General features: G+C 41.3%; 1 protein-coding gene across 1 annotated transcript; it reads right to left on the reverse strand.

Annotated features, from left to right (window-relative positions):
- Positions 1–27,401: 27,401 nt before the first annotated feature.
- ano2b (anoctamin 2b) lies at positions 27,402–121,549 on the reverse strand. The gene is made up of 27 exons (XM_069670782.1): positions 121,513–121,549; positions 115,205–115,401; positions 113,762–113,803; positions 110,540–110,929; positions 95,177–95,275; positions 94,803–94,954; positions 93,483–93,537; positions 93,332–93,383; positions 88,468–88,523; positions 87,831–87,878; positions 85,998–86,062; positions 84,459–84,593; positions 82,552–82,712; positions 81,716–81,798; positions 80,789–80,878; positions 80,657–80,689; positions 69,926–70,000; positions 69,520–69,721; positions 67,073–67,184; positions 66,694–66,751; positions 66,519–66,619; positions 60,202–60,344; positions 52,169–52,321; positions 49,630–49,682; positions 47,200–47,381; positions 30,119–30,224; positions 27,402–28,684 (listed from the first exon to the last, which is right to left on the reverse strand). Exons 1-27 carry the CDS (start codon positions 121,547–121,549, stop codon positions 28,310–28,312), a joined length of 3,255 nt encoding a protein of 1,084 aa, XP_069526883.1. The 3' UTR covers positions 27,402–28,309.
- Between the last annotated feature and the right edge of the window lie 347 nt (positions 121,550–121,896).

A 121,896-nucleotide genomic window follows, 5' to 3' on the forward strand; every position in this document is an offset into this window, starting at 1 on the left:
AAAGAGTTAATTTTGGACCCTGCATCTACCATACATACAACCACATCCAAGCACTCATACAGACTTCCGCCCTTAGAGAGATTTGGGTCAGCAGTGTCACTGCCAACAACAGGCCATTAAAGTCAACAATACTCTGTTTCGTACAACATCACAAGATCTGCACCCACACACACATTCATGCACCAAGTCAAAGAGAGAAGCTTAGACCTGTAAGATCTGTGGGATCACACACATACTACTGCACTATGATGACTTTGCGGGAGCAACTTATGAGAGATCAGTCATTAAGACAGAAGTTAGTTTGGAATGCCTCTTGACCAGAGCTTCCAAGAAGTCACTCCAGGTCACCACACAGCGGCCGACTCAAACTGGTTTCTGGCAATGAATTAGAACTTTGGAATGAAAAAGGATGTCACAACTCACATAGGCATAATGTGCCACAGCTGTAATGCACTGTAAGTTCAGAGGTCAAGCGAAGTGACTCAAGAGATGAGGCTTTACAGTGCTCTTTGTCGGGTCTCTGAAACAGCTGTCAAAGATTGTCTGCAGCTGTGTAGAACAGTTAGTGACAGTCCTGTATTGTACAGTCTAAAGACTTAGCTCTCCATTTACAAGTTTCTGTTTTAAACCTCAAGTCTGATCATGAACTTTGGACATTACTCAAAAGACTGACGCCATTATACAAATGTTCCAAATGCCTTCACAGGATGGTTCTTCCTTTTCCGGGGATAAGCGAAAGAGCCTCAAAGGGAGCTTGGGTAATAACTGTGCTGTCACACAGAAAAAGGTCCATTGAGGTGGTTAATGCATCAGGTAAGTTCCTGGTATGCTTCATGAGAAGAGTTTCAACTAGAGGGATGTTCTCTTTGGGGTATTTTGCAACAGTCCTCTGGAACAACAGAAGTGTTTCCTGATCTGATGCCAGAAGGACGCCATCATTCAACACTTGAAAAATGTAGATGTAATAATTAAAGTTTTGTTAAGCATATCTGGTTTAGTGAATGTGAGTGGTTTGGATTAATATAAGCCATAAGTTCAGGGGAGGGGAACTTTGCTGTCATGGTTACATTAACAACCATGTGGTTAAGGATATAGTTTATGTTTCAAAGGAACCAGCGTGGACTGTCAGTAGGAAGCAGGAAGTAAAAAGAAGTTTAAAGTTCACTCATCCATCCACCTAAACCTTCTACTTAAGTGGGTGTTGTTGCTCTACAATAATGTCACCCAACTTCTTTCTTTTCACCCAATAGACAAGAGTCATAATTACTTAAGCAGCTAGAAGGCTTTGTTGATTGAAAGTAAACACCTGTCCCTTTTAGTGAATTATTGTCTTTTTCATGGAAGGGCAGTCTTTCACATTTTGGGATCCCCAGGAGAAACTAAAGGACGGGCTCATCTTGCTTGGACTGCTGCTCCAGCCCATTGGGACTTAAAGGACTTGAACCTCGTTATAAGCCTCAGAAGTTTTCATAGTTGGGTGATGCAAATGTGTGTAAAAGTGCAGTGAATTTAGGCATGCATTTTTAGCAAGAACTACAAGTTTGAGGTCGAAGCCAAAGTGGAATTATCCCAGTCGCATTTCGTCCCGCATGCCCAAATAAGACCATGTAAGAGCTGTGTTATTAAAAAATGGATTACATTGGCATGAGTGGGTCCAAAAGGGTATGATGACAGAGTGACTACAAAGACAAATATGGGGCTTAACCATTCAGTGTGAACATAAGTGGCAAGATGCATCTACAATACAATGAATGAATCACTTCAATTTTTAAATTATACATGTATAATAAATGTAAAAGGTTGGGCTGAGGATTACATCAGTAAGTATTTCATTGGGGAAAGCATTTCAAGGCCGGAGCTGCTTCCTGTTATGAGCAGGCTAATGAGTGATGTCAGGTCGTCTGGGATGTTTAGGGACCAAAGGTCAAAGATCACAAGTTGTTGTTTGTTCTGAGGGAACTCAATGTACAAGCGTTATGGTGTGGGATAGTCAGACTTCATATTAAATTTACCTCTAACTTAGATCCACTGTGACCAACATAATTGTAGGCTTTCTGCATCCTTATGATTAATGCAGTTACAATGTTTAAGGAAACTGCAGATTTCTACAATATGATCCATTTAATCCAACTCAGATCTTCAGCCATGTATGACTGCTACAGCACACTGTGATTTAGAAACCAAACGTATTGGACATGTTCTGAATGGCACAGTATGGTTTTAATTTAGACATATTGTGTGTAGGGTTTACACTTACACACAGAGGAATACACACACACACACACAAGTACTATTACACTAACAGGGACATTATTCATATGGTTTCCAGGCCTGCCAGAGTTCTGCGTTTTCTCAATATGAGGTCTAGTCTAAGGTTAATAACCTATAAAAACTATTTATAGTTGGAGTCATGTTGACGTACATTATGCTAAAAACATGTCGCACCTCATAAAGAACAAGTATGGTACATAAAACGTACAGTCCTTTGATCCTTTGCACACACACGCAACTTTTATCCGTCCACAATCCTCCTTTAAACTATGTTTTCTCGTTCACACTCTCATCTCACTTCCCCCATCGAAGGGCTGGCTATTGACCCCCCTTCTGCCTCAGTTCTGAAGCTGGCTCTCCAGGAACCAATTTCTAAGTAAAGCACTACAGCATGGGATCAGTCTAAAGCACAAACAACAATAAAATCAACCTATCACTGTCAACACTTGATGTGTAAAACTGGATCGCCGATGCGACCACATGTGGGAAGGACGAGGCAGGAGAGTATGCATATATGAAGGCCTGTTAATCTAATTGACCCAGCAGCACTGCAGCAGCTCCCAGAAATGTTTTTCATTAGTCGACACCATGAGAGAGTGAGTTCACTCGGAAAACACTTGAAACATCTTTTGTATCCATCACTCAACAGCTGATCTGCTTGTCAGGCTCCTTCTGAGAAACACACACACACACACACGCACAGCTGAAAGTGCTATTAATTAAGATAAGAGTACAAGATGAACTCTATTGATCCCAGAGAGAAAATGGATCAGTGGAAAGCAGGTAAGTACAATTGAAGCTGCAGATTTACAATGCTAAGAAGGAATGATGCAACTCGGCGCAGGAAGCTGTGTTTTAATGCATTTAAAAAGCAAAATACAAGCAAATTAGATCTCTAAAACAAAGACCAGACTTAGTATATTAGTGTGAGACACATAAAACAGTTAAAAAAAAACGATTGATAACACACATATGTCTTTACCCTAAATAAAAAAAAAAGATACAACCAGCAGTTGGTTAGCTGAGAGTATGATACAAATGGAAAATAGCTAGCCTGGCGCTGTCTTAAACAAAATCTGCCAACCAACGTGTCTTAAGCTCACATAAACATGGTTTATCTAGCTTGTTTAATACACACAAAAACCAGGGCAGGTTAGCAGTTACCTCTGCTGCAGCCTTTATGCTAAGATAACAGCTGCTGGTTGTAATATTATTATCTAAAAGAAAGCAGAAAGGCAATGAGACAGGAAATAACTCAGTGTATGGGTAAGAGTTAACCCAACAAAAGAGTTATTCATTTTGGTGGTCGCCATCTTGTTTTTGAGGATCCCAAAGTGACCATGAAACCATTATTTACAATGAACATCATGCTGTATTAAAGAAGACCTGAAACTAGCGGTTGAGACTATAAACTCATTGATAAAATGTTTACAGATGTGAGAAAAACACTGAGAGGTAGAGTCATTTTCCTACCTGGTTTCTGACTTTTTGCAACCAGTGGAGTCGGCCTGCTGGCTGTTAGGGGGCTTTCACATTAGGGACCCGGGCCCAGATCTGAGTACACTTGACCCCAAAGTCTAGTTTGTTTGATTAGTATGAACACTGTGTACTGTACTCGAGCACGGTTCGTTGATCTGTGCCCGGGTCCACTTGAAAAGGTGGTCTCAAGTACGGTTCATGTTCATGTGGACTCTATGTGAAAGCTAACAGTAGCAAACCACGGAACTGGACTGCTTTTTATAATGTCTCCTACGAAATCCGCATATGCGAGCAGGACCGCCGATCTCTGAACTGCACGCCAATGGCTGATACCGTAGGAATATAGGTGAGAGGGTCGTTCTTGAGATTTTCTCCAAAATACGTAAAATAGTATGCATAGTGAGAAGGTTGACTCTATTGTATGGGCTTGGGATCGGCATTACTGCCACCTGCTTTGGAGTCCTACCGCAAGTGTACTCGGGTACTGAACGAAACTATTAATGTGAAAGCTGACCAGCGGGGGGGGGGGGGGGGACGACGACTGTACTCGGGTACGGTACGAAGCAATCGTACCTAATGTGAAAACACCCTAAGACAGCATCCAGGTTTAAGGCAGTTCTGTATTGGCTTCACTTTTATTTCGGGTTAAAACGTACCCTGCACTTGGGTCAAACAAACGCATTGTTACCCACTGATGGAGTTAAAGTTTGGTTAATATTTAACCCAGCACTTTTTTGAGTGTAGTTTTAAACTTAGCATAAAGAAGTGGTCCTTCTGGAAAGGATGTGAGCTTCCGGAATAGAAACTACAACATTAAACCAAGACTTCTAAAGTTATTTGAGGCAACTCAATAGCAAGGCATCACAAACAACTCCTATGTGGCTTTTTGTTTAGTATGCATTGACCTGAAGCCTCATACTGATCTCAATTAATTAAACACTTCAGACCTATCCATTATCCTCTTCGGGCTTCTTGACTCTTTATTAGTGGGGCAGTGGTACTTCTATCACTGTACTGTGGAAGGCAGCACGCTGTCATCGTATAAGAACCCTTATAACTGTGATCGGAGATGATCTGTTGGACTCTAAGCCGGAGAAGGACACCGAACACACCAGAGGAAAGTAACGATTAGCACAGCACACATTGAAGATCAGGTGATCATAAGGTGAGCAACTGATTGACTATTTATTTAGCCCTTTTGATTAATTTGACCTCATTTGAGCTTATGTGTGTGTTATGAGCAGCAGAACCGTCTTGGATTAAGATGTCTCACGAGAAAAGGTTCAAGGGGATTTCCATGTCGAAGGTACGTAATGAATCGCTTGAATCCAGGGCGCAACGTGACTTGAATGAATACAAGAAGAGACATTTAAAACCGCCGTCTATCGTCTTATCGGTTCGCATCAGTCCGCGGGACATGACTTCCCCGAAAACATCCAGCGGAACCAAACCGTTTTTCCGAAAACAGATGTAAACATCAAGTAAACAGCATTTTGTTTGTCCACTTTGGACTTGCTCCACAATGATATTTTGTTATTTGGGTTGGGGTCTGGTGACTGCATGCGGAGGCATATGATTCGCATGATTTTTGAACCCATCAAACTTGTAATTGACCCCTTGTGCCCTGCCGTTGGGGGCATTGTCATCTTAACACACAGCAATCTTTCTAATTTGTTCCACCCACATATATGCATTTGTCTCCCTATTTGATAGTTTGCATCAGCGCTCTTTTTCTTTGACAGCACAGTGCCTATAAAAACTATTCCACCCACTTGGAGGTTTTTCACGTTTTCAGATCTTTTCACACCACCATACCTGTTTAATCATAGTATCCATTGTCTCCAACTCTGTATTCAATAGAGGCACCTTGAATGTAGTAAGATTTGTGGCACTCTGTTGATAGGTTTTAAAAAACTTTTTACATCAGGACACAAAATTAGTTTTGGCTTTCTTTGTAGCTTGAGGTTGATCTGGTTTTATGTGTATTTTGAATGATTAGATTTTCAGCCAAATCCCAGCCCAGAATATTCCCAATTGGACTGGAGATGTTGTTGGTGTTAAAGACCAGTTCTTGCTTTATGCGTCTCATTGTCATCCAAGACTAGCAGCATTTGTTTTAACCTCCTCCCTCAAGGGCCTTCCAGGGCCCGTCTGCAGAGAAGTATCCCCACAGCATGATGCCGGGTCTCGGCAGATTAGCCATGTCACGTTCTTTCCATTACTTAAAGATTGATTTAAGTGTACACCAGGGGCTGTTCAATGGCCTTGATGTAACTTCTGGCTTTTGCTTTTTAGTCATGTTATTACCGAGTCACTTGGAGCGTTTATTTGCCTTGTGTAAGATTTACCACAATATCTACTCACCAAATACTAGAGCTTCCAGATACAGATGTATAGATTTGAAACCCCTTGGCTACACATTGCTGTCCATTTCTAGGATCACAAGAGGAGTCACATGAGGGGACTGCACTATTCCTCTTAGGAAAAGTGCTTTTGGGTCAGTCAGCCTTTTCTGTCTCACGAGAATGGAATAACATCCCAACACTTATCCGAGGGCTCAGTACATACCGGTCATTTAGTACTCATCTGAAACAGTGGCTCATTACTAATCAAATCTGTCAGCACTAAAATTGATTCCCCCTGCTGCTGCCACCTTGTGTCAGGTTGTTTGTGAATCGGTCCTGTGCCTACATGTGCTGTCCATTGTGGTGTGCTTCTGGTCTCGCTCTCTCTCCGTTTCTTGTGTTGCGTCACGTCTTGTATGTGTTGCTTGTTTTATGATTGGTGTGCCTGCTTGCTTGATGCCAATACCTGTGCAATGCTGTTAAATGTCGTCCTGTTGTGTGCGTGTATTATAAACTTTAGGCTCCTACCTGAGTGCCTCAACTGATTTTTGCCTAATGCTGTTTAATGTGATGCTGCACACTTTGCTCCATAAGCCATATGCCTTTGTAAAATGGGTGTTTTTATTAATACTTGTCTGATGTTGTGTATGGTTTGTCCTGCATGCTTCATGTATTTTATGCCACTGGCTACTAACTTTTTACTCATCATGACACTATATATATATACATGTATATATATACACACACATATATATACACATGTATATATATACACACACATATATATACACATGTATATATATATACACATATATATACACATGTATATATATATACACACACATATATATACACATATATATATACACATATATACATATACATATATATATATACACATACACATATATACATATACACATATATATATACATATATATATACATATATATATATATATACACACACATACATATACACATATATATATACACATATATATACACACATACATATACACATATATATACACATACATAAACACATATATATATATATACACATATATATACATATACACATATATATACACACACATATATATACATATATATATATATATATATATATATACACACACACATATACACACATATACATATATATATATATATATATATATATACACACACACATATACACACATATATATACATATACACACATACATATACACATATATATATATATATATATATATATACACATATATACATATATATATATACACACATATATATATACACATATATATATATATTTATATACATATATATATATATATTTATATTAATATGCATTGTCCCTGTAAAATAAAAACAAACAATACACACAAAAAAAAGTCATAACTTTAAACCAATTGGCTACAACTGTAATGTAGGTATGGCAAATACTTTGCATTTCATATTTGTACTTAAAGGAAATTAGAGCTCTTAGTACAGATCTCTTTCAATTTGAGTCTCTTTTTTGGACTGTTGAAAAGGACAGGAAATATAAAAAACTTCCCAGGGGGTTGAGTACTTTTTAGTCGCACTGTAGTTTCATTAAAATCAAAGTAGTCGATATAGTGAGTGTTGGTACATGCTGAAGAGACATGTGCTCAAGGCCATTTGATTCTAGGAAGAGGATGTAAGCATGCATTACATTTGATGAATGCCTGTTTTTCTGGTTCTAGTCGATGAGAGGTCTGTGCAAAGAGGAGGACTATGCATTCCTGGGAATGTCGGAAAAATCAAGAAAATTAATGGACGGAGATTCTGAGGACAAGTGGAGAGACAATAAGGAGGAGAGAGTAAGAGATAAGTATAACATAAATTGTGCCTAACACTCCACTGTTTGAAAATATGATCTGTGAAGTGTGAGAAAATGTGTGCGTTTCAGGTCCGCTGGCGACAGGAGAGGGAGCAGAGGGAAAAAGAGAGACTCCGAGAAATAGAAGAGAGCAAAAAGGTGAATACGTGCGCACACACACACACACACACACACACACACACACACACAATACACGCTCTACAAGTCTGTATCTGTGAAACCAAAACAGCCTCATCACACCCAGCCGCTGGCACAAAATGCAGGATTACGCTAAATAACACCAGCTCAACCTTAACGGCTCTCCTTTGATTCTCCGGAAGATTCTTTCCAATGCATGCATGCAGGTTACCCTAACACATGCGTGCAAAAAACACACAAACACATGTTGCACGGAGCAGCCACACAGTAGTGACTGCAGCTGATTGGTTGTGGTGACAGATCCTCCTGGCAGTCAGCATTATTACTGGAAGCTAAACTCTGAAGGGAGGAAAACAAATGAGATTTTGGATTTCTGCTCATAATTTTTTTGCTTGTTATTCCATGAACTCCTGAGCCAAATTTTAACCAGGGATTTTGTGCTTGAACTCAGCCAGCAGGCTCCCAAAAGATTTGTCTGTTACTTTTAACAATTAGTTATGTCAAACAGAGTTTTCACTGCGTCCTCCGATTTATTATTTCTGCAAACGGAGCTCGTTCTTCACATTTAAGGACGCTGTGCTTAACATTTCATTAGCTCAGGACTTTATAATCAACCTAATGGAAACAGCGGCTTGCACAATCATGCAGACCGGCAGCAGTGTGACACACAATCAATGTGTGTTAATTTACCGAGGTTCACTTCATCGCTCACGGCAAAATCAGATTCACTTCCATGGAAAACGACAAAACACAAACACAAGTTTGGCTCTCTGTCAAGAGTGCCGAGCCTATTAGCTGCTCAGAACAACACTAAAAACACGCGCTTACACACACACACACAGGCTGGGGCACACTTAACAGCAGCAGACACAAATTTGGCTTTTAAAGAGTAGAGTGTTATCACTGTAGATTCATTAAAACACAAACACACAGTTGCTAAAACAGATGCACATCCTCACTGACATGGAATGCACACACACACACACACAGCTGAAAACAGCTGTGGGTGCTTTGGGCAGCCGCCCTGTTTCTGACAAGAGTGTGTGAGGTCAGCAAGGGACGTGGGCTGTTGTTGTTGTCAGTGTTTCCGCGGCACGCACACACACACACACACACACACACACACACACACACACCACCGGACAGGAAGTGGATGACAGCATTTACGCTGATAGACAGGGCAGTCACTCGCACCTCAGTATGGAATGTACTTTCTGATTTACCCCAACTTAACCCCGGACACGCAGATTGAACACAAACGTGCTCAGACTCCATGACTCCTGATCTGCACACACACGTGAAGAAATGCATACAAGAAGCCTAAACGTGAGCAAACACATGTTGGCTCACTGTGGACGAGCATTACTGTGGATACAATCACACTCACCACTGGAACGCCACAGTCAACAAGAAGCATTACAGAAACAGTCTGTAATGTTTCTAACTTAACACTCAGATTTTACCAGCTGCTTTCTCAAATTACAACAAATTAAACTTCCCAGAAGAAGAAGATACTTTTTATTGCTATTTCCAATTTAGTCTGGAGGACAGTTTGACGACATGTTTATTGCTTCAAGAGGCTAAATCAACCCATTTTGGTTTGATTTGTTATATAACATAACGTGCAAAGTGGTTACAACTGAATGCAGAAAAGGCATTTTTGTGTAAATGCTTTTGTTAAAGTCTTATATAAGCATCTGGCATCAACTTGTACTCTTGTTTATAAAATTAATGAGACACGAGACAGTAAGTAGAACAATACTGTTAAACATTTTCTGAATTGAATTCATCTTGACTAAGTAAGTTGGAGAACGAACTCTCTTTCATCTCTGTTATTTATGGTGTGATGCTAAAAAGCTGCAGATGTTTGATTTGCACCATCACATAACCACATAATATATCTGCGTGGTCGGGAACGCATTCCGTAAACCGAAGTGAACTGAATAGTAAAAATAAGTGTTTTTTTCCAGCCAAAGAGGGTTTTAATTTAAGCTAATCTCACAAATAAATTCAGGGAGTGCAATGTAATAACAGTTTGTACCTTAGATTCTACTGGACGGATGTAAATAAATGTCTCTTAAGTCACTATATATTGCCGAATGAGGTAACACAATGGTGATGAAAGCCTTTGCATTTGCAGAATTATGGACTTACAAAACTGACACAAGCGGCCTCCACTTAGTAATGGTTTTCAACCAGCCAGCAGTGGTAGGTCTGCCAGAGAGGGTAGGCGGAGCTAAGCGGCCACTTTTCCGGTCTCTGCAAGTGTTGCAAGTAAACAGTAATCTACCATGGCTGAACAAAGAAAAGATCGGTGACTACAGATACAACTTCAAAAACAAGTGAAAATCCAAAGTAAAAGAAACACATTCGACGCTCAGATGAAGCAAACAGTCTAAAAAGGAAAGCGACCGTCAGCCAGGAAAATCAGGAGTTACAACCGGAGCCAACCGTGGACGTCACACATGCGACACTGTCTGGATATCTGGGAAGTGTGCTCCCGCAATTACATCTTATCGCCAAAGAGAACAAAACTGAGATCTTTGATCCAAGCTAAGCTAAGCTGCAAAGAATGCTCAAAGCCTTAGTTTTACGCCAAACCCCATGAATAAATTGTTAGATTCTTTGCAATATCTGTAGTGTTGAGTGTATAAAATTCCAGTAACAGTAGTTAGACCCGTGAAGACTTCTTCCTACAATGTTAGAAATAATGTATAAGAATGTCAACAGTTTTGGCTCTGCAGGGACGTTTTCACACTCCTGCAGACAGCTCGTGTCTTTTCCACCTGCAGACCCTCTGACAGCTCTGTACATTCAGTCCAACCAAGCACAACCTGCACCACTGGCCAGATGGCTAATCGCCTTCATGATGTTGTTACTGGATCAGAGACGGAAAACGAGCATTAACGCAATTTGTCAATTTGTCAGTGATTGCCAATTTAAGCCAATTTGTTCAGAGTGTGCTCCTCCCTCGTTACACACCATCAAGACGGACAAGTGTGTGTACAACATGTTTGAAGTAATCTTTCAAAAATCCAAATGCTCATCTTCAAGGCCTTTGTGGAAAGAATGTACTGATTGTACGCTTTAAAGGGTGTGTCCGTCTGTTTGTGTTCAGCATGTAATTGGGGAGGTAACGCTTTAACTGCTTTCACCTTCACTCAGTATGTGTCACCAAGTCTTCCTCTGTAAACTGACATTAAACTAAATGTTCCCTTGCTCTCACCAACATCCTCCACACATTATTGCTCCTCTAACACACACACACACAGCATGACAGAAATGTTAATTGATGACAGCCCCTGTCCGTTGAGAACGACTGGCCTCGACCTTCTAACATGTATCCCATCTGAAATGTTTTAAGTCTTTCACACACACACCTCAAAAGATTTCACACAAACACACAGGAGGAAACTGGATCCAAGAGAATAACAGCGAGTCCAATTTTAAGGTCAGGGATCCACACCCAGCCGGCCTCGCACTTTTCATGACTAACACACACCTCTACACACTACATGAACACGCCTAAAGGAGGCTCAGAGGAGCAGCCCTGACAGAATGTATGCACTGTTATATCACTTCACCAGGGGAACTTGGTAACCTTCACAATGATCCTACAGAGCTTTAAGATATTAGAGAGGATTTGGTGTGAGGGATTGTGGGTGTTTTCTTTGTCAATATACTTTTTTTCGGCCCAAAGCTGGTTTGCAGCTGCGTAATTAAGCCCTGATATCAGTTATTCTTATCAGGAGCATTATACTATATAGGTTGTGCTTTAAAGTTCCAATCTCGAAAACATATACTTTATATATAGTTTCTTTCTCTTGAGCGCAAAGCATACATCCCGATTTAACCAGACGTCTACGGCTGGCTCCCTTTGTCGTGGTCCTAACTCTTGATTCTCCTCACTTTCGTTTGTAGACTGACTTAATCTGAGCGTCGAATTTGCTTCTTTTTCTTTGGATTTTCACTTATTTTTGAAGTTGTATCTGTAGTCATCGATCCTTTCTTTGTTTGTTCAGCCATAGCAGATTGCCGTTTCCTCGCAATGCTTACAGAAACCAGAAGTGCTGCCGCTTACCTCCGCCCCACACGGTCTGGCAGACCAACCACTGCTGGGTGATAGAAAACGCGTCACTAACTGGGCACCGCTTGTGATTTTTTCCGCAAATGTTGCCACAGACACCCAGTCCGTAAAAATATGATATACTGCAAATGCAAAGGCTTTCATCAGTGGGCCACAGGCTCAATCACCATTGTGTTACCTCATTCGGCGATAGTGACTTAAGACATTTTTTTAAATGAAAAAGTTTAAGATTATTACTTTTAAAAAAATCTCCATTATTGCTAAAGCTTTACAAAATGTTTTATAATAGTAACCTCTGTTACGCCAAACCTTCACCTCAAGTAACCTTTGCTATATAATTCACCATCTCTAACTTGTCATCATTTATTAATAGGGGTGGGACAAAATATCAATATTGAAATATATTGTCGTCCCGAATGGTGTTATACAATTATCGTATCACTGGTGCCAAATATATATTTTTTTTAAATCAGCAATTTTGTCAGTTAATCAGATATTGTGATGTGTCATTATATGACTGTCTCGCTATATATCAACTATTGCAGAATCGCTGTATCTTGATATCATTATCGTGGGCCACATATCGCATATCGTATCGTATCCTGAATTACCCTGCGATTCCCAACCCTTGTTGTTATGTAGAATTTTAATCAACAGTTACGAGGAATCAAATATCAAGTACATCATGTTCAGGGGATAAAACATTAAATTCAAGTAAAGTGAGGACTTCACTTATCTTTATAAACAGGGGTTATAGGTTTGAGGCGGAACGTTGGCTTGAAACAGGGATGTTGAGAGCATCGAGACTGAAACAAAACAGTCATGAAAGTTAGGGGTCATGAAACAAAAAAGAAGTGTCTTGCTGGGTTTGTCGCTGAAAAGGATGTCATAATCATAATCAACAACACATAATCAAAATGAAACTACTGATTAGTGCAGCTTTAAAATGCAGTTTGGTGGTCTTGAAGTGGAAGTTCTCCTTAATGCTCCATATCCACAATGTTTCAGGAGAAAGAGCAGCAGTGGAAGACTCATGTAGCAAACCTGACCTCCACCCAGGAGAAGACTCTGCAAGACAGACTGGCAAGACTCAGGAGATTCAGGGTGAGACACATCATAAACTCAAACAGTCTAGCTGTCAAACACACAAAACAAATCACCCATCTGCTTCTGTCTGACATGTGTGACATGCTGAAGCTTTACTGTAACAGTCTGAGATTCAACACCAAAGTGTGACGCCTTCGGTAGCCACAGGGCCTCTAATGTTTCAAAGCTCCTGCAGAGCACAAAAGCTTTTTAAAGATCCAAACGAGCTATTTATCAGAGACTGAGGGTTCCTGGACGTTATCATCGGGTTACAGAGCAGCTGCAGTTCAAGAGCGTTACTCAGACGCTCGTTAAAGGCCTGTCAGCAACTTTCTGCAAGATTTAAAGCCGTCATGTTGGTTTGTATTTTATGTTAGTGTGGAGCAAAGTAACAATTACTTGGTGTTTACTTTGGTACAGGAACACCCATCGATGTACTGTAATATATTCAGCATTTACAACCTGCTATTTGAGGCCAGTTAAAAGGTGGACTGTTTGAAGCTTTAGTTTCTCTACACTTGTTTCCTCCTGCAGGAGTTCCAGAGGAAGGTGTTAGTCGAGGAGTCGGGGATGGAAGGTGGAGAGGCCAGCCCCACAGCTAACCAACTTCTCACCAGGATGTAGTGCACAATATGAGATGCTTTTTTGTTGCACTTAAAGATCAATAAATGATCACTGTGTCTACCGAGACATTAGTGTTACCAATGTATACATGAATGAGATGATCTGGTATAGAGCTGTTTTTAAAAAGGCTGCAGCTACAGGAAATGAATGCATAAAATCTTTCACTTAGCTACTAAGTTTAAGTGTTTTCATGTTTGCTTAGGAGTTGTGAGAACTAAAATGTCACAGATGCGAAGCGTTTAGGAGCCAAATAGTGATACAAATAGTTTTCAGATTGGGAAGCAGGAAAAATGAGGCTCTAAGATGTTTCTCCATTTAAAACAGAAGATACACGAATCCAGACCTCAGAGAACCCTCATCGTTCTCCCGTTGCAAGATACTACCACAATTCCACTGTAGCACTGTTTCTCTACGATACCTGGGGAAAGGATTATAATCATTGTTTGTTCTCAGGGTGAAAAACACCTGTGCTAGCCATTAAACTAGCCATTGTAGGCAACTAGCGTATTAGCTATTTATAGGCTGGATAATGTATTCCTTTCTGTTGTCATTTTCAGCCCTAACTTTAATAATTAAAACATAACTGGGTTGTTTGGCCTATGTGACATTTCCTCTGAGCATATTTTTCTGTACTTTATTGGCTTGCATTGATAAACCAAATCTACCACCAGGATGTAGTGCAACAATCCCACCACCAGTCTGATTAACTTTACACAATATTCAGCCCCAAAGCCTTATGTAACTTATCGACCTGCTATAGCAAACACTAAACCACAGACTGATTTTAAAATCATAGTGTATCTGTTTAAGCTAACATTGGCATTGGTCTGGCAGCTTTGCTTAGCATGATGACTACAAGCAGGGGCAGCTAGCAAAGTAGATAAGTTAAGAGTTAACTTATGAACTTCCCGGAGGTTGGTTGGGAATAATGGAGGTTGATGAAGTAACCCAGTTTTAGTAAAGATTAAACAATTAAAGTGTAAGTGAGGTTTTAAAGAACTAGCACACGTGACCTTTGCTAGCTGTTTCCAAGCTTTGTGCTCTGCTAACTAAACACCTCATGGCTACATAAAACACTAATAATGGTATCTATTTGTCTCTCTGCCATAATGCAATTAAGGTCACACCATTGCTTTGAAAAGGAAAAACTGAAAACTCCAGAAATTGTTTTCTAGACTAAACGGCACCAAGAATACTAAAGATCACTCATAGGAACGCTAACTTTATCTGAGCAAAGTTTAACGTTCCGTGCACAAAGTTGGGTCTCATTGTGATATTTTGGAGCTGTTCTCAATTTCCTGAATGGAAAGTTATGTGGTGACCATTTTTAAATTACGCCTATAATATCTCCCCATCATAATTTCATGATTATCACAGCTTGGTGGATGAAAATGAGTCAAGCAAGAAAATGGGCCCATTATTATTATTTACATGTGTTTTGAAGTTTCAGTTATGCATTGTTCTTTTTTCCATTGAGTGAAGGATGAAGCCTGCAAGCCATGTTTGGGCCATAAAACATCATTTAAAAAACACTTTCTGTGAAACGTTTCCGAAAATGTTTCATGCCCAGTGAGTTACGGTTTACGGGTTCAGGTCCTGAGTGATTTAGCGCACCCACACATAAATCTACAGCATGTGTGGTATGATTGTGAATGTAGGTATGTCTGTGAACAGTGTGTGTGCCTGATCGTGGCTGTGTATTTGTGGTTGAAGACGTGTAACTGTGTGTATTCATAACAGGAAAGCCTGTCCATCTAAAGATTTAAGAGGTCCTGAGAGTTCAGCTCACTGTGGCCTTCTATGGTAAATGTTTGGGCAGAAGAAGAAAACAGCAGAAAATAGACAGTGACATGAATAAATATGATGCCTGAAGCTTGAAGGTCAATGTGGTCAACATTAAAAAAAAAAAGTCTAACATGCCCAGAGATGGAGCAGGGTTGATCCTTGTTGGATAAAGGATCACATCCAGTTAAATGTCTGCTAATCTGTACTGGTCATGAATCTTTCCCATCAGATAAAGTATGTTGTTTAGACACCACTTTGGCAAATGTATTGTGTATGTGTGTTTTACTTGCCATGTTTTATTACTAAGTAAATTATACTACAGTTAAATCATACATCTGACAGGTCAGGAATAAAAAACCAGACAAAAACAGAATGTAAGAATGTGGTCTGTCTGAGGCTAAAGTTTGTTAAACAGATAAATAAGATATAAATCTTGAAGGGCCAATTCACAGTAAATATGACCTTACAGCTATTAAGCAGCTATTAAGCTAAATCACAATGTGCCATTTCTAAACTTTTTCTGTAAAGTTTAAACAAACAAGTTCTAAGATGTTGATTTGACTCTTCGGGTGCTCGAATGCAGATTTTACCTTTGAGCAGAGACATGCTAGCTGATTCAAATGCTATGCTAGGCTAAATTGCTGCTGCTTGATTAGTTTCATATTTACTTTTTAAATATGAGAATAATATCAATCTTTAAGTGCACAGATGAAAAAAATCATTGCTTTAGTTTTCATGAAGGATCTTTCTGCTTGGATAAAAACTAGGGATGCACGATATTATCGGCACGTTACTGGTATCTGCCGATATTGGCTTGAAAATGAACTATCAGATATCGGTCAACATGCCGATATCCGCCGATATAATTAACCGATAAAATAATGGGCTGCTGCATACTTGATTAAATGCCCGACCTCGGCGCAATGTCCACGGCGCGAAGAAAACCTGCGCGGCGCAGCGTGATGACGTCACGTGTGTCTACCTGCAGCATGAGAGAGTTAGAAGCCAAAATGTCCGTGGTGTGGAAGTTTTTCAAAGTGTCCGAAATAGATAGAAAAACTGCTATTTGCAATGACGGCTCAGCTTCGGTGATGCGAGGAGGAGCCAAGGCAAAGTCTTTCAACACTACAAACTTGATAAACCATCTCAAGACCCGTCACCCAGACCGTTGTAACAAATGTGATAAGAGTATCACCATTATACTGTACGCTAATTCCAATACAGAAGAGAGTTGATGATCTCTGCAATTAGGTGTGTGGGAAAAAAATATCGGTATCGATAATCGGCTGAATGAGTTGTAAAATATCGGCATCTCAGACATCGGCAAAAAATCCAATATAGTGCATCCCTAATAAAAACTAAAAAAAGATAGAGGGCTTGGCATTTTTTTTCACGTTAAGCTTGATTAATACTAGCACTGAATCAAATGAGTTAATGTGTTTGCCAACCAGGAATTTTTTACATTACATAAATTGCGTGGCTTTTGCGCCGGCTAAACCTGTGCAAATAACACAAAAAGACTCCGCCTCATTCTCGAAGCACATGCAGAGGGTTGAATGCACCCCATAGTGTGCTGCGGTGCCGTTTGCGTGTATTTAAATGAGTCATTATGCAAACATTCGGGGCAAATTTGGCCTCTTTCTAGTGGCAAAAAGCATTATTCACAAACGTCAGCACTAACAGCACCACACAGAAAATATTACGATCTGCAGAGAGCTGGTGGTAACTGCAGTGCAGTAATATAAGGGCTGTCACGCTCTGAGTTTCCAGTGATCATGATGAAAATTCCACCTTTTGTGTGATCAAAAAAAGTATTGGTCTTTAAAAACAATCTGTTAATAATATATTGTCATTATCATTATGATCGGGAGACCAATCAGTCCGGGGCTGTGCGAGGCTCAACAGCGGCTCACTGGGACACTTTGTCGACATGTGTGGAGACGGTGTGAAGCTGCATTACAGACAGTGAAACTAGAAAACACCTGTCGAGTCTAGACTTTACAATAAACTGTTAAAAGAGCTGCCCCCTCCTCTTCCTGCATGGAGTTGAGATCTGTTAGTGTGCGCTCAAATGATGCCTGAGAGGGCAGCGCGGCACAGCAGAGTGGAGGTGCAGACAGCTTCTCTCCACAATCAGACACAAGAGCAAACTGCACGGATCAGCGAAGCTTTATAGCCGTGTTTGTGCTTGAATATCATCAGTGCAATTTGCTTTGTGAATCTGATCTTGAGACGGAGCAGATAGCGGGTGCAAATTATGCACAATTTATGGAGCTATCTGCAGTCATTCTTAGTGAATTTCCCCTAAAGAGTTCAAATCTGACTCTTCAACTGCAGCGACTGTAACTGCAGTTGTATAGAGTATTTTAGCTCATTGTTTTGGTTTCACATCTAATTTACTGTACAGTGCAGTCTCATCACTTGTCAACCCTTGTTCCGGAAACAGCAGGTCCGCACATAGTCTCCCATGAACAGAACTTCAGGGAGATTTTTACTATTACCTGGTAAACCAAAGGTCCAGATACTTTCCTCAGATTGGAGACCAAAGAAAAGCTAAAAAAGAAGTGTGAATATTTTAGTTGAAGCTCGGATTAAATTCTTCCTGGGCAACATCCCAGCAGCAATCATTAAATCAAACTTTATGACAGGCCTTGCCTCTGGTGTTGTAGGTTTCGGAAACAGATTTTTTTTAGATAAGTGGCAGACTTATATTATGAACCACAAAAAACAGGCTACATCACATTTCCTCCAAAAGCTGATGTAGGAGGAAATCTGTAGGAGTATGAGACAAATTTGCTGAGACACACTCATACAGACAAACAAACAGACACACCCTCCTCTCACTCTTCAAAGCTAATGTATTTACACAGATGGGACAGAATAGGGTGTGTCCTGGCTGAGATCTCTATATATGTGTGTATGTGTGTGTGTGTGTGTGTGTGAGCGTAGGCGATATAGTTCCTGCACGGTTCTGTCTGTACACTTCTTCACATGTAAGTGCATGTGCAAAACATTATATACACATAATTTCTTTCTTTTTCTTATGTGGGAGTGTGCAGACGTTCAACAAGTGTGCATATTGACGATCATGCAGTGTATGAATGTACGGACGCTGGTTGTGTGTGTGTCTGTGTCTATGTAAGGTGTGGCTTGGGGCATTTTTCCGGGTGATAGATGAAAGAATTTACGTCAGGGTTCTATAGAAGTCTTTCATCTGTATTTTAAAGGGGAAGCAGACAAAAGCCGCTGACAGACAGAGAGAGAGAGAAAGAGAGAGACAGAGAGGTGAGATGAGGAGGAACAGGAGTTTCCAGTGTGGCAGATGGAGAAAAACAGGAAGAAAAGGGAGGAGTAGGCCACATGACTTACAATGCATGGTATATACTGCCTGAGGTCACAGACATACAGGAACATGAACTCTCTCTCTCCTCGATCGTCCTCCTGCCTTCCTCGCGCTGATGTTTTTCCTATAGGCTTCTCGGTGTTTGCCATAAATGCCAGTCCTGTACACCTGCAATAGAAATGCAAATATGGACAGGTTTTAACAAAGTGTGCAGACTATTATTTACCAAAATTAACTATTCACATAAAAAGGCCAATTATTTAGAATTTTTAGTCCGTCGATGTACCAAAAAACAGGTGGAATACTCCGTAATTTTACCATTTAAAAGCACTTTTTTTCTATAACAGAGATTTTGGAATTAAAGATGCACTCAATTTCATGTTTTCCCCTTATCGCATCCATAAATCCATACATTTCAGAAAGTAAAAACCATCAAATAAATCCTGCTATTTTCAATGATCAATGAAACAGAACAATCCTCTCATAAACCATTTTTCATCTGTCTGTCCAATCAAACCAGAAGAGGTTTGTATCATTTCAATAGCTGAAGCTTAGCATAAGCTGCTTTATCAAACATGTGTTTCAGTTATGCTGATACGTTCCACTTCCTGTTAATGCAGTCAGCTGCTATTTTACTGCCTTCTGTCAGATAGACCTATCAGGCCAAGCTTTCATTCAACAGGGGCATACATCAACCTTCTGACAGAAAAGCTACTTTTTCACCCATTCAATATTTTTGGTTGTGTGTTACTAGTCATTAAGTGGGTCAGATCCTCATTTATGGTTTATTTTTCTAACTTATTGTTTTTCATTAATCAGTTCAAGCACATTAAGACCTTCATTGCTCATTACACAGGTGTTTTCACTTTGCCTGATTAGACGTCTAGTCAGTACGGTAGCCCTGAGGGTCCAAACTTAGCATTTCAGATGTTGAAAAGGTGCAAACACACTTTTTTTTGTGAAATGACAGAACTCAAGTACCTGGCGGCATCTCAATGTCATATCTTGTTTCTATTTTGAATTGTTTCAGCAGTGTCCTGGCTTTCTGAGCGTCACAGAGGCTTCATATACATTAGCTTATCATCTGTGGTAAAAATAAATACTTGCTGCAATGACAGATCCATTGTTGACTTGTAAAAGCAATATTCAAATTAAACGCTGGAGGAGAAAGGAGGCCAAGAAAGGGATGAAGAATGTATAAATTGGGTAAAAGAAAAGGCTACGCTGTTTGATTTGGTTCTAAGTATTTAGCTACAACTTTTATTTCTATATCAGCTTATTAGTTCTGAAACGTGCTTCACTAAAGCTTTTGAACTTGTAATATCAGCTTGAACTAAACATGAACTTCTCATCATCAATACTAGCTTTCAGTGGCGCCTCGTGCTGCTAGTGACACTGGGTTAAACAAATAGCCATGCTAGCTTAACTCTCTAAACTCACCAAGACGCAGCTAAAGCTGAATTTCTCTCCAACTCTCACATCACTCGCCTGCTCGTGTCCTCACTCTGAGGTAGCAATCTCGAATCTCCCGGTGAGGGGCGGGACTTTGCCTCCCATAACCAATCGGGAGTCATTACTGACTGACATAACCAATAAGAACAGAATCTGAGTAAAACTGCTCTGATTGACAGATTGTTAAGCAAATAGGTAATAATATTAAAAAGACACATTACAGAGCCCATTTTTTTAACGGAAACTGATTAAAATGAAGTTAATAAGATATTTTGGCGCTCATAACCACTTAAAACTGTAAAATGCTAACAGCTCACAGAAGCTAGGTAAAGGTTATTGGAGCCTAATATCAGTTGAACATTGCTGACAGTGATACTGCGCTCAGCGCTCTAAAGAATGATTACAGAGAGACATCTGAAAATCATATACCAATAAAACTTTATCACCATTAAGTGTTTGAGATTGTGTCTGCATCTTTTATAAAAGTTCCAAATACCTTTATACCAACTGGATTAATGAATAAATATAGCTCACACTATAGCATTTTTTGTTTTATTTATTTTATGTTTACCTGAGATGACATTTTTGACAAATGTCATAAAGAAGAGTGGTGTATATAAACTATTGCTTGCAAAATGTCCGTGCACCTTCCTGGAAGAGTAGAATGAGTAGAAGCAGGAAAGTAAATAAAGATTGGAGACAAATCAGGGCAAGCCAGGAATTAGCCAGAGGCAGAAATCAGACACACACGCACTTTAAGATATGTAAACGCTAGAAAAGTACCATGACAACATACAAAATGGTTCTATTGAATGTATATCTGCAGGCAACTACAGAAAGCCAGGAATTTCAGAAAACCATATATGATAAAAACAAAAAATCCAACTAACCAATTAAAAGAAATTGTTATATGGATATATGAAAGTTTGATCAATTCAGAGCATAAAACTTGACAATTATATTCTTCAAAAACAACAGTAAATATTAATTTGAAGTATGATTCAGCCTCTTAAACAAAGGTGTGTGTGCATGAACATGCACATTAATAAGCAGTGATCTCAGCTCAGAACATGTTGCATTAATGAAACGTCCATTGCCTGGCGTGACTCGAGGTCTGACATCATCTGTGAGGTGACTGCTGGCAATGACTCAGATGTAAGACTATAAAACATGCATTTCAACACTAAGCAGGACTCACCATTTTGGTAACTATGAGCAATTCTTCTCTTCCTTTATAGAGCTTTTGATCACCATGCCAGCAGACTCACCCTCACACTTACACTTTAATTTGACCGATTTAATTGTTTAAGTCTACATTCAGTGATACAATTTACATCTAACTTTCACATTATATAACCAGTTTCATTTTGCGTGAAAATATCTACATCTCTATATATATACATTTAAATAAGTAAAATAAGTAGTCCTATATGTAGGGTTTACGTGTTAGTAGTTATTACGTCACCAGTTTATGTTATAGTTTCCATGACGCCAGTTGGGCGGGGACTGTACCAAATGCCTCAGACAGTAGGGGGGTGTTTGTTTGGTGCAGCCAGTATATATTTTTAAATCAGTTGCCCTGTTTTGTTGCAGTTCAGAATTCTTGATATAGACTTGCAAACATTTTGACCTGTCAAAGCAGAAAGAGCGCAGGTGGAATTAATAACATTAAAGGAGCAATTCGCCCCTGGAAAAAGTCAGTCAAAGCTGTTTCTTTCTGTAATCAATAGAAGCAATAATATTTGAAATTGGCACCATAGCTGTGGAGAAAGTTGTACGAACAGGTCGTGGTTTCGCCCATTCTACATTCCTACAACACCCAGTGTGCATTGGGCCCCTCCCTCAGAAAGGAACGGCCCAGCGAGAGACGCTGGAGTGAAATGCTACCATTTTCCAGTCAAGGACATTGATCGCTGCAGGCAATGGGTCAGAGCGGGACAGAATCTGAAATATGCTGAGAATATACCGGTGGATCATCTAAAAACTTTTCGGGTCTGCAGTCTACATTTCAAACCTGATGATTTTGAACGAGACATGACATTGGAGGCGGGTAGTTTAGCAAGCTCCCTAGCCTCCGCCAGATAATGCGTTGTACGTAGTCTAGCAGTTTTCAGATAGCGTCCTCCAAAGGCACAGAGTGAAATTGCATTTTTTTCCCACCATAATGGCATTAGCTCCCCATAATAGCATGATAGGACTGAGGTTGAAAATCGACAAACTGGCCCTCTAATGATGGATCCATTACATCAAGGTGAGCCAGTTCATTCTGTTCTTGACCTTTGAACCCAACTTTTTTAAAACCTCACACATGCATCCCGTGTCTTTCAGTCTTTCAGCTCCGTCCTTAACAGAGCGATATACTTGCTGTGTAAACGTTAAGAATTCAAAAGGTGGATTCTTGGCACCTGCCAAAGCATGCTTACTGAATGGAAACAGTGAACTTAACAAGCAAGCTAGGGCATTTTAGTGCTATTCTTTAGTGCTCGCGAGGGGAAATCCAAAGGAACGCCAAAAAACAGGCTTTGTCTTTGGTTCTCCCATCCTTTAAATAGCCATCCTATCTGCATTGTGTCTCTACTTTGACCATTCATACCAATGTGCTGCCATACTCCAAGTATTCACTAATTTTACATATTTTTTTCCTTCATAGGAAAAACAGAATCGGTCCTAACTTAGCCTCATTCAAAATCTAAGCCTCCAGCAATTCAATATCTATGTTCCTCTGATTCCTCAGAGCAGGTTTATAAAATGACCAGTATAGACTAAAGTCATCCTCATCATTACATAATCCTCTTTGCATGCCGGCGGTTAAAGCATACACTCAGATCAAACAGACGGATCAGATTGATGAATATAGAAAATCTGCTGCACATCCGGACACGACTTAATTGTGGGTTATTACATCATGAGCTGAGCACAGCAGCTTTTTCTTTAAGGGCCGTTAACTGAGCTAAGAACTGTTCTCAGTACTCATTCAGCTTTTAGGGTCCAGCAAAGGCGGCTTTGTGGCTCCACTTATGGGCTAACACATTTCAACAAAAGCTGCTGTAAGAGCAGTGAGATGGCCACAGCAGTTAAATGTCAGGAATGTGATCCCATAATGTTACATTCAGGATGCTGATTGGCATGAATGTTTCCGCCACCACCCACAACTCAACAGCTGGTGTAGATCAGGACCTTACTGTTACCATCCTGTAGGCTGCTCATGATTGGGCACAGTTGTTCCGGTATTTAATGCAGTGTTAGAGTTAAATTAAACAGTTACTGTGGTTTAAAGATGGGCATGTACAGCTGCTGTTTAAAATGCTAAATGAGGGTAAAATATGGAAAATGATCTTGATGGCTGACAATGGATTCAAGCAACAACTGGGATGAAAGACCATAAAACTAGCGTTAGCTTTAGCACCCTGGATAAGTGTACTTTGTGCTAGGATGGAAGTCTGCGATTGCCAGAGGTAATTGCGGGAGTCAAACATACACATGCAGTACCGTGTGTGTGTGTGTGTGTGTGTTTGTGTGCTAACTGCAGCTCATTTTTCTGTGATGAGGTTTAGCTCAGTTATGTTTTGGTTGCAGGCCAATTTGGCTCAGTGGTACAAAAAGGAAAAGTACCCGATGTTGCCTTAGAACAAACACACACACACACACACATAAAAGTCACAACCAGTAGTGAACATGAAAAGGCGTGTCGAGAAAATCTGACAGCTTTAAATGCCAATTACCCCAACAGCTTTACATTATTTTAACATATAACAGCAGCTCTTATTTAAAGTTTAATACATTTGAATACAATGAACATGGTTCAAAGGTAGGCCCTCTATCCTGGACTACATTAATGTTAAAGGCATAAAAAACAGATCAAATAAAATCTATAATAGTCCAATGTACGAGTCCAGTGTTCTACCTGTTTCAAAAGGTATGAAACTTGAAAATCATTGCATGAGGTCTAATGAACACTCTCTGTAACATGACCTGAAAAAATCACACATTCAACATTTACTAGCATTCAGAATTTGCTAATTAGTCAGTGTTTATCTGCAAAAAAAGGACGACATACCTGATCGAAATGATGCAAACCATGTCTTGAATTAAAGGTTTCTCTGTTGTTGATGAAAAAAAAGCATGTTATTCCATTCACAGTTTTCTAAAGACATTTTAATCCATCAAACAAAATGTGAAGCTACAGACAGGAAATGGTGTCAGTGATGCATTCATGGAAATCAGGTAATTCCAAGAGCTCTTGTATGGCCAGCAAACTCTGCACCATATTGTATTTATTGTTGAGGCAAAGGAATATATTCTTCATGTTTAGCCAGCGGTATCCAGATATCCAGGCCAAGACTTCCTTTTTATTGTGTGTTGCTTTTATATGCAGATATAAATTCACAGGATTTACTTAAAGCTCCTGTGAGGAGTTTTTCACTGGTTATGAAACAGACTGAAATTAATTCTAATGACTCTATATGACCTACAAAAGCAAACCAGACCATCAGCGACAAGATCGATTATTTCTATATAGTTATTTTTAATGCCTGAAACTTCTGGCAGGAGGTAGGTGTCAGAAGAAGCATTAAACTGCACGCTGCCTTTGTTTACATTTTCCAGGGCAAACATTTAAAGTGAGTGATACGTATGACTGTTAAAGAGAGGATGAGATTTGTTGTTAAAAACCACCACTTAAACATGTACAGGACAAAATCAGCAAAGAGATAAGAGGTACAGCTTTGTCCACAGGGGGCGCCAAAATCAACACAAACAGAAAGTTTCTCAAGTGGTAACAAATTGTAGTTGATGGGAACTGAAATCTGAATGTTTCCCTGCATACACTCAAAATGTGCTAAAACTTGACTGTTCAATTCTGTGACTAAAGGTTCCTTTCGACCAAAAGTTCTAGGAACTTTTAGTTCCAGGAACTTCTCTTCAAGGAACTAAATGGTTCCTGTGGCCCATTGTTGTTTGCGTTTCCACAGCGGCCTAAAGTCTCGGGAAGATCATGCAAAACAGGCCAATGACATATGGAGAAACTGTAAAAGTAACTGCACTACACCGCCAGTCCAGTAGGTGGCGGTAACCTTTAAGCTGGTTTGCCAACCGCCATTAAAACGAAGACGAAGAAGATACCATCATTTGTGCGACACTACAGTTAGCCTGGTAGCATGGAGGAGATTCAACTTGTGCTGTGTTTGATCGTGCTTTACTTTACTTCGGCACACAACCCGACGCTGTGTGTGTGCTGCGGGAGTAAACACTCCGCGGCATGGAGCGGACGTGCCGCGGGGGTTTACAGTTACGTCCGCAGTCCCCATCTCCAGATTCTTCATTCACATGGTGATATCTTCTTGTACAGATGAACATGATGTAAATTCTTAACCTTTCGCTTTATTAAAAACACAACATGACTTACACTCACTTTGATCTTTACAAGTATCATAACATAACTTTATCTATAGCTCCTACCTTTGCTATGTTATCACTTCCTCTAATACTATCAACAGAACTTCTCCCTTGATCCGAGACACCTGAAGGGTTCAGTCCGCTCCTCGCTGTTTAAGGTCATTCACACTCTCCATCAGGAAAAAACTAGCAGTATCCAGCTGTCTGAAAAAAAAGTGGATATTAATTATGTTCATACCTGCATGTATTGGGATGACCATTAGAAAAGCTGAGATGGAACTAGAAAGGGTGGAAACAACAGAAGATTCGTCCTCCAACCAGCTGCATTTTTATGAGCCTGATTCTGTAGCTGCCAAATTTTTTCAGGCCCACTGAAGCAAGCTCAGGCTCAGTTTTTCTTTGCTCTCGCCTCATCTGGTGCCATAAGATAAAGAACATCTACATGTAGACGTGCCTACAGGAACAAACAGGAAACTGAGACAATGACTTATAAGATGTGCATTAAAAAAGCATTTTAATACGAAGGATTTTCCGAATTTATTTCTGTCAAACTAGTGGCTTTGTTTCATTCTAGCAAGAGCAAAAAAAAACTTTGGACGTATATGTAATTTTTTTTGAGTATTTGTCTCTCACAAGGGCTACCTGGTCATAAAACAGACTAATGAAATTATAGCAAACAGATCACAGGTGAAGGTGCAGCCCCTCCCAGCAATGCCACCCCCCAATTTCCTTTCCAAAAGAGTGTGGAAAATTGCAAATTCATTTTGACTTTCACATCCATCCATCCATCCATCATCTATACCACTTATCCTGTTTAGAGTTGCTGGGGGCTGGAGCCAATCCCAGCTGTCATTGGGCGAGAGGCGGGGTTACAACCTGGACTGATTGCTAGTCAATCACAGGGCTGACACATGAGCCCTTTTTACAATGTGGTTCGGCCTCAGCTCCGTAACAAAGCTCCGCTGTCATGCAGCCTTTGCCATTTTACATTGGACTAAGCAACGCTGGTGTAAAGCCGCCCTAGTGTGTGTTTTTACACAGACAATCTTTCACGCTCACAATCACACCTACAGGCAATTTAGAGTCACCAATGAACGAGCATGTCTTTGGACTGTGGGAGGAAGCCGGGGTACCTGGAGAGAACACACGCATGCACGGGGAGAACATGGAAACTCCACACAGAAAGGCCCACTTTGTCCAAACTGGGATTCAAAGTAGGAATCTTTATCTGTGGGGCGACAGCGCTAACCACTGCACCGCCGTGCAGCCCTGACTTTCACATTTAAAAGCTATTTTAATGAGTATACTCATAAGTTGTTAACAACTTCACAGCAATAGTTAAGCTTGTATGTGTGTGCAATAATATGTAAACATAAAATCAGTTCGATGAGTCAGTGATGAAGGTTTGCAGTCAGACACAGATGGTCAAGATGAACAAAATAAATCTGAAGTCTTCCAACACGGCTGCCGGAGGTCGCGTGACACCAGTAACTTCTTTCACGACAGATGCAGCCTTTCTGTTCGGGCAGCAAGCACCCAGATTTATTACCTGCAGGAGTGTCAGAGTGTACACAATGATATTTCATGATGAAGGAATGCTGATGAAGTACATGTTCCCTTTATATTAAAAACAGTTTGTAATATAATTGGCTGTCCTGTTCACTTCAGATATCTTGTGATCTCAGTTGAGAGCAGCAAAAGTCCACAAGGCTAAGAGGAAAACTGCTTCACAGATTATTTATTTCTAAATCTATAGCTTACACTGGAATCTATGAGTGGCATTTAACAGGTTGCCACGTTGGCAGTAACAACAATACAACTTCAGCAAAGTGATTCCTGAATTCTACTGAGTAAATCTGCTGAAACACTGTCAATGGTGTAAAGAAAAACGACTCGCTCTTGCAGGAGGCTCATGTGTGCGATCAGTAGAGTTCACATGGTACAGAAAATGTGGAATGTCGTAGCTGCTACAAATTCTGTTAAAAACAAGAAATACGTAAAGAGCATAAGCACGGAAAGAAGAAAGATTCTTAAAGTTTCAGCCCTATTTATGAGCCACGATGTCCACCACATGTGTATTAGTGTTCGTCACTGATTCTGTCCTTTTGTTTATAGTCCTTCTTCTCCTTCAGTCTCCTCCAGGTTTAGTTGATATCCAACAGCCTAACGCTGTAATTATTGCTTGTCTACGCTATGAAGCAAGTGTGCCTCGCTAACAGTTTATTTTTACCAAAAAGTAAAAATTATAACACTTATCAGGTGAACAGTCGATGCAAGAAAGAACACATTCAACCCCACTGAGACCAATGAATTCAAAGTGATGCTGTTATTCTAATCCCAGCACCGCTGCGTCACACACACCAGAAAACAAACGACACAGGCAAAGACATTCACGGTCCGAAACACCCGAGCACCCCGACAGATGTGTGTGCGTTACACAGCCGTGTGTCTCGAATTCTCGTTCTCATTCCTGGGCGACGGGGGAATCTTCCTGGTGAACTGGCTGAAGCTGGCCGCCCTGCACCTCGCCCTCGGCCCTCCTCCGTCTCCCGCCTGCGTTGCTCCGGGGGGCAGGGTGCTGTATCGGCCCGGCAACGGGGCGCTCTGGCCCGGCTGGATCACCTGCCCGCCCGGCTGTTTGGTTGCGTCTTTGGAGAAGAGGCTCTGGATGAGCTGGAATTTTTCCTTCTCTTCCCGTAAGAAGACGTCGACCAGGAGCTTCTTCTCCCGTTTCAGCTGCTCCACGATGGTTTTGGGAACATCGGGGATGACCCAGGCGACCACGAGGCTGAGGAACATCACCAGATTCTAGAGGAGGGAGAGAAGAGGAGAAAGGGACGTGAAGACAAATGAAGAGAGACAGGTGTGAATGTGAATGTTAAAGATTGTCTGTCACTATGTGTCAGCCCTGTGATTGACTGGCGATCAGTCCAGGGTGTCCCGCCCAGTGACAGCTGGGATCGGCTCCAGCCCCCAGAGACCCTCAACAGAATACGCGGTATGTTATGACTCAGAGGATGTGAGTACATTTTGATGCAAACAGCAGCACTCATGAGACATCTTGAATTATTTTCATGTGTCCAACAAACAGCATTAAAGGACATGTGGTAGACACGAGTCAGTGAGCTGTGCAGGCAGACAGACGTAAAGAGTTGCGTGCCAAATAAGCTGGTAGCTTACTAACAGAGACATCTGGTCATACTCCAAATCATGATGAAAGCACAGCGACTCTATCTAATAAGCAAATACTGACCTGCATGTATGCACACTCAATTGACCCTTTGCTAAGTCCCGCCCCCCCTGGTTACTGTTGTACTGTACGTCTGTTAGGCTTTCACACCGGCATCTAAATACTATGGTGTTTTCAACTATAACAGTGAGAGATGTTTATAATAGTACATTTCTGGAAAAATATTTCCCAAATATCAGAGAGAAGTCGACAGGAAGGACGACGATACGCGTTTGAAAGCTACATCTGGAATATAATTTGTCAGCGTGTTGAGAATGAAGAGGACGTAAAAGTCATAGTCATGTACAGGAACAACAATGTTCTTGCACAGCACGGTAAGTCAATATATATATAGTATATATAATATTTAGTTGGGGCAGACGGTAGCTCAGTCTGTAGAGACTTGGCTTGGGAATCGGAGGTTCAAGTGCCCCTACGGACCCATCCTGGGATCTGTCGAAGTGTCCTTGAGTAAGGCACCGAATCCCCAACTGCTCGAGGCGCATGTCCATGTGCAGCCCCCTCACTCTGACATCTCTCCATGTCCATTAGTTCCTGTTTGTGCATGTGTGTAATTTGTCATTTGTGTGTGTAGCATGTTTGTACTAACAGAGTGAAAGAACTGAATTTCCCCTCCCCCTTAATAAAGTATCTCTTCTCTTCTCTTCTTCTCTATAACTTTCATTATCATATATATTTTAGCCCATTGCTAACAAAACTAAATGATCCCACTTTTCTCATTTTGTTTAAAGCGCGTCAGGGTATCGCTCGCATATTGTGGGCTTGATCCATACACTGGATCTCCTTGACAGGCCTCCCGCACCTAGTTACGGTTGCTAACGAAGGATTGGACAGTGGCCGTTCAAAGAAGGGGCTTAGCGATTATCAACTCATCTTTTTATTACAAAGATCTGTTAAAGTCCAAAAAATACGAATGACATACCAACAAATATGAAACTATCTTCTATCAATAGAGAGAAAAGCGTGTCTTTCTTTATTCTAATGAGCTCTACCTGGAACAGTATGACGAAAGCCAGTCTTGCAGCCAGGACACACCAGTACTGTTTGGAGAACGTGTATGCGTCCACAGACCACGGGGGTTCCCTGTAGTCTTTATACCTAGAAGAAAACACACACATAAGGACAGTGTAGGTGCTCAAAATAGAGTGAAACTAAATCCTTTTGTTTCCTTGCCTCATGTCAGGTGAAAAAAAAGATGTGAATGAGCTTTGTTTGGAATCACGTGTGGAGAACAGTAAGACAAAAGAGCAAATCCTCCAGAGACACAAACTTAATAAACCCTAACGCTGTCTGATTGGCAGGTGATCACAAAGTAAATGAAAAGAATCCTCCATGTTGTTTCTCATCCTTCGAAACCCAATCTGATTTATCTTTACCTGGCTGAGACGCAGCCTCAGTAAAAACAAACCACTCTCTTCACCCAGCCAAGTGCCATAAACTTTATTAGGATTCCTTTCCTTTGTTTTCGTTGTAGTAAACACTCTTTATTGTGCTGGCAAAACAAACAGCAGAAAACTGGAAACACATGTTGAGCTAACGGAAGGCAGCTTACAGCGAGGACGAGGAATCAAGGAGAGGGAGGAGAGGTGTACGACAGAGATTTTTAGATAAAGAGAGAGAAAGACAAGAGAGAGTGATGGCAGAATGAATGACTTAAAGGGCCAGTTCACCAATTTTCAACCTCAGTCATATCATGCTATTAAGGGGAGCTAATGCCGTTATGGTAGGAAAAAATGCTATTTCGCTCTGTGCCTTTGGAGGATGCTATCCGCCTCTCCAATGGGCCCTGGAAAACCTCCGCTAGACTACGTAAAACGCGTCATCTGGCGGAGGCCAGGGAGCTTGCTAAACTACACTTCCTCAATCTAGGACACCCACCTCCGATGTCATGTCTCGTTCAAAATCGTCAGGTTTGAAATGTAGACTGCAGAATTTTTAGTCGATCACTGGTACTTTCATGTCGTATTTTGGATTCTTTGAGCCGTTGCCTGCAGCGAAATGGTCATATTTCCCTCCAGCATCTCTCACTGGACCGTTTCTTTCAGAGGGAGGGGCGCAAAGCACGCTGGGTGTTGTAGGAATGTAGAATGGGTGAAACCACAAGCTGTTTGTACAGTTTTCTCCACAGCTATGGCGCTAATTTCAAATATTATTGCTTCTATTGATTACAGAGAACAGCAAATTTGACTGACAGTGGCTTTTTCGCTCAGATGAAAGCAAACAAAAGGTAAGCAACCGTCAGCAAGGAAACTCAAGAGTTGCAAGCGTCACAAAGGAAGCCAACCGTAGACGTCTGGTCAAATTGGGAAGTGTGCTCCTGCAATTACCGTTTACCGCCATTAGAGGCGCCAAACAGAACAAAACTAAGATCTTTAAATACAAACATATACAGCCTTTGCCTCCACTATAAATACATTGAGAGATGGACAGGTGGAGACAGACAACGGCGGTAGTCGACCCATCATTTGCATCTCGGTACTCGGCCAGGTGCAGTGCCGATGATGACAGTGCTGCGTGGCTACGGCAGGTTGAAATACCACATGGCCTGTGAAACTGTTATGCGGGATTACGGGGAAAGATTTTCTGAATGCCCGTGTCGAGTGTGGATTCTCACTCCAGAACCAGATAAAACAGCCCTGAGAAACCGCCTCACTGAGGAAAAAGTGGATAACTTGGAAGTTGTCCCAAAAGGTTGAAGGCTTCAACTTTGCAAAAGCAGCAGAGCAGTTCTGTTCAATGAAGCCCTGCTGCAAACTGACATTTTTAAACCTATACTGACTTCTTCATGTAGCTTATTCGAAAGTTATTTCATGCAAAGACAGATTTAGGATGATGTTAAATGAATGCATTCATGTCAAATTAATTAATTCATTATGCATATATGGCTATTCAAAGCATATGTCCGACAGTTTTTCAACATGGCTGGAATTCTGGAATATTAACGGCCAAATTGCCCGTCAAAAAAAAAGTCTAGCGTAAAACTCTATAAGCCGTAACCAACCTGTGTGTATTGCAAAAAGAAGAAAAAAAGTCTTTTTTTTTTATCATACACTGCCTGGCCTAAAAAAAGTCACCACCTGGATTGAACTAAGCAAATAGGTAAGAGCCTTCCATTGGATATTTACTGCAGTGATTAACATGTTTCAGCTGGCAACAAGTTATTTAACCCTAACTGATGCAGCGAGTAGCTTCTCATTTATTAAACAACCATGTCAGAAGACATATCCTGTGGTCGTGGAAAAGATGTGACTCGGTTTCAGAAGGGTCAAATGATTGTCCCGCATCAAGCAAAGAAAACAACTAAGGAGACGCTGAAACGCATTATTAAAACCTGGAAGGATAGTGGTGAATAAATCGGAGACCGGAGATCACTTAAACGTTTGGTGAAATCAAATTGTAAAAAAATCAACAGTAGAACTCGTGGCTATGTTTAATAGGTTTTTCCATGAATGGATTTTTTCTTCCCTGATGGCACGAGCATATTCCAAGATGACAATGCCACAATTCATCTGGCTCAAATTGTGAAGGAGTGGTTCAGGAAGCATGAGACATCACAGCACAGATTCCAGACCTTCACCCCACTGAGCATCTGTGGGACGTGCTGGAGAAGACTTTAAGCAGCGGCCCGACTCTCCCATCATCAATACAAGATCTTGGAGTAAAATGAATGCAACTCTGGAGGGAAATAAATGTTGTGACATTGCATAAACTTTTCAAAATGATGAATCCGTGCTGTAATCAAAGCTAAAAGCGGTCCAATGTGTGGCAGTGTATTAGGCCTAACGTTATGTATGAGAATGCACTTCTCCATTGTCGAATGAGACTGTTATTTAATTTGTAATCAATTATTCGTGACTTATCCTGCTGCAGACAGACCCCCACTTTAAGTTCCTGTGTGGTGATGATGGACAGCTCCTTTTATAAAAGTGCTCTGAGAACGATTACATGGCCTCCGTATTGTTTATGGTCGGATGTGGGCCGCCCTAATCCCGTGCAAATCTGCCACGTCCATTTGTAAAGTAAAATTTCCACCACAAATTGCCTAACATATGTCAACAAACACAAAGGTCATTTGATGTTATTACTTTCTTTTGCTTCTTTCTAAGTCAAGGATTATGGAGGAGCACACTTTTAGAAAGAACCAGCTCAAATCCATCAGATGAGTGTCATGGCAACATGATTAGATGGATGAGATGCATGATGGAAAGGAACATTTTTCGACCTTAAACAAGCCAAAAAGTTACCATCTAGCCTTTCAATAGATTATAGATTCATGTGTTAGGAAGAGAATGCTGCACAGAGCCTGGACAAAAAACAGATACCGCCTATCCAGTGCGGATGCCCCGTATGAAACACAGGGGGGTGAAATTCAAAATCAGACTAGTTCCCCAGGTAACTAGTCAACTAGAGGAAAAGGACGCAAGAGATTTTAAAAATGCAAACCAGGTGTAGTGATGTAACCTGTGGCTGCTGCTGCTGAAAGTAAAATGTCAGGTTGCAGCTGGGCTGTTTGAGATGCAGACGGGCGGCCCAGGCCTCAGAAACGTAGCGTAACTAACATCTGCAGCGTGAAGGAAAGATTTTTTGTTGTTACGAAAACAATAATCTTTAAAAAATAAGAGAGCTTTCATCAATCTTAAACTTGTGGACAAACATCTGCTTCAAGCATTAACATTCACACGCTGAGCCAGCTGATGGTGTACAGCTGTGTTCAGTATCCTCCTTCAAAGCCAGGTTGATGGAGGGCTTCAATGTTTTCTTAATAGCATGCTGGGGTTTTTACACGCTTAATGCTCAACTGAGGGTTGTATGATTGTCATGTGGGATGCGAGCAGTCATTCTCATGTGGAAATATGAAAGAACGCAGCAGGACTCTACATCCACATTTCAGCAGAGCAGCCAGCTGAGCTGACATTAGTGTTGGGGGGGAGAGTTGAGTCTGCAAGTGCTTAAAACCTGCTGCATATAATTAGACCTGTCCAAAGCAATAAACAAGAGAACAGCTTCATTTTCACACTATGTTCTTGTTTACTTCATGTGTCTGTCGACTGCATGTCCTTCTGAACATGAGTCTGAGGAGCAAAAACACTCAACTATGCACAGGCTATTATAAACATGTGACTTTAACATGCATTCAATGTAATCATATGATTTGTTATATAAAATGTACTGATTGAAGAGCTTTTTTTTCCTCAACAATGTTGACCTGATGTCAGCAGATACAGACATGTTGGATTGTTTCAGTGCCAGAACTAGCCAATCAGGACAGAGATACGACACAAAGATCCAGCGTTGTGACCAAGTCATCTTTGCTCAAGTCTCAAGCAAGTCTCGAGTCATTTTTTTCTTGGGCAAGTCAAGTCACAGGTTATGTCAAGTCAAGTCGAGTCCGTAGTTAAGGCAAGTCAAGTCCCGACTTTTTTTCCACCCAAGATGCAGCACTCTGACCTGTAGTATCCGGTCTTTATAAAGAGAAAAGACAAGGTGTCAGCAGCCCGTCTAATAATTATATTATTGGCCGGTTTATATAACCTGTTCAAAAAGTATGACAATGAATTGTATCTGTATTATCTTGGCACAGACGTGAGGCCGTATTGAGTACTAACAAGTACGCCTGATGAGGCTTCTCTTTGGGGAAAAAACATCAGGTTGCGGGGGGGCTTTGATGTTGTGTGTTGAGTTCTGAGTTTGACTGACAGTGTTTCGAGTCATCATGCCTCAAGTCAAGTCAAGTCTCAAGTCATTTATTTTTTGTCGAATCAAGTCGCAAGTCATCAAAACAATGACTCGAGTCGACTTGAGTCCAAGTCACCATGAAGTCTCTGCAAAGATCTGGTGGAGACATGATGATGCCTTATGGTGCTTTAAATGTAAATATGCGTATATGAAGCTTCGCGTTAGTTCATGCAGGACACAGAAGTCATGCGCCCCAGCTGTAATCAGCTGTCAGCCTGCTGATTGAATCATTGTTTCTAATTAATAACACACCAATCACAGCCGCGTCTTATAACAAGGCAGTCCCTTTAAATGTAACTTCCTTCTCACTCATCCCTGCTCCTACAATGCTGCACACACACACACTGCTGCTGCTTCTGGCAATGCTTTGCCTCCACCACAGCAGCCTCCTCCTTTCGTGGTGGCTGTGGCTCAGTGGAGTCGGTTGTCTCTTAATTGGTAGGTTGGTGGTTCGACCCCTGACTGCTACAGTCACATGTCGAAGTGTCCTTGGGCAAGACACTGAACCCCAAATTGCTTCCGGTGGCATAGCCAGAATTAGAAGCTCTGCCAATCGATTGTTAATGATCACCAAATTTTAAGTTACAAAATGCTTTCTATCCTCAATGTTAGCAGTTAGCACACACATGCAGCCTTAGCTGAGATGCCCCTGTTTGTTCCTTGTAAGCTATGAATGCAAGACTAAATGGAGGCTTTGTACTGTAGCTAGAATTGAATCATCACAGAAATAAACTCCCTTTGGCAACGCTCAACAGCCGCCGCCACAGGAGATCATCGACATCCCACACTGCGGCCATCAACAGTCAGAGACAGCCTTCAGTAATCACTCCCTGACAGCGCTAACGCTAGGTGTTAACAGCCAAATAGCTGCCTTGTGACTATTCTAACGGCTGATTTGCATAAACATTGGCAGTGTTTTAGCACTAAATATCTGAGCTTAACCAGTCCTTATTCGAAACCAATATCATAAAGTCCTTCTATAACTTAATTGGCAATATTACTTTTCAATTGTCACACATTTAGATGCTTAACATTGTGTAAATAAGACCCTAAATTACAAAGTAAAAGGGGAAGTGTGGATTAATGTTTCCAGAGGCAATCATTTAGTTACTGTTGAAATGTTATCCCTGCACAGTTAATGAGCTGAAAATCATAAATTAAGGCCTTGCTGTGGGACCAGAGAGCAGCCCACTAATCTGACCACCTACTGAGCCCCTGCAGAGGGAGAGGAGTACAGTGCGGGGCAGGGAGTGACCCCGGCTAGTTTTGTGTTACAGTACATTTGAGCTCAGTTTTCACCAAAGCTATGATAAAGAGTCGGCCTTTGCCTGTGGGATGCAAAGCACAACATATAGCCTTCCCTCCAAGGCATGATGGCAGACAGTCCATCTCATTGTTAATCGCATCTTTAAGCGAAGAAAAGGATCCTCCCAAACCGCTGAATGTTCAGAAGAGATGGAAGAGATGGAGATTTATAGACAAAGATCTGCATTATGTGGAGCCACAGCTATAGATAGAGCATCTTTCAGTCAGCGTTACTTCAAATAAGAGCATTTAGGACATTAAGATAGACATCAGGCCGGGTCACAATCAAGCGAAATAGTAAGAGGAAGCATTCATCACTTATGTAACATACAAACACAGAAGAATAAGAGGCATTTAAGGCATGGCATGTTGATGAGCCACTGTGCTGAACCGAACATAAGACAACATAACATAAGAGCTTATTTCCACTGTGGCTGCTTGTTTATGGTTTTTACTGCATGGTAAACACAAAGAGAAGCACATAACGAGTTGAGGTCATCAGGGTCAAGAGTGTCATTAAGTAAGTATATGGGAACATGGAAGTAGTGTGGGAAGCTCAAATGTTATTATGTTGTGCTGCTGAGTTCTAGGTTTGCAAACTGTCTAACTGTCGGGAACCTTTAAAAAAGTAGTGAGATTTTATTGTTTCCTGATTGATCAGTAGTTGACAAGAAGGAACATCAGGCCAAGTCACAGCTAACAACGTTAGCATTCATTCAAATAACATTAACTTTAACAGTTATGATAGCAAGGAAGTGGTTGAATGCTAATATTAGCTGCTGTAGAACAGTAGCTTAAAGCCCCGGTTCTCAACTGGTGGGTCGGGACCCAAAAGTGGGTCGCGGATCTGTTTCAAGTGTGTCCCGGATGTGTGCTTGAAAATAAAAAGTCTACGCTGCGCTTTTATTTTGAGGAACATGAGTATCCTATGATGTACGTGCAGGAGTCGTATAGTTTTTTCACACTCCATGTATCCACTGATACCGGGTAATCCCAGCTACAGCTACATTTATATTCTTTAAACATGATGAGTAGTAGTAGTTGCCTTTATTTAGTTGCATTTATTTCTGTTGAAAAATGATTTTAACTGAATGAATTGTAGAGAGAATACAGTGTGTTCCTCTTCTGCAAGGGGGAGGGTTAGACGGTAGCTCAGTCTGTAGGGACTTGGTTTTAGAACCTGAGGGTGGCCAGTTAAAGTCCCGGTATGGACCAAGTGTGGAATTTGGGCTGGTAGCTGGAGAGGTGCCAGCTCCTTTCCTGGGCGTCGAGGTGTCCTTGAGCAAGGCATCAAAACTCCCACCCCTATGTGCAGCCCCCTCACTCTGACATCGCTCCATGTTTGTGTAGCATGAACAGAGGCAAAAGTCCTCAAGGCATCGGCGGCATGTTTGACTCAAGCTCTGGGCCCTTTAGTGCATGTCGTCACCACTCCATTTCCTGCTGGTCTCTCCTTCAAAAGTCGATCTTAAAGCGAACTTTTTGCTCTTTGCCCCTGGCGCCACAGTTAAGAAATGAACATTTCAAATCTCAATCTCAATACAAAATAAAAACAAACAACTATTTTCTGTATAGTAATGTGACCTTCAGTGGTTGCCTTGCAATCTCACAACAAAACTGCAGGTTGTCCCTGCTTCCAGACAAATAGTTTAGCAATTAGCTTTTTTTAAAGGGACTAAACAAATAAAATATAATTTGATCAAATTGATCAAATTTAGATGTACTGATAGGAAGATTTAATCCTATCAGTAGGATACTGATTCCAGTGTTTGTGCTGAGCTAAGCTAACTGGCTGACAGATGTGATTTAATATTGAATAGAGAGACATGAAAGTGGCATCAATCTCCTCATCTATGTACTCTTAGTTTTGCTCGCACACTGCCATGCCACACAAGGGCATACAGACTACTTTCATAAGAGGGCACATGTCAGACTATTTCTTAGCCAGGAGCAGGGACTTCCTGAACTTTTTGGTGGTTGCCTGGCAAACTCACAACAAAACTTCAGGAAGTCCCTGCTCCCAGTCAGAAACAACCGGTAATACATCATTAAAAAGTTCAACATGTTTTTTTTTTTACTGAGTAAAATTATTAAATACATTTTTAAGTGGACCAGATATCCAGACAGTGCTGCATGTGTGACGTCCACGGTTGGCTCCAGTTGTAACTCATGATTTTCCTCGCTGACGGCCGCTTTGCTTTTCAGACTGTTTGCCTTCATCTGAGCGTCGAGTTTGTTTCTTTTTCTTTGGATTTTCACTTATTTTTGAAGTTGTATCTGTAGCCATCGATCTTTTCTTTGTGTGTTCAGCCATAGTAGATTACTGTTTACTCGCAACATTTGAAGAGGCCGAAAAAGCAGCCGCTTAGCTCCGCCTACCCTCTCTGGCAGACCAACCGCTGCTGGGTGATGGAAAACGTATCACTAACTGGGCGCCGCTTGTGATTTTTTTCCACGAAATTCGCCACAGACACCCAGTCTGTAATGCTGCAAATGCAAAGGCTTTCATCAGTGGGCTAGAGGCTCAATCACCATTGACATTTAACAGACATTTATTGACATGAAAAAATTTGATTGTTACTTTTTTCTCCTGCGGTTTGAACAAAGCAAAAATGTCCGCTTGAAAAAGGTTTATCAGACCAATCAAAGCAAGACCCCTTCCCCATAAGAGCCTAAAATGTCAACATATGTATGAAAATGAATTAGAACAGAAGAGGAATGCAGGAAACTGTCTTTTACAGTAAACGCAGCGATGAACACGTCAGATTAATGCGATGGCTCTGTTCAAAGCTCTAAACTGAGGCCGCTGACATCCAAACATACAGGCTGTCTGTCATGGTCTCCTACATGGCCTGCAGGTTCTCTCTCCCTCCCCCTCCTGTGTGTGTGTGTGTGTGTGGTTAATTGCAGGAGTGGAAGCAGGTGTGCGGGAGCCAGGCTGGCAGCTGCAGTCCATCTCAATCAACCTACTATAAAGATCCAGTCCTGACTCCTCCAACCTGCCAGATCGTAGACTCTGTTTATGCAGTCAGTCACCTTCAAGCCTTTTTGTGATAGTAGACTTTTTGCCAGTATATGCCTTACCCTAACTCCTGTTTCCTGTCCCTGCAGTTTTCCAGCCGACCCCCTGCATCCGTCTCCAGAACTCCTGCTGCCCTCGTCCTCTGCTCCTTCCCCTGGCTTCCCCTGCACTGGACCCCTGCAGCTCCAACTCTGGCTTCCCCTTCACTGGACCCCTGCAGCTCCAACTCTGGCTTCCCCTGCACTGGACCCCTGCAGCTCTAACTCAGAATAAAACAAACATCCTTGCCCTACTCTCTGCCTCCTGCCTCTGTTTCTGCACCTGGGTTCTAGTCAGCCGTAACACTGTCGTAAAGCCAGAACAGATGAAACAGTCTGATTGAGCCGTCTCTCTAACGAGCAGTATAGAAATAATAAAGATGGAGGGTGAAATGTGTGTGTGCATTGTGTGTGTGTGTGTTCGCGGGGTCTTATGGTGTCTGATTCCTTCTCCTTATACAGTCATGAGCGAGGAATGCTGCCTGTGAGAGGCAACTCTTCTCTCCCTCTCTTTTTTCTTTGATCTATTCATCTTCGTCTCCCTCGCTCGCCAATTATTTGCTGTATTTTGTTGTGGATCAACTTCAATGAGAATTAAACCATTAAACAAGACCTCCTGTCCTGTAATACGTCAGTCCATTCAACTTAATTTGCCTGGGCGGAATTTAATATGAAATGTTATTATCGAAGAGCATTTGTCCCCCTCTTTTTTTCTTCCTGTGTGTGTGTGTGTGTGTGTGTGTGTGTCTTCTAGACGCTCCATGTTTGGTTATAATAGTGGAACTCTGCAGCAACTGGAGCATCTAACTTAATATTCTTTCATAAGACCACTGAATGAGATTATGGTTAGTATGTGAGAGCTTGAGAACGTGCGTGTGTGTTCCTGAGAGTTCCTGCTGCCAACACCGTGCCTCCTGGGAACCAGCAATAAATTTGCAGACAAACAAGGGTCAGACCATTCCCATCCTAAAAATACACACACACAAACACGGAGTCACCCTTCATCACAGAACATGGCTTCTGTCAGGTAGCACTGTGACAGAGACCGATGACCTCACAGAGCTGTACTTTTCTATCTGTGCAGTAACGTGTGTTTTGTATGTCGTCATGTGCCTCTTAGTGTTTTTGATCCACTAACAGGGCTGTAATTTTTGACTGGTCAGTTAGATTTTAATTTAAATAAATGTCTGTTAAGTCACTATCTATCGCCGAATGAATTAACACAATGGTGATTGAGCCTATGGCCCACTGATGAAAGCCTTTGCATTTGTAGAATTATAGAGCAGCATCCACTTAGTAATGGTTTTCCATCACCCAGCAGTGGTTGGTCTGCCAGAGAGGGTAGGTGGAGCTAAGCGGCTGCTTTTCCAGTCTCTGCAATTGTTGCGGGTAAACAGTAATCTACTATGGCTGAACAAAGAAAAAAAAGAACTACAGATACAACTTCAACAATAAGTGAAAATCCAAAGAAAAAGAAACAAATTGGACGCTCAGATGAAGGCAAACAGTCTAAAAAGGAAAGCGACCGTCAGTCAGGAAAATCAAGAGTTACAACCGTGACAAAGAGAGCCAGCCGTAGACATCTGGTTAAATTGGGAGGTGTCCTTCCACAAGTACTGTATATCACCATTAGATGGCGCCCAAGGGAACATAATCAAAATTTTTGAGATAATCAGTTTAAAGTCGAGCTGAAACGGCATTTCGAGAGTATCTAGCTTCCGTATCTTGACGTATTTCCGAGTGAAACAGGTCGTGCAGGCGGGACATATTATTAGAGGGATTTGATCATTGAGTAGTGGGCGTAGACAGATGTTCTCCACAGCGCAGTAGCTAGCTAACTGACCAAGCGTTCTTGGTGCTCTGCGGCTAAATGTTGCAGATTGATGGGTTGAAATTGTTTGGTCCTCACTTACGTAAGCACGCATGAAATTTAGTTTTACCGGAAGAAAAAATGTTCGGATTTTGGTATATAGAATACGAAGAAATGGATTTTCTGTATTTTTTTTGGCCTAGGTTGTCAAATAGATGCACAATATTACAGGGGATGTGATCTTAAAGGATTAAAATGACATTTTTCATCTCACCTCGACTTTAAGGAGATTATTTTAGTGCTTATTTAAATCAAGACCAAATTCACACACACATGAACTCTGTTGCTTTCTTGGTTGCTTATTGTGCACCAAATATTAAAAATGATAAAGTTGATAACAGACCAGGTTTTACATTTCAACTTTTTTCAAAATCTTATTTTGATGAGTAAAAGAAAATTTGATGGTCCATGATGGTCAGGGTTTTACAGAGAACAGGGCGTTGATCTTTAATGTGAAGGTCTGGATTGATCGCTGGTTCCGGCTGGTGGAAACAGAATATCAATGTTACTGTAAAGCAGTTTGAACTGTTTTATGGCTGCCATTGTTTCTTCTTTGTTATTTGTAGATAATCATTTGCATTATATTTACACCATGCATGTGTTTTGTTTTTCCTTTGCAACAGCAAAATCCCAATGTTCCCAATAAATGCTTAACTACTGTTTCTTACAGCCACAAATGAATGAACAGATTCAGGCTGCATTTGCATCAGGTGGTACACACATATAAGCTCATTCTTTTCTAGATATACTGTGAACGTGTCCTAATGTTGCTGACTGTCTTAACCACCAAGCACATTTCATAGTTTGCCAACATTTTTATTTAGCACTCATCTTGCCCTGGGAGCCTATCAGAGAGACCACATGACGTACAGTGATGCTCTGCCCACTGAGGCAGAAACTGTCTTCAAGTCCTTCACGTCGCTGTTTTCAAATGTAATATCAAAGATTTAATACCTTAGTGGTTGGCCTCTATCACACCATCCACCTATTTATCCATCCACCCAGTTACAGTGCCGCTTCCCTCCTTCCATCCATTACTCTGGGTTATTTCTACATCTTTCCACGCTTCTCCATCCCTTTAGAGATAAGAGGATTGATCAGAAGATAAAATCTACACATTCCATGTCACGTGCCATCGTCATGCATCTATGTGGACCCTTTTCCCCTCCCTCCTGCACAAATTCATTGATACAAATGGAGTCCCAGAATGGTATGTGTCCCAAAGAAGGAAAGACAGAATGAAAGAAACAAACTGTCCACAGCATCCGACATACTTTGAATTACATAAAGAGTTAAATCACTTGCCTTGAGCCCGGAGGCGTTGTCCACATGGCAAGCAGCTAGCACAGTGCCTGGACACAGTCTGCATATACACTATACAGTGCTTCACACAGTGCCGACGCACACGCCTTTCTTGGAAAATCTTCCAACCAATTTCACGCCTATAAGTGATCAAGGCGTACAGTATCTTGTCGTGTTTCAGACGTGACGTACAACACTGCATACACACAAAGACCGCATTATTGCATTGTAATTCTTCTCTGCGTTATGTAACAGCAGGTTGGCCTGTCTGTGGGCGCTGGCATCCATGACCTTTTCTTTTCAGCGCTTTATATCGATATTATGAAACCAATGCTCGCCACGGGCATGAGTGAAAATACATAGAAGATACAATAGTGCACTGTCTTTTGGGGCTAATACGACCAAGCTTAATTGGTGTTGAGCTTCATGTTTCACTCAAAAGAGGCACTTCACTTATAAAATGCATCAGTCAGACAGTATGCACATCATGGACTACAATATACTATATTTTGCTTTATGTAGATGATGTGTTACTATATGGTTCAAATTCTGATATTGCACTGCTGTCTATACTAATAACACGGTTAACATTTAACTGAGGATGTTGGTAACCAGAGGTGGGAAGTACAAATTATTTATTAATATTTATATTTATACATTTATTTTGGTCTCTGCACGCTGCCTTCCCAACGTCAAGACTGATTTCAAAGCTGTAAGAAATTATCCAGGTGCTCATTTGGGACCTCAGTTCGGTTCAGTCTTTATTATTCTGTCTGAAATTTGGCTTGCAGCAAAACCAGACAGTGTCTAGTGATAATAAACGAAGAAAACTACCCTAGTGTGCCGAGGACTTTTTTCCTTTTGCCCAGTCATCAAAGGAGGTGTTGTGTATTTCAGAAGTTCAAAATTCTGGTGTTGTTACAACTCTAGAACAAAGTTAATGCTCATTATTGGCAGTATATAGTTTCATTTTATTTTAAGCAAGAATGTTTAAGTTTGATCGTCTTTGAATTATTATTATCATTATTATTACTGTGAGGTTTAGTTAACATTGCCCAGAAGTGGTCGATAAAACATCCTTTAGAGGAACACTTTTTACTTTTGTACTTAAGTACCTTTCAGAGCCTGTACTTTCTTACTTTTACTTTAGTGAATCAGTACTTCTACTTTTACCAAAGTCTTTTTTTACACAAGTATCTGTACTTCTACTTAAGTAAAGCTCTGTTGGTAATTTGGCAGGACACAAAGCAAACACATTTAATTCTGCAGACTTTGCTGCTGTATTCACTTTTTCAACACAATAACTGAACTTCCTGGATTCTGGTGACACCAGGAGCCGAGTGCACCAGCAGGGCGTTAAAAAATAGGTCTTTTCTCTTACATCCGACTTAGCTACGACCGACTTCTTGATTCGAATTTACACCGAGTGTGCCAAGCCTAACTGATAATGGCCATCTTATCTTATCTTATCATGCCATGTGAACACTTGCAAAGCGGTGACTGTTGCAGCTTCTCCCATCAACTATCTACAGAAGACCTGAATAACACAAACCAAAGGAGAAGAAAAGTTAAATAGCAAAATAAGGGAACTCATACAGATGTCTGCAGAACGGAAAAATGTTCTCACTGCAAAACTGAACAACACAAGCAGACAAACATGAAATTGATCAGCGCTGCAATCAGTGATGACCCGTCAAGCCGTTGTCCGATCTACATTCATCATATGTATGACTCACGGTGTTTCTCATTGGCCTCATTGGCAGAGGTCTGAGTGCAATCAGCACCTGCAGGGCGAGGACAGCGCTGCTGCGTTTCACATGCCGCAGCTGAGGGGAGAGCTCTTTAATTAATTCAAACAGAGCTCATCTGCCAAAACGAAACCTTTGGATCAGCTCACTGAGTAGATTTACAGTGAATTTGATCCGGTCATGGATGACTCTCTCTCTTCTTAATGCCCTTATTAATCATCCTGTAAAAAAGAGGAGCTGCCAATGTGACCATTACGTTTACTGTGTGTATCAGCTTGGATATCAGTCTGACTTTTTAAACTTACGCCTGCTCCCTTCTAGGCGTAAAACTTGCATCTGGGTCAACACACACAGGCCTTAAGTCTAAATAGTGCACATGGCGTAACTTAGAGTTTGTCGCAACTTTCAGGTCTAGGTTGGACATAGCGTTACACCCATGCGTACGCTAGGCTGGTGCAATCAGTCCATCAATCCATTTTTTCAGTACAGTTTCCACAGAGACACTTGCAGAGACCGGAAAAACAACCGCTTAGCTCCGGAAAGGAGCTTAGCTTAGAAAACAATTATGTCATCACCTTGATATCCACATGACTGTTGTTGCTCTTTATCAGGAGCATGCGCCTGATACAAAAACAATGGTTGACTCATCAGTTTGTTTACATTTTATAAAAACATAAATTGCAAGTTGTCAAATCCCTTTAAATAAATCAAAGTTAGTTTTTCTTCTTTTCTTCACCTCACATGCTCAGAATGCTCCTCCCTTGAATTTGATGAATCATTGACCAACACTCTCCCTCAGAATGATGTTCAAAAGGTTTTCTTGAACATATAACGAGTAAATGTAGTTATAGATGGACATCAGTTCTGTGAACCACAGAAGGATCAGAATCTTCCCACAGTGAAATTCGATGGAAATGAGCATGAAATGAGCATGAAACGAGCAGGAATTCATAGAGAGACTGAAGTGGAGGGCTTATGCATTTGTTAAGGCCGGATTTGATTTTATCTTATGAGCCCACTGAACCCTTAGTTCTTCAGGTCACTACCTGTCTTTTAATTGTACCTAAAGTCAGAACAAAAACCCACGGTGAGGCGTCTTTTATTACGTCTGTGAAACAGCCTTCATAAAGACCTGAGGGGGGCGGCACAGAAAGTGAGTATTTTAAAAAGCAAGACCTTCATTTTTAGTCTTTAATTACATTTTATTCTATCTTATGTAATTTATTTACTGATTTTATATTTAAGTCTGTTTGATTGATTTCTATATAATGTCTCATTGTATCTTATGTTTCAGGATTGTCTTATTGTCTATGTATTTCCTCTCTTTCATACCGTCTTATTTTGCTATCTTGATTTAAACATTGTTATCCTATCCCTCCCGTGTTTCCTCATTACGAATTCATGATAGCATTTCCTCAGTTCACAAGTTCCTCTTTTATCAAGTCCATTATTTATGTCATATTTTTTTACCTGATGCATGGATTGTGAGGAGGGGGAGCTTATACTGAATTAATTCATTTTCTGTTTATGTTCAGCACTCTGGGCCCTATCGTACACGAAAAACACCTCACGCTAGATTCCTGCTCGAGCCCAGCACAAAAACTCCAGCCCGACACCGACACCAAGCTCTCCAACTTGCGCGCTCATTCTGATGCCCGCTCTCTCTAATACACGCAGAAACAGACACACACTCTCTCTCTCTCACACATACACACGCAACTAAGAGGCAAATTTATTATAATTCTCAGATATAACTCCCTGTGGTACCGACAATCGTGCCCACAGATATTAAAACCCTGTCCAGTGTCCATTACGCACGCATGGAGAATACAGCCGTGTGATCCGGCAGCAACAATAAGTAAATAAACGTTTGAAGGCGACCTTTCTTTGATGGTCAGCACACAGAAATTTAATAAACATAAGATCCCGTCTGAACCTGACGACGTGTCTTGAGATTTAAATAATGAATGATTGCTGCTGTGCCTCAAGCGGAAACGTACACAGCGTCTCTCTTCATTTTCGTCTCTGTTAAACAGTGGGATCGCTACAGTGGCTTTAAAATCAATCCTTGCAATGACATATATCATACAGTGACCTGTGTTTTTTTCTGTGTGTGCAGGGGAACAGTGGAAAGAAAGAAGTAAACATGCCGGCCATAGCCTGGTTTAGAGAAGAAGAATGACTGAAATCCACCTTGTAAATAGCAACACGAGGCTCTCTAAGGGGATGAGAGCTGACGCTCTGATTGGTTTGATTCATAAATCGAGGGGCTTAAGCCAATGTCTTTGCGCCTTTCCCTCAGTTTTCGTCCAGATTATGTGCCGCATGATCTCAGATCCAACCGGCTATAGTCTGAGGCGATATAGCCTCTGGGGACACCTGTGAACGTGCCGTGCGGTAAGCTATGCTTCTTAACTTCCCGTTAAGACTTCCTTTTCCGCGTGCTGCATTGTTACAGAAAGAGAAACCGTTTCCTTTTGATTTACTTGTTATTAACGGGTCTTGCCTTTGCCAAAATTTCAACTTTATGATGCAGATTTGTAAGAAGTAAAAATTCAAGCTTTGTCATGTCTGTCCTCAAGAGGAGAAGAAAACTTTTAAAATGCTTATTTGTGAACAGAGGTCGGATCGATCCAATGCATCTGAGGAAGTTGGGAAATTTGACTGTTTGACTGAACTGTCTGTTTATAGAGATTAATAAGAAGCTAAATCATCATCAGATGATGCTGATGGGAGCCGGGATGTCATTACAGCGCATTACGTTCCGTCTGCTTTTTCTCTCCACACGGACTGTTTTTCCTACATACGCCTGCTGATACGTGATTGGTCAATATTACTCAGACTACAAGCCTAGTTCAAACGGAAACACTTGCCGTCCCTGCCTACAGATTCTACTATATGTATGTAGAATCTGTAAATAGAGATTATGTGCCACATAACTCGCAAAAGTGGTTGTTATGAAACAATACTTGTATCAAAGGTAGTTAAGTAAATTAAAATGAAAGTATTGCACTGTGTGTGTGTGTGTGTGCATGTTTGTGTGTGGTTTTACCGGCACACGGTGATCTCTCCTCCGTGTTCAGAGTTCTGCGGTGCTGTGCCGGGTTTAAAATTGGACACGTTGAAGTAGGAGAGTGTGTGGTCGATAAAGCCATGCATTGTGCCCGTCTGACTGAACATGTACTGGTAGACGAGCCGAGGGATGAAGTCTGATGTGAAGGAGATCACGAAGGCCTCCAGAGAGAAACAAGAGAGACAGTGAGAGTGAAACATTTTTCTTCCATGTGCATTGATACAGAACACACCATGAAACACATTCGAGCCTGGAGAATTGAGATTTGTCAGCATGTTTTCAGATGTTAAAAGCACAGTACAGTGTTTATTAGTAATGCCTTGAAATGTAATATTCTAGAAATGCTACATTTATTCTGTAGAACTGACACATGATTGTCAGATACATGCACAAAAAGGGGAATTCTGCTCCCAGTTTTCCATCGCCTTGAAGCTCCCGGGGAAGCTTAAGTGAGTTTATGTGTGTCCAATCCAGAATAAATAAAAACTCCTGCTGCTGCTTTTCCTGAATCCTTCACAAATCTGTTTAGTATTAAAAGTAAACGGAACAAGATTTGGTTAGCAGGCCAAGGACAAATCCCAAGCAGATCTTTCCTGTCCTTATAAACACACACCTTGACCTCCGCAGGTCAGGAAGTTAAGGCATTTCAGACATGATTCAGGGATCTGTCAAGGTCACGGTGGACGACATCTCAGAGCAAACACAGAGGTTAAATCTCTCTTCATACACACACACACGCACACACGCACAGAAACACACTCAACAGAGCTGATTAAACCTGGATTTCATGTCGAAATGTTCCAGCAGAAAAGTTCAAGGTCAGTTTTGTGTTAAACAAACTTTGTTAACGTTTCACCTCGTGTGAATTAACTCTTTGCTTTTCATGAATTGAATTTGTTTTCATAAAAGAGTTCTACTTTGTCATAATGACTTAAACATGTAGCATATTGTTATTCTAACTGATTCCAACGTGAACAGAAAGCTGAAAACTGAAAAATCCAAACAAAATAACATTTTTACGATCATCATTTACAGCATTTCTGAAGAACCTCTGAGCTGCTCATGAAATAAAACTGCCAAACTCATGAGAATGCCAGTATATATCAGATAGTATACTTTATGGCATCATGTGTTTTTTACATCCTCAGTGCAAAAACGCCCTCGGCGCAGTGTTCATTTTGGCAGCTATTTTAGATTTAGTCTTAGTCTTCAGACGAAAATGCTTCTTAGTTTTAGTCACATTTTAGTTGATTTTACCCTTTATAGTTTTAGTCTAGTTTAAGTCGACGAAAACTCAAAACTGCAGTGTCCCTCTTCTCCTTTTTACCCGTTTGCTTCAGGTAAAATTAAGACTTTGAATTCCAGTAAATGAACGATGCACACCACATCCAAAGATTACTTTTCATCATCCCTCCTCATTTATACAGTCTGACTGAAGCAGAGGAAGTTCACAACCACCTTTGTGATACCCGTTACCAAGTAACAGGAATGCATAGCTTGCACAGTATTTTGACGGATTAAACGCACAGTGAGGGGAAAATGTGCATTTTGAATGTCGTTTAGTCGTTAACGGAAACAAAACATACGTGTCGTTAGAGTTTTTATTGTCAACGATCTATTTTTAGCTCGTCAACGTCTCGTCTTTGTCGTGGAAAATAGATCCTTGACATTTTTCGTTAACAAAATTAACTCTGCCTCGGTGTCGCTGTGAGCTCAAAGTGCTCTCAGTTGAAAATAGATCAACTTTTGGAACACCGCCGCGCTTGTCAATGTCACTTCTCCCTCACCGACCAATCAAAATCAAGAAGGGGCGGGACTTCAGATATCAACTTTGTCATCAACAATGGCGGAGGAGAAGCCCATCCTTTAGTTCTTTCGTGGGTACAGTTTCCAAGTGTAGAGTTGCTGCTAACGCCAGGACACGATTCCTTTCCATTTGTTTATGTTTTCTTTATTACATTTCCTTGAATAAAAGCAAATATTAAGCATACTTAGACTTATTGGTCACCACCAAGGAGGTGGAAGGACCGCCAGACAACTTTCGGTACCTAGCAGCAGTGAGTGCCGGTGAGAAGTGCTCTGAAATTGAGGTTGTGGGCTCTGCCAGCGCAAAGAACGCTGCTAGTTAGCCCTGAAAAAATGAGTGGAATTCTCCTTTAATCCTCTTCTGCTAATTGCTTTTCAGCTAATTTATTTCTAAACCAAATCCATCCTATATGTTTGCACTAATTTCACTCACTTCTGCAGTTAGTGCTGATTTATTAAAGTGCTTTTTGTGGGTCCTGAAACGCACCCACATTTGGTAGATTACCCATACATGCCTTTATGGGTTTATTGCGCATACAGCCGCCTTCATCACTCATTTAATGAGCAGATAGTGAAAAAGCAGGACATTGCATTAATACTTACATTTATAATGACTGAGAATTTCCCCATTCCACTCAGTATGTTGTACCATATACCTATAGAACGGAGAGAAAGAAAGGGAAAGGAGGGAGAATGGTTTACATTGTGAGGATTAGGAGAAGGAAACAGATTTGTAAACAGATCCTAAGAGCTTCACTATAAAACTCACTTTGGTTGTGTAATTATGACTGCATGTAATCTGACTCAATATCACAAACTGCTTCTCTTCTGCAACTGTGTCCAGGTTGTCATTAACAAAAGTACCTGTTCATTAAAGACCTGCTGAATAGACCTGCAGGTAATATCAACGTATTACTCTATGTTACACGATGCATACATATTTTGATTTATACAGCTTTGCATAGAGAATGAAAAATAAACATAAAAAGGAGACGTTAAAGGGCCAAACTGAAGCATAATCCATGCAACTGGTGTTTCACTCAAAACAGTAAATATGAACCTCATGTTGGCGTCTTCCTACAGCTGTCCGAAGAGCGGACAATTTTCTACTTTTGCTGTTACTTTCTGTGTAACTTTATTTTTGACAACCACATAAAGGACATCAGAAAGCAAGTGTGCAGTTCTCAGCTGCTCCAACAGGCGTGTATGAGACCAGACGCTGCATGTAATCATTACAGAGCAGCTGCATTAGCAAAAAAAACAAGACTAGTTCAAAACCTAGTATGTGGCTGACCGCATCAGGTCAATGTGTTACAAGGACCGTCCTTATGAAGCTGATGACAACGTGTTTGAAAGCAGGTGCGCGTTGCGGACGTAAGTGAGGACAGCGGAGGAGCAGCGGAGGAGCAGCCCCGCCTATTCCCCGAACAAAGTATCAGTCAGTGGAGGTCCGATATGCTCCATGATCCGCCATTGCAATGTCGCAACTCCCTCTCTTCGGCTGTAAAGTCCCGTCACTCAGTCAGTCACTCAGTCAGTCAGTTACTCAGTCAGTCACATACAGACCCATGTGCAGGGCTGACCCCAGTGGTCAGCCAAAAATACGCTGAATGAATATCTATAGAAAATGTTTTTGCCAGTTTAACTAGTCTGTGATGATTAAACGCAGCTGTTAACTGATTAAGCTAACTAACTGGTAGAATGATGTTATATTACACAGCACTTCATCACAAATATGAGGCGGATGGTCGAGTTTCTTCGCTATTTCTCCATTATGTAATCAGGCTGTTGTTGTTACCAATGTCTGATATGTAAAATCTCAATAATGTTAAGCCTGATTAGGGAGGCAGCTGTCACAGTCAGCAGGCAGCAGCAGACACTGAGATGCCACCACAGTGATGGCGGCTACACACAAATAAGACGTCGGATTCTGTAAAAATGCTTGCATAAAAAATTTGGCAATCCATCCAATAGTTATCGTGTTATTTCAGACGGGAACAAAGTGGTGGACACACAAATTGTCAGTTTGCTAACAAAAAAAAAGGCTTATTATGGCCTATTGAAAGAGCATTATTGTCATTACCAAGATGAGTTTAAATCAGAATGTCATGATTTTTTTCAATCCCATACAGGAACACGCTATCATTCAGCTGCCTTAAAGTACGACCTTTGGGATTAGCAAAGCCCTTTAAAAGCCAATAGGTAAACTAAAGAATACAAAGAGGTCAAGAAGATATAAAGACATTGCATTGCAGAGGTTTGAGCTTTAAGGTGAGAGCAACAAAATGGCTAAAATGAAACGCGAAGGAACTTTAGTTTGCAAACTCGGCTGACCCTGAAAAACATGTAATCTGTCTCATTTCAGTGAAGAGCAGGATGCTTCTCATATGTTGGTTTGAAAATGTACTATATAACCTTTTCATCATAAGCAGTCTTGTGCTATAGTTACTGTTAAACTGTAAGTATGTACCATAGACTGTATAAAAAGATGGACGACATCACAGCTCCCTAAAAATGAAGCCAAAACCTCTCTATCGCCCCCTGCTGACTGTCTGCAGTAAAGTTCATAAAGCCCGCCTCCTGCATGTTAAGAGATGGGACATGAGTCAAACTATAAAATCTTTTCTGACAAGTTTATTTTTAATGAGTTATTTGATGCTGTAAAAAGGATGATTGACAGCTCTGTTGAAAAACAGGCTCCTGCAGCGGATCTGTTCAGGATTAGCAGAGTAGAGGAGACGTAACTAAAACAATCACTACAGTCATTGAAGTTTACATATCTGTAACGTCTGCTTCAGAACAACACAAAGAAGCTGTTCTGCTGTTAAATACGCCATGGTGCAGGACGTTTTTTTCAGTAATTAAAGTGTGTGTTTTGGTTAGCGGGAGTGGCTACGGTGGCTCCACCGGCCAATCTCAAGTGCGCAGCTCTGGCTCCAAATGACCTCACCATCACAAGTTGGCAGCGCCCGTCACAGGGGCTATTTTGGCATCAATTCCGTACAATGAGAGCAGATGGAGATGCATCATCCATCTATATCATTGGTATGTACAAAACCCTATCAAATCTATTGATATTGTAGTTAAGAAGCCATGTTGTATGGGTGGATGCGGTATTTATGAGAAGCTTGTGCAAGCTTACCGATGTCTTTAGCACGTACGGCCACCGGCCTGCGCAGCTCCGTCACAAACTTCTTAGCATCCAGTCTGATCTCGATGACGTTGTTGAGCAGAGCGAAGAGAGGAGCGAGAGGGAAGGAGGCCACGAAGAGTGAGACGAAACCAAACTGGATGACTGAAAGAAGAGAAGCAGTGAAGTGTAAAGAAACATCCATACGCTGAAACTCAGTTCGTTTAATGTGGTCCGAGAGAACATTCATAACAGGCCTGTCTTAAATAGATAGATAGTTATATATTAAAAATACGACCATACAGGCAACAAGATTTTAGCATCTCCCATAATCCCCATTCCTCTATGCCTCCTCTAGTCACACTTACACTTTCATAAGAGTGTGAAGTAAATCAGCAGCATATTAGCCAATCAACACTTCTGTAAAAGAACACATTATATTCAAATATACATCTGTATGGAGAATGAGTGTCGTCCCACAGATTGATGCTGCTGTATTCCTCACAAAGCGACAAAAGCTGAAAAAATCACACATTTTAGAAAGCTGGATGCCTTTGGGGCGTAAAAAATAACACGAGTTACACTTTTCTACTGCAGGGCAAAGTGTCCTTGAAGTTGTTTAGTACACTTTGATCATATGCCTGTGTGGTTCGAGTTTGCGTCATATCAGTATTATGGTTGTCAAAAAGTGTTAAATACGAATTTTTTTATGCAAGAAATTACAAAATACTCCCTACGCCTGTCACAGCCTGCAGCAGAGTTCACACAAGCAGAACCAAACATCAGGAAGTTTTAAACCAACAGAGAGGTTGTTTGTACTTTCAGAGCGTGGTACACTTGTGTAAGAGCTACAGCTTTTCTGACCATGACGAGAAATAGAAATAGCCGCCTGGATCCACCTTAAAATGGGGATCTTAGGCTAACTGCAGCTGTTCACACCACATGTGAATATCATCCACTGGGGGATGTGTATGTCCACTTCTCTGAGAGGTAATCGTAGTGAAAGAAAATGGCTTAATGATGAGGAAATTGCTATCATACGATGGACGATATGTTAATGATCTACAGCCACCATGTAACAACAAACGTTAGTGTTCCTTAAAGCTCCTGTGAGGAGTTTTCTGCTGGTAATGAAACAGACTGAAATTAATTCTAATGACTCTATCCGAGCTACAAAAGCAAATCAGACCATCGGCGACAAGATTGATTATTTCTATATAGTTATTTTTAATGCCGGAAACTGCTGGCGGGGGGTAGGTGTCAGTCAAAGCGATTAACTGTCTTTGTTTAAATTTTCCAGGGCTAAAATTTAAAGTGAATGATAAATATGACTGTTCAAGAAAGCAGGATGAGATTTTTTTCACTTTAAATGTTTGCCCTGGAAAATGAAAACAAAGGCAGTGTGCAGTTAATCGCTTCGTCTGACACCTACCGCCCGCCAGCAGTTTCAGGCATTAACAAGACTATTCAAAACCTGGTATGTGGCTGACCGCATCAGATCATTGTGCGCTTTGTGGGCAATGTGTTACAAGGACTGTTTTTATGAGGCAGATGACACGTGTTTGAAAGCAGGTGAGGACAGCGGAGGAGCAGCCCCGCCTACTCCCCAAACAAAGTATCCAGAGCCTTATAGACGGAGAGTCGCGTCAGTGGAGGTCCAATATGCTCCATGTGCTCTCTCTATGGCTCTGAAAGTACCGTCACTCAGTCAGTCAGTCACATACAGGCCTGTGTGTCGAAAAAAAAATTAAATTTCAGTCTGCTTCATAACCAGCGAAAAACTCCTCACAGTGGCTTTAAATGAAAATCTTCAAGATTATATCTTCAGGTTTGTACAGGTAAAAATAAGCAAAGAGATAATAGGTACGGCTTTGTCCACAGGGGGCGCCAAAATCAACACAAACCAAAAGTTCCTCACAGGAGGTTTCAGGGGATAAGGTTTGAAAAATGACTAAAGCATATAAAGGGATAACAGGATGATTTACATCTTATTTCTGAAAAACAGAGCTTGCTTAATATAAAAGGATTCAGCAGTTGGTTACCTGGTTAAGTTTCCATCTACACCAACGAAACCATGATAACGTGAATGTGAGGTGAAATCCATGCAAACACTGTCCACTGGTTTGAGGATTCTTGGAAAAAAAACTTTGTACATGTTCCACTTTATTAAAGTTGCTCTAAAAAGAACCATTTAAATGAGACATTTCTGCTAAATGATAACAGAGACAGAAATCAAACCTCCAGCATCTGAATCCTACATCTCAAACAGCCTCTGAGAAGCCGTCAGATTGACGTTTGTGAACGGTCATTTCTGTGCTCAGGAGTCACACTGTCTGTCCAGGCTCGCTCTGTGATCCAGATGATGCCTTTTAAGGTTAAACACTCCACTGCACCAGCTGAACTGGGACTTTTTATGATTAAGCAGTGTGTGGAACTTTGGGTTATCAGACTTGCATAACACACACGCAGGCACACATACAGCATAGACACACACACACACACAGAGTTAACATCCATGACTTATAGTAAACCAAAGTTGGTTGGAATTTATTGTAGAGAACACATTGTACAGCACTGTAGGGCTGATGGCAGCGAGTGTCTGGCTAAGTACAATCAACTTTAATAGTAGTTCAATAACCAAGACACCAGGGGCCACAGACTTCCTCCTGCCTGGACAGGTCTTCGCCAACACAGAGGCTCCCCTTCAGCCAAAGAAGGGTCAGATGTCAGCCAGGGTGTTGCAGCTGTGTGTGGAGAATCAGTGTATCTGTCTGACGATCTAAGGTAGATGTTACAGACTGAATCTCTTGACCCACTGCGCTGCCTTGGTTTTTTAGCACGAACGGAATATAAGTAACGGCGTAACGTTATTAGGATACAAAAAAGGCAACTGTTTTCTGTAACAGTTACAGAAAAAAATGAGGTTTAGATTTACATTTATTATTATAGGTATTTAGATTACAGTTTTAAAATACATTTTAAAATGAAGATGATATAATACCAAAGATGCTCTATAACATCTGCCGTCTCATTTCTAAACCGTCTGACTGTCTCTGATAATACCATGCAGCTGCGCGCACAGGTTACGACACACAAGTCTCACAACACCGCTCCTCAAAGTTGCCAACAACAGTCTATGGTTGCCATGGCCTGTGGTGAAAGAAATGCTTTCACTGGGTGGAAATGGGAGCAACATCGCTGTACAGTGCAAGTTCTGCCTTCCGGCTGTGAAAATGCTGTCTTTATCCAAGGACTCCACATCTAATTTAAAGAAACATTTACAGGTAAGACCAACCGCTAACGTTAGCTGCACAGAATTCTAGTTAAAAATGTAAGCTAACCTGTCGTCTTCTTCTACTACTACTGAAAAATAGTTTGTGACTCTGGTGTTGGCCGTGGCCGGGATGGTGTGGGTAAAAACACAAGCCCCAGACTGGAGTTTACGGCAGTTTACTTAAGGTGTGAAGTCGTGTGAACATCAGACCTAACAAAGTACATTTAACCCTCTAGACCCCATTGCGCCCCGCAGCGCCCATTTTATATTCAATATAGCACCAAAGAGCGCCCGTCATCCATCCATTATCTATACCGCTTATCCTGTTCAGAGTTGAAGGGGCGGCTATCCCAGCTGTCAGTGGACGAGAGGCGGGGTTACACCCTGGACTGGTCGCCAGTCAATCACAGGGCTGACACATAGAGACAGACAACATTTCACGCTCACACTCACACCTACGGGCAATTTAAAGTCATCAATGAACAAGCATGTCATTGGGCTGTGGGAGGAAGCTGGAGTACCCGGAGGGAACCCGCACATGCACAGGGAGATCATGCAAACTCCGCACAGAAAGGCCACTTTGTCCGAAATGGGGCTTTGAACAGGGAACCTTCTAGCTGTGAGGCAACGAGCGTCCCTTTATTTACAATCTCATGGAAGCCGTAAGATTATGTTGTCAGATCCTGAATCACCGTGCATGATTCATGCAGGGGTTCATCATTAGATACCACAGTGACAGAAGGAAGCTGTGTATAAATGGCATCCAGTCTGATTGGCTGGACAAAGAATAAACCAGCTGATCCCAGGTCAGGTCCAGTTGTCAAATATTTCTTCTAAAACCTTCCTGATCAATAAAGGATCAAAACAGCATCCACCTGCTTCCTAAGAAGGTGGAAAGGAAACATGAGAAAGACGAGTTGCTTTGCCTGTCTCTGTGCTGCTCGGAACGGAGCAGTGGAACTTTAGCAGTGTGGGAACGGGGATTTCCAGCGACCCGGAGACTGACGGCTTCACCTCGGGACGCCACGCTGAGACAAAGAGCAGCGAGGAAGAAAATACGACAGCGGAGCGGCGAGCGCTAGAGGGCAAGCTTAGAATAACCTCGCTATCTACCCGAGCCAAGGTTGACGGGTTCGAGGCTGGTCCAGGCACACACACACAAAGAAGGCACACACACGGCTTAACACGAGCTCTGGGTCTCACAAATACAACACATTTACAGACACACACAGAGATACAGGAGTTCACACGTTCACACATATAACAGCTATGTGAGAGTGTGTGTTTGCAGGTAGAGCGCAGACATTTCTAACATTCCTTGCTGTGCCCTGCAGCGACACCAGCTCAGTCTCTATTTATCCCACCTCCCACTGTCCTCGCTCTGCATCACCACCACATTGTCTTATGACAGGACGATTAAAAGTTTCAACAAAGCTTCTCTAAATGCTGTCCTTAACTCCACAAGGACTAAACAAAGGTCTTGATCTAACCAAATGACACAGGCAGCAGCTAATTCTAGTAGCAGTAATTCTAATGATACTGAATCTGCAGGTCCAGTTGTGTTTTACGTATCTAAGCGTGTTTTTTCCCCTCACATTCACAAGAAACTTCACACACAGAACATCGCACATTTTGCCAACAAAGCTTTACTTGACATTTAGAATTACACCAAGATCTTCATGTTTATACTACATTGATCTTAAAGCATAATAGAAAGTTAAGCTGGTTCAAATCTTTACACGTGCAGAGACTGCCAATTTCTGGAGTCCCACTTGTTGCTGCATGTTTGCTGATCTGCTGCTGCAATTTGACTCAAACCACCAGGAGGAACTGCTCCACTCATATGGCCACACAGCTTGATATTTCAGTTACTATCAGTTTGAGAATGTGTTTCTTTGTTGTCATGTTTTATATTGTGCATACATTCGCTGGTTTGTGTATTAGATTAATACTCATGGCTCAGCTGAACTGCACCTGCATCTTAAAGAGCAGCTCAGGTCATGTTTAAAGACATATAAAATACTCTGCTTGAAATAAGAAATTGTGTCTGATATATTTTTTCCGCAAAACACATAAAAATCTTCCCAAGGCATCTCCTCCTTCCCTCTCATTAAAAATTCCTGAGTCTGCCGACAGTGCAAGTTTCCAACCGCCCCCTCCCTTTCTGGTTGTCTTTGTGGCTGTAGTTACTGTTTGTGAGAGCAGCTTGAAACTTTAAAACATCTTAGGGCCCGATCAGACAGAACGCGTTTTAGCTTTTTTGTAGTCGTTGTCAACGAGAGGGGCACTTTTTGCACGCTGATTTTGCGTTACAGAGCGCCTCGCGTTTTTCCGCTCTGTGCGGCTCCATTTTTGGGGAAACACACTGAGCGCCTCGAAAAATCCCGACGTCATTGCCGTTTTTTCTCATTGTCCAAATGGATGAATGGAGAGCCCTGCTGTCACTGTTTACAAAATAACGGTTAGGTTAATAACAGCTCATGATTCGGTGGTTGCCTTAACAACAATTTTAAAAAAAGGCGCAGCGAGCAGTGCTGTGCGCCTCTTGTTTTTTGTCGTGTAAGGTTGCCTTGCTTTTTCAAATGGGGTCTAACTCTAAACTCCAAACACGCAAATTTAAAGTTATGCTCCACTAAAACACACATTACTTATCGTTACTTCCCTTACATGTTTTAGCTGTAGTCTGTGACAGAATGTAGCAAAATTGGCACTGAAATAGCAAAATGTGTGAGTAACAACTTTAACCCAAACACTAAAATGTTTCTAAATCAAACCCTCAGGCTTTACTTTCTATGCCTCAGCAGGTGTTGGTTTGTTATGACTGCAGTGTGCTGTAATAGTGCAGGAGACACAGCCTTCAGCTGTCAGTGTGTCTGTGTGTGTGCAGCCTCAGACACTATAACACAACACCTGTAGCTTTTAACAGCTCCATATAGTAACTCACAGGCAGTGAACTTTTACTGCCACATAACTGTCTCTCCACCTTTAAATATTTAACCTAAGAGTGACCTTAGTGATGATATTCTGCTCTGACACAAAGAATAAACTTTCATTTAATTGTCATTTGCCTGCCTTTGCCTTTTCCTCCAACGTGACTTTATCTCAGCTTTTTGTTGTTAGGATTGGTCACATCCGTGTCCATCCTTTCTCGGCCTTTCACTCTTTGTCGTGATCAAATTTTACAGGCCCCTGGATAAGATTTGATTGACAGTTTTTTTTACACTATGTCTTATTTGTGCCAATGACAGACGGCCTCACGATCCCTCTGACGCAGGAGGTGTCAGAAAAGTTACCACAGGGATAACTGGCTTTTGGCGGCCAAGCGTTCATAGCGACGTCGCTTTTTGATCCTTCGATGTCGGCTCTTCCTGTCATTGTGAAGCAGAATTCACCAAGCGTTGGATTGTTCACCCACTAATAGTGACATGAGCTGGGTTAAACCGTAGTTTTACCCTACTGATGATGTGTTGTTGCAATAGTAATCCTGCAGACGGGTAGTTCCAAACTGTCGCTCTGCCACTTTTGTACAGACGTTCTGAATTTAAAATGTAGAGGGAAAAATTTGAAGGTTTTCCACGACTGTTTTCTTCTCCAGGTGGGCCAACCATTCAATGCAACAAATTGATACATATGTACATTTTGATTAGATAAATATGTAATATAATCTATCATTTATTACATCAGTGGTAAAGTAAAAGTCACAACAGCACTGTGTAGAAATCCTTTGTTACAAGTAAAAGTCCTGCGTTCAAAATTTGACTGTAGAGTAGCTCAGCTAGACGTTCCATGATGCAGACTGTCCCATTTTAGAATGATATTTGTTATGTTAGATAATTAGTAAAGCAATAATGTGTTGCTCACTTTAATGCAGCAGATGGGAAAGGTGAAGCAAATAAATATTTTTAATATACTGCAAAGGAGCGTGTGATTTGTTTATCAGGGATCAAGCCAAGTCTTATCTTAACCTAATACAATACATAACCTTTTGTATTATTAGTCTGAAAGCTAAGTAACTAGTAATTTATGTTACTCTAGTTTAGTCTAGTAACCTGGTTTAATAGAAGAATAAAGCTACAGAAAACCGAAATACTCAAGTAACGTACCTCAAAATTGTAACATCACAAAAATAACATCACATAACTGAATCCACTCTAAATCATGAGAGGTTTTCTACTTCCTCCTGCAACAACACTCCACAGAAGCCTTTCTGAAAGGCACAGGAAACACGATGATGATTGAAACTGAAAGCCTTTCAAAATAAAGTGTCACTTGCTAATTACTTACTCTCCTTTTACGGTTAAATATTTAAGAACACAGCTGAGAAAGATTACGCACGAGGAAGGCAAAACTGTGATTGCATCTCAAGTGTTTATGTGCTTTGGATTGTGATTGACATGAATGGAAATTACATAAAACATATATATGGTGCGTGTACGTTAGCATGAAGTCGTCCAAACCACATGACAAAGAGTCTTTTTATGTCCTATTAGCTGTAGGCCCAAAAATGACATGATTTAGGTCCAGAGAGATCGTAGCTAGAGCAAAAGCCACTGGATAATGTTTAGAAAATATTGTAGTCATGGTTACAACATAAAAACGACAAACAGTGAGTGTACAGTAAACAGGAAACAATTAGCAGTCTCATTCCTGCATGTTACACACCTCTCAGTGATGTAAATGCATGTTGGCGCCTAAATAGCTGCTCTCTAAGGGTGTTTTTCTTTTTTCTCTTTGTGTGTGTGTGTGTGTGTGTGTTTGTGTTCAGACTCACTCATCTCCATGTATTCAGGCGTGAGGCCTTCAAACGGGGCCAGGGCGTAGTCCAGGTTCCACTGCTTTGGAGGCCTCTCGTCCTCGATCTCCGCCTCTGCTGATCCTTTATCCTTTATCGCACGCACCAACTTCTTCAACTTCCTGTCAGGACGGAGGGAGAGGTGATGGTTGGAAAGAAATAATGATTAATGGAAAGACTTCATTCTGTATTGTGTGTGTGTATGCAAGTTTTGTGTGAAATTAAAACTGCTAAAGAAACACAATAAGAGGAAACCAAACAAGTAAAACAATGAAAAAATCAGCATCAGAGGTTAAAAGCAGTTCTAAAAGGTGGGTCTTGGCCAGTGACTTGAAGGAGGTCAGGTCGGTACAGTGTTGTTGGTGATGTGTTTGGGTAGAGAGTTCCTGAGGGAGGGGGCAGCTATGGAGAAAGCTCTGTCGCCCCAGGTTTGGTGCTTGGTTCTGAGTGGTGGAGAAAGGAGCTTTGCATCAGAGGAGTGGAGGCTGCGGGAGGGAGCGTGGCGGCTGAGCAGAACTGGACGCCTTGTGGAACAGGGAGCCAGTAGAGGTTCTGGAGGACAGGGGTGATGTGTTCATGGTAGCGGGAGTGAGTGATGAGGCGGGAAGCAGAGTTCTGGATGTGTTGGAGTTTATTGAGGACTTTGGAGGATGACCCATAAAGGATGCTGTTACAGTGGTCGATTCTGGATGTGATGAAAGCATGGATCAGGGTTTCGGCCGCAGAGAAAGAGAGTGATGTACGGAGACGAGCGATGTTTTTGAGGTGGAAAAAGGCAGTCCTGGTGATTTGATTGGCGTGTTGTTGTCGAGAGTGACTCCAAGGTTACGGATGTGCGGTGAGACAGAGTGGAATTGTCGATGGTTAGGCAGAAGTCGTGGGTGGTTTGAGTGAGGGATTTGGGGCCGATGATTATAATGTCAGATTTTTTACAGTTGAGTTGGAGGAAGTTGGCTTGCATCCATGTTGTTATTTGAGTGAGGCAGTCTACACCTCTTATCCTGTTCAGCGTCCCGGGGGGAGCTTGAGCCTATCTCAGCTGTCATCGGGACAGACAACCTTTCATACTCACACACCTAGAGTCACCAAAGAACCTAACAAGCATGTCTTTGGACTGTGGGAGGAAGCCGGAGTACCTGGAGGGAACTCACAAAAGCACGGGGAGAACATGCAAACTCCACACAGAAAGGCCCACTACGTCCGAACCGGGGTTAAAACTAGGAACCTTCTAGCTGTGAAACGACAGCGCCACCCACCGTGCAGCCTGATTCTTGAAATGCAAAATGTATAAAAACTAAACCTTCTTCTTAAGTTTTTTTTCTTTGTCGTGCCCCAATACTCTTCTGTTGAAAAGTCTTACTCACGTAAAACAGTATCAGGCGGGGATTGTAATACGTTTCTTTTTTCAATCACGTGCCACCAACCACCACCCTCTTTGGCTGACAGCAGATATTTAATGTCTTAAATGTGAACGTTTTATGTGAAACTTTATATCAAGCATGGTGGTCACATTTGTTCATGTCTGATTAAACTGTAGTTAATATCATTATAAGGTGTTATTAAGGGTAAAATGCTGCACTTAGCAGCTTTACTGCAGCTGAAGGCTGAATTTCAAATCCTGCTTCCAATGTGTCAACAAAAGAAACAAACGAGCATGTTTTCCGAGGCATTGAACTCAAGCGTTTATGAATGTAAGCAGGGTGGTGCAGCAGAATGGGACGTGCACTCAGTAAACTTTCCCTGGACCTATAAAGACTGAAACGGTCTCTGCTTGTGAAACTAAATCAACAAGTAAGCACTGACTCGGGTACAGTAATGCTAACAGTTAAACAAATTGACTGGACGAACAGCCAGAAGCTGACTGTGTTCAAAGAAACTTCCAAAGAAAGCAGATTGGCTTCAAGCTGAAGCTGTGATGCTGACGAAGTGCTGCTGGGAAACACAGCAGGAGAGCACAGACAGCCAGGCAGGTACACACACACTTTTAATGTGCGTTTCTCTAAATACATGCCTTTGTGCAAATGTTTCCACTTACAGTGTGTGTCGTGCCCGTAGTGTGTCCATAGGCGCAGTTTATTTATACATGACACACGGGTGAATGAATGAATGGACAAAACCTACTTAAAATTATATATAATATAATTGTATAATTATGTTGTGCATGTGACGATGTATCACGCACACACAAGAGAGTTACAGATGGTGCGGCACGTTCAAGGAGGCAGTGAAGACATAAATGTTTATGTGAACATACACACAGCGTACACTACATGTAGACACACATACCAGCACAGTGGCGTTACTGGCCTCGGTCTGAAAGGAGGTTTCTGATGTAGGTCAGGACTCCCTTATTCTGTTTGGAGTGTGTCTCTACTTCCCTAACCCTGTGTTCTTGTCCTCTCCTGTTGTAGCAACAACATTGTTTTACTGATAGGTACGTACTCTGTGAAACATGTAAAGCATCCCCCAACAATGTGTTCAAATGGGCAGTGAGCCAGTTGGTAGAAGAACAAAATCATTCTTATGTTTGTCAAATATGAGAATGTGAGAGGTGTCACATGTACAGATGATTATCTCCAAACTCTGCAGATGAGGTTTTCTCAAGAGTTGGTGTTTTATAGAACAATCTATAAGGAGGCCAGAAACATGACTCTAAAGGATATATAATGCATCTGGCGGCTTACTGATGTATAAATGTTTCATTTGCACAACATTTCTAAGCTGTTTTCTGTTGTTGTCTGTTTCAGTATTTTCATGCCCCCTAGTGTTTAACATCACTTAATACAGCTATAAATAATTTGTGTATTACAAAAAATTATCAAATGAGAATTCTGGCTTTGATATACAGTAGTATTTCTTTAACAGGGTTCTTGCACCATTTTCAAAATCAAATTCAATGCTTTTAAAAACAGGACAGCAAAACTAGTTACGTCAAACAACTTAGACTGCTTCTACACTCTCTGTTACGGTAATGTTCGGGCACAGCGTGACAACTTTCCCATCTGCCTTACACGCACCATCTGCAAATGTAATATCAGCAAAGTTGCAGTAAATTTAAGACAGACCTTAATTTCTCTGATTTTAATTTAAGAGCTTTTAAGACATTTTAAGGAGCCACAGGAACCCTGTTTGACTGTTACTGTACTGGTGTGATATCCCAGCAGTTTTCAAAATCTATCCCACGTATAAGTGTTGGAACCAAAGCAGTGGGCTACAATCTCAGCTCCCTTTTTCTTTTAGTTTTTAAAAAGTAATTTTTAAGCATGTTTGCCTTAATTAGATAGGGAGAGCTAACTTACAGCATAACTGACTTACAGCAAAGGACCTGGGTTGGAATCAAACCCAGGCTGCTGCAGAAAGGGCTCAGTGTCAGAGCACTGATTGCACGGTCAAACAGGTGAGCTAGCAGGGTGCTCAGTTTTTGTTTACATTTAAGCCTTTATTTGTTTACATTTAAGCCTTTTTTTGTTTACATTTTAGCCTGTATTTGTTTATATTTAAGCCTGTATTTGTTTACATTTTAGCCTTTATTTGTTTACCTTTGAGCCCGTATTTGTTTACATTTAAGCCTGTATTTGTTTACATTTTAGCCCGTATCTGTTTACATTTTAGCCTGTACTTGTTTACATATAAGCACGTATTTGTTTACATTTGAGCCTATGTTTGTTTACATTTTAGCCTGTTTTTGTTTACATTTTAGCCCGTATTTCTTTACATTTTAGCCTATATTTGTTTACATTTAGTCTGTTTTTGTTTTCATTTTAGCCCGTATTTGTTTACATTATAGCCCGTATTTCTTTACATTATAGCTTGTATTTCTTTACAAAATTAGCATCATGCCAAACTTTCTGTTTGAGGTGTACCCTTAGATGTGCAGACAGTCTTGAATTATAAGAAGCATCTTTACTTTGATTTCTAAGCAGGTTTACAGGCATTTATTCAACATAGACATGAGATGATGATCACTGGGCCAAACAAGAATAACTATAACTAAAGTAAGATGTCCCTGTCCCTTTCACCTCATGAAGTATCTTTGACTCTCCCGCTGCACCATCTTGAGGAGGCGTGCCTCACACTTTGGAAACCTCTGTGACAAAAATTCCTTGTACACGAACAAATTGTGACCCAGTTAGGGGCTGCACGCTTTGAAATCCGTTTCAAACCTCACTACGTCACAATGAGTCAACGTGACTCTCCTGTCCTGAAAGCTCCTCCAAATGCAGCAGAAACACACCCTTCTTTTATAATTCAACGGGTGGTGATGTGTGCCAGTCGCCAGTTTGGGAGCTCAGAATGACGCTGCTGTCTCCGCAGACTTGGATCCTGTTTGAGGACATGCACATTAAACCCTCAAACTTTAAGTCCTCTGAGGGATACAAGTCAAACAGAAGTGAATTGGACAACTGGAGTTGTTGGATGTTATAAACAGCCATTTCTAACCAGCAATTTGGACATTGAAGTTGGAGTCACATATGGTTAGATTCTGGCCTTTCCAGTTGGTCAATGCTGAATCTCTCTGGCTGCAGGTCCATCTCTTACATCTGTAGGGAGCCTTTAGGGTCAGGTAGCATCTTGTAAACCTGTGAAAACCTCTGATGTTCTGCCTTTACTCAGCGGTTCCAGAAATTCCCTATAAACTGCATTCTGGCCCTCAGCTTAAGACTTCTGTTTTAATGGTTGTCTCCAAGGTGTGGAAGCTTTTAAGTGAATGAATGTGAAGCAGATGAGCAGGAGGTATGTAGGTGGTGTGATGTTATGTGCCGTGGCTCGCTGATCCCTAAGGACACCACAGCGTTTGATGAGGATCACCTCACAGGTCGGGGGGTCAAGCTGGGCTAACAGCAGCAGTGAGAGTGCAGCCTAAAGTCAGAAGGCACCTCTGTTGTGTGACAGTTGTTATAAACAGAGCCGACCTCTGACCTTTGGGATTTGCATGTAAAAGCTGAGGCGTTACACAAGATGAGGTGCCACTGTACAGACATGGGAGGAATGTTATAAGAACAAGAAAGGAGCGAAGGGAATGTCGTAAGTGCTTGTGAGTAAGCATGTGTGTTTACGTAAAGTTGGTCGGATGTTCAGACTGAAAGCAAAGCAAATGCTCGAGTATGACTGCTGGATCATTTGTGTTTTCTTTGATTTAACTGCAATAAATAGGCTGACAGGAAGAATTAACGACATATGATGCAGATTTATAGAAGGTGAAAAGTCACGCTTTGTCAGATCAAGATGATACGCAAACTTTAAAAGCTTTAAAAATGTTTATGAATGGAGTTTGGGTCGACCATTTCTGATGCAAACTCAGGACGTAAGAAGAATCTCAACAGCGACAGGCCTTCACAATTTCATGCCTGAGTTGAAATTAATTAAATTTCCAATACAGGAAGAATGCAAATATGCTTGAATTTGTGTCTGTTCATGTTCTTGACTTTGTGTGTTATTGTGTGGGGAAAATCTTTGCTTTTTTTTAAAGGAGCAATTAACCCCTGGAAAAAGCCTCTGTCAGTCAAAGCTGGTGTTCTCTGTAATCGATAGAAGCAATAATATTTGAAATTGGCACCATAGCTGTGGAGAAAGTTGAACAAACAGCTTGTGGTTTTGCCCATTCTACATTCCTACAACACCCAGAGTGCATTGCGCCCCTCCCTCGGAAAGGAACGGCCCAGCGAGAGACGCTGGAGTGAAATATGACCGTTTTTCGCTGCAGGCAACGGCTCAGAGCGGTACAGAATCTGAAATAGGACGAGAATATACCAGTGGATCGTCTAAAAAATCTTGGGGTCTGCAGTCTACATTTCAAGCCCGACGATTTTGAACGAGACATGACATCAAAGGCGGGCGTCCCAGATTGAGGAAGTGTAGTTTAGCAAGCTCCCTGGCCTCCGCCAGATGACGTGTTTTACGTAGTCTGGCGGTCGAAAATCAGCGAACTGGCCCTTTAAAAGCCAACTGTACTACACTTTTATACAGCCCTTCTAAGGTTCTTATCATCTGTCACACTTGCGCACACTTGTTTCAGTGTCTTGCCAAATATATGCTCCTACAAGCGGGCTGAAAGGAGGCTTGAATCAGCAATCTTCTGATTAGTGGACGACCCGCTCTATCTCTGAGCTGCCCCATTTGTCTGAAAACACCTTCACTGTATATGTCAGAGAATGAGGCGAGTTCCTGGTTCTTTAGATTGAATAGCCCTTATTTGGTCTGATTCTTTGACACCTTTGTTACTTGCTCTTCAGCAGTCCATACCTCCAGACTTACTTTGTGTGCACATGCAGAAAAAGGAAACAGCGTCCACTTACGGGATGCCGATCTCAAAGATGTTGTTCTGGATCAGCTGCTTCCCCAGCATGATGATGCTGAGCTGAATGCACAGCTCAATGAGGCAGCCTCCTGGTGCACACTGAGGGAGAGACATAACTTCATGTTTTACTTATTAAGCCAAATAAAAAGAGACAGAGATAAAATGTTACGAACCTCTTCCATCCGGTAATCATTAAAAACATACACGTAATTTCCTGGTCGACCAGCAAACCTGCAAAAAGACAGGAAGACACAGTGTGAAAGGTTTCTTTTGGACTCAGCCAGGAGCAATCTTTGTATTTGTTGTCTTAAATAGATGTTATCAGTTGTGTGATGGTATCAAGTGTAATCCAGGTGAAATTCAGGGCATGTTGATGAATGTTGTCACAGTTCAAAGAAAACCCATGAATGTCCAAATTTAGAAATTTGGGATTTTGTACATGAAATGAAGGAGACGATTCTCCTGAATTTGCAGGGACAACAACATTGGGTTATCTGAGAAAAAGACTTTGAAAATGTTAAAAACAAGGCTGCGTTCAAGCACAGGACTTACCGTCCCTTGAAGAAAGCCACGTAAAAGATGGGTGCGTACGCGTTCATGAACTTGAGCAAAAAGGCTTTCAGGATGAGACGCTCCTCAAAGTTTGTTTCCGTTTTAGGAATCTCTGAAAAACAGGTCAAGAGAAACTGTTAGAAAGACTCTGCATGGTGTTGTTATGTGAGGTCAGAGGAGAGCATAGCAACAGGGCTTGAAAGAGTTCAATGGGACGTATGTGCAGCAACATTGTATTTTGTTCTTACAGTATGTCTCTTTAATCCACAGACCCAGAACTCTGAGTCTATTCTGAGAGAAAGTGGGGATTCGTCGGTCTGACTGTTGAACTGGAATTATAACATAATCACTGTGCTGGAAGTAGGTTAAAATGCACCTCTCACATGGCTCACCCCCGCTCTCTCTTTCTCACACTTTGCCTTCCCATTCTTTTCTTCTATTTCTGAGGTTTTGAATATGAATGCAAATGTGTTTGAAAGCTCCGGGGATGACTGATGGGAGGACTGAAGCATGAAAACATCAAAGTTTCATCAAATGGTTCACCAGGAGGCAGACAGACTCTTCCCGTCTCTCACACTCACAGATGCGGAACGATAACATGAAGAAATGTTGATCGTGGTCAGAGGCCTGCAGATTTCTCTAAGTGTTTTGAGATGTGCCATGTTTAAAACACATTGAAAACACAAGCGAGTGAGTTCCATCGGTTATAATGGAGGACATCTGAGAATTCTGATATCTTAAAATACATCTGAAATACTCGATTCATTACAACAATGTGGATTTGAGGAAAATTGGATTGATGAGGAATTAAAAAAATATGTCACATCTGAATGCTATGGAAGCGTATCGCGTTAAAAAAAGTCTGCTCTGTTTTTCTGAATTAACAATGTACCTCAAAATCCTGCGATTAGCTCTCACTACACGAAAGATCAATTCTATGAAAGAAAGCATGTCTGTATGTTGAGTTTAATCTAGTTTTATTTTGGTTTGGGGTTGAGACACTGGAAGATACTTCTCTCTTTAAGTAACATACAGTAAAATTCAGTGTATAAGACAAACTTCTAATACATTTTTTTTTCATCTAAAAAGTGGGCTGCGTCCTATATACCAGTGCGACCAATATACCAGTATAAAATGCAGAGAGGTATGTTATTGTGTTGCGGTATTTTACCCAGACGATGGCGCTATCCGGTTGTTTAGTGGTGATGTCACATCTCTGCATTAAACAGTTTGCAGGTCCAAGCTGCTACAACGTCTCCTATTTACAATATGTGCTGTTTGCCTTGCTGTTTTAAGCGAGGTAACTAACTTGAACGCTTCATCACGGAAATGCACCGCCATGATCGCCATTGCAGCTACCTCCCTCACAACCATCAACGTTACCGTAGGCTGCCAGCTACCACTAGCTGCAGCACCGGTAGCTAGCAGGATTGCAAACTCGACGTGGTGAAAACAGATGGTAGGCTGTAATTTGTGTGTAAATGTGTTTTAAATGAAAATAAACTGAAATAGTGTTGAAATAACTTGTATATTGTAACACGTTTTTATCAATAAATAGCTATAGACTGTACATGGTATTGCGGTTAGTTTGTCAACTCTATGCAGGCAGCAACCTTAGCGTGTGCACGTCTTTAATTCTGAAAAACTTTTTTAAATTAAGACTTGAAATTTTGAAATAATTATGCCGTTAATTCAGAAAAACAGGGCAGACTTTCTTTTCTCAAGTAAATGCAGTACGCTTCTGTAGAATGCACACAAACATTACAAAATTGCAGTTGTGTGTTTTATAGAAAGATATTAATGGCAAAAATGTGCTTAGTATAATTTACCTTAGAGTAAGCGCTCATTGTGTGCACAGGTAAAATGTGGTGATAAAATTACGTGAGGTGAAAAACAAGTTCATTTAATTTCCTTTTCTACCAACATTTAATGGAATGTTTTTATGTTTTATGAATATATAGCTATAAAATCCAAAAGGATAAAAAACCTTTGATGGATAAAATTCTGGGGCTGCACGGTGGTGCAGTGGTTAGCGCTGTTGCCTCACAGCTAGAAGTTTCCTAGTTCGAACCGGTGTTTGGATGAAGTGGGCCTTTCTTTGGGTACCCCGGCTTCCTCCCACAGTCCAAAGACATGCTCATTAGGTTCAATGGTGACTCCAATATTGCCCGTAGGTGTGAGTATGAGCATGAAAGATTGTCTGTCTCTATGTGTCAGGATAAGCAGTATAGATGATGGATGGATTGGAGGACTGAAAGCAGTCGGAAACAGATAGTCTGGCTTTGTTCGTGTCTGTCGCTTCACATTTTATTTAAAAACTTAATGGTATCAAACTTCTCGTTGAACTCCCATCAAGAAAGAGTGTTCCTCTTAAAATGTTTAACTCTGGCTTATTTGGTTCACAACACCATCACACCTAAAGAATATATGACAATGTGTTTCTATACCTAGCTCAGTCAGCCACAGTGCCACAGCGCCGTAGATTTCATCAAGGATCAGAATAACCACGAGGTTGATGATGACAGCTGTGGCCGTCACAGTCACCCGAACATTAGACTTGGTCTCCGGGTCCGGGCTCATCGCCATCAGGGCCGACACCGTGATCCGGTAGATGATGACGCCGAAAACAGCTGAAAACGTCAAACCAAACTGGTGACAGAACGGGAAAGAGAGAGAATCAATGAGTCAGTGTGGAGGCTGGATTTAATACCAATGTAGGTCAGTCATTAACTCATTCATGTACATTAGCTGTGACATGTATGTTTACTTTTTTATATGTAGTGCTTTCATTCATACATACATAGAAAATGTAAGACCCTAGGTAAAACATTAATCTGCTTTTTATGAACTAACCATGAAGAGAATAGAGGAAACGTTGATGAAGTATCCAGGAAGACGATCTTTCCAGGTCAACTTCTCTATGGCAGCCTGAAAGGGTCGGACAGGGAACAGGGGAGAAAAAGAGAGAAAAAGTTGGCAGTCAGTCACACAATGGCCAACGCATCATCAACTTTTATCTGGGAATTTGTGATGCAGAACAAAGAGCTGCCTGAGAGATGTCGAAAAAGGGAGAAAAAGAACAATTTTACATGGTTGCAGCAGTGAATAAAAAAACAAATCTCCAAGTGCCCTTTCCTCCTTTCACATGGTTTGTAAAAACTATAATGGAAAGTTAAGGCAGCAGCAGCATCTGCGTTTCACCGCCTCCACAGGAAGTGTTAGTATGTCTCAACAGAGAGACATAAAGGAGCACAATAGGTCGATTTACAGTCTGCATCCTACATCCAGAGACCAACGAGGACCAAATGTTTTCATTTCATGGACCCTGCAATACTGACAGTTTATATCAGCACTGTACATGAGAAGATTCAGACCAGTTTTTTGGACCAGAGTATGGATGTGAGCAGTAAATGAGAGTAGAGAATGATTTTTAAATTTTGCTGAGTCATGCCTTCACTCAGAGAACTTAACTTGAAATCTTTGCGGTTCTCTTTTTAATTTCTGATCTCTGCCTAAAGTTATTTTTAAACAAAAAAGACTTACATGAGAAGTTCGACATTACTTTTAAAATTACACACTAATTATGAAGCTAATGTAAAGCCAGGAGACAGTAAGCTTTGACTAGCATAAAGACAAGAAGCATATCGTTACAGCTAGCTTGACTTTAGCTAGCTAATGCTGGCAAGAAGTGCACGTTTTGATTTCATTTTGCACATTAATGCACACGTGTCAATTTTACACTTCAGTTTTAGTATGTATTAAAGAAACCAGGAATAAAATAATAGATAGTGAGCTGTAGAGGCTAGCTGTTGCCTCCCTCAATCTTTAAGCTACTTTAAGCTAGGCTAACTAACTCCTAGCTGCAGCTTCACATTATATTGCAAGCAGTATGAGTGTTTCCCAAAATATCAAGCTATTACCTTAACAAAATAATCTTATTTCATCAATGTTAGAACACAAATTGTTCCAAAACTTAATCAAGGACCAGTGTTTGGTCATTTTACAGAAGGCTAATCAAATCACCACTGCAAGGAAATTAATTCCACAACTAACCTCAAAGAGAAAATCTGTGCTCAGTCAACCCCAACGCAAACACAAGCCTGTGAGGGATGGTATTTTGACTACTGTTATTTTGTTGTCCTACTTTCTGCTAGTGCTATAGGACGGGTATTTATTCCACACATGGACATGTCCAACCAGCTCTGGGGAATATGTGAGCCTAATATCATAAGAACCATTACTAAGACAGTTTAAAGTAGATCAACAAAACAAATAGTGTTCTGACAATTTGGCTCTAAAAGGTCTGGATTGCCTCATACTAAAATTGCTCAAAAATTGCTTCTCTGGTGCCATGTAACCTGCTGACTTCAACTTCATAATCACTGAAATCTGTGTGTATGACATGGATACTTGAAGTTCCCAGAGGGAAAAACTTGACCTACTTGCATCAAAAAAGCCACCTCACTGGCCCGTCCCTGGTTAAATATGGTTTGATCTCTGCAAAAACAAATGTTGCTTCTACTTCCTATGTGACCCCATTTACTCGTACACACACATATACTTACATGGGCAGGCAAACACAGGCAGGAATTTCACACACTCACAGGCTCAGAGTCTGGATATGAGAAGACCCTCTTAAACTAATAATCCAGACAACAGCGCCATCCAGTGGATACTTTGAAGCAGTGCAGTACACACAGACTTAGAGTAAATACACAACCTCAACTTCATCCAATATGTGCACTTTACATTAATGCTGTTTTATTAAACCTGTAAACAACTTATATTTAAAAACAGTAAATAGAACGTGTTCCTTGTTATGCTTTAACACTTACATTTTGTATTGTATCCTTCTGATCTGATGTGGTTTATTTTGGTGTTTCTTTATATTCATTAAACATCATTATAAATGTGTTGCTCATGTTCTGTAACCAAAATGTTTTGTGATCTATGTGACATAGTTGTCTTGGCAATGACATCGCAGTAAAAGAGATCTTTTTACTAAGTTAGGTCATCATGGTAAAGTTATGAAGTTAGAAACATGTTTATTTTTTGCAAATTTGTTGGATAAAAAAATTGTAATTTTTACAGAACTAGTCTTTGAAGATCACCTTGAGTTTAACCTTGTAAACATCTCCATGTGGAGTTTCTCATGTGCTACAAGACATATCAGGGACAACATAAGCAGTCATCTCCATGGCTGGGCCTGTCTGCTATTAAACTGCAGTGTACCAAGGACAGGCTGAACAACACGTCTCAGATTGGCAGGTTTGAGACGTCACAAACCTAAAGAGTCAATCCTGTTAATGAACGGGGTGACGCTATGCGTTACATTATGTGCAACCTATGGCAACCACTTCGACGATGCACGAGCCAGCTGTAACCATCATTGTCATTTTTGCAAACTCAGTACTGACTAACGTTAACGTTGCTACTAATTACTACATTTCAAGCTAGCTAAGTTTCTACAAGTTGCCACTAAACGATGGCAGAGACGTCTTTTGTTTTCAGCTGTACATAGTGGGTGGGACTACGCAAATTCAGGATTTTTTAATGAGGGAGAAGGTGGAGATGCCTTGGGAGGCTTTTACAAGTCAATTAAAAGTATTTTGCAGAAAAAACACAAGTAATTATTTCAAGCAGAGCATTTTATATGTCTTAAAACGTGACTGGAGCTGAGCTTTAAGACTAACTATTATAGTCTTGCTAATAACCTGTTGCTATTTTAACATTGCATTTCCATAGTGTCTGTTCGGCACATGCTGTGAAAATACTTAAATAACACGTGAATTAAGAACATGTGAATGTCTTGCTTAGACTACTTGTAATGTTGCATGCTAGAGGAAATTACTTGCCAGGTTTAAAGCTTGTTAATCAGTGACAACGCTAATGAGCTTTCTGATTAAACAAAACATGCTGCACCTGAACACATGAATCTCCCTTTACTCTTCCTCCATCTATTGGAAATCAATGATATATGTGAGGGAAGAGCGGCCTGCAGAGGACACCCTCCAAATTAAAACATCTGTGTTGGCTCCTGCATCTTTCACTCTGATATATTTTTATATCAAAGTTATTCGGACTCCTAATATTCAGTTAGATGAAAAACACTGACAAGCACTCACAACAACCTTCAAAGTTCCTTCATTCAACACACTTGAATATGATTTCAGTTTATATCAAAGAAACTCTCTAAAGTGGTATAAATATAATCCCTCTCGACAGAAAGGTTCAGTAACAAGACAATGTGCCTGTAACATGTCATTTCACCTCACAGTCAAGGTGACAGAATTTAAATGATTCAGCCTCCAGCAGGACTGTTTAACATTAAACCTGGACCCAAAAGGCTTGACATCTATGACATGTATTAAGTTGCCAACAAGCTCTTAGTCAGTTTAATGTTAGACTCATTCAGGTTGCTGAACCTGAGGGATCGACTTGTTGAAGGACAAAAAGACCTTCGGAGATAAAGTGTGTGTGAGAGATCCTTAGTGGGGACATCCTTCAGAGAAAAGACTAGTAGTAAATGGGTCAGGTGTTATATTTGGCTTGAAACCTCCATTGAGGAAAGCCCAACAAAGACACTCACAGTCTCTATGTCTCTATGTCACTCGCTCCCTGTGTTCTGATTATGAATGATCAAAAGCTGGGGGAAAAAATGCAACTAACCATGAAACACAATATTTATCTCCACACGTAAACACAACAGGCGGGTGGCATCATCCATCCATCTGGACTGAACTTTATGTGCTGCTCTGACTGACAGGATGATCAGCTTCCTGTCATCTTTTATTAGGTGTGACGTCAGTATATAGACCGATTTTATCTCAGCACACACAACTCTGCTCTGACCGTCGTGCACAGTTGGCTCTACTACATAAACTACGGCTGTGTCCCAATCCAGGGGCTGCAGCCTTCGGAGGAGGCGGTCCATGTAGGATGCTCCATTCATAGCCCGCGTAGGCCGTTCAAGCCAAACTGAAATGAGACCGTCTGGTCTACCCCTGCGTCACCAAAAACGCAGCTTCTGTTGCCTAGCAACAGGTAGCTAGCAGGTTAAATAGCTAGCATAACTAACATCGAGTAAGTTAACCTATTATTTTAAAGATAAATTGGCGTGTAAGGCGAGTGATTCGATTGAGTTGGAACCAGAAACGTTCACATTTTATTTTTTTGTATTCCTTGGCCGTGTAAAAGTCTGCCGTTTTGTTTGAATTGGCGCGCAATGCATCTTGGGATACAGTGGGCCGAGAGGGATGCACCCGGTGATTGTCGGCCGCATCTGAAGGAGCCTTGACTCGCAATCGGCCTTCAAATACTGCCTTTAAAGGCTGCAGCCCCTGGATAGGGACACAGCTTGCGTTCACACATACTTGGAGTGACATGAGAAAGCCATGTGATTGTTGCCGTGGATACGGGGAGAGTGGGCAGTGCTTAATGCGGCCCAGGACATGTGTCTACACACTGCCAGACGTATGTGGATAAATGCGTCCCAGATCACCTCCGTATGCTGCCTGAGTGGTCGGATCTGAATGCGTCCTCAATCTGTCCTGGGTGTATTCCAGTGTTGTAGTCAAGTCACTAAACCTCGAGTCCGAGTCAAGTCTCAAGTCCCCAGTGTTCTAGTCCAAGACGAGTCCCAGTCACCAAAGAAGAATACTGAGTCTGAGTCAAGTCCCCATTACCAGAGGCCGAGTCAAAGTCCAAGTTCACGTCCTCAGGGTTTAATTATGTTAAATGCTGCTAAGCTGAGCTTTAACTCTCTATCATCTGTGAGTCTGCATGTTTACACTGTACCCAGGCATTAGAGGGTGTGATATTGTTAAAACATGGAGCCAAATGATCAGTAAATTATTATAAATGACGTTGAGCAGCTTTCAGGTTATTTCTTTATTGTGTTGTATTGATGTATGAACGTCTTCTTCAACTATTTACTTTAGAAAAGATTAGAGAAGCTGTTTACAGCAGCTGTAATTGTTTCCATGTGTGCTGTAATGTCACTGCAGCAAATATCATGGGACATTTAAGCAGCAAAACTAAAACTGATTTAAACTGTTATAAATTGACGGGACAGAGGAACCTCCAGAGAGAACTGAATACACGTTTAGCATCTTAAATACCAATCTGAAGACAGCTCTGATGGAGCTCAGGGTTTATAATGAGGACCGCTGCTTCACAAACTACTTCACTGTAACCTCCACTGACTGTGTGGAACCTTTTGTATGTGTAGAGAACATGTTTCATTTCTTTATCATTAGCATCTGACTGATCCTGTCGGCGGTCTAGAGATTTAATTTATCAATGAAGTTATTGCGTCAGGGGAGACGCACTCATCGTTTCTGCTGCGGTGCGATCACTGCAGGTGTCTAATAAACTTAAAAATACCTGCAACTCATCCGCTATTAAGTAAAAATGTTATTCTAAAGACCCCTTTAGCCCGATCCACAGTGACATGACTGTAATCTGCGCACCACCACGACACAATGCTTATTGATAAAAAGGTCAGAGTTCGAATGCTGTCAATGCGCGAGACAGAGTCTAAGTCTGAGTCATCAGTGCTGTACCACTTGTGATCTGATCATGAACACCACGTTAATACTAATGTGAACAGGGCTACAACCTGCCTGCTTTGTTAAGGCCTGCACTTAGCCAGACTCAAGACTAAGTACTTTTGCCGACTTTCTATGTCTAAAATATTCAAATTCCTCCTTTATATAAATGTCTGGACATGTCTCACACTAGTAGTGACAGGTCCTAATTAAAGACATGATTTAAAAAGTGTTGACAGAGAGCTGTCACTTCGCTGACGAGCAGACACGGCTTCAGTCAATAAATAAACCTGTGACAAAAAAGAACTGTGTGCCTGTCATATTATGTTAGCACCTTCAAAGTGTCAAATTAATGTTATATGGTTTGAACACTGAGTAACCATGAATATGTAAAGATGCGTCTATTTGGTACAGCAAGTTTTATCAACAAAGCACACTGATAAATGAATTAACAAGAAGATAACCACTTCAGTTTGAAGTAGTTTGAAATATAATGTGTGTGTGTGTGTGTGTGTGTGTGTGTGTGTGTGTGTGTAAGAGAGAGAGAGAGAGAGAGAGAGAGAGAGAGAGAGTTCTGTGTCACCATAGCGACATTCACTAATCTTACCCTTGGCTTCCTGCCCAGCGTGCCCGACTCCCACTCAGCCGCCCTCCCTCTGCTTCTCTCCATCCCTCCACTCCTCCAAGTCTCCCTCTGTTTGTTTGTATCTGTCTCATTGTCTTTGCTGAAGTCTTTCTCTTTTTTAATTAAGTTCCACAGATGTGAAAGTTGTGATGAGAAGCGCTGATGCCAAAGCAGCAGGTGCGCAAATATACTTATGCAATTCAAGGCATTTTTCACAGCAGACATATTGACTGACCTGTCATTACAGGAAAAACACAGGTTGATCAATCAATTTATATTTATATAATCATAATAATAGTTATTGTAGCACACTTTACAAAAAGAGCAGGTTTAGACTGAACTCTTTGTCATGAGTGTGACATAATTAAAGGACAGCTGTGTTACATTCAGAGGTTCCAGAGGAACAGCTCGTAAGCAAGCATGTTAAGCTGTTATTGATGCTATTAGTTAAATACCTAAATTCCTGCCTTGTAATTTCTGTAAGTAATATCAGTCTTTTCTATTTTTTGTATTTTTATTTAAAAGGATGGCAGTAGTTAAAATCTTGCTCAGTCAGCACTTTACTCAGTCATTCCTTTCAGCCTCAGATTAATATGCGCTTGGTTACCTGCAGGTATTTAAGGCTGTGAATAAATTACAGTGTGACAAAGGAACAAGTCGTGCAGTGCAACAGTTTAACTTATTAATTTGTTTTTCATTTCTGCACAAAGAAATTTAAATTTATATTAGGTTACGACACAGATAATCTCTATTTACAGATTCTACATTGAAATGTAGAATCTGTAGGCAGGGACGTGGATTTTAGGGACGGCAAGTGTTCTGGTTTCCATTTGTACTACCCTTGTAGTCCGAGTAATATTGACCAATCACGTATCAGCAGGCTGCAGCGTATGCAGGACAAACAGTCCGTGTGGAGAGCAAAAGCAGGCGGAACGTAATGCGCCGTAATGACATCCCGGCTCCCATCATCTGAGGATTTAGCTTCTTATTAATCTCTATAAACAGACGTCTGCATGCTAACCGCTAACAATCCGTTCTTGTTCTAAAATTCAACTGACGCGGTGTCACGGAAGCCGTTCAGTGTTAAGATTTCCCGACTTCCTCGAATGCATCAGAAATGATTGATCCAACGAGCATTTTAAAAGTAGTTTTCTTCTGTTCTTGAGGACAGACCTGACAAAGCTTCATTTTTACTTTTTACTAATCTGCATCATGATGCTGAAATTTTGGCAAAGGCGAGACCCGTTAATTAAAGTAAATCACAAAAAATACTTTTTTGTAAACAATGCAGCTCACAGAAAAGGAAGTCTTGGAAGTCATTTATCGCTAACCGCTGGCTACACGCCCGGCATGTTCACCGCTGTCCCCAGAGGCTATATCGACATCAGACTATAGCCGATGGGATCCGAGATTGCTACACAGACAATGTTTGTTTTGGTCTTATCATGGGATTTGTTGACAACAGTAAACACACTGAATATCTCCAGAGTATCCCTTAATATGAATACCTTCCCTCTCTCTCTGTTGGTCTTTAGCCAAGTGGGGTGTGTGTGTGTGTGTGTGTGTGTGTGTGTGTGTGAGAGAGAGAGAGAGAGATTGTTTGTTGTATATGTATGAGCTCTCCCATACCTTCTCACACACTATCCAGAAAAAGTAGACCGATAATCCCTCATTAGCATCAGCTGTCTGTCTACTCTCTCTAAAATGTGTCATTAACTACCAGAGTGCCTTACCATGAAGAGACTTAATAGTTCCTTCATGCTACATTTGTTTAAGTTCTGTCTTTTTGGACTTTCTTTCTGATTCTGTTTTGGAACAGAAACACTCCGCCTGCTGGAGTTTACAGAAACACTGCCTCTGTTTTCTTAAACACTGAAGGATTTGTCTAAAAAAACAGGTTTACCTCTTATTCTGCTGAAGGTAGAAACACTCTGTCCCCTCAAAGCTGGCAATGATTCTTTTTGCACAGCTTTCTGTGGCCAGCTTAAACCTTGTGTAGGCTAGAACAACTGAGATGTCCATCACTGAAACTAGTGACACTTCTTCCAACATCCATCGGCTGGTGTTGTTTATTGTTACATAACGATCAAAGAACGACTTAGAAAACAGTCACTGAAAATATTAGATGTTACAAGCGCCCACAGGACAGGAAATGTGCGTACTGATATGCAAGGTTATCTCTGAGTCAACTTCAACAACGCAACAGAGTTAGAAAGTTTGGTCATTCTTTTAGTTTCAAAAAGAGATTTTTGCCGTTAGCATCAGATGTCGTGATTAAAAAAGAAGCGCAGAAGTTTACCAAAAAATAAATACCTGAAGAGTTGAGATTGCGGAAGCCAGAGGATGGGACAGGAAGAGAAGAACAAATAGACTGCAGCCTGCAGGAGGAGGAGAAGGAAGGGAGTTGACAAAAGGGAAGAGGAAAAGAACTGGAAGAGGAGGAAGAGGAAAAGGAGGCAGAGGGGGGCGAGGAGAGGAGCGGGGAGGGGGGGTTACCGGTATTCCTGCAGTCATGGCTGACAGTAGTTTTTGTCTCCATCTGTCCTTCCCTGTCACTGTCCCGTCCTCCTGCTTCTCTGGCTACAAGACAGAGCGGACAGGACACATAAACACACACACGCACACACGCACACAAACCACACTTCTGTATAAACATACAAAAACATCACAATGATTTTTTTTCCGTCTCCTCCACTGCTTTAATCTAATTGTTATAAATAAAGTTATATTATTGCTTTTAAAAAGTTATAATCTCGAAGATCTCAGTTTTGTTCTCTTTGGCGACACCTATGGCGATATGTGACGTCCACGGTTTGCTCAGGTTGTAACACCTGATTTTCCTCGCTGACGGTCGCTTTCCTTTTTAGACTGTTTGCCTTCATCTGAGCGTCAAATTTGTTTCTTTTTCTTTGGATTGTTGGATGAAGTTGTATCTGTAGTCATCCATCTTTTCTTTGTTTGTTCAGCCATAGTAGATTACTGTTTACTTGCAACACTTGCAGAGAGCGGAAAAGCAGCCGCTTAGCTCCGCCTACCCTCTCTGGCAGACCAACCACTGCTGGCTGATGGAAAACGCGTCACTAACTGGGCGCCGCTTGTGATTTCTTCGGCACAAGTCGCCACAGACACCCAGCCTGTAATACTGCAAATGCAAAGGCTTTCATCAGTGGGCCATAGGCTCAATCACCATTGTGTTACCTCATTCGGAGATAGATAGTGACTTAACAGACATTTATTTAAATGAAAGTCTTATTACTTTAACATTAAAGAATTACACCATGGGGCTCACTTATGTCAGCAGTGGAGTCATTATTAGTAACAAACTAACTGGTGTGGTTATTCATCACAATATTGCAAGAGCCGTTTCCAACTAGAGAGGTGAATTTAAAGAGCCAGTGTCTTTGTGTCGATCTCTCCCACAGCCAACTGTGATTGTTTTTAATAATTTGGCTCATTTTAATGTCGGAAAAAACACCCAACAAACTGAATAGATAACACAGAAGCAGAGAACCAGCCAATGCGAAGCCACACAGAAGAGAGAATCTGCAGTGCCGCCAGGTGCTGAATCGCTCTCAAAATGCCTGTTATTAGCTCAAATCACAAGTTGTCACCATGTTAAAGGCTTATTTTAGCTCCGGAAGTCAACCAGGCCTTCCGCTACAGTTTTACTGGCAAGATACAGACTGTCAGGATGCTACAATTTCCCCATTCCCTCATCTGAAGTCTCACATCCATGTCCATATCCAAGTTTCTTCTTTACCCCATTACTATTGCATCCCACCACAGCAGCTTTTTGCTATTATTCTCTCGTTTGGTAGCAGAGAACAGCGATGAAGAAGCACCTTCACGCAATACAACGTCAACCCAGTGTTGGCAGGACCTCAGTGCACTGTGTTGCATAATCCACCATGTCAATCGTTGTCAGACAGCAGTACGGTGCTTCTTTATTTCCTCTTCAAACACAACCAGCAGATGGCGCATGTTGACACTTTCACAACTAAAAATAAACAGTTGGATCTTTGACTTTTATCCTGACATCAAATTTGCGAGTTAGTCCCCGCTCCACTGGCTGTAGCAGGAGGCCACCTGTCCCTGCAGAAGAGAGTATGTGGGCCAACACGACTCGATGAGATTGACCCATTTTACAATAGAAATCCAGAGCATTCTCAATTGTTAGATTGTCAGACTTTAAGGTATTCTGCATGCTTTGGAAAGAAAACTACCAGCATTTATCTGCATCATTAAATATATTTTAATATTTGACTCCAAATGTGAAGACGGAGCCATGTGGAAGAGTTTAAACGGAATATTTCCCCTCACAGATTGCATGATGGGAAAATACTGCATCAAGTGATGAAAGTCACAATTTGCTGTGCATAAAATCAATGAAAGAGTTGTACTGTATTATACCTTTCCATTAGTGTTGTTGGCAGTCAGGTCCAGCTAAGAGGATGGAATTCATATCTGATTACACAAACACTCGCAGGTTAGTTAAGCAGGCTTTACACACACACACTGAAAGAGGTGTGTTATCCTTCCTACCTCACTCTTCTTCTTCTTCTTTTTCTTTTGTTTCTGTTTCCTCTGTCTCTTCTGCAGCAGGATGGTCTCGTATCTTGGCCTGGGATGTTCCTGCAGGAAAAAACAGGCGAGAATGTCAAATGTGTGTATTTGTATCTACGTATTTGGACGTGTAAGAGCAACATCGGAACCCATTGGCTATTGTCTGAGATGATATGGCCTCTGGGGACAACGGTGAACATGTCAGGTGTGTCCGGTTTAGCCATCGATTAGCGATAAACAACTTCCAGTCAAGACTTCCTTTTCTGCGTGCTGCATTGTTTACAGTCCAATTAGCAACTTGTGTTCAGAAAAGTAAATTGAATTTCCCGCCTCCAGAACTGTCAGCAAAATAAACGCTGTCATTTCTTGGTTCATTACTTCCCCTGAGGAGCGCCCATTCATCTGTTTCTGGTGAGTCTCAGTTTCACTGTAAGTGGGAAGTTACACAGAGGCTGCACTCTGGCTTGTTTTTCCTGCTGCAGCCTGCTGATACGTGATTGGTCAATATTACTCTGACAACAAGCGTACTACAAACAGAAACAAGAACATTTGCCATCCCTAATATCCACGTCCCTGCCTACAGATTCTACATTTCTATGTAGAATCTGTAAATAGAGATTAGTGTGAGAGTTTATGTTTATGTCTTTGTGCTTTCTGCATGTGTGTATAAATGTTGCATATGTGCACTTCAGTCCAGTCTCTCTAGGAATGAACTTCATATTGGATGATTCTGCAGCAGATGATTTAATTAAAACAGATGTCTTTTGGGTTAGTTAATGCATTCCCATGATGCATTTGTGTGTACTAGGACTGGCACATTCATGTGGTTACATCAGTAAGAGTATTATTGTCTGCGTGTGTGCATTAGAGCTTCTTTAACTGTGTGTGTGTGTGTTCTGTACCTACCTCATCATCCTCGATGCCCGTCAGATCCCAACTGAAGCTCAGACTGATCTGACGGCGCTTCCAGTGCTCCAGGAACATCACCGCTACACAAAAACACAAAAGAGTAATTTAAGTCTTTACAATCGAAATGATCTCCAGCTCCAATGACAGCCAGATGAAATGTATTGGATTTATGGTTTCAGATCGTTACTTGAACGCTGATTATAATGAAGCAATTTAGCATAAGAACAGTGCAGCCTCAAGTAGTTGCAATACAAACAGGGAAGGCTGTTTCCACTTTTCAACTGTGCAAACATTACTTACATAATATCTTACATATCCAGGAGTTACTAAAAAACATTGGCTCACTGTAATCTACACTCTCCAGGTCCACTTGAGTAGAGAAAGTGAATATAAGGTTTAAAGCTCTGGAAAGCTATTTCATTGACCTTTCAGATTATTTTATGACACTACTGTTTCCAGGCTTAAAAATGTACTTTCAATTTGATCAATGTTCTCTTATAGCTATTCACATTTTGTAAAAAATAAGTTATGGGTTTAATCATATTTTCAGAAGTTGTTTTTTAATTAAATTCAAAAGCTGTTTCTCCATTTCCTCCTATAAAAAGAACATAACATTACACAAGATTTGTGATGCAAATCCAATTTCTATACTGATCACTTGAATGCATTATCCTCTATTTAAACCATATACATGAGTTACCTGAGCCTGTTACCCTCATCAGGTATTGCACTTGAGGTGAAGAAAGTTTTAAGAGCAATTTCTCATTCAGGCCATCCTGTCCACGCACCACACACACAAACACATATGGACTCGAGCACACTCGTAACCTCACCCCACAAAGACATGAAGATGGCGAAGAAGACGGTGGCGGGGTTGTCGAAGAGGTGCGAGGCCCTGGCGGTGCCGCAGGCGGTGCTGAGGTGCCAGAAGTCGCAGGCTCCGTCACACAGAGGACACATGGTGAAATTGAGACTCTCGTCACACATTTCCTGACTGAGGGGGAGGAAGTCAAGAGCATGTTAACACAGTGACATTTTAGAAGATGCTAGTACATTCAAGCCTTTTGCATCTAAAAAAAGACAGAATTAACTGCACTGCCGCCAATGGATTCAGTCCCTGTAAAGATGCTACCATAAGAAATGAATGGACATTTTAACACATAACCACATTACTAGCTACTCTGCTATGACCTTGTTCATAGTCAGTGTAGGCTGAATTATCAACCTTTTGCCTCGTGATACACTCACACACTCACTCACACATGCACACACACATTGCCAGCCAAGCCTTTGTGTTCCTCCCACACATCCTGACTAAAGCCGGATACAGCAGGTATTCGGGCAATCCCTGTCTACTGCGTGTGTGTGCATACAATCAAATTGTGGTAGGAAGAAAAACTAATGTCAGTAATTTAGTGTATATAATGGTGGCTTTGTCACTCTGCTTCTTCACGTTACAATTAAGAGAAATTCCACATTTGGCCGATTGGACTCACAGACATGGGGGGGCATCTTTAGACTAAGTTCCATTTTAGCGAAAACTTTATTCTAATTTGTTGAGCTGAGAAGCAAAGTATCTCAGATGCACCTTTGCACCTTAAAGAAGTTTTTTTATTCAATGTTTGGGGTCTAAATGACCATCCTTTCATCTATCCATCCATTATCTATACCGCTTATCCTGTTCAGGGGTCGCTGGAGGGCCGGGGCGGGAGTTGGGGTTACTGGACTGATCGCCAGTCAATCACAGGGCTGACACACAGAGACAGACAACCTTTCATGCTCACACTCACATATAAGCTATAAGCAATTTAGAGTCACCAATGAAGCTAACAAGCATGTCTTTGGACTGTGAGCGGAATCCGGAGTACCTGGATGGAACCCACGCATGCACGGGGAGAACATGTAAACTCCACACAGAAAGGCCCACTACAGAATTTGAACTAGGAACCTTCTAGCTGTGAGGCGACAGTGCTAACCACTGCACTACTCTGCAGCCCGTCTAAATGACTAATACGTTTTGGAATTGCTCAAGAAGATTGCTTCTGCCGGAGACAGGCTGGGATGGCTGCGACGTAATCTTCAGTTTAAATGCCAACACAGACACAAAAATGAACACTGTAGAAAAATACCTTTCTGTTAAGGTACCATCCGTCTTAACCAGAAACAGATGTTACGTCGCTTTCTTCAAACCACCATATTTATTTGACAGAAAATGTATTTTACCAGTGAAAGTTGCTGGTTTACCACGTTTGTGTATTTCTGTTGTAGTAGATCCAGGCTGACCATTTAAACACCAAAGTCACACAGCAGTACAAACAAACTGACAAGTCAAGGCACCAGTAGACCAGCATCCCCCATGGTTTGCCATGTGAATGTTTTTGTCAGCACACTCTGGTGATTATGAGACAGTCATGTCATCACTGTTTGTGGTTATTGAAACACATCAGCTAAATACAATGGTCTATTTCTGTAGCAATCCTTTTCATGAAGCTGTCAGATGCTTTAATTTACAATATGAGCCCTTCTGTGGCAAAAACAAGCACCTTTTAGAGAATCCATTCAGAAGCAATAAACTGTAGCAATTCCAAAGTATTTTGTACCCATAGCCTAAATAATTTAGACCCAAAAAGTTGTAAATAAAAAAATAGGGCTCAAGTTTTAAAAACACCAGAACTCCCCTTTAATTCAACCAAAATGTGTGCTGTAACAGTTTTCTCCCACAAAGGCAGCTGTGCAGTACCTGGGTATGTTTGTATCCACTGTTGCCACCCCGTAGCCAAACACAATGATTCCCACTATGGAGGCTGGTATCAGCAGCTGAGTGTAAACACCGAGCCATGCGAAGTACAGGCCGATCTTCTCCCCAAAGTACTTCCTGTGGGGTCAGAGGTCAGGGATTAGTTGGTGAAAGTGACGGTTAAGTTCATGGTCCTGGCAGAGCAGACTGTGCAGAATTAAGCGACACGCAACACAGGTCTGAGGATCCTAATGACCAAAGACTAAAATACGACACAAGGTGTTCAGTGTTTATTTCGGGCTTTCATTCATCAGGCTCAGCTATTTAAAATCACTCTCTTTTAGGACTGTGTACACAACAAGCCTGCTGTGTTTGGACTTACTGACCTCAGCTACAAGCATTACAGGCATTAACTCCGACCTTAACTTCCCTGGATACGTATTTCTCTTTAACATTAGATATCATTACTAAAATGTGCAACAATCAATATTAAAGAGTTAAAAACGCAGGGAAGGGGGCAAGACAGAGCCTGGACTCAGGCAGGATCATAGTTTTATACAGACTTTTTATAAAGCAAATCCATGTGTCTGTTTCTGTTAAAGAGCAGCTCCAGGAATGTTTTAAGACATATAAAATGCCCTATAAAATAAATTGTGTCTGATAATGTTTTCTGCGAAATATGTTTAATTGCCTTGTAAAAATCCTCCCAAGGCATCTCCTCCTTCTCCCTCATTAAAAATGACCGAATCTGCACAGACCCCGCCCACTATGCAAATTTCCAACCGCCCCCTCCGTTGCGCGCCTGTAGCTCATCAAACTCAGAAAGCTTAATTCTTGTTTTGATTTTTCTATTTTGCTAAGTTAGCTTCTGTACGCTACACAATGGCAAGTGGTAATATAGGGGTCATTCAGCCATACATGTAGTGAAGAGGAGTTGAAATTGGACAGGGTCGAGTTACAGCGTTACCGTTAGAAACGCAACAGCGCGACAACGTTACCAGTCAGCCAGTAAAGTGTTGCTAATAAATAGATAAACTTAGCTAGCTGGAAATGTAGTAATTAGTAGTAGTAACGTTAACGTTAGTAGTCAGTAGTGAGTTTGCAATAATTACGATGACAGTTACAGCTGGCTCGAGCAACTCCAAAGTGGTTGCCATAGGTTACACATAATGATATGCATAGCGTCACCCCGTCCATTAACGGGATTGGCTCCTTAGGTTTGTGACGTCTCAAACCTGCCAATCTGAAAACGTGTTGTTCAGCCTGTCCTTGGTACACTGCAGTTTAAAAGCAGACAGGCCCAGCCATGGAGATGACTGCTGATGTTGTCCCTGATATGTCTTGTAGCACATGAAGAACACCACATGGAGATGTTTACAAGGTTAAACACTAGATCTTCACTGGAGGGGGTCTTTAACAGGGACTCCTCTAATGCCAAGTGTAAATGGCCACTGTTAAAGGTGTCCACTTGTGATCATTTTGGTGTAAACAGGCCAGGGTTAGTGATGTGACTTCCACATGACGTTGCTGTGCTCACGTTACCTGACGAGATCGATGGGTTGGTACTTGTAAAAGGCAGAGTATCTGGCCCACTCTTCATGCAGGACCTGACAACAAACAGGAAAGAGACACTGAGAGTCACTGTGGGCGTATGCCGTTGTGTTGTGTGTTTACCAGCTGTAGTAAACAACATCAATCCTAAGAGGCAGGGCTGATCTGAAGGCAGAAATAATCTGATCGGTCGAGTTAAACCTCAGTGAACAAAGCCAAGCAACTGCAGTTTAAGTATAATAATCCCAAAGCCAAGAGAAAGGGGATTAAAGGAACATTATGATGCTGAAAGACCATCTTCTCACCACATTACATGATCTGGTTTAACAGACAACAACATAAAGTTCATGATCAGGATTGGATGGAAAAGTTGCTGTTCATATTTTTCATTTATATTCAGAACAGAGTTCTTTGTTTGTTTCGCTCCCTTCTTTGAAATTCATGTCAGTCAATGAATTTTGTGCAGCTCTGAGAAATGTTTGTTTAACTAAAACTCCAATCTGTGACGGTGTTAGACAGATGGGAGGAGGAACAATCTCAGAAAGGATGGACAGATGAAACTATTGTTTAGAAAACTGGAGGCTCCTTTGCTTTTCAGCTGTTGGAATTTTAGGGTCTAGACTTTAAGATGACAGACATTTGTGTTTTATAGCACACTATACTGCCCAAGCACCGTTTGCCACCAGAAAGGTCACATTCAGAAGGACTAGAGCAGTGGCAGTTTACAGCAGAAAACACTTTGTAGTTTTCAAAAGACAGAGGAAGGTCGAGGAGGAGCAGGACAAGCAGAGGAATAAGTAAGGTATAATGTATACCGTCAGGGTGAAGGTATCACATCAGGGTCCTGCTCACCCTGTCGGGGGTTCCATTCTGCGATAACAACCTGCTCACTTTACGTTACCCCGCTTCTTACACGGCTTTTCACTTACGCAATCAATTATTTGAAAAAATATATCAATTTGGAAATTATTTTATTCATTTAAAAACGGTTGTATTTCTATTTTCAGTTTAAAAATAGTCTGTTACACTCACAGTGAGAGCTGCTTCCATGGCAACGGCTAACTCTGTAGCCTTAAAAGGGCCAGTTCGCTGATTTTCAACCTCAGTCCTATCATGCTATTATGGGGAGCTAATGCAATTTGGCTCTGTGCCTTTGGAGGCACTATCTGCTTCTCCACTGGGCCCTGGAAAACCTCCGCTAGATGAAAACGCATCATCTGTCGGGAGCTAGGGAGCTTGCTAAACTACACTTCCTCAATCTAGGATGCCCACCTCCGATGTCATGTCTCGTTCAAAATCGTCAGGTTTGAAATGTAGACTGCAGACCTGAAGATTTTCAGACGATCCACCGGTATATTCTCGTCATATTTCAGATTCTGTACCGTTCTGAGTGAAATGGTAGTATTTCACTCCAGCGCCTCTCGCTGGGCCGTTCCTTTCCGAGAAAGGGGTGCAATGCACGCTGGGTGCTACAGCGCCAATTTCAAATATTATTGCTTAAACCGATTAGAGAGAAGTTACAGTAGAGAGTTTACGGAAGAGAGTTTTGTAGATCTCTCTGTCGTAGCCTTCAGTTTTTGCATTGTTTAACCTTTATTGCTTTATCTCCACTGTTTTCTTTTTTTTCCTGCTGTAAACAGACTGATGTCAGATTTACTGGACTTCTTTCGGCTGATTGATATGATTACAGTTAGTCCTCCGGATTGTGTGATTAGAGCCACATCCCTAGCAACGGTCTCTTCTTCATAACAACGGAACGCCGCAATTGCAATCAGAATCAAGTATTTAACACAGCCGTGTAATAAAGGCAACTGAAAGACATACCTGTCTGTCGCTCTTTTCCTCAATGTGTCCGATGACCTTATAGTCACCCTGAGGGGCGAGAACAAGAAGGTAAAAAAAACATAGTCAATAATGGACAACATCCTGTACTCTCACTCACACAATCACTCCAAATTGTATGAATATATAAAAATAAACACATAAAGAGCAAAAATAAACTAAAAGTATAATCAGACACGATACATACAGCACAAAAACCATCATGCAGCACATACACACAAACACACACAGAAGCACGCCACAGGTCATGACAAAAAAGGACAGCAAATTGGTCTTTTATCACACTAACTATAGCTCATGTCTACTTTCCAGAATGAGAATAAAGTTTATTTAGAGTAAAATCGAACAGTAGAAACTATAAACTTAAAATATCTTGCAGTGCTGATGTTATCATTAACATGCTCATGCAGTAAGAGCAGCTTCTTCCCTGTTGTGCTTCCAATGTGCTTGTAGTTTGATACAGAAATAGATATTGCAGAAAATATGGCTACAGGAACACATTTCCATGTTACCAAAAACAAGAATGACAAGATTCAACCATCACTGACTGTCAAGAAAGTTTCCATTCTCTGCGAACTGAATATTGAAAAAAGTCAAACCAATGGCAGCTCAAACTTACATCGTGAAGAGGGAAGGCAGAGTCATACACGCCTTTAGCTATCAATGTGCTGATGCCTGGAAGAGAGAGAGAGGGAGAAGAGACGTGAGTCGACCCCAAGGGAGGAATTCAATGCGGCTCTGAAGAGCTTTTCTCCTCCTGCCCTGTCATTCATAATCTTTACTTAATGGCATTTATGAAAACCATTTACTGTTCTCACTGGAGGGACGTCATCGTACTTAAACCTTTATTTGTTTTTAAACTATTTTCAGACTGAGTCAGCAGCTGGTGGAGTAGTTGTCAAGTCGCTGGTATTAAGCAGTGATCCGTTTCTAAGTCTAATCCAAAGTGTTTTGTCTTTATTTTGGGTATTAATGTCTTTACAAGCATTTAGAAACGGGAATCAAAACTTTGGAAGAAAACATCAATGCTTTTACTTCTACTTAGAACATTGGGTATTGGTACACTTAAGCCTCTTGCGGCTATAAAGAGTATGACAACAACAGAACTTTTTTTACACGCGGCAAGGATTCTGAGAGAAGGAAAAATGTCTGTTTTAAAGTTTTAAAACAACGCATCTTATAAGTCACCTGAAAAGTCGTCATCGCAACAAAGGTGTATTTAAGGAATACGAAGCAGAAGTATCTGCAGCTAGCATTAGCATCAAATAGAAGGTGAGTGGTGCCCATTCAACAGGCATTTGAAAGTTTACCAGATAAAATCACCAACTTCATGGTCCAGACCAAGCTTTTTCCATGGTAGAAGACCAAGGATTTCACCAGCTAATGGTGCATTTAGAAACCCGGTGTAGTCTCCTCAGTCGCCGCTACTTTGCAGATGTATCCCTACTTGCACTGCACGATGTTGTCGACACACACAAACTAACCTCTATTTACAGAGTCATAGAAATGTAGAATCTGTAGGCAGGGACGTGGATTTCCGGGACAACAAGTGTTCTGGTTTACTGACCAATCAGCAGGCTGTGGCATATGCAGAAAAAACAGTGTGGAGAGCAAAAGCAGGTGGAACATAATGCGCCGTACCGTACTTCTACGAACTTCTTATTAATCTCTATCTGCAGCAAGTTCAGCTAACAATCTGTTCTAGATCTAAAATTCAACTTGAGATAAATTCTCTTGACGCTGTGACACTGTGTGTTCAGCATTCAGATTTCCCGACTTCCTTAAATGCATCAGAAATGATCGATCAGACCTCTGTTCAACAAACGACCATTTTAAAAGTAGTTTATTTTATCCTCTTGAGGACAGACCTGACAAAGATTCATTTTGACTTTTTACTAATCTGCATCATGAAGTTGAAATTTCAGCAAACTTAAGACCTGTTAATTAAAGACAATCACGGTTTCTTTTTCTGTAAACAATGCAGCACACGGAAGAGGAAGTTGTTTCTCGCTTACCGCCGGCTACATGCCCCGGCATGTTCACCGTTGTGCCCAGAGGCTATGTCGTCGTCAGACTATGGCAAATGGACTGTACCTATACATGTGCTTTTCTAGTCTTTGCGACCGCTCAAAGCTGCTTTTACACTACATGTCACATTCACCCATTCACACACACATTCATACACTGATGGAAGAGGCTGCTACCTAAAGTGTCCAACTGTCAATCAGTCATTACATTCATTTGGGGTTCAGTGTCTTGCCCAAGGACACTTCAACATGTAGACTGGGGATCAAACCACCAACCTTCCAAATGAAAGACGACCGACTCTACCACTGAGCCACAAAAAGCTCTGACTATAACAGCCTTATTTTGTATCGAGGGGTGCACTTTACTTTCTGTTTCAATTACTTCTTAAATAACATGGTGCATTTAATTCTTATGCAAAACAGGCTTTTTTGTGTTTTATGTTGACACACCTGATTTGACAGTTTGTTAAAGCATTCACTTTGTTAAAGTAAAGATGTGTGTGTGTTAACAATAGTGAAGTCAGTTAGAATTGGTGAGTATAGAATATTAATTCCCATCTTTGTTCACTGCCTCTAGGCTTTTCTTACACTCAGGTGTGCTTAAACGACACATTATGAACCATCAGGAGCATGTAATTATCGGTTATCATCATCGGCTCAAACAAATCCATATCATGCATCCCTGGTAGCAGTGTGTAGGTCAGCCTTGAGGTCTCACCCTGCAGCTTTTGCCTTTTTAATTCTGTTTTCAGTGTCAGGCAGACTGGGATCAGGTTACATACACTCCATTTTTAATGTTTGGAAAATTTCATGTGGAAAACCATGGCCTTGACACATCAGATGACCTGGCACAAACAGCTGGACCTTTCGTCAAAGTGATCAATCAATTTATTATTAGTCCTTCAAAGGAGGCCTGGGAGCTTTGCAGTGATTAGCTGCGCTATTAATGAAACTCGCGACCAAACGCTCACATTTCATTCAAATGCATGAATGCTCTCTCGACCAGCTAGAAACAACCACAACTCCCAGAGGCCCCTGCTTCAATCTCGGCCTGACCCAGGAAGTATGACCCACTTGTAGAGGAGATGGAGGAGGGCAGCGGAGAGTGGGCTGTGTGTGTGAGTGTGTGCGTGTGTGTGGGACAGATTTTATGCACCAAATATGAAGAGGAGAGAGAAATAGAGGTTAAAGAGATGCAACTCTATTTTCTCTCCCCTTCTTCCCCTGCAGCTCCATCACTACCCGCTGGCTGAGACCTTCTGCTGTGATGGGGACGCCAAACAGACATATGGGGGACACTGGAAATGAAACGGGTGTCACTGTTATCTGCATGTCATTAAAATCCAAATGTACCATGTAACCACTAAGGCAAGACTCAATAACCTGAAAGCAGAGTGTGCTGAACGTCTCGCAGTTCAGTGCGGGAATCCCAAAGGATGACAGACTTCAGTGGAGATAGTTTCCAACTCCTCTCAGCACACTCATATTCATGTTTTCACGTATTTGGAGTCGTGTGTAGCGGCTGTTGCCACTGATAGACTGTGTACACATCTGTTTACAGTAATAAGTGCTGCTGAGGTAAACCCAGTGCTTTGATTGGCAATCGTCCCAGTGGATGCCTGCAGATCTATAAAGTGTTCATGAGCGGAGAGGTCCTCGTAACAGCCTGGTGGGACCAAAACAATCCCAAACAAATTGGTTAAAAAGATGCTTGACTCATCCAGTCATCGCACTCCATCTTTGTTTTAGCAGCTGCAGTCCATTTCCCTCCACCTCGGCCTTGGTTTGGACATACTGAATGTGGCCGCTAACAGGCAAAATACAGGATTGGGCTGGTATTCAGGGAAGAGAAATCAGAGGCTAGCTACTTTGCATTTCTGGAGCTTCTTTCTTTGTGCGTTTAACCCCCCTGATTATCTACTAAAAATTACCAAGTTATTTAGGGGGGAATTCACTAAAGGATTGTGCGGCTTTTGCGTTGACTAAACCTGTACAAATGACACAAAAAGACTGCGCCTCATCCTCGAAGTACACGCAGAGGGTTGAATGCGCACCAAAGTGCGCTGCAGAGGAAACTGCTGTTGGTGCTGTTTGCGCGTATTTAAATAAGTCATTATGCAAACATTCAGAGAAAATTTGGCCTCTCTCTATGCAAATGAACCTTGTGGCAAAGAGCATGTAATTCACAAACGCCAGCACTAACAGTTAGACTGAAAATACTACCATCTGCAGAGAGCTGGTTGTAACTGTGGCGCAGCATTATAAGGGCTGTCATGCTCTGAGTTTCCAGCGATCGTGACAACATCTTTTGTGTGATCAAAAAATGTATTTGTCTGTCAAAACAATCTGTCATTATTGTCATTATTATAATAAACGGGAGACTAATCAGTCCGGGGCTGTGCGAGGCTCACACGCTGAGGGCACAGCACGGCACTCTCCACAATCAGACACAAGAGCAAACTGCACGGATCTGCTAAACTTCATGGCCATGTTTGTGTTTGAATATCATCAGTGCAATTTGCTTTGTGAATTGGACCTTGAGACAGAGCAGATAGAGGGGGCAAATTACGCGCAATTTATGGAGCAATCAGCGGCCGCAATTCAATCTTAGTGAATTCCCCCCGAGACTATTTTTTACCTTATTTGCCTTCAGTTTTTGTGTCTACCTGTTGGTTATCTACGAAAAAATACTATGTAATTCAGTCTTTCTTTGAAGTTTAGACAAATTACATCTGAAAATAAGAACTCTGCACTTTGTTCATGGTGCTAACAAATGCACCAAACAGTCCAGTTGGATTTGACAGTTTCGGCAAAACCTTGACATGCAACTGACGGCTGAGTTACGTCATCACAGCCAAAAATGCACCTGCTCTTCTCATCTCTTCAACTTTATGCTATGATTGTTATTTTATATAATATATAATGATAATAAAATTGTAATTTAATCAAGCTTAAAAACAAATATATTGACTGGAAACTGCTTTAGAAAGGATAGAGGATGCTGTGCTGTGATCCAGAAACTCTCAGTAATTACTTCTTATACCGCTCCTCTTTTCAGCAAGTAACTTGCCAAACATTACACTGTTTTTAATTAAGCAGAGCAGGCCATCATACTTGAGCGGCATGGAGGGTGGGCGTGTGTGGAGGAGTTTTTCCATTTGTGTTTGTGTTTTACCTGCTGTTCATCAAAAGAGGTGGACAAAGTCATTGATTATTTTGTGCGCCATTTTTGATGAGGTAAAACATACTGAAAAAATCATCACCATCATTTCTCAGAGGCTTTGGCCTGCAGCAAGAATATTAGATATGGGTCCACATGTTAAACATTTAATCACTGACCATGTCAAAGTCAACATGTCAACATAAAGAATGTATAGGGCTGCAAAAGGCTGCAGGTGTTAAGTTAATGGCTGCAAGAGGCACAGTGTTTACTCTATTAACTGTTGGTATTCTCACCTATGGTTTGGCAGGTTCGTACACACACCGTTCGTCTCAGGATCTCATATACCTGAGAAAGATGGAAGAATATTAAACTGGAGATACATAATAATCCAGGAAAAAACACCAAGTAAATGAGAAATAGGTTTAAATCTGAATGAACACTTACTATTCTTCCCCGTGTGGCGTTGTCAAAGAATGTGTCTTTCGATGTAATGTTGTACCTGAAAGAAAAAGAAGAGAGCCATTCTAACACGTGACTGAAGTTGTAAAATGATTGTACCAAAACTACTTGATAGGTTTAGAAAAGTTTGTGGTTTGGGTTGATATAAGACCTTACGTTACACTACATTACATTGCATTGCATTGAGTTACGATACATTACAAAACTACCGTTAAATTTAATGTATAAGACACACTTTTAATAATTTTTTTTTCATCTGAAAAGTGGGCTGCGTCCTATACACTGATGTTGCCAATATACCAGACAATGACGGTATCCGGTTGTTAAGTGGTGACGTCAAACCTTTGCATTAAACTGTTTCCAGGTCCAAGCCCCTACGTCTCCTATGTATAATATGCCGCAGTGCTGTTTTCTTTGTTGTTTTAAACTAACTTGATTGTTGCTAACGCTTCGTCATGGACATGTACCGTCATGATCGCCAGTGCAGCCGCCACCCTCATGACAATCAACGTTACCGTAGGCTGCCAGCTACAGCACCGGTAGCTTGAACGTGTTTTAAATGAAAATAAATAAATAGTGTTGAAATAACTTGTGTACACATTTGTATTAATAACGAACTATAGAAAACCCTTTTCCCTCTGGGATACCCCCAAAAACAGACTGTGTCTTATATTATGGTGCGACTTATATTCCAAATTTTATGTACTATTACTTAATGCTCCTGTGAGGAGTTTGTCGCTGGTTATGAAACAGACTAAAATTAATTGTGATTACTCTATATGACCTACAAAAGCAAATCAGACCATCAGCGACAAGACTGATTATTTCTATATAGTTATTTTTAATGCCTGAAACTGCTGGTGGGGGGTAGGTGTCAGAAGCGATTAACTGCACGCTGCCTTTGTTTTCATTTTCAAGGGCAAAAATTTAAAGTGAGTGATACACATAACTGTTAAAGAAAGCAGGATGAGATTTTGGCATGTACAGGACAAAATCAGCAAAGAGATAAGAGGTAAGGCTTTGTCCACAGGGGGCGCCAAAATCAACACAAACCGAAAGTTCCTCACAGGAGCTTTAAAATAAAAGATAATTAAGTCAACATTGACTTTCTGTTTCAAACAGAGCTTGAGCCTCCTGGGTGAAAGTCCTGTTTTTGTGTGGCTGTAGCTACAAAAACACTAAAGGTATGAAGTAAACAGCCAAGTTACACAGCCTCATGTGAAATCAACACGAGTTCTGTTTGAAACAGTCGGCAGGTGTCTTACAGCAAAGGAAGGCATGTTAGTATTTGTTTGCATGTCTCACAGGTGGAGTTTGTCCCTGGAGAAGCAGTGTGAGAGAACTTTGTTGCGTTCGTGTTCCTGATGAGGTACTTTGGGCTGGAAGGGCTGCTTCACTTTCTTCCACACTGTGCTCATACTGGACCCGAAACCCTTTTCTTCTTTGAGTTCATAACTCTGAAGAAACACAAGAGACGAAAAAAGTCAACTTATTACACAGAGAAAACATTTACCAACAGCCCTGTAGAAATAAAACTCTTCATTATTAGTATACATTTCAGGAAAATGGTGATTAACAGAGCTACATACAGTAGGATTGAACTCTCTTGTCTTTGCTGATTTACATCTACAAACATTCACTACACATGGCTCCAAAAACTGAGCTAAGAGAGATCTCACCGTCTTGGTGGGGACTTTAATCTTGAGAAACTCGGCCTCTCGACATAGTACGGGCCAGGGCGCATGGAGACGAGTGAAGCTGGGGCCGTGCGTCTTGAACTGGAAAACAGACAAAATAGATGTGATGTTAACATCATTCAATACAGGTCATGTTTCCCCACCCATGTGGTCAAACTGGGAAGAGAAGAGGAGTGAAGAGCAAGAGGTTAGACGCTTCTTAAGCTCACCACCAGTGCCTTGAAAGATGACATTTTGTTGAGTCAAGTGTTTCTTTGTGAAAAACACAAAAAATTAGGGAAGAAACTGGGGGTGCAAAGACGATATAAAACAGCCCTGGTGATAAAGCGGAACATGCTAATGTTAACGTTTTCATCCTAGCTAGCATTTAATGTACTGAGCCTGCATCTGCTCCTGTTTTCCAACACAGCCCAGTCAGTCCTTGTCATTTTGACACCACAGGGAGGGTCTATCAACCAATCAAGTTTTGCATTCATTTTTTTGTGTGTGTTGCATGTGTTGTCTATGTCCACGTTGCAACATAGCACCATCTTTTATTAATTTCATTCCATTTGTCTGTTGTTATTTGCCACAGTTATCAGGTAAAAACTTTTATATTGCATTTTCAGGTGGCTCATGAAAACTTTTTTCACATTACAAATTACATTTCCGATAAATTTTTCTTGCATTTTGAACGCAAACTTTATAGCTTAAACCGTACCTATACCCCAACAAGATACAAGGCCTGAGTTACAAGCATAGGGGTCAGCCCTAACAGTGGGAGGATCGCAGGTTTGATTCCCAGTGTTTCCCTGTTCATTGAGCATATGCAGGTTTAAAGTGTCTGAGCCAAAGTGTTCTACTACAACAAAATATTTCATGACCTAAACTTTTGTTTCGGAAATATAAAACCAGATTGCTTGGCTGAAACCACCTTCTTACCAGACCATCTGTCAGCACTGCTTTGCAATCCAATAAAGCAGACAGACTGTGTTGTAGCAGCAGAGACCTCAGTGTGTGCTGCTCCTGAGTGCAGTCAAAAGCTTCTCAGCTGCTTTTGTCTCAGACATCCGTCTGGAGCTGCAGCTCGCAGCAGGTTGCCCAGCCCTCAACGGTCCTGGGGTGTACTTCACATGTGAACCAGGAACAACCAATCCATGCCATCGGCTTTGCCGGCAGCTTACTGGTATTTATGAAAGATAGATGTAGCCTATATGTGCCTGAAGCGACGCCTGGAGCTGTTTTCTTCTCTGTTTTGCTGTTGCAGCCTGTTCCTGACACGTTGGATGCTTTTTGTTCCTGTCACCGTCTCCACCAAACACATATCACGTATTTACTTTAATGATAAATAAAATCCTGACTCATCTCGCTCGTCCTGCTAATGAATCATGCTCCTGTGCCCACACTGTAATTATTATTTGATATTAGGATGCATTAGCAAAATGTGATAATTAGCAGCTCCAGGTACGTTATTGAAATAAACAGAAATAAATAGCAGTGAACATCGTTCCTCCTAAATCTATTTAGCAGCAATGATGGCGCCTGTATGTGCTCCTAGTGAGAGTGTAAGCAGGAATTAAAGCAAGTGGAGCCAGCAGGGGACGACAGCCAGGTAACCTTAGCCTCCTCAGACCCCCACCAGCTTCTGTGAGAGGGGGGAGTGACAAGAGAAAGGTGGCATGGCAAATGATGGAAACCTGAAACGATTCCCTTTCTCCTCTCGACTCCTACTCTCCTGAGATCTTTCACTCCCCCTCCCTCCCCCTCCTCCTCACATATATATTACTGTACCTTCTGCTGCCCGCTAGACTCTGTTTCACTGACTGATTGACTGACTGGCTGACTCACTAACTGTCACTCTTGCTCCTCTTATATTTCATTATGTTTCCCCTCATGCAAATCCAGACAGTCCTTTTCCATACAAAGAGAAACAGTGGAGCTTAAAGCCACCTGAACTTTATGTTCACAAGACCGATGTTTGCTGGGTACTTGAACTTGTTCTGAAGGCCGTCTGTATAGGTTGGAAAACAACTTTTAAAATCAACTAAATGAAGTGAAAAGGAAACATTTTTTACAGGGAACCTTTAACCCAATGTTTTCCATTTGAAGCAGAGAAACATCTAATATTAATATCTCCGTATTTAACCTATTAAACCTCTCAGAATTCAAGAAGCAGCCACCAATAAGACTTTTAAAAATAACAAAACAAACAAGACACAGGCGGCAAAGCGTTTCAAGGTGGTACTATTGCTGGCACAAAGACAACAGGATCGCTTTCCTTATCCCAAGTTGAACAAGATATCCAGCTATCGGTGATAAAGGCAGTGTAAAACACCCGCTAGTATAAAGTATTAATAAGTAGGAAGTTGTTAGTTACTGAAATAGTAGAAAGATTGTCTACTTAATGTCTGTGCTAAACACTGTCAAGTCACCGAGTTTTGAATGTACGGCTAAGGTTCACTCTTGCTTTAATCACTCTCCATCTACGACATATTTGCCTCCTCCCTGAACAGGGCTCTTTTTCTGTTGCCACAGTTACTCCGGTAGTTCCACTGCCAGTGTATCAAAAATCAAGCCTTTATTCCCCTGGGAGGTAGTACTCAGAGGCAAACAGAAAAGTAAAAAGTGAAAGTAAGTCTCATAGGGAACCAATCTAAACACTGATGGTGTCATTAATCTAAAGCCAATGAAAACATTCACTCCATATTGATACATTAGAGCAAAAAACAAACCAAAATGTTATGACTACAACTTCTGTTCCCTGAAGGAGGGAAATGAGGTACAACAAAATGTTATGACTATAACTTCTGTTCCCCGAAGGAGGGAAATGAGGTACAACATAATGTTATGATTATAACTTCTGTTCCCCGAAGGAGGGAAATGAGGTACAACATAATGTTATGATTATAACTTCTGTTCCCCGAGGGAGGGAAACGAGGTAAACATAATGTTATGACTATAACTTCTGTTCGCTTAAGGAGAGGAACGAGGTAGAACGAAATATTATGACTATAACTTTTGTTCCCTGAAGGACAGGAACGAGGTACAACACATATAGTATGGGATATCACGCATGCTATGATGATGGTCTGGTCTGAGACCCTATTGAGTAGTAACGAGTACGACTGATGAGGCTTCTCTTTGGCGAAAAAACATCAGGCAGCGGGGGTCTTTGATGTTGTGTGTTGCCATAGCGAGGACTTTAACTGACAGCCAGTCATCCAATCATGACAATCACATACTTTTTGAGTCGTCCAATCATGATTCCCAGTTTGCGCTGCATAAATACTTGATAGTTTGACAGAAACATCAAACATTGAATTATATCATTTTATATTTAACAGCTAACATTCAAACTTATGAACACACAAGTCATCCGAGTAATCATACCTCAAGTCAAGTCTCAAGTCATTAACTTGCAAGTCCAAGTTAAGTCTCAAGCTATTTATTTTTTGTCAAGTCATCAAAACAGTGACTCGAGTTGACTCAAGTCCAAGTCACCAAGTCTCAAGTCCACATCTCTGCTGACTAGTGTGAAAGCGTAGGGGAGGAGAGTGCAGCGCATCGTCAATGCGAACCATATCCAACTACCTTTAAGTGCAATTTTTGTGCGACTAGCATGCTAGCTTGAGCTTGCGGAAGACTCAGCTCATGCCCAATGAGCGCTCGGACAGTCAGTAGGTAGGTAGGTAAACAGGACCTTTGGATGAAACCTCAGGATGTCAGGAGAATGTTAATGCTAATAAAGCTTTTGTGACAGTGTATTTGCAAAGTTGAAAGAATTAAAAGCTAATTTAGCCTAGCCTAGCGCAAAATTGCTATCGAGTGATTGCATATTCTTTCTCTGTTATTGCGGCGTGCAAAATTTTACTTAGATTTTTGGCACACAGCCCTTTGAAATCTGACTGAATTTGTAGCATAAAACAAACCGACAGTCTTCACAGTGATGGTCCTGTTTGTTCATGGTGCTTATCTGTCACAACAGTAAGAACTTAGCATCACATCATGATGTTATGTGCTTCAGCTACTTCTTTCTTTTACTTTGGTCTCTACCTCGCTCTACTCTCTCACTTACTTGTACCCACCTTCTACCAACATCCATTATATTCCACCCACTTGCTCACATTCATTTCTCAGCTCTCCCGCCTCCCCTTTCCCTCCTCCTCTTCCTCCTCCTCCTCCTCCTCCTCCTCCCCTTCCTCTCCCCCTCCTCCCTTCCTTTCTATCGCTCCATCAAAAAGTAGAGGATATAAATACCTTTCAGCCTGGAGAAGGTTAATTAGTAGAGGGATTTCCAATTAGCTCTTTATCTCTGTAGGGGGGGGTAACTAGGACGCAGCCGGGGGCGTCTTTGGATGAGAAGGGGGGCATCAAGTATGAGAGGGTGATCGGTAGGGCGATGGGATGGCTGGGTAGAGAGTGAAGTGGTGAGCAGAGAGAAATTGAGTCAAGAGGAGCGTGGATGGTGAGAATGAAAGAGAGAGACAGTGACAGAGACAAAATGATCCCACAGAGAAAGACAAAGAATATAAAGTAACATAAAGGGAAGCATAGCATGAAAGGTGGTTATTAGCAGAACTTATTGATCTGGGATAAAGGCTGTGGGGGGCTGACATTACGGGATCTTCTTAAGACCTGCAGGTGGTCGGATGCAGGGATTAACCTGCATATCCTGACTGCTAATATGTTCTACAGCTACAGTCTGCTGGCTGCAACACACAAATAAGCGCACACTTTAACTGATCACTAAAACCTGCTCCGGATTGTTTCTCACACAATAATTACTTGATCATGAATTGTCTACGATCAAGCTCGGATCTTTTGTAACTCACAATATGCAAAGCATTTTTTGTCTGTACATTGATACAACAAGGAGTTAGAGGTTTCTGCTGCAGAGCTGTTTCATTCGTTCCCTCACACAATCAACAGAAACAGCAAGACGAATATTAAAGTCCACCCCAGAGTACACCAGAATGGTCGGGTCAGCGGGAAATTCACTAATGTGCTTGCACGTGTTATTATACATTCATGCCCTGAAGTAAATAAGAAAATAATCTCTTTAAACAGATGTCTGCACATGATGCAGAATCTTTAAGATCTCTGGTGTTGGAGGCATTCTGAGTCCATTTGTATTAGAAGTTTTGAATAATCACGTTTGATTGTGCTTTGGTTCTATGTAGGCAAACAGCCCCTGTGGCCCAGCAAGCACAGCCACATGGGGCCGAATCGGACACCAAACTGGGGTTTAGCATGTTTTGTCCTCAGTCCTCTGCTTGAAATAATAAATTGTGTCTGATATATTTTTTTTGCGGGCTGTATGGTGGTGCAGTGGTTAGCCTCACAGTTAGAAGTTCACTGGTTCAAACCCCGGTTTGGGCAAGGTGCAGAGTTTGCATGTTCTCCCCGTGCATGTGTGGGTTCCCTCCGGCATCTCCGGCTTCCTCCCACAGTCAAAAGACCTGCTCATAAGGTTAATTGGTGACTCTAAATTGCCCATAGCTGTGTGTGTGTGTGTCAGCCCTGTGATTGACTGGCGACCAGTCCAGGGTGTACCCCGCCCTTCGCCCAAAAACAGTTGGGATAGGCTCCAGCCCCCCTGCGACCCTGAACAGGATAAACGGTATAGATAATGGATGGATGGATGTTTTTTTTGCAAAATACGTTTAATTACCTCGCAAAAATCCTTCCAAGGCATCTCCTCCTTCCCTCATTAAAAATTCCTGAATCTGCATAGTCCCCGCCCACTAGGCAAATTTCCAACAGCCCCCTCTGTCGCCAAAACAAAACACGTCTCTGCCATCGTTTAGTGGCAACTTGTTGAAACTTAGCTAGCTTGAAATGTAGTAATTAGTAGTAGCTATCGTTTTAGTTTATGCATCGCCGTAGTGGTTGCCATAGGTGACACATACTGATATGCATAGCGTGACCCCGTCCATTAACGAGATTGGGTCCTTGTGACGTCTCAAACCTGCCAATCTGAAAACGTGTTGTTCAGCCTGTCCTTGGTACACTCCAGTTTAAAAGCAGACAGGCCCAGGCATGGAGATGACTGCTGATGTTGTCCCTGATATGTAGCACATGAAAAACACCACATGGAGATGTTTACAAGGTTAAACACTTGATTTTCACTGAAAGGGGTCAATGAGGCCCACCCCAAGATGCAACCTCAGAACCAATCAGCTATCATCTGACTATAATTTACCATAACAATCAAGTCATAGACATCGTCTCAATTTTCGGGTCTCTAGATGCTAGCTGGACTTGAAACAATGACCTGCGGGCAGATGAGGAAGCCTTTGTACACAATATCAGATATTCCAAATATCCTCTTGCTACACTGGAAGCCACAAAAGATTTGCTGATGCCCCAAGAGGCTAAATCGTGGTCTGACAGTAATAAATGGGTCCAAGATTGATAAGAAAATGGAGAGCTAAAGAGGAAATATTGCCTTGCCTTAACCTGAAAATGTCATGATACTATTATATGATTTAGAGTAGATCCGTTCTTAATGTTGGATGTGGTTGAAGTGTTAGATCTGCTAATTATCTTCAACATATCTGGGATTCTCCACAGCATCACAACTGCTGCAGTAATTGCCTGAAATGCCTTCACTCCAAAAGGAGTTTATTCAGTAATCATTAATATTGTGATTTTGATTACAGGCATTTTTCTACAACACAGTGATGCAGCAGGGCAGAAAACAGGGCAGCCCTGACGCCTGTTGAGCAGTTTGCGTTTTACCAAACACTGAATCCAGCTCATTCTGCTCCCCAAGCCCCCACAGACCGAACACTTCAAAGGCCCCGGCAGCACTTTCTTAAATTAACATCTTGCTCTGATTTAATTAAAAGTGTTCTGTAAGAGGATGTCCCTCAGAGATCAAAAGGTCAACTCAATAATCCTCAGACACAGTCAACAAGTTTGACATTTGAGCCACCTTTTTTCACAGCACCCAATTCAGCTGAAGTCTAACAGGTTGGACAAGGAGGAGAGTTAAGGTCGCTACAATGCACATGGTGATGGAAAAATGACAGCACAATATAATACATATGATTATGATGAATTATATAACATTTATTAATATATTTAAAGTGCTTTACACGATCTGGATTATTTTTTTTATGAAAGTATTATCTTAAGTAATCAGGTTATGCAATAAAAACACAAACACATGGCACACATTGAACGCCCCTATGAACCAAAAGGTCAGGAGTTAATGCTCTGTGTCTGTGATGTAAGCTCATTTATTTTGAATTAGAGAGTCTGTTTGCATCATTCTGGTGCCGACGCGTTCCTTTTGACGATGCGGCCGCATTAACTTGATGAATTATAACGCGTTTAAAGTCAAACAACTTTGTGCATATCAGAAAATGTAGCAAACAGACTACAGTAAGAAAACTGCTGTTTTTCTGATCCTTTTGATGTTTGAGTGGTTCTGACAGCGATGACAGCTTTGGTAATGCCTCCAATACAGCCTTAAAGTCAGTTAGCGGCTATCAGAGAGTACACTGTCTGTACTCAGATTGGATACCATAATCCCCCCCTCCCTCCCCCGTCTGCAAATACTGTTGAGATCAAAGAAAAAGAGCAGATTTTAGGTAAATGTGTCATATTAGTCAGTCAGTGTTTTTCCATCATAAACTATAAAGTTGTTTTCTTGTAAACACAAAATAAAGCAGTTTCATGTCAAAAGTCTGTGTTTCTCTGAGGCTCTTCTTTGGACGTCCGGAAGTGATGCTAGCCCAGCTGCCAATAACGTTAGCTTAGCTTGTATTTAGATAAGGATTTCTCAGGTGAACTGAGCCAAGAGATACAACAATGATAGCAATCATTTCGCATTTATACCGGGTTCTATACCGATAGTTGTACTCAAGATCGGTCTTGGTCCAGGAAACAGCTGCAGCACTAAATGCAACCGCTAACTTAAATTAATCTATATATATATATATATAAATAGATATATAGATATATAGATATTTTTTTCCCCGGTAACAGCCGCAGCCTTCCCCACATTCTTAACAAAAGTGGCAGCGGATGGAGACGGCACGACGAGCGGCTGTGTGTATGCGTCGGACCAGAGATGTCTGCGAAATCGCCAGTCATTAAGTTCGGTTTCCAAAACCATCAGGAATGTATCTGTAAAACAACATGCAAGAGAAAGCTCATGGAAACGTTTGTTGCTGACACATTTATTTAAAGGCAAACTTCAATTAAAAAAAGAGATAACACTTGTATTCTGTTCACACTCGTGATGATTTTTCATTTATATATATGGTCTGGTCTCGACTCGGTCTCGGTCCCTTAATGTCTTGGGCTCGGTACACTCTGGTCTCGGACATGACTTGTTCTCGGTTGTGTGGTCTTGACTACAACACTGGTATACAGTGTTTAAATAGTAATAATATAATGTATAGTATCAGCTTATACTCAAGTGTAGATATCAGAATCAGGAGGGGAAAAAATGGCAACAGAACATCTCTAATATATATGAGTGATTAAGTTAGAAACAAACCAGCGCTTATTATCGATGTTCCTTGTCTTTGCAGCGCCTCCTACAACCACCTCCAGCTTCACCCGGATGGAAGGAGAGTAATTAAGTTTGTCAGTCATTCTGTAAGGCTACCTGTCACTACATTCAAATGAGGGAAATTGAAATGCTGCTCCCAGCTGCAGATTCGATCTTCCCTGCTATCAATGAGATGAGATAAGGGGCTATAAGTCAGTCAGCTAATCTCATCCTGGCTTAGGCTCCATGACCACATTGTCAACAATCTGATTAATACTAGCCTGCAGACTGCACACACTGCCAACTGGCTGCTGGTCAACACACACACGTACAAACAGTCCCATTTACTAGGAAAATACACACATACCAAATCCGGATAACATGCATTAATGTGACACTGTAAAAAATGTACTATCCCAATATTTAAGGAGGTCTGTGTACTGGAAGGAAAGATTCAACACAATATTACACAGGAGTTACAATTTAATATGCTGCAATATACTGTAAGCAAGGTAATATACTGCACATTTTTATGTATAAAAACTGAGTGAAAAAGTTTACTTTATGATACTTTCAGGTCTTGATCAGACAGAGCCAGTTTGCAGGCTGTAAAACGCGAGGCGCACCGCACTGCTTATTTTGTAAACTGATCTGTTCCCATTTATCTTGTCTAGCTAAAATACATAACTTTGTGTTCAATAGATTCTGCATAAAAAAATGGACAGGAGGAGGGCACTTGCGCTGGCTTTGATGGAGGGTGAGAGGCTGTTCCCAAATACATTAAACACAGGGAAACAGAGATCCGCGTGGGTACATGAGATCGTCAGAGAGAGGGAAGATCACGGCGAGTACCACGGTAATCTCAATGTCGTCATCCCCACAGAAGGCCCGCCTCTCCATTCATCCGATTGGACAATGAGAAGAAACGACAATGACGTCGGGCGCTTTCCTGCTTTGAGTTGAAGTTTTTTCAGCTCAAGGCGCTCAGAATGTTTCCCCAAAGACGTGAGGCGGACAGAGCGGGAAAACACTTCCCTCTCATTGAAAACAACTACAAAAAAGCGCCAGCTGCTAAAACTCGCTCTGTCTGATAGGGACCATAGGACAGTGGAATCTCTCATGTAATGATCAAGGTGAAAAGGAATGGAAACCACATTCCCTTATATCAGTAAAACAATGATATTCTCTGTTTTGGGGAGTTTATGCAGTTTCACAAAACGTAATAACGTGATACTCAAAGTCAGCAGCAACACTTCCTTGCAACCCTGGCTTCACATCCTGCATTTTTAGTTTTTTACTATATGTAATATTTTCAAGACTGTTGTTGACCCACCATGATTCTGAAATGATATTCCTGTTTGTCAGTTCCATTATGCATATTAAAAAATCTAACCTAACGAATTATTCTGTTTGTTTAAGTTTCTATATAGCGTCGTTAAGTAGTGCGTGCTCCATCTCGCTGCTCACTGCAAGGACGAAGGAGAAGAAACAATGTCAGCCGCACGAGAGCGCGATTTCTTTACACACGAGTTGAGTGCTAAGAAAAGGAAAATTATTTTTAAAAAGGAAGAATCTCAGAAGCCACTGCGAGGATCGCTGGATAAATTTGTCAACACTTCCAGAGGTGTGGTGGCTGAGCAGGTGTGCGAAGCGAGCGGGCATGCATGTCAATGAACAGGGCCTTGCACCCCCTGCGACGGCTCTGCTCTCGTGTATTGATATTTTCTTACGCCCCAAATTTTAAGTGCGGATAACTCTTTCCAAAACTTTGCTGCAGTGTAGGAGCCTGTTCCTGTTACTCAGAATTAGAGACGTACCGATATGCAGCCTTTACCAGATAAAGTGAGCAACCCTTTATTTTCCCTGATGATGCCTTTTAGCGTCGCAGCCAAAGAGCAGCAGCAGTTCATCTTGTAACAAGTGAAACTTTAACGATAATTACATTTGAACAACTCTGTGGCAGTGAGCCTGCAGCCCCACAACAAGAACACAGAGAACACAAACTGTGAGTACTGCCAAGCGCCTACTACAAACACAAACATTCACACACACACACACACACACACACACACACACACACACACACACACACACACACACACACTAAACAAAACAGAGCAGGACTAAACCACACACATGTACTAGTTGCAACATAACACACAATCACTGCAAAGCGATTTGTACATGTCAAAACAAAATGACCCGTTTCAGGCTAAATTAGTAAATCGATACAAAAAGGTCAGCACAGCAGCTGTGTTGGCTACAGAGGCTACAATTAAAGTCTGCCAGCTCACATGAAACCATCAGGCCCTATTGTGAATCCAAGCTCCAAAATAAACACAATCCCAGTCTGAAAATACAGGAACAAAGCTTTAGAATCAAGACTGTAAATAACCAAACCGCAAAGTCACAGGAAAACAGCAGGAAAGGTGAGATATATTTAGTCAACACTTCATTAAAGAGGTCAAATCAACACTGTGAATGTACATTTTGAAAAGACCGTGAATAGAGCTCAGCACTGAGACCAAACTGTACCCTCATTATGCGAGTGCAAGTAATTATATTTTATGCAAATATGCAATTAAGATGCTTTTCTGGTTTCAGTTCAAAGGTTCTGAGCGGAGCTATTTGTTTATTCTGGTCATGGAAGGTACCACGTTAACACAATAACCAGTATTTACTCTTTGTTGGATCAGTACAGACCCACACGATTGGCGGTAAAAATGTTGTTGGTTTAAGATTGTCTTTGTCTCCTGGCGAGTGTTACTGGAAGATTGAACAAGGCTGAATGACTCATCAGACTTGATTTCTTCTTTTCTGTTGCTCAGGTTTGCAGGTTTGGTGCAGCTTGGACCAAGTTAGGCATCTTGGTGTGTTGCCCTGGATACAAGACGTTTCTGACAGAGAACTCTGTCACTTTCCATCTTTGCTTACAGAGGGTTTTGATCCTGGGAATGTGTCTGTCCATCTTTTGGTGGACAACTCGTCTTTTCCAACGTTGCAGTTTGGGCTAAGTTTGATACTCTATGTTGCGACTATTTTACTGAATAATCTCATGATTTTCATTTAAATAAATGTCTGTTAAGTCTCTATCTATCACTGAATGAGGTAACACAATGGTGACTGAGCCTATGGCCCACTGATGAAAGCCTTTGCATTTGCAGTATTACAGACTGGGCGGCTGGTGCGACTTTTGCAGATAAAATCACAAGCAGCGCCCAGTTAGTGACGCATTTTCCATCAGCCAGCAGTGGTTGGTCTGCCAGAGAGGGTAGGCGGAGCTAAGCGGCTGCTTTTCTGCTCTCTGCAAGTGCTGCGAGTAAACAGTAATCTACTATGGCTGAACAAACACAGAAAAGATCCATGACTACAGATACAACTTCAAAAATAAGTGAAAATCCAAAGAAAAAGAAACAAACTCGACGCTCAGATGAAGGCAAACTAGGCGAGGAAAATCAAGAGTTACGACCGGAGCCAACCGTGGACGTCACACACGCAACACTGTCTGGATATCTGGGAAGTGTGCTCCCGCAATTACCATTTATGGCCATAGGTGCCACCAAAGAGAATACTTTAGAGAAACTTTAATATGCTCTTCATAATGTTGTCTTTTTGTTAAATTTGCATTTATAAATGTTGCACAGTTTGCCCCAGGGGGTCAGGAGACCTCTAAACCTGAGCCTCCATGTGAAGTGACTGTTAACACCGATGGTGACAGTGAACAGATTTTTATATCATACCAGAGACCAAATAACTATCAAGTCTAACGGATATAAGGATAAACAAACATTTTTGAGGATGTTGCTCAAAAAAAGCCATCAAGGGAGGCTTTTCTGCGGGATTTGAGAATCATCATCATCTTTTGCACATCATGTAAAATGTGCTCTGCTAAAAGAACTCAAAAAAAGTCTGTTTTTTGGTTGTTTAATGGGTTGTAAGGGGAAAAAATACCATACTATGTTTGCTGAAATGGTATCATTTGTCAAAAACACTGTATGGAATTAAAATCAATAGTTTACATGTGAAGATCGATGACTGTGATTCAACTTTGATAGCAGTGTTGTGATCTGTCACTCCAACAGTACAGTGAGGCAGATATTGCAAGTGTTACACAAACACCACAGGCAAAACATGCAGTCAAATAGGACACAATATATCGTCTTCCTTACAACATTAAAATATATAGAAAAATAGTGAACTGTAATCACTGTATCGTATAACGTGTAATTAATTGGTGTTCAATAAGTTAAAAAAGGAGCTTCCCATCCACTGTGAACACTTCACGCAGCTCCAGTCATGTTTTAAGACATAAAATAATAATAAAATGCTCTGTTTGAAATAACAAATTGTGTCTGATGTGTTTTTTCTGCAAAATACATTTAATTACCTTGTAAAAATCCTCACAGGACATCTCCTCCTTCTGCCTCAGAAAACAAATCCTGAATCTGCATAGTTCCCGCCCACTAGGCAAATCCCCAACCGCCCCCTCCGTCACACAAACAAACAGGTCTCTGCCATCGTTTAGAGGCAACTTGTTGCAACTTGAAATTTAGTAATTAGTAGTAGCTACGTTAACGTTAGCAGTCAGTAGTGAGTTTGCAAAAATTACGATGACAGTTACAGCTGGCTCGCGCATCGCCGAAGTGGTTGCCATAGGTTACACATAATGATATGCATAGCGTCACCCCGTCCATTAACAGGATTGGCTCCTTAGGTTTGTGATGTCTCAAACCTGCCAATCTGAAAACGTGTTGTTCAGCCTGTCCTTGGTACACTGCAGTGGCGATGACTGCTGATGTTGTCCCTGATATGTCTTGTAGCACATGAAAAACACCACATGGAGATGTTTACAAGGTTAAACACTTGATTTTTACTGGACGGGCTCTTTAAGTGAGTTGGCCTATCTGTGATACCTCAGATTCTATTGATACAGTTGGATGTATTCTGTTGAATATAATGAATGTAACTGTGTTGCAGTGTAGGTACACAAAATAAATGTAGAGATGTATTTGTACCTTTCCTTAGTTTGCCCTAAACCAGATCATCATTTTCAGTTCTTTGTAACAGCAGACAGATGATTGAGAAATGCACAACAAGATGCTACATTAACTGTGAAGGAGAATTTCAAAGGTTCATTTCACAGTTTAATGGAAACCTCCTCATGACACCTGGCTCTTGCTGGTGTAATAGTCACCTATACCCTTAGCAACACATCAAGTCTCACCCACGTCTTTCTTCTACAATCTGAGCCAGGTTCTTATGTAGGCACTCACCTTAAATAGCTCAAGACAGAGTTACATCAGATTCTGGATCGAGGTTTATCTTTCAATTCTGTCAAATCTGTAAAAACGTAACAATTAGGCCGTAGTAACGAGCCACATGCTGCTGTTTAAAGTCTGAAGCTAACATCCTCAGACGTTCTCCAGGTATTTTGGGTATGTGCACTTAGTTTGGGTTTAAGGCTCACAACTTTAACTTGCTATTTTTATTCACTCTCACCAATCTCATCAGTGTTGTTTCCAGCACCTAATAGACATAATTAATAATAAGGCTAATGTATGCTACTTGACAGGAAACAAACAGACAGCAAACGACCTTGGCAACAACCAGGCAAACATAATGAAGAGTTGCAGCTAAAGAGCCAGATATTCACCACCTAGTTTGTAGATATTTGTACTCAACAGTAAGCCAAATTCACCCAAGTGGTCCTTCAAAGGCTCCTCTCCTCAAATTCATGGATGTGCAAAGCATCTGCTGCTCAAGTGTACATTAGCCTCAATAAGGGGAAAGATTTTAATTCCTATCATGGTGAAGCTGCATGAGAGGAGCTGGCAGAAGCAGGGGCTGGATTGCAGTGCATGAATGTTACCTGTTGCTAATTGGTTGTAATCTTTGGTGTGTGGTTCAGTTGGAGTCTCTTTGACCCCTTTCCCACCTAAATTAGCATATTGACGCAGGTTTTTCAGACCCGGGAAGACCCGCTAATAAATGCTGATTGTCTGTTTTCCCATTGCCAGTGGAGTATACTCCTGTCAGTCTCGTTTCTGCTGCGTCATGTCTGACGTCGCTGGAAACAGGGTTAGTTAACAGTGAAGATGTTACGGTAGTTAGTTCTTTATTGTATCTATTACTCATTCAGTCTGTTTATCCAACTTGGCTGCAACAAATTTGGAACGATGTTCGAGCGCTGCTTGGACGGAATTTGTCGCTGAGATGATGATGAAGATGAGGAGTCGCAGAAGTTACCGACAGAGCTTAACATTGCGCCAGAAAGGGAGCGGAGATTAGCATGTCAACACAGGTTTTGTGTTCCCATCAATGCCAATCGGAGCCGAGGCGATAATTACCCGGGTCTATTGCAGAGTCATTTGACCCGGGTCTGAATGCCGATTGTAGCCTTTTCCACTAAGCAAAAAAGCCGGGTTTTAGCTGGTTTTTGACCGGTGGGAAAGAGGCTATTATTTGCATCCCATTTACAGAGTGAGGGCTGTGAACCCACACTGGATTATTTTCAGCGCACACACAAAACATGCAGATGCTGACAGGCTTTATTTACTTCAGATTTTCACTGGAGTAAAGAAATATGTAAAGAAATATGTCTGGAAGACAAACCAATGTCCAGCAACAGCGTCGTGTGAAATCTTTGTTCCTTAGAGGTTGTTGCCCCCATATAATGATTACTGTCCACCACAATCATCACTCACAGCTGCACTACCACATACTATAACATAAGAAAGGAAAACATACTGGATGTAGTTATGTTAGTTGTCAGTACAGTGGCTTGTGCACTATATAGCAAATATGATAGGATTGTTGTTCCTGTGGACATAAGAGAGGCCTTGCTGTTTATGTACACTCACCTCTTTGTCTCTCTCTATCTCCAGGCCAGCCTCCAGCAGGTTGGCTTCAAATTCCTGTCTGATTAGATGCATCTCATGGTCAGCAGGCTCCGTTGGCTCGTTCAATCCTTCAACTCCAAGCTCCATGAACACCTCGCCGACATTCGCAGCCTCCGCACCCGGTATGCCGTCTCCTCTTTCTGCTGCTGCTGCCTCTGGGCCCACCGAAGGGGGAAAGTTGCCATTGGAAACAATGGATAACCTATCTTGTGAAATTGAGGTGCTGGTAGGGGATCGTACTGAGCCGTGCCGTCGCTGATGGAAGACCAGAACGTAGTCAACTTTCCGTCGGCCGTCAGAGAAACAGAGGCCTTCTTCATTGCCCTGGGGGCTCGAGGTTGAATCCACGACCTGTAGGGAGGCAATAGAAATCAAGAGGGAATGTAAAGTATACAGTAGATAGAGGAAAACATTTATCCTCTCATATATTTACAATAATCACAACAAGCAAGGTATCAGTTTCACAAACTGTTCAAAGACAGCACACACAGAACCTTTAGGCAGCAGTGGAGTTATGTAATAACCGTTTGAATGAACTTAAACATCTACTGCACTGTCAGCACACGCAAACAGAAGTGGCTTTTGGCAGGTTCTCAAAAACACTGAAGTGAGAACCTTCAGCAGCAGAGTGGGCAGTCAGCTCACCTTTGGCAGTTTCAGTCTTTATTTAGACAGAGGGAAAGTAGAGAGGGAGACTAAACATGGAGGGCACAAGAGGGAGCGCTCTATAGGATGTGGGATTGTTGGGAGATTTTGTTTTTACTTCCAGAGTGCAGGTTTCTTACTTTTCAGGAAAACAGATTTCTAACATATTGTGTGGGGCTTTTACGCTACTGTCTATTAAATATGAATTTGTCCAATACTCAAACTCCTACACAAAAACAACTCTCAATTTGACTAATACATTTACTATGCATGACTGTGTTTACATGTGCACTAGTATCCCAGTTATGATCCGGTCTTTGAAGTAGCTCAGTTTTGCGTGTATCATATCCTTCATATAGCTACCTGCATTAGCCCTTTTCCAGGATTTAAGACACCAGGTTTCTTAAGTTCCACGTAAACATCTTAAGTTGAATAAAATGAAAACTAAGTATGATATTAAACCAGAAAATATGGGTAGTAGAATGACCCTTCATCTAGGAAGCCAAGCTAGCTAGCTTTTAGTCACTATGTTATTTATAGTTTAAGTGTTGTTGTCTGCTGTCTTAACCATTTCTTATTTTGTTCTTCATATCAACTAAGTGAATAATATGTCAAGCATGTTATGATGCCCCTATTAAAGTGCATATAATAACCAGAAAAACAGGTTAATAATAGAATGACACTTCAGTCTAAAAGGAAACAATACCATATGCATGCATGCAGTATGCAAGCTAAGCTAACTGTTATTTTTGGTCTCTATGGGGAGCAGAAACATTTTTTTGTAGGTTCATCACTACAAAGGATACCTTTTACATCGTACAATACTTTTTTACATTGTTAAGTCATTCACCGTTAATGGTAAACTATTACTAAGCCACTTAAAAGTTAGCATAAAATGTTAGCTAACCAAGCTAGCAAACAAGCCGCTGTAATTTCACACTGTGGCATGCTAGCCGTGTCACTGGTTTAACACAAGCAACTTCAAGCTCTGTATACTTACATGACACAAAATTAAATAATGTAATGTTATTTGGAGAATTCTGTAGGCCTGTATTCTTTTGTTTATAAAGCCTTGCCATTTCCCACTAGCCAACAAATTAGCCGTCGGTGCTGTTTAGCTCTGCCTTTGTCTATCTCAACATGTGGGCTAACTTTCATTGTCCTATTTTTGATTCAAGACTTTGTATACTTGAGAAACATATTGAAGAGTAGCTAAAGACACTCACTTGCTGGTCCTGGATGTCAGTCAATGTTAAATTTAGCTTGAATCTGCATGTCAGTGAAACATGTCCAGATGCTTTCCTGGTTCCAGTGCTAGATTAGCTTAAATATTTAAAAACTCATAGGCATACATGATCCTCCCACACAGGTGTTTTCACTTATTTAGACTGATTGGACCTCTTCCTATGTGTATGCTATATTGTGCTTGATTGATATATGCCTTGCAGCTGTTTGTTGGAGAAATCTATGCCTATATCATATTTTTTTTTATAGGCTGCATATTTCCTACAAAGTGCACCCTTTTTTGGCTTCTTTGTGCCATTTTCCTTTTTCACAGCGGACATTTTGACCTCTTACAGGAGGAAAAGCACAGGTGTTACTAATAACTTTAACAATAGTACTGTTATATTCAGCTGTCTGAGAAACCCTTGACAGGCAGTCAAGCATGCACACAACCAGGACCATGAAATTGAATCAGCTAAATGGAATACAGCCATCATTAATGCTACTATAGACACCTGCGCTTTTCCTACTGTGATATGCTAAAAAGTCTTCTGTGAAGAAGGCCTATAGTGCCCTTAAAAATGTTTTTAAAATGCCTTGCAAATAGACAAGAGACAAACTTCTGTCCCATTTAATGAGGCTATGAGAAGCCTTTGAGATTTTGAATATATTCAGGGATTTTTTTTAATTCTTTGTACCAACAATCCTCTGACTCACTGTAAATGGCACCTGGGAAAATAGCTAGCAGCAGAAGTCCTACTACGAAGTTAAATAGTACTGTTTTTTGAAAGTTTTCACCCACTGAGACATTCATCTTCAGGACACACAATGGCTGCTACCTTGAAACTCCAGGAACTTTTCCTCAGGGTTTTACATTGCTGACTTTTCTTGAGAAGAACTTACTGGAAAGATTCCCCTTCGGTTTAGCCTAGCTAAGTTCCCAAAAGGTTCCCAGCAAGTTTTTAATCCCTTTAAGAACATTTACAAAACAGTAATTTTTCTTTTTTTTCAGCACTGCACCTGCTTTCAGATTTAATTAGATATTAGAACTTTTATGTGTCTAATAACTATAATAGTAGTGGTGATAATCGATTTGATCGTATTTGGTTCAGGTAGAATGGGTCGAATGGTCCGGTCATCAGCTGCTGAGGGAGTAATGTGAGGTGACTGCAAACAGCAACGCGGAGTTTGGAACTACTTTAGTGGGTCGTTGATAAAACGATGCTAGCACAGAGTGGGCACAGGTGTAGCAAACTTAACTCAAGTAAAAACGATAAAAGCAACAATGTGGCAGCAGCAGACTGTTGTACTTACAGGGATCTTGTCTTCGGTCGGAGGATTCTCCATACTGTTGCGCTTTACGGAAAAACAGAGAAGAAGGAGGAGAAGAAGAGAGAGAGTGAAAGTTTGCGGTTTTAGCTGAAAAAAGCTGGATTCATCATCGCCACATCCATCCACATCATCCCCAAATGACACCCGAGGTCACTCCAGTTAGTCCACAGTCCGAGAGGAGCGACGGCTCATCTGCACCAGGCTTCATTGTTTTGATGAAGACAGATCTGTCAGATTGAAGAGGCTGCGCATCGAGACTGAGCAGCGCGATCACATGCTGGTGATACCCATCTATCCAACTGTGAGATCTGGAGGCTGCCTGCGCACCGCCGGCGCTTTTGGCACGGAGTGTGCCACACTGTAAAAAATATCAATCTTCCATCTGTTATTTAGTTTTGATGTCGAGTCTCAAAATATTTTTTCAGTGGGGGAAAAAAATCCACAATTTTCTGCCAGATTGGTGAAAATTCAAATGATTCAGCTCACTTTGTGTTTTCAACTGTTTTTAGAAGTTGTGCTTTTTTCTGAAGCCGGCTGCTTTTTAAATCCCAGATGACTAAAAAAAAAACCGCTTCTTTCAGAATTAAATTTGAAGGTACCTTATCACTCTCGAGAGTTTCCTGTCCTATTTCAAATTAAAATTTGGACTCTTGCTTTTATTTCTAAAACGACAGGTAAGTGTGAATATTTTTTGCAGTGCAGGGAGAGCAAGCAGCCTTGGTTGCTAAGAAATCTCACTGATGTAACTTGGAGAGAGACCTGTGTTTTCCAAGAAGCAACACCATAATCACAGAAGCAGTGATATAAAAAAAGCACTTGAAGCATTGCTTTTGTCCCGGGATGATATTTATCTCCATTATGTAGGACAACATCCAAACAACATACCCAATAGATTTCAGACACACCTTGATGAGTGATACAGAGATAGCTTCTGAGGCACCCAAGGATAACCACAGGTGTTACCATTAACCTAATTCAAATATCAGCCTTAATCTTCAACTGAAGTGTTTCTCCCAAACTAACATTAACCTTAAACACATGCATTCACACTTTTTACTCAAAGTCAAGTTAAAGTTGGTTCAATTTAACAAAATATAATCTTTTATTTTGAAAGGCTACCAGAGTAAACATCTTTAAAAACAAAGTGTGGAGAACACTCCCCTTCATTATAAGAGATCGTAATATCTGAAGTCATTTTAATGAGACTTTTAACATTTTATGCTAACTCATAAAATGATGCAATGCTATGAAATACATTACCCATGCAGGAAATATTACATAATTAGCTGATTTTTAAAAGCTGCTGCTAGTGTATCTGAGCAGGCACCCTGAGTGTAAAGGTTTGAACCTCCAGCTGGTGACGAAAAAGGGGAAAAGTATATTAACATGTTGATTTGTACACACGCTCTCTGCTACTTTAATCACCTTAAGCAAATGTTGTGATTCCTCCGTACAGGGTTCTTCTTTAAAAGGTACAGGCTCCAGGATGCTGTAGGACATGGGGTCCAGTCCCATCCCGGACATGTCCCTGGTCAGATGGTACAGGGCGTCGCTGTGGATGGAGGAGGACTCGCTGAGTGCTGTTGCCACTCTGAAGAAGCCAGCACCATTGGTCCATGATTCTGGAAGACATTTATTTTAGGAATAGTTGAATAAAAATTATTATAACTCAGGTTTCACCATTTTGAAGGGACATTTAAGACCCCATGCTTGTGCTGAGACATAATATAATTTTTGGTTTGAAAGACTATGTTAGCCAAAAAATGACATAATGTAGATTTTAGACCTGGAGGTGGTGAAGAGATACTTTTTTTAGGCAGTGGGTCAGTTTACTCTGGATAAATATTTCGCAAAAGGGATCAGAAACAGGTTGAATGTGGAGATTTTTTGGATGATTCAGCTTTATTGATTCAGGTGTATTTTCACATCTTGTGCAGCTTATTTCTGTTTTATCCGACCAGTCATAAACTTCCAAAGCTTGCATCACATTTATGCACTTTTAAAAAAGCCATAAAATGAACATTAAAAGATATTTCTCCTCTGGCATAAAATTACTGAGATAACAGCATGACAATAAATGTTTATTTTCACAGATTTGGTTGAAAAAACACTAAGCTAAGGCCCAGGAAGAAGAAGCTTCATGGGAAAAAGAATCCACCAAAGCTGATAGTTAATGTCTCTGCCCATTGCTTATTTCCCAAAATGTCAAATTATTAATATACGTAGATCAATAGCTTGACCTTTTTGGGGAATAAGCTTCCTACTCACATGCCAAGAGACAGATGAGAAGATCGTTACCACTCTCACATCTGCCCATACACCAACAGCCAGCAGCTGGTTAGCCTAGCTTAGCGCACAGACAGTAAACAAAGGCAAACAGCTTGCTGGCTCTGTCAAAATTTGCCTAGCAGCACCTCTCAAGCTCTCTTGTTGACTTGTTTGTTTAGAGAGCTGTGTGGTTTTACAAGGGATTATGTGTGTGGCTATTTCTTGGCGGGTGGAAGTGACTTCCTGAAGTCTTTCCATCACCATGAGACTGACAGGCAACAAGAAGAAAGACATTTTCCACCATGTAAAACAACAGCCTGTCACTTTTATACTTTAGTTTTCATACAGATAAAAAAACCAAGATAAAGCGTGTCATTTAGCGAGCTTGATTCTTTTAACCTTCGGGAACAGCTGGCTAGCTGTGTTTGCGGTATTTATGCTAGGCTAAGCTAACTTTCTCTAATCTAACTCTTAACGAGAAATACCCCTTTTCGGCCAAAATTAGCGTGTTTACGCAGGTTTTTCAGATTGTCTGTTTACCCATTCCCAGTGAAGTATACTCCTGTCGGTCTCTATTCTGCTGTGTCACCGTCTGATGTTACAAACGTGCCTGAAACAGGGTTAGTCAATAGTGAAGATGCTACAGTGGTTAGTTCTTTATTGTATCTGTTAGTGTTCAGTCTGTTTATCAAACTCGGCATCGACAAGTTTGGAACGATGTTAGAGCGCTGCTTGGACGGAGACGGGTTGAATTTGGAGCTGAGATGACGAGGAGTCGCAGAAGTTATCGATGGAGAATAGCATCGCGCCGGAAAGGGGGCGGAGATTAGCATGTCAACACAGGTTTGGTGTTCCCATCAATGCCGATCGGAACCGAGGCAATAATTACCCGGTTCTACTGCAGAGTCATTTGACCCAGGTCTGAATGCCGATTGTAACCTTTCCCACTAAGCCAGTGGGAAAGCGACTAAAGTCAGAAAGGGTATTTCCTGCTTTAACGGTACTTTGCACATTGCTCCTTCACAATTTAGAGGTTGTTTTGTCTCTTCAGAGTATATTCTCTATAATCGTAATAATAAAGGCAGTACACCTGTAAGCAGCCGAGGATGAACTGTCCTGTTTTTAGCTACAAAACGGCTCCCGATCATAGTACCTCTTATTTATGGAGGGGTTTTTACAATTTCTAGGTTTTGAGGACTTTCAGTCGCTGCTCATATTACCGGAGCCACAAATATGCAAAGTGGCACAGTGAAGCTTTGTTTCACACTGTGCAAATTGATGTGCATGTCAGTCAATCACAAACCCCGTCTCTTAGCACTTTACAAAAGGAAAGCCTACGTGAAGCCAACTTCTTGACAATCAGTCTGAAAACACAAAGAGCATAACATAATGAAAGGAAACACGAAGCGTAAGCAGAACACATTAGGAACAAATGGTGTAAAAGCTTTTTTCCTCATAATTCATGAAGGACAAAACACCAGCAGATTACTTGTTGCTCAGCTGCTGTTTAGTGTTGTTTGCGCAGAGTTAAGAGGCATTTGTGACAATACAGACTTTTCAAATCTGACTGCAGTGTAGTCACGATTGACAATATTTTTTTGCAATAAGGTTACTATGTGTGTGTATGGTTATTTTAGGGATACAGACAGCTGTAGCCATAGTAACGCACCAGGCCACGTGCTGTGCTCTCATTTCAGCACCACGGACAGCTCTCTCTCTCTGTATATTTCATTCTATCTTTCCCACTCTCGTCCACACACAGTGGCACTTCACACACTTAAACATAATGTATGACCATGAGATCTGTCAGCCAGGTCAAGAGGGAGGAAATGTTTCTGTAATGTCTCTATCAGAGTGTTTTTTTGACCTACAAGGAGAGAGATTTCATGGCAACAGTTGTGTTTCTGTTCCTTCCAGCTCACTTGACAGCAGCGCAGTAGCCCGGAGGTTAGAGAGGGAGGCCTGGAACTGGAAGGTCGCCAGTTTGAATCTGGTAGGAGGGGAAATGAATGAGAAAATCCCTCTTGTACAAATATAAAGCAGGGCGCCACAGGAAGCCAACATGATGATCTGTGGAATGTTTCTGGATTTTAAGGGATTTTAGAATAAAGCATAAACAGATAAACAAAATGAGTTTTCCCCCCAAACGGCCATCATCCAATCTAAAGAGGAGGGAGAGCATGGCTTCATTTCTGTGCATCCATGGCTCAATCAGAAGTGATATCTGTCACAATGTTTACTCTGGTTGGAAAATATGTGAAGTTGAGACAACTTATTCTAAGTTGTTTAACTTTGGGTGCCCAACACTGAAAAAGCCTCGTAATGAGTTAGTATGAGAGCCTTTCGGAATTTCACAATAATTGTGTGTGATAAACAGTCTCTCTGTTTTCACAGTCATTTCTAATTGCACAGACAAAGGGCATCTTTCAGGGCACAGCTAATGGGCAGCAGCACAAAGACGTGATGCTTTTATCACTTGTTGTGCCTTCTTGTATGAAAGCTTTCGCCAGGACACATTAAACCCTGTTTTACTTGCTTTTATGTCATTAGCATCTTAATTAAACTAAAATACTTCTGTATTGTATGCCAGTGTTAATGGAGTTATGTCATTAAATTAAAAGTTACAGTGAAAAAGTAATTCAATTACACCTTTTTTTATATATATAACAAATTGTTGGTGACTAAATGTACAATATTACGTTAATTTTTAAACATTTTTTTTGCATATTTCTGGACAACATGGGGGGCAAAGCAGTTGGGGCAAATTTTAACTAAACACCATCATGGGTAGTATGGCTTACAAAGGACTGTCAACATTTTGGCAGGCCAATCATTGGCCAGCATGTGCCCAAAATGTGACTTCTCTGCCAATTCAATCATTCTGCATTTCTCCAGGCTCAACCTTAGACACGTTGGTCTGCCATGGTGCAGGACAAGAACGCCTTTCAGTACTGGAAATTCAATAACATTTTTTATGACATCATGAAGGACTCAAAAAACAATTACACTGAGCAACAATGTTCATGTTTTCTACTTTATTGCTTAGTTTTAAATGTTTGTTAGAAAAGTAACCAAAAAGAATGCAAATAAAATGAAACCTGCTGTAGAACTTTTACTAAACCAATGTTTGACAGTAGACGGCTTTTTCTGCTTCTTATTTAAAGATATAATCATGTAAAGTAATGTCTGTTAAGTCACTATCTATCGCTGAATGAGTTAACACAATGGTGACTGAGCCTATGGTCCACTGATGAAAGCCTTTGTATTTGCAGTATTACAGACTGGGTGTCTGTGGCGACATTTGCGGGAAAAAATCACAAGCAGCACCCAGTTAGTGATGCGTTGGTCTGCCAGAGAGGGTAGGCGGAGCTAAGCGGCTGCTTTTCCGGTCTCTGCAAGTGTTGCGAGTAAACGGTAATCTACTATGGCTGAACAAACAAAGAAAAGATCGATGACTAAAGATACAACTTCAAAAATAAGTGAAAATCCAAAGAAAAAGAAACAAATTGGACGCTCAGATGAAGCAAACAGTCTAAAAAGAAAGTGACCGTCAGCGAGGAAAATCAGGAGTTACAACCGTAACAAAGAGAGCCAACCATAGTCGTCTGGTTAAACTGGGAAGTGTGCTCCTGCAATTACTGTTTATCGCTAAAGGTGCCGCCAAAGAGAACAAAACTGAAATCTTGAAGATTAAATCTTTAAAGGGAGAAAGTTTGTCTGTGGAGTTTTTGACCTGCAGAAGCACTTATGGGTCACGCACACGTTAGTTTCTCTTAGCATAATTTTCCATCCATCCACACCCTGGACTGATCGCCAGTCGACCACAGGGCTGACACATAGAGACAGACAACCATTCACATTCACCCCTATGGAGTCACCAATGAACCTAACGAGCATGTCTTTGGACTGTGGGAGTAAGCCGGAGACCCCGGAGGGAACCAACGCATGCACGGGGAGAACACGCAAGCTCCAAACAGAAAGGCCCACTATGTCTGAACCAGGATTCAACCTTCACCACCGTGCAGCCCCGGCTGTCATTTCTTTCCACATAATGAACGTTCTATTTAAAAAACTATAAAAAGCAACTCTCAAATGTTGATAGTAAAAAAAAACAAATTTGTGATGCATGAAGGATACACCCACTGCATTTTAGTGAGTAACACTACATGTAAACAAAATGTTTGTTTACATCAAACGGCAGAGGGTACACAGCTATTTTTTAATTCAGTTGTGGTCCAATAAGTTATGTAAGTGTGCTGTGGAAGCCTGAAGCGCACATTAACTGAAAATTTACTTTTTAATGATGTCGGAGACATTTTCTGCCTCACAGTTAAACTTCTGAGGTGAAAGATTGTTTGCATATTCATAGATTCTGGATTTTATTTCATGATGCGGCAGATGATGAGAAGGAGCAGACGACATTTTAAGAATTTTTAATGAGATTATTGATGTTTTTTGGAGGAAAACTGAAGAATTTTTATGTCTTCAAACATGTCCTAAGGGAGTCTTTAATTTTACTGCACTGATGTGCTATTCTGGGTAAACAACCTAAGCAGGAGTCTGGCTTGGAAGTCAAAGGAAGGAAGTGTGTGTAACAGCTGGATGATCATTATTGTCCATCAATCAGACATCTCCCATTAAGGATACATTATAATGACAACTTTGAAACATTAAACCTCCAGATAGTAAATCCTGACGTCCCAGAACTGCCCAATAATTCCCCTGGTGCAGTCAATATCGCCTTCCTGCAGCATTCTAAAAATGCTTCTCCTGTAGCGGCCCAATAAAATGTTCATGCGGCACAACTTGCTTCCTCTGAAGTCAGAGTCTGAGCTCCGGGCGGTTTCTGAACAGCAGGGGATGCTTCATTTTAGGCTTTGCCTTTCAGGGTTTATGAGTGTGTTAGCTTAGCACCATCCTGCTGTTTCGCTAAAACCAAAAGGATGATTTGAGTTCAGCTCTTACGGCTTCCTCACCTCACTTACAGGAAGGCAGAGCAGCAGCCAGCCATGTAAACCAACCCGGATTACCGCCCTGCCTGAGGTTTACAGCGCGGACACACATGACTGAGACAAACTTAATCTTAAAAACAGATTTATTCTGACCAAGTGTCGTGAAATTGTTCCTCCAGGAGACAAATTGAGAGTAAAAAGGGGACTGCATTCACACAGAGGGGTCTGAATGAATAATCGAATCAAACTACAGCAGCCTGACATGCAACCGTATACCCTGCCTGCCGTAAAGAGCTGCCTGTTGACGGCTGCCCCACGCAGCCTGCTGACACAGACACAAACACACACACACACACACTGGGGGAAACAGGAAGGGACAATAGGCTGCTTACTCTACGGTGGTCCGGTCTAGTGTGTCTCTTTTTGTTGGGTGAGGATACAGGAGGGACAGGCAGGACAGGCCACACAAAGGAGGGTCCTGCTGGGTTTCCTATGGGTTACTGTGACACTCACCTGCACAGGTGGCGGAGGGGGATCTGCGGAGAGCCATTTCACCTCAAATAAGAGCCACTCCAGCTGAAACGAAGGCCTTGTTTCCCTTAAGTTCCCGGTCAGTCAGTCAGCCATGCTGCTTTGCTGTCAGGTGAGAGAGAGACAACAGCAACACTCTGACTCAGTACTACAATCCTCAGCTCTGTAGAGGCTTAACTCTGCCGGGATTATACACTCCTCCAAATGGTTGGCTGGGTATAGTGGAAACTCCACAACTCAGCTTATAGTGCAGACTTGCTTAATGCACCGCACACCGGGCTCATGGGTAGCAGACCGGCTGGGCTGATTGGGTGTTTCGCTGAGGTATTACAGCCTCACAGAGACGAGCGGAGATTATTGGGCCTC

This window comes from Semicossyphus pulcher, unplaced genomic scaffold (genome assembly GCF_022749685.1).
Source record: "Semicossyphus pulcher isolate SPU_LCO1_2020_fin unplaced genomic scaffold, fSemPul1.0.p SCAF_20, whole genome shotgun sequence".
Taxonomy (NCBI): domain Eukaryota; kingdom Metazoa; phylum Chordata; class Actinopteri; order Labriformes; family Labridae; genus Semicossyphus; species Semicossyphus pulcher.

Coding starts and splice junctions, on each gene's coding strand:
- ano2b (XM_069670782.1), bottom strand. CDS start 121,549: ATGGCTCTCCGCAGATCCCCCTCCGCCACCTGTGCAG. Junction 52,322..60,201: donor GCCTGAATACATGGAGATGA/GTGAGTCTGAAC, acceptor CTCTTCTTTCAG/TCATCCAGTTTGGTTTCGTC. Junction 49,683..52,168: donor CGTACGTGCTAAAGACATCG/GTAAGCTTGCAC, acceptor TCCGTTCTATAG/GTATATGGTACAACATACTG.